Source organism: Leucoraja erinacea, chromosome 28, assembly GCF_028641065.1.
Source record: "Leucoraja erinacea ecotype New England chromosome 28, Leri_hhj_1, whole genome shotgun sequence".
Lineage (NCBI taxonomy): Eukaryota > Metazoa > Chordata > Chondrichthyes > Rajiformes > Rajidae > Leucoraja > Leucoraja erinaceus.
The window spans coordinates 15,147,845-15,277,736 of NC_073404.1; the positions used below are offsets into that span (position 1 = coordinate 15,147,845).

General features: G+C 44.0%; 2 protein-coding genes across 2 annotated transcripts; one reads left to right on the forward strand and one right to left on the reverse strand.

The window, feature by feature from the left end:
* Window positions 1-2,991: 2,991 nt before the first annotated feature.
* LOC129710680 (protein arginine N-methyltransferase 6-like) lies at window positions 2,992-8,595 on the reverse strand. The gene has a single exon (XM_055657845.1). The coding sequence runs from the start codon at window positions 8,471-8,473 to the stop codon at window positions 6,659-6,661; it is 1,815 nt and encodes a 604-aa protein (XP_055513820.1). The 5' UTR covers window positions 8,474-8,595; the 3' UTR covers window positions 2,992-6,658.
* A 17,877-nt stretch (window positions 8,596-26,472) lies between these two features.
* Window positions 26,473-91,433, forward strand: LOC129710681 (protein spinster homolog 1-like). Its single transcript, XM_055657846.1, has 12 exons — window positions 26,473-27,865; window positions 48,662-48,727; window positions 51,038-51,174; window positions 54,346-54,497; window positions 57,484-57,550; window positions 58,352-58,494; window positions 65,627-65,767; window positions 67,567-67,756; window positions 69,504-69,569; window positions 70,531-70,629; window positions 72,739-72,910; window positions 88,275-91,433. The coding sequence occupies exons 1-12, from the start codon at window positions 27,685-27,687 to the stop codon at window positions 88,301-88,303; spliced, it is 1,443 nt and encodes a 480-aa protein (XP_055513821.1). The 5' UTR covers window positions 26,473-27,684; the 3' UTR covers window positions 88,304-91,433.
* Window positions 91,434-129,892: the final 38,459 nt, after the last annotated feature.

A 129,892-nucleotide genomic window follows, 5' to 3' on the forward strand; every position in this document is an offset into this window, starting at 1 on the left:
GAGGAGAGGAGAGGAGAGGGGAGGGGGGGAGAGGAGAGGAGAGGAGAGGAGAGGAGAGGGAGAGAGAGGAGAGGGGAGGGGAGGAGAGGGGGGGAGAGGAGGGAGAGGAGGGGAGGGGGGGGGAGAGGAGAGGAGAGAGAGGAGAGGGAGGAGAGGGGAGGAGGAGGAAGAGGAGAGAGAGGAGGAGAGAAGGAGAGGGAGGAGAGGGAGAGAGAGGGGAGAGGAGGAGAGGAGAGGAGGAGCGGAGAGGAGAGAGTGGAGGGGAGGGGGAGGAAGAGAGGAGAGAGGAGGGAGGGGAGAGGGAGGAGAGGAGAGGGGAGGGAGGGGGGAGGGAGAGGAGAGGAAGGGGAGGAGAGGGGAGGAGAGGAGGGGAGAGGGAGGGAGGGAGGGGAGGGGGAGGAGAGAGAAGAGGGGGGGGGAAGGAGGAGGAGAGGGGAGGGAGAGGAGAGGAGAGGGAGGAGAGGAGAGGAGAGGGACGAGAGGGAGAGGAGGGGGGGAAGAGAGGGAGAGGGGGGAGAGGAGAGGAGGGAGAGGAGAGAGGGGAGAGGAGAGGAGAGAGGAAGAGGGAGGGGAGAGAGGAGGGGAGGAGAGAGAGGGGATGGGGGAGGAGAGGAGGGGAGGGAAGAGAGGAGAGGGGGAGGAGAGGAGAAGAAGATTTAATTTTCAAACCAAATTAAGGGTACTCACAGTGCTGTAGACATTTGTTCAGTGTCATTCAGAGCTCAGAGTGACAGAGACTAATTGACAGAGCTCCATCTTGCAGAGATTGAGGCACACCACTTCCTGGTTTTATAGTCCCTCCCTCCCCCCTGCCGCCAGCGGGGGCAGCAGAGAGAATGGGTAATTTTGTAAAACCATTAATATCTCTCATCTTTCATCAACGGGAAAAATCCTCGGCACACATGCGGCGGGGGGGGGGGGGGGGGGGGGGGGGGGGGGGGGGGGGGGGGCTCTGAGCGAGGTGGCCAAAAATGACGGCCGTAGGTGGCGCCGTTCTCTCGGAAATCGCAGCACAGAAGGCCAAAAGCGGTCAAGAACAGAGATTTAGTAGTATAGATAGATATTATATATATAATTATATATTTGCTTCGATTATCCACTACAGTTTATTATACAAACAGATAATACAATACTGGTCCAGCAGAGGTCATCTTTTCTCTGTAAATATTCAGTAGCATCACTGGACCAGGGGCAACAGAATTTAAAGGGATGCTGGTAATTCATAAAGCTTTTGCCAAATAGTAAAGGAAAATAGATGTTGGTTGATAGGTTTAAGACTTTAAGGCCTCTCATATTTCTAAAAATTAGGACAGCAATTTTAGATCTAGTACTGTGCAACTAGAAAGGGTTAATTATATTCTTGTTATAAAAAGGCACCAAGAAAAAAGTGACAATAACACCCTAGAATTATACAATGACTTTGAAAGTAGTGTTGTTTGTTCTAAAGCCAAATGTTTAACGTTTGAACATTGAAGGTATGAAGGAAGGTTTGGTCGTGGTAGATTAGGAAATTGCATTACATAGTGTGGTTTGTATTTACTGAAATAATGCATGTTGCAACATATATGCATTTCTTTTTGACAAAAAAAAAACCAAGACAAGTGGCCCAATCACAGAACTCAGAACAGCAGAGCACTGGATCAGGCTCTTTGGCCCACAATGTCTGTGCCTACCAATCAAGTGCCTTCCAAGCAGTAAATTCCTGAAAGGTGGGTTTTTTCATGGGTGCGATCTTACTGAACTTAGTTGCCCTCTACAATAGCCCCATGGTCACACCCGTGCTAACCCCGTGACTGCACATACATTTTTCAACCATGTAGCTCTCCGTGGATCAGGAACATTGAGAAACAATTAAGGAAAAAAAAATTTAGGAAGAAATTCACTTAATTAATGATATTTAATTAAAACTGGTAATAATTAAAATCAATCTAATTAAACTAAAACTTGCCAATTTTGAAAATCAGCTCATCTAAATGAATGAGCAGTAACAGTAGCAGCAGCTATCGCAGATGTAATGTTGAGGGGCCAAATATGATGTGCATGGTTGAATCAGTAATGGAATGCCCCAGGACAGTGGCATAAGCATGGTGGACTGAAAGGTCATATACCTTTCCCTGCTTGTTCCCAAGATGGAGAATGTGAGAGCTTTTCCTGTTGCTCAATTGTCCTTTCCCCAATCCTATTGCTTCTGTACTTACTGTAAAATAGCTGCAACGAATGCATTTCGTTGTCTCTGTACTGTACACTGACACTGACAATGACAATTAAAATTGAATCTGAATCTGAATCCTTGAAAAGGAATCTCTCCTCCAGTATTATGGCTTCTAATCCATCTTGCATTGCTACTGTAGGGTCTGAATAGGATGGTACATTGGATCAGCAGCAAAATTAGCTTTAGGCTCAAGCCACTGTCTAGGCAGCGACAAGAGAAAAATCTGTCCATTAGTTTCTTCTTTGACAATTTTAGAATACAAGAGGTCCTTTGTACCTTGCTATTTGTGCCAAACCAAGAAAGAGCTATCCAGCCTTATTATCTTTCCTTGCTCCTGGTCCATAATCTTGCAAGTTACTGTGCTGTTGCTACTTTTCGAAGGTGCTGAGAATTTCTACCTCTATTGCTCTGTGAACTCCAGATGGTCACTTCCCGCTGGATTAAAAAATATCTCAACTCCCATCTATTAATTATTTAAATCCATGGCACATCATATAAACCTCTCTGTATCCCTTCTCCACCTCAATAGGTCCAAGATCTACTCCAGTTTAACCATTTTTTCTTCACAGAGAACTTGTTATAAGGTGGAGCTTGTTGCCACAAGGATTGGCTAAGGTGAACGACATTGGTGTGAGAGTTGCATAAACACAAGGGTGTAACTGATGTTAACACTGATAAGAGTTAAATTAAACATGGTGGGCAATATCTTGTGAGCATTTGAGCTAAGTAGCCTGTTTCTGTGCTACCTATTGCACATAAATTTCATCATTGAAATAATGCATTATTTAAATTAAAACTTTATTTTATCATCAGTAGCAAAACGATGATAATCTTTAACACCATTTCTCAGAGTTGACTGAATGTTGGACCTCGAGCTTAGTGTTATCCCATGTTTATATAACGGTGCCTAAAGAGGAGGCCGAAGGCAACTGTATAAGTTTTACTAAATTATAAACCGATCGAATGCAGGTGAACGCGAGGGATTCAGATCAAATGCGGGTGAATGAGACGAGCTTAAATAAAGATAGATAAGTACAATGGTCAGCATGGATATAACAGACAGAAAGACCTGGGTTCTGTACTTCACAACTCTGAGACTCTTCAGAGACTCGTCAGCCGGAGTCCAACCATGATGTGCTTTGCATCACAAGCTTTGTCTGCATCCACTTAGTAGCAAGATCGCTACCATTGAGCCACTGGTACTTAAAAAATAATCTTTAAAATGTGATCACTATTATCTGGGCAAATGCAGTAGCTAATTTTTCTGCAGTTAAGCTCTGAATTAAGTCTGATTCACATGAATATCATCGTATTTCATATGTGGTATAATGTATTTCAAAACACAATATTAATGAACATTTTTTTCATTATACCTCACTCAGATAGATCACTGAAAGTTACTGCTTACCTTTGAAAACTCCTATATATCGGAGTGCAATACAATGGTAATTAAAAACAAAGAACAGTGAAAAATAAACAGGAACTTTACAGGATTTGGAAATAAATAATGCAAGATATGGCCAAAGAATTAAATAAAGTTGTGACTTAATCAGGTACAGTACAAAACATTGGCAACACCAAATACTCCTTCGATCTGACACAGAATGTTAAAGGACACGGTGCGATAGCACTGCATTAATACTATTGAACGCTCAGATCTTAATTAGTTATCCGCTACTGATGTGACATTTCCACAACATAGGTAATTGCTTTATATATTTGTTGGTATTATGTCCACATAATGATCAAAGCAGCCCACAGAAGTTAGTTAAGAGAAGCTTCAAATTAATTAACTGACAACCCACAGTGCACTCCATAATGTTTGGGACAAAGACCCATCATTTATTTATTTAATTGCCTCTGGACTCCACAATTTAAGATTTGTTATAGAAAAAAAATCACATGTAGTCAGTGCACATTGTCAGATTTCAATAAAGGGTATTTTATACATTTTTGCTTCACCATGTAGAAATTACAGCAGTGTTTATACATAGTTCCCCCTCCTCCCCCCATTTCAGGGCACCATAATGGTTGGGACACATGGCTTCACAGTTGTTTGTAAATGCATAGGTGTGTTTAATTGCCTCCTTAATGCAGGTATAAGAGAGTTCTCAGCAGCTGGTCTTTCCTCCAGCCTTTCCATTACCTTTGGAAACCTTTATTGCTGTTTATCAACATGAGGACCAAAGTTGTGCCAATGAAAGTCAAATAAGCCATTATGAGAGTGGGAAACAAGAATAAAACTGTTAGATACATTGTGCAAACCTTAGGCCTACCAAAATCAACACTTACTAATCGCAAAGGGACTGGCAGGCCAATGAGGACCTCCACAGCTGATGACAGAAGAATTTGCTCTATAATAAAGAAAAATCCCCAAACACCTGTCCGACAGATCAGAAACACTCTTCAGGAGTCAGGTGTGGATTTGTCAATGACTGGTTAATGATCTTGATAACCACTGGTTGGCTGCAAAAATAGGATGGCTAGGTTACAGTTTGCCAAGAAGTACTTAAAAGTGCAACCGCAGTTCTGGAAATAGGTTTGTGGACAGAGGATAAGAAGATTAACATATCAGAGTGATGGTAAGAGCAAAGTATGGGGGAGAGAAGGAACTGTCCAAGATCCAAAGCATACTTGCTCATCTGTGAAACACGGTGGTGGGGGTGTTATGGCCTGGGCATGTATGGCTGCTCAGGGTACCGGATCGCATCTTCATTGATGATACAACTGCTGATGGTAATAGCATAATGAATCCTGAAGTGCATAGACACATACCATCTGCTCAAGTTCAAACAATTGTATCAAAACTCATTGCCCGACGGTTCATTCGACAGCAAGACAATGATCGCAAACATACTGCTAAAGCAACAAAGGAGTTTTTTAAAGCTAATAAATGGTCAATTCTTGAATGGGCAAGTCAATCACCCGATCTGAACCTAATTGAGCATGCCTTTTATATGCTGAAGAGAAAACTGGACTAGCCCCAAATCAAGCATAAGCTAAAGATGGCTGCAATACAGGCCTAGCAGAGCCTCAACAGAGAAAACACCCAACAAGCAGTCATTGCATGCAAAGGATATGCACCAAAATATTAAACATGACTACTTTAATTTACATGTGTCATTTACATTGCTGTGTCACAAACATTATGGTGCCCTGAAATGAGGGGGGACTATGTATAAAGACTGCTGTAATTTCTACATGGTGAAACCAAAATGTATACAAATGGCCTTTATTAAAATCTGACAATGTGCACTTTAACCATGTGATTTTTTTTCTATTACAAATCTCAAATTGTGGAGTACAGAGGCAAATAAATAAATGTGTCTTTGTCCCAGACGTTATGGAGGACACTGTATTGATATGATTCAATACCAATTGCAGGTAGGGTTCTAATAATTTGCACTGAACCAGCGATCAACAAATGCACATGTCAGCATCTGATGACAGTAAATGCAAAGGTTGCTATTATATGCAGAGCTCTTTTGGCATTAAAATTAGATCTCTGTCCATAATATGAACTTTCCATTCTCTTTTCATTTTCAGCATGTCTGGCATTTAAAGCAACACTGTCCAGGAATTAATCTTGGTTAGCTTTCAACCTGTATTAATGCACCTAAAATGTATACCCTAACAACCAGTTCAGAAGCAAATGTTGCATGTGCTGGAAATCTGAAATAAAGCACAGAATTCTGTGAGTACTAAGGTCTGGCAGCAACTATGGAGAGAAATACAACTCTAAATATGTCAGATTCTTGACATATTTGTGGATCTCTACAGATGTTGCCTGACCTGCAAAGTATAACAGCAATTCTGGATTGCCAATTTGGTAGGAAGGAACTGCAGATGCCGGTTTACTCCAAAGATAGACACAAAATGCTGGAGTAACTCAGCAGGACAGGCAGCATCTCTGGAGAGAAGGAATGGGTGACGTTTTGGGTTGAGACCCTTCAACACGAAATGTCACCTATTCCTTCTTTCCAGAGATGCTGCCTGTCCTGCTAAGTTACTCCAGTATTTTATGTCTATTTCCAATCTGGTGCTAGAATATGGAAACCACACCAAGATTTCATGCTGATGAAAATAGACCAACAAAATGCAAGTTCACCATTATTATTAAAATTCTAGAAAATACACATGCACAAAGAAAAACTCAATCAAAAGCAGACAGTTTCATTCCCTACAACCAACCCAACACCCCTGCCCAACTTAAATTCAAAATTAGTATGTTTTCGTACCATAATCTTCAATCTTGCAAGATACTCAGGTGTCATTTATTTCCTGACTTGACAGTTAACTCTCTGGGTGGGTTTGATGCATTGAGACACATTTCCCCAATGAATCTTTCAAAAGATAATGGGATTAGAAGAATCAGTTGGAAAAATAACTGGAGAACAGTGAAAAGATGACCAGTCACTGAAGAGTCAATACACACATTCTAAAATATCATTCAAAGGGGGGGTAATCTTCCCCCATTTTGAATGTTTTTGTTTTTTTCCCACTATTCCCAATCTCATAATTCAAAGTTATACGGAGGTATCTTGGGTTATCTTCAGCTGGGGTTAAAGTTATTTTTCCTTTTAACACAGTGTCCTGGAACAGTTCGACAGGCTCATCTAGATAAAGTAAGGATTGTTTCCAATGCGTTTCTTCTGCAAAGGGAGAGGTTGACAAAATGATCGGCTCGAGCTCCTTGGCATTAACATCAAATGTTCTGTGGTCATCACCATTGACATTTAATGGTTGGTGGTTGTCACTGTTGGTGGTAAATGCATTGTGCCTAATAGTATTAGCATTAACTGTATTGGCAGATGCTTCACATAGATTGGGGCCGGATGCATGGCAGTCATTGTTTGCAATGGCTCCAGTCTTAAAATCTGCATCAACAGACGCTGCACGTGGACCAGGTATATCTCGATCTTGAACATTAAAGCTGGCTGCTTGACCACCATTAGCATTGGCAACAGTTGCATCAGGACCATTCGCATTGGTGCTGGTTGCAAGGGGCTCATGGGCAATCTCTCTTGTAGGGGCAGAAGTGGGGAAAATAACGTTAAACCAGAGGGCAAAGGCGTGCATGGTAGCAATGCCGAAGGAGGTGGTGGTGAAGTCGCCGCCCAGCTTTGCCAGCTCCTGTTCGGTGACCGTGTATAGGTCGATGGCCGCGAACATGGAGGGCTGGCCCAGGACGTCCTCACCGTGCAGGGTGGCCACCGCCATCTCGTCATTCATGAGGCAGCGACGGGCGAAGGTGCTCATGCAGGACATGTCAACGCCGTGGCGCTCTTTGACGCCGGCCCAGAAGGACAGGCGCTCCTGCAGGGCCGGGTCGGTGACTGGGGCGAGGTAGAGCTCGGCGCGGCAGGGGAATATGAGGCCGCCGGGCTTGAGCCAGCGGTCACGGGCGTGGAGGACGCTGCGGAGCATGGACTCGTACATGAGGCCGTAGCCCATCCACTCGCTGACGATGGCGTCTACCGGCTGGGGCAGGCGCGCATCCTCCACGCGGCCCTGCAGCACGCGCACGCGGCCGCGCAGACCGTTGGCCACCACCACCTCACGCGCCCGCTCCACCATCACCGCGCACGCCTCGCATGCGTACACGCGCGCCGCGCCGGCCTGCGCGCAGAAGGCGCTGAGGATGCCCGTGCCCGCGCCCACGTCCAGCACCGTCAGGCCATGCAACAGCCCGACTCCAGGCCCAGGCTGCGGGCCCTGCCGGCAGCCCCACTGCAGCGCCCGGCGGTACGAGCCCGTGCGCGCCACGTCCGCGATCATCTCCTCGTGGATGGATACGTCTGAGTAAGAGTGGAAGTAAGCTCCGTCCTGTCGCTCCCGGGCCACGGCGTCCGCCGTCGGCTTCTTTCGGGCCTCGCCGCCCGCCGCCGGCTTCTCCCGGGCCTCACGGCCCGCCGCCGGCTTCTCCCGGGCCTCGCCGCCCGCCGCCGGCTTCTCCCGGGCCTCGCCGCCCGCCGCCGGCCTCTCCCGGGTCTCGCCGCCTGCCGCCGGCTTCTCCCGGGCCTCGCCGCCCGCCGCCGGCTTCTTTCGGGCCTCGCCGCCCGCCGCCGGCTTCTCCTCACTCTCAGCGCCCGCCGCCGGCTTCTCCCGAGCCTCGCCTCCCGCCACTGGCTTCTTTCGGGCCTCGCCTCCCGTCGCCGGCTCCTCTCGGGCCTCAGCGTCCAGCCGCAGCTTCTTCCCCGGTGGACGGTCACACAAACCTGGCTCCATTACTGATTCCCGGCCTGGAGACGCGGGCTGCATCCTGCAGGGGCGCTGGGCCCGGCCAGTGCAGCAGCCCTATCGGTGGGAACGTGGGAGTCCTGATTCGCCCCACCCACCGCAGTGATGGGAAGCGCCTCTCAGCTGGCAGTCAGGTCCGGGACAGCATTTCCCGGCAAGTCGGTGGCAGCTAGAGTGCGCAGAGCTGCCTCAGCTCAGGACTGGCACCCCGCCAGCCTCTGCAACTCAGGACGCGCCGGTCCCAACAGCTCATGGTTGGCACGTCGCCAGTCCCAGCAGCTGGGACCTGACCCGCCGCCGGTCCCAGCAGCTTTGGACCTGGCACCACGGCAAGTCCCAGCAGACTGAAAAATGGTCTCGACCCGAAACGTCACCCATTCCTTCCCTCCAGAGTTGCTGCCTGACCCGCTGAGTTACTCCAGCATTTTGTGTCTACCCATTCCTTCTCTCCAGAGATGCTGCCTGACCCGCTGAGCTACTCCAGCATGTTGTGTCCACCTTGGATTTAAACTAGCATCTACAGTTCTTTCCTAGAGATGCTGGGACGGCCAAGGTTCCAGGCCATTACCCCAGTATTTTGTGTCTACCCAGCAGCTCTAGGTTGGACACCTCACCTGCAGCAGCCCAGGTCTGACAGCACACCAGTCTCAGCAGCTCTGGGCCTGGCACCTCACCAGGCCCAGCACTCCAGGTTCTGGCACCCGCCGATCCCAGCAGCCCGGGTACTGGCACCCTGCCTGGCATCAATCTTAACGGCTCACTAGTACCTTGCTATGGTGCTGACAACACAATGCCCAGCACCAAAGATACTAGAGGAACTCCTCTAGTATCTTTGCCCAGCACAGCCCGACACTCCCCTCCATAATGACTGCAGCTTTGACCACAACAATGTTTCTTTGTACCACCAGCGGCACCATCTGGCAGAATGATAACCTTGAGAAGAATAAAAAGATTGGCAGACTTGGCATGAATTTATGAATGTAAAATCATGTTTGACTAATATGCAGTTCTTTGAGAATTTGACAAGTAGAACATAGATAACAAGTGGATGTAGAGAATTTTGATTTTCAGTAGGATTTTGTTGAGATCCCAACGTGAGAGCAGTTAGAATTGGAGTAACAGTCTGGCATGTATTGAAAATTGATTATTGAACAGAAAGCAAAGAGTGGGAGTAAAGGGATGTTTCTCTGGTTTGCACGCTATGCTTAGTAGGGTGGTGCAGCAATTGATACTTGTTTCTCAGCTATATCGATGATGCAGTTGAGGATCTTAAATGTCACATTTCCATGTTGCTGATGGTACAAAACTATGTGAGATATTTAAAAGGAGGAGAATATAGAGTCATGTAGTGATACAGTGTGGAAACAGGCCCTACTGCCCAACTTGCCCACATCGGCCAACATGTCCCAGCTACACTAGTCCCACCTGCCCGCATTTGGGCCATATCCCTCAAAACCTGTCCTATCCATATACTTATCTAACTCTCTTAAATGTTGAGATAGTACCTGCCTCAACTACTTCCTCTGGCAGCTTGTTCCATACACCCACCACCGTTTCTGTGGAAAAAGTTACCCCTTAGATTACTATTAAATCTTTTCCCTTTCACCTTAAACTTATGTCCTCTCGTCCTCGATTCTCTTACTCTGGGCAGGAGACTCTGTGCATCTCCCCTATCTATTCCTCTCATGATCTTATACACCTCTATAAGATCACCCCTCATCCTCCTGTGCTCCAAGGAATATAATCCCAGCCTACGCAACCTCGCCCTGTAGCTCAGACCTTCTAGTCCTGACAACACCCTTGCAAATCTTCTCTGTACCCTTTCCAGCTTGACATCTTTCCTGTAATGTGCCCAGAACTGAACACAATATGAAGAAGTCTCAATAGTTATGGAAAACCCTGTGACCGACAATTATTTGGTGGATGTTTACAAATACACAGGACAAGATGTTAAAAGTCCAAAGTGCCAAATATCAACTTACTCCCGATGGTGATGGGAGCCTTCTGCACTCACCTATGCTCCTCCGATGTTGAGAAAGGCTAGCAGACACGTCATTGGGGTTATCAAGTGGGCACCTACGTTCATCGACGTTTCGCTGATTGAACCCACGACGTCTCCAGTAGGCTCAGCAGTGCATTCTGGCGTCCCAGAACCACATCTGTCTAGTCGGTTATTTGGGAGACCAAATGAAGTCCTTCCTCTTCAGCCAGAGCTGCTGGCTACTCCGCTCTGCCACCTGTGATGTTTCTTTGATGGCCTCTGATCCCCAGGTCCTTCATCAGTCTTAAGGTAGATGTTGCCACGAATCCTCGACATCCAACTTCTACCGGGCAGATCTTAGCTCTCCAGACCCGCTGTTCTGCCTCCGCTGCAAGCTCTGTATATCGCAGTTTCTTTCTTTCGAAGGCTTCCTGCACAGCATCCTCCCAAGGGTCTGTGAGCTCCACAAAATACACCATGCGCTGAGAGTTCGACCAGAGGACAGGATCAGGCCTCAAGTTGGTGATGGCTATCTCTGATGGAACTGTAAGCCGTTGGTCCACATGCACCAGCATCTGCCAATCCCGGGCTGCCTCCAGCTGTCCAAACCTGTTCCTTGGTGGAATTTTTCATTGCCTTTGTTACCCCCCCCCCCCCCCCCCGAAAGGAATATAATGAGAAAAAAATTGATATCTGTGGCACCCCACTAATTACTCTAGTTACTGATTGCCATCTATCTGACCTTTAGTTTACCGTTGGCAATAGACAATAGGTGCAGGAGTAGGCCTTTCGGCCCTTCGAGCCATTCAATGTGATCATGGCTGATCATCCACAATCAGCAATGCCAAAATATATTACTTACATACTCTCAATATATTGCTCACTTTTAACGTGCAGTAGCCTTTTACGTGGCACCTTGTCAATTGCTTTCTGGAAATCCAATTACTCTACATCTACTGGTTTCTCTCGATCTGTGTGCTTGTTATATCCTCAAAGAACTGTACCAAATTTGAAAAAAAAAGATGTTTGAACTGTTCAGTATTTTCCACAGATGGAGAACTCCTTGTATTTCCAACAGCCCAGTGGCCAGTACACCAGGACATCCCCTCCAGTTCCAGCAGCTCAGTGCCCATAAACCACAACATCCCCTCCAGTTCAAGCAGCTCACTGCCCAATACACCAGGACATCACCTCAAAGACCGTTAAAAGTTGAACAATTCCTGTTCCAGGCGTACACTAGCCCTATCCCCGAACTCTATCCCCGTTACATTGATGACTACATTGGTGTGCTACCACCTGCACCCATTGCAGAACTCATGGACTTCACCAACTTCACCACCAATATTGATTATTTCTCAAATTGTATTTCAGTTGTAATTGTTGAAATTATAATAATTTTCCGAATTCATACAAGTCTCCGAGCGTTTTGATTCCTATTCTTTCCCATTGTGTAAATGATTTATCTATAGTAGAAGGTTTAAACGACGGATTATTGGTGGATTACTGTGGAGCGGCCAGCTGCGGGCGGCGGCGCCGAACTTTACACCGGGAGCCTGGGATCTCGCGACGAGATCGCCAGTTGTGGAGCTCCATCCGGCACGGCCATGTCGGCTTCGGAAGCCACAGCCTCCAGTACGGAGGCGGCCGTTCCAGGGTTCCCATGCCGCTGTGAGGACTCTCCCGACGCCGGAGCACCACCACCCGGCGAGAACGGCCAGGAACATCGGGCCTCCGTAGAGGCAACTGTGGAGGCCTCAATAGGCCCGACTATGGGTGAACTGGGGTTGGGGGCTGGACATTGTGCCTTCCCTCATGGTGGGAGCCATTGTGGGGGGATGTTCTTTGTGTTTAAGACTCTCATTGGTGTTATGTCTGTATTCTTTTTTTGTGTGCTGCAAAATGGCAAAAAGCATTTCACTTCATTACACCTCGGTGTATGTGAATGTGACTAATAAAATACCTTGAATACCTTGAATTGACTATTGGCATTAAAAGAGATAGATTTCTTAATTTTAGATTCTGTTTTATTTGTTTCCAAGTTCTAATTGCGCTATGTATAATTGGATTTCTATTGTAATTTTTGTTATTCAGATTTATTGGTGAAAGGAGAGTCGCTCCTATATTACACGGAGAGCAGTCCTCTCTCTCCATTACAATCCAGTCCACCTGCTGGGCAGAATTGTCCAGCAGGTGAATCATATTTTTAATATTTACTGCCCAATTATAGTACATAAAGTCAGGGTGCACTAGACCACCCAGCTATTTGGGTTTACTAAGGTGTGTTCTTTGTATTCTGTGGGATTTATAGTCCCATATAAAATTTGTAATGCCTGCGTCCAGTTTTTTGAAAAACTTTTTGGAAGATATATAGGTATTGATTGAAATAGATATGGGATTTGTGGTAGAAAGATCATTTTTGTAGCATTTATTCGACCTATTAAAGACATCGGGAGCGTTTTCCAGAATTTGATTAGACTATTTAGTTTCTTAAATAAGGGACTATAATTGGCATTAAACATAGCATGATAGTTTCTAGTAATTTCAATTCCCAAATATTTAAATTTTTCTGTGGCTATTTTAAAGGGGAATTTTAAGAGATGTGTTGAGTCTTTCGGTTTTATCGACATAATTTCACTTTTTGTTCCAGTTTATTCTGTATCCTGAGAAAGATCCAAAGTCCTCAATTAGATTTAGTATGTTTGGTATACTATAATATTTTAAATATCTTCAATTGTGTGACTATCTGAAAAAATACACAAAAGACTTTCATAACATGCCTCCAGACTTACTGGACGAAGCAATGAAGACAAAGGCCGAATCAGCAAACCTAATATCATACTTATACAACACTATTTTAAATATAGAACTACCTACAACTGAAGGTATTAGAAGAGACTGGGAACAAGAACTAGCTATAAAAATTTCAAAAGAGAGTTGGGATAAACACTTTTATATGTGCATAAATGCTCGATCAACGTACGACATACTATAATTCAATTCAAAACATTGCATAGACTATACTATTCAAAAACAAAAATAAATAAACTTTTCCCTAACGTCTCACCCATTTGTGATAAATGTAAGTCTCATGAAGCTACCATAGCGCACTCTTTTGTTTTTTGTATAAAAATTCTGGAACAAAATATTTGAAATCTTCACAAAACTATTTAAAATAAAACTCATACCTTAGCAGAATGGATTATTTTTGGAATAACGGAAGGTAGCCCTGAACTAAACGTGTTTCAAAATAATTTACTTAATTACGGCTAATAATGGGAAAAAATCTTATACTCAAATTCTGGAAAAATGCTCCTATACCAACAATAAAAATGTGGATTTCAAACATGTTCGAAACATTACATCTGCAAGAGATGAGACTCCTCCTAGCAGGCAAAGCAGACCACTTCCAAAAGATGTGGTCTGCATTTATGGACTTATTACAAGCATAAGGTGCAATAGTAATTTAAAAAATAAATGGTGCCAGGATCTGGTAATGGGGGGTGAAAAATACGTTTGGCATATCCCTTTTTGCGGAGTTTTTTTATTTTTTATAATAGAGTGATTGTTTTTCTTTCTTTCTTTTCTAGGGTCTATTTCTTAACTTTCTTCTCTAACTCCTTTTCTAATGGGCTTTCTTTCCCCAACACTTTCCTGCACCTTCACGACTCTCACTTTCCTTACTTCTTTTATTTCTATCTTTTTTAAAGTTCAAAAAATGAAGGGGTACAACAAATGTAATGAGATATATGTGGTGTGTATTACTGCAACTTATTGTACTTCTAATAAAAATAAAATTTAAAAAACTAAAAAAAAACTTCACCACCAATATTCATCCTGCACTCAAATTTACTTGGACCATCTTCGACACCTCCCTCCCCTTTCTTGATATCACAGTCTCCATCACAGGAAATAAACTATTAACTGATGTCTATTACAAACCCACTGACTCCCACAACTATCTCGACTACACTTCTTCCCGGCCTGCTTCCTGCAAAGACTCTATCCCCTACTCCCAATTCCTCCGTCTACGCTGCATCTGCGCCCAAGATGAGGTGTTCCATACTAGGACATCCTAGGATATGTCCTAATTCTTTAGAAAACAGGGGTTCCCCTCTCCCATCATAGATGAGGCCATCGTGTCTCATTGGTACCCCGCAGCTCCGCCCCTTGTCCCCCTCCCCCTAGTCGCAACAGAGACAGAAGATGCAACACCTATCGCCAAACCTCCCTCGACTCTGTCCAGGGATCCTGACAGTCCTTTCAGGTTAGGCAGAGGTTCACTTGCACCTCCTCCAACCTCATCTACTGAATCCGTTGTTCAAGATGTGGACTCTTACACATGGGTGAGACCAAACGTAAACTGGGTGATATTTGCGCGGAACATCTTCGCTCAGCCCACATGAACCTACCTGATCTCCCGGTTGCTCCAGAGATGCTGCCTGTCCCTCAGAGTTACTCCAGCATTTTGTGTCTATCTTTGGTTTAAACCAGCATCTGCAGTTCATTCTTACACAATCCATATAAATTAGTTTTTACCAACACAAATTTATGAATATTTAGTGGTGTCTTGGCAGTTACAATATGCTTCCATTGTAATAATGTAATTATATTAAGTTCAAAATATTAAAGCTAGGTAGATAAATATAGCCATTGAAACTGCAGTTAATCATTTATTGTCTTTCTGTACCGTTGGAACTGCAGTTAATTATTTAGTGTGTCTCTGTGTTTAATATATAAACTCGATTTAATTTGAGTTTTGAGATTCTACCAAGAGGGCCTCCAAGAGAACGTCTGTTTCTCTTAAGGAAATGAAGACGATGTTCACAAGTCACACACTACCCAGCTCAGCTGAACACCCCCTGCAGATACAGCAGCTTATCGCAGGACATCTCGTGTAGTTCCAGTATCCAGCATGGCCGACACCTTCTGCAGATACAGCAAATTAGGCCAGCACAACAGGACACCCTCTGCAGTTCCAGTGCTACAACAGGTGGACAACCCCTGCAGTTCTAGTGCTTCATACAACTGGACACCCCTTGCCATTCCAGTGCTGCAAACAGCTGGACATCCCCTGCAGTTCCAGTGCTGCAAACAGCTGGAGACCCCCTGCAGTTCCAGTGCTGCAAAGAGCTGGACACCCCCTGCAGATCCAGCAGTTTATCACCAAGTACAGCAGGATGTCTAGTGTAGTTTCAGTATCCAGCATAGTATCCAGCAAATAAAGCAAGACGTCCCAGACCGTTCCAGCATCTTACTGGCCAACACAGCTAGACATCCTTGCAGTTCCAGTGCCCACCACAGCTGGACAGCTCCATCAGGCCCAGAAGCACAATCCAACACAGCTGGATGTCCTTATTCACAGCCAGCAGGTCTCTGGCCAGTACCACCTAAAAACCACTTCACTGCCAGACATATATTCCTTCATCAGTTCAGTAGGTCTCAAGCTGACACAGCTATTCAACTTCTTGCTACAACAGACAACCAGTAGCTCTGTGCCCAGCAGACTATTAACCCCTTTCCAGCTAGTCACTGCTGGGCATCGGCAGTGAATCGATTTTTTTTTGCAGCCAGTAGTACTTAAGAACATGGTTGCAAATCAAGAACAACCAAGAGCACTATTTATCACCCTGATAATCAGGAAGATAAGTATAATAATGCCTCTCATACTATATTAAATATAGTAATGCCTCTCATGGTATATTAGACACTCTTTGGGCTTACATCAAAAAGATGTAAAAAAGTTCTCATTTGCAAGAAAATTATTAGAGCTCTTGCAATGCCTTCTTAACTTTCAACCAATGCCACAAAGAAAAGAAGGAAATAATTTCTAATTTTGCTGTTTTTAAGCTGTGCTGTACAGAAAGAGGCTGTGGCCTTCCTGCGTCTCAACGATAAAAACACATAGACTTTTATGGAGTGCATTTGGACACTCTGAAGTTGTGAAAGCGAATGCAGTAATTATTTAGTTTTCTTTCATCATGAGTCTGCCATTTGGAAGGCAGAACTGGAAGGATGAAAATAAATGCAAAATGTTCCATAAATTCTAATGGCTGAGGAGGCAAATACAGCAATCTTTGGCTATTTGATCTAAAGGAATCAGTAAATGACTTATTTACTGTCATCCACATTAAAAGGCAACATTCACATAACAATACAGTCACAAATGAGGCTCCACTACAACAACAAAGAAAACATGCCAGTAAACTTTCTGCATAGCTGGAGGTAGAAAGCGGTGAAAAAATATCAGATTGATGCCCTCGCAAGCGCATTTTGCATAAATCCTAATTCTCTTTCCCCATAAATATTTCACAAACTTCCAAGTACTTACAAAATTTAAATTTTTATTTCAGAATTCCTTTACCTGCAGATCATACAGATCATACCCTTATTTTAACGGATCTCTTTATAATGAATTTTGGTTATAGCAGAGGGACGTGCCAATGCCACCCCGGCTTGCACTGCCTCCCCAGTCACTTACAGCCCCGGCTTCCATAGCTACCACTGGCTCGCACATTATAACCCCAGCGCATTCTTCTAGCGGCCTTGGTCACAGGACGTACTTGGTCACAGTGGGGCTCCCTCCCCTTTCAACTGCTGCTTCTTCCTGTTGGCTGTCGCTCTGTCCACTCCCTTCTCCACTGCCTCCTCCTCCTCCCGTCGCTTTGTCCGCTCTGCTGCTCCCTCCTCCACCACCATCTCCTCCATCCCTCCCCCCCCCATACACACGCACACACACATACAGACACACACACACAGCCACACACACAGACTATCACAAACATACACACACCCTCACTGACTCACACACCATATATATGGCAGTAAACTTTCTTGAATGCTCACATGGCTGAGCGCGGCCTCTCCACTTTGGGGCTTCCACAGTCAGCGGCACTTCCGGAATCAGCGTGACCTCTGCACTTACCGGAAATTATGCAATCAGTGCGACCTGTCCATTAAGCAGAAGTCACAAAATGAGCGGGACTTTTGAACCAAACACAGTCGGACCTAATAAAGCATTACAGTTTCAAGCAAAGGCAGGGCCGCAGGCCAAACAACTCATGGCAATGTCATGAAGGGCTAACAAATCATTTATTGCAAGTACATTGCAGACTCACAGTTCAGTTAATTCACACCTTAGAATGAGAGTCATGGCCTCGTCCTCGCCATCTTGCAGAGTGACGTCCAGGCATCTCGGGTTTTATAATCCTGGTGTTAGGCCAAAGGGCCTGTTTCCGTGCTTTATGGTTCTATGATTAAATTCCAGCAAGCAATTATTCAACATGAGCTGCCCTTCAAATAAAGTGGAGCTTTTTGTGAAATGAATCATCATTGGCAGCTCTCAGTCTAGAAAGACCATGCTTCTGCGCTACAGTGAGGTCTCCAGGGTCGTTGCACTCGTTGGCAACATCTGCTGGGGCTGACCAGCCCAATCTTCGATTGACAGTCTTGCCGTAATGGGAACAGATAAAGGCTGCTGGGGTTGTAGAAACTCGTTTCTTGCCACTCTGCAGCATGCAAGTTCCTCTCCACATCCGCACTCCTAATGATTTCCTGGACAATTTCATGCCATGTGGAGCGACCCTCTGCCATAGCCTCCCAGTTGTCATTGTTGATGTCACAAACCGTCATATCCCGCTTACAGGCATCTTTGAAGGGAGAGCAGGCCATCCAATGCACCGAGAGCCAACTGCAAGCTGGACGTACAAGATGTCCTTTGGCATGCGGCCATCCTCCATTGGTGGAACATGGCCAAGCAATTGGAGGCATCGCTGACTCAGCAGAGAGTACAAACTGGGGATTCCAGGATGTTGCTGTCTGCATGCAATCCTGCCAAGAGATACTGAAAATCCATTTAAGACATTGCATATGAAAGGTGTTCGATGGTGCTCCTGGCACATGTATGTCGTCCATGTCTCGCTGCCGTACAGGAGGGTGCTGACGTATGTCTGGTACACACGTATTTTAGTGTTTGCAGTGGGGAGCTTATTCTTCCACATCCTCTTAGCCAGCCCGGCCATGGTGGCTGCCACAAGATGCGTGGCTAGCATCCTGTGCATTACGTTGGTCTTTTTCTGGCTGATTTTGAGTCCAAACTCTCTGCAGGAGTGGGCAAAGTTGTAAATGAGCCTTTGCAGTCCCTCCTCTGAGTTGGATACAATTGCTGCATCATCGGTGAAGAGCATTTCTCTGACGAGGACCTCCTTTGCCTTTGTTTCAGCACACAGGCAAGCCAGGTTGAAGATCTTTCTCCCGGATCTAATGTGTAAATAGACACCATTCAGAGATGACTCGAAGGCATAGGTCAGCAGCAGGGAGCGGTGGGAGATTGCAACCTTACCGCGGTCCACCCTGTTTCGACTAATGCAATCAACCCGACGTGCACAAACAAATAGATCAAATAGAACAAGTTGACTTGCAACTTTAGGCTGTGCACGCCATACATGAAGAAGAAGAAGCAGCAGGGAGAAGAATATCCAGAAGAGAGTCGGTGCCAATACACAGCCTTGCTTCACACCACTGTTGATTGGGATGGACTCAGATGAGGATCCATCATACACAACTGTCCCTTTCATGTCCTTGTGAAAGGAGATTATCATATTGCGAAGCTTTGGAAGGCAGACAATTTTCGCAAGCGGTGAAACAGTTCCTTTCTGCTCACCAGGTCGAAGGCTTTGGTGAGGTCTATGAACACCAGGTAGAATGGTTTCTGCTGTTCCCTGCACTTCTCCTGGAGCTGTCACACTGAGAAGATAATGTCAATGGTGGACCTGCCTGCTCTAAAGTCACATTGGAATTCTTGATACACATGCTCAGCCAGCACCTGAGTTACTTGCTTATGATAGCATTATAGCGATTATTGGGTTACGTCTTGAATAACTAAAAACACTTGTGCACGGATTGGGCTAATGTCAGTTCAACTCAGTTTGTTAGTTTTACATCCAGGCTGACCAAAGCTGACTTCAAAGACTTGATATACATCAATGCAATACATCAGAGTAAGAGCAGTACCTTCAGAAGTGATATTATTAGTACATCACACTTAAAGCTGCATTTCGTGATCTTAGGGCAGATTGTAAATGATTTTACTAATTATGCAGAAAAAATTAAACATGGGATATGTGAATGAGATGATTAGATCTTTCTGTGGGTTTCTTTTATGTATCAACAGTCATAGTCTAGTTAAACACTCAAGTTATTTTTAAGCCATAACCATATCTGATGCTATCAGTTTGGAACGTGTGAATGACAGTTTACTGCATTTTGTGTCATTAACGAAGTGGAATGCTTCACATGCACGCTAAGTCACAGATAGGACATTGCTCTTCACCTCTTTCATTTAACCTATTCCAACTGAGACGTTTAGAGATACAGTATGGAAACAGGCCCTTTGGCCCACTGAATCCACCAATCACTCGTAAACTAGTTCTATGCTATCCCACTTTCCCATCCTAGCGGCAATTTACCTACAATTAACCTACAAGCGGCCAATTAACCTATAAACCTGCATGACTTCGGGATGTGGGAGGAAACCGGAGCACCCGAAGAAAACCCACATGGTCACAGAGAGAACAGAGACAGCACCCATAGTCAGAATTGATCCCTGGTCTCTAGCGCTGTGAGCCAGCAGCTCTATTGCTGCGCCACTGTGCCACTGAACTGACATGCCAGCTTATTGAAGCTAAAAGGAAGCCTATTGTATTTCCAAAATCATATGTAAAAAAGCAGTGTATTAATTTATAGGTCCTGTCCATTGGTATTGGTTTTAGGGGAATTAAGCGATTGAAGAATCACATGGGATCCAGGTACATTTCAAGCACCAAAGGTGTATTTTTATGTTTATTTTTTGTCTGGAAGTTGTCTGGAACATACATCAGTTTTTATATCCCTTTTCAAGTTCATCCCCAGCTAGTTATAGACCAGTAATGTGAGTGATTGATTTAATATACTAAATGCATACCCAACCAGCTTATGTATATTGTAGGAAGCAATGCAGATGCTGGTTTACAGTGAAGATGGACGCAGAATGCTGGTGTACTCAGCGGGTCAGGCAGCATCTCTGGAGAATAGGAATAGGAGATGTTTTGGGTTGGAACCGTTCTACAGACTGTTATAAGCAGCACTTTCAGGGAGTTATGGACTTGGACCCCATGATTATGCCCTTTTTTCAGTTCATCCCAAGTTGGTTATAGACCAATTGATAGACCATTACATGCACACCCAGCCAGGTGTTTAGGCAAGTATTAGAGGATTGTTTAACCATCCTGTGTTCTGAAGGCAGACAACTCTGCGTCATGTCCATGATGCTTATCAGACGCCTTGTCCACTGAGCTAGAACAAAGGCCCTAGTATTCAGAGACACAGTGCTAGTGTAACTTAGCGGGTTAGGCAGCATATCTGGAGGATATGGATAGATGAGTTTTGGGTCAGGACGCTTCTAGTCAGTATTCGGTGTCTTTGTGTATCTAGGGCGACTGCCTCAGTGCTGATAAGCAGAGGCCCAGCTGATCAGTTCTGTCTGAGACCACAAAATGGAATGATGTCTCACCACACAATGCCTAGACTGATCTCCATTTTGTAATATAATTTTGTGATTACTCTCTATTTTGCTTATGCATTTCTACTTGTCCAACTTGCAATGCTGCTTTCATCATAATCATAACTTACGCAGACATGTGAGAGAAGGAGATTTATCCTTACACACAGACTCTTGAACCTGATTAGATTATAGATGATTTGTGATATAACTGCATAGGTTCGCTAGCTCTTACCTCACCTTTAATTCAGAAAGTTGTCTGTCTTAATCATGAAATTTTCAACGAATCACCATTTCGTGGGGTTAGTGTTACAATTTACTACCTGTTGAGTGAAGATGTTTGTGCCAGGGCTAGAAGCAAGGAGTTGCAAAAGTCAGGGCCTATAGGGCAGAGGTACCTCCATAACCTCATGTGTCGTCTAGAGGATTATTGGGGGGGGGGGGGGGGGGTGAGTTTGTGCCCTCCCGCTTCCCTCCCCCACTGTAATAACCGTGTATAAAGACGCACAGTTACAGATGTGCCACATGCTAGCCTGCTCTCCCCCAGAATTCAGATGCCTCCCTTTCCCTTGGTAATGAGAACTGTGGTCTGGTGAATTCAATTACTATTTTCTCTGGCATATTCAATTACTTTAAGTACATAGCTCACCATTACATAACTCTTTGATTGGACATATTTGGACACACAAAGACTCTTAACAACTACAAAGTGTCCTATGTCTCCGGCCATGTCAACAAATTTCACATAGTTTACAAATCATTTAATTTTCCTGAATGTGTTTTGTTTTTTATGCATAAATATGATTTCTGCATCCATTTACAATTGATTTTCAGGATCTAGGAATTGCATGCAAGGCCAGCATTTATTTCCCATTTCTAATTGGCCCCCGAGAAGGATCACAGGACACTCAACTTTTGTCCTGCTCTTGTGCCATGATATTTATGTGGCTTGATCTGTTGTGTTCCCAGTCAATGAAGATCCCCAAGATATTTATAGAGGGGAATTTGGCAATGAGGATATTTAATGTCAAAGTTAGGTGGTTAGACACTCTTATTGGAGATAGTAATTGTTTGGCCTTTTTGTGGCACAGATGTTACGTAGCACTTAATATCCCATGGCTGGATGCTATCAAAGTCTGCATACAAACAGGGACTACTTCATTAACTGAAGATGGTTGGGCATTAGACACTGCTCGGAGGAGCTCCTGTGTTGATATCCTGAGGCTGGGATGATTGACTTCCAAAAACCACGTCCCAAATTCCTTTGTGATCATATGACTCCCCTCACTGAAGCATTTGTTTGAAGCCCATTGATTTCAGTTCTTCCAAGGCAATGTGATGCCACAAAAGGTCAAACATCTTGAAGACAAGGGCAGTCACTCTCACCTCAGGTCTTTAATCCAAGTATATTCCTTGGCTGTGGTGGCTCTGGAGCTGAAACCCAAAATCGAAGGGGGGGGGGGTCTGGGTTGATTACCAGAAGGGTGGACAAAGGCCCAAGATGCAAAGAAGACAAAAGGCTGTAAGATAAGGAGAAAAGAGTGAAATGTGAAGCCAGAGGAGGGGATATAGGCAGATAGGGATGAAGAGAAGGGAAAGAGGGTGAAATAATGGGAGGAGTGTGTGCCCACCAGGAAGGAGAGGGGGCATAGGGGGGTATGGGGGTGATGAGGGGTTGATGCACAGGGCAAAGATCTCTGGGTGAGGCTATTGAATGATTTGGATCATGAGTAGACAGAGATAACTTAAACTTGGCATCATGTTCGGCACGGACATTGTGGGCTGAAGCGCCTGTTCCCATGTTTAACTGTGCTATGTTCTAAGGGCACATCTTGAGGTTGTGAAATGGAGGTCATAGCTATTGCAGAGAATGTTGGAAATGCACAGAAGATTAACTGGTGTATGTGTCGAGAGAACAACAAAATGCTACAAACTGCACAAAAATAAACTGCTGGGATTCAACGGGTCAAGCAGTATCTTTGGAGGCAAAAGGATGGGTGATGTTTCAAGTCAATGAAAAAGGAGAAAGTGATTTTACTCAAATGATTGTACTTTGGTGCACCGTACACCGTAAAGTGAAGGCTTTACGGTGCCAGATCGAAAATGAGTGTTCCACAGCCTATGCTGGATTTTATTGGAACAGTGCAGGTTGCCAGAATAATTGTTTTCATTGTACAACATCTCCTCCAACTCCATACAATTACTTCAAAACAAAGGCAGTATCTATGGGAACTCAAATGACCCAAGTGATGTTTATCATTTTGTTAGATGCATGAAGAGTCCTTGTTTCCAATGTACCTTGGCTCCCTCCCTCAACTTTTTTTTTGGTACACTGATGATTATATTAATGCTGCCTCCTGCACATATATGAAGCTCAAAAATGTCATTATGTTTACTGCCAATTTTCATTCAGTTCACACATTCGCATGACCCATCTCTGACTTTCATTTCTGGATCTTATTCTCTTTGTCAGAAGAAATGTTTGGGATAAATGTCGATTAGAAACCAACAGACACCCATAGCTATCATCTATACTTTCTCATGTCTAATCACCTGAAAATACTCCATTTACCAAAAGACTCTTTACCACCATGGGGCGATGGCCAGCCCTGCCGGCAGTCTGTTCATTTTTTCATCTTTTTGTTATTTTAGTGTTTGTTAAAAGCTTGATTTAATGTACTTTGGTTTGTTTTATGTGGGGGGTGTGGGGAGGGGATTGGGGGAAACTTTTTTTTTCAGGTTCTTACCTTCCCGGAGATGTGATTAATTTTTGGACCACATTCTCCGGGCTCTGCAGCCTACTATGGTAGATGGTGCTGGTAGTTGCTTTGGACTGTCATGAGCCCCACCGCGGGGTGCGGACTTAACATCGGAGCAGATTCCTTGCCTGGGATCGCGGCCTGCGGTCTTACCATCAAGGGCTCGCAGTCTCGGGTGAGGGTAGTTGGGAGCTCCAACGCAGCAGAAGGTTCAACCAGCCCCGAATCAGGAGCTGACAGCCTCGACGCGGAGGGCCCGAATGCCGCTGGCTACGGGAGTCAAGACCGTCCCGTCAACGGGGGCTCGAGGCCCCCGACCAAGGAAGAACACATGGGAAGGACTTGACCGTTATTTCGCCTTCCATCACAGTGAGGAATGTGTGGGAGTCACTATGATGGATGTTCATGTTAAAATGTGTTTTTGAGTCTGTTGCTTTTTAATTGTATGACTGACCTGGCCAATGAAATTCCTCGTATGTTGCAAAACATACTTGGCGAATAAAATCTGATTCTTATTCTGATTCTGATTTCATTCCCTCTCTCTGCCTTTTTGTTAATGATTAAACTGTCCCCCCAGTTGCTTCTAAGATTTTTCTTCTTCCTGAATATTGGCTTCCTCCCTATCACTGTCACATCTGTTTCCTGCATTTCAGTTATTTCCTGCACCCCTGCTCTTGCATATTCTCTCCCCAAATTATGCAAGGGCTAAATTATCTTTGTCCTTGCTTTCAACCTCATCAGCCTAGGCATTCAATGAATCTTCCTTCGCAGTTTGAGTACTGGGATTCCATCAGACACAGTTTCCTCTCCCCTCCATTCTCAGCCTTCTGAAGAAATTGTTCCCTTCACATCTCCTGATCCATTTCTACCAACCACTCTCTCTCACGGCACTTCCCCAGGCAACTGCAGGAGTTGCAATATCTGCTCCCAACAGTCCTGTCAGATGAGCACCAATTTACTTGCACTTCTCTAATCTAGTGGACTGCATTTCGTATTCAAAATGTGGCCTCCTCTACACTAGAGAAACCAAACTCAGTTTAAAAAAATGCATTGTGAAGCAACCTTTGTTCAGTTCACAGGATTTGACCCGAGCTTCTGGTTGCTTGTTTCTTTAAGCCTTCATCCCATTCCCCCTCTGGCTTTTCTGTTTACGGCCGTCTGCACTATTGCAATGATCCCAACATAAGGAACAGCACCTCTTTTTCTGTTGGGCCACGATGCAGCCTGTGGCATTCAAGATCAAACTCATTAATCTCGGATAAATCACTTTCTCTGTCTATATCCCAATATCCAATTGCCGCATTGACATGGATAGAGAACTGGTTGGCAGACAGGAAGCAAAGAGTAGGAATTAACAGGTCCTTTTCAGAATGGCAGGCAGTGATTATTGGGGTGCCGCAAGTGCTGGGACCCCAGTTATTTACAATATATATATTAATGATTTAGAGGAGGGAATTAAATGTGACATCTCCAAGTTTGCAGATGACACAAATCTGGATGGCAGTGTGAGCTGCGATGAGGATGCTATAAGAATAAGGGGTAGGCCATTTAGGACTGAGATGATGAAAAACCTTTTCAGCCAGAGAGTTGTGAATCTGTGAATCTAGAATTCTCTGCCACTGTCTCTTAGCAGCTCGTAACGCTAATGGCAGGTACTCAGGAAGACTCGTTAATGGCAGGCAAACTCGGGAAGACTCGTGAAGATTTTTCAACATGTTGAAAAATGTCCACGAGAGCCCCGAGTACCGACGAGTGGCCATTACCGTAAATCTCCGAGTTCGAATCAGGGCAAACTCAGGAGAGCTCTTGGAATGAACTCATACCATGGGACTGGGACATTAATAGATTTAGCTCTTAGGGCTGAAGAAATCAAGGAATATGGGGAAAAAGCAGGAATGAGGTACTGATTTTAGATGATCTGCCATGATCATAGATGATCAGCCATGATCATATTGAATGGCGGTGCTGACTCGAAGGGCCAAATGGCCTACTCCTGCACATATTTTTCTATGTTTCTAAGTGCTAACCACTATTGTGATGTGCCATCCCAGTGTGCAGGAAGTTCAGAGGAAATACAGGAGCAAAGGTGAAACCATGAGAAAAGACAGCAAATATAAAAGGGAATCTATGGGCAGAGAAAATGCAGTGATGGGAAAACCAAAGAGGAGATTTAACCATCGAGGCATACAGTAAGTACCAAATCAGAACTTTGCATCAGACTTCACAAAGTAGGAAGATCTACCCTCAATGATCCCCACCATCTGGGTCATGCCCTCTTCTCGCTGCCACTGTTAAGCAGGAAGCACATAAGTGTGAAGTCACACACAACCAGGTTCATGAACAGCTACTATCCGTCCAACTATCAGGTTCTTGAATTAACCTTGAATAATCTTAATTCTATCAACAACAGAACGCTATGGACCAGCTGCACCACTGTAGACTTGTTTTCAAAATGTGAAGAGAAGCATAAATGCTAGAGTAACTCATCAGGACCGGCAACATCTCTGGAGAGAAAGAATGGGTGACGTTAAGGGTCTCAACCTGAAACATCACCCATTCCTTCTCTCCAGAGATGCTGCCTGTCCCGCAGAGTTCCTCCAGCATTTTGTGTCTGTCTTTGGTGTAAACCAACATCTGCAGTTCCTTCCTACACATGTTTTCAAATTGTGTGTTTGCACTAATATCTTATTTTTGTTTTGCAGTCTTTCTTTACACTGACCTATGGAATTTATGTATAATATATGTATACTCTGTTTTTGTGTGTTGCCTGAAACTATGTACCTGTGATGATGGTGCAAGCAAGATTTTCTATTGTACTGTTACCTCAAAATACTTGCACTCAACAATAAAATCACCGTGACTATTGGATCCTCCAATAGCAAAGAACAACGTTGTTGAGATTCTTGAAAGGTTAAAGATTTATAAACTGTAGGTACTAAAAAGGGTTGCCTCTACTTAAAGGAAGCAAATCTGATTCAGATGGAATGCATCCATGGTTGCACAGGGAAGTTAGGGAGAAAATTACAAAGGTCCTGCTCATAATCTCCCAAACATCTTTCGACTTGGATCAAAAATCTGTTGGTGGAAGAAATCTAAAACAATAACAGAACGCTGGAAACGTTCAGCATATCTAACAGTAAAAGTGGAGAGGAAAACAACCGATGTTTCAGCTCGAGGACTCTTCATCAGAACTGGAATGGTGAGGGTCAATCAATTTGCAACGAGGGTCAGGTCAGAGAACAGAGGGAATGTTTGCTACAGGGTGCAACTCAACGTTTTCAAGATAATAATTATGTTTAAAAAACCCCATAAATGGTTGAAATAAGTTGAAATCACACAAATTGATAAAGGAAGGTACAGAAAAAAGGTGATTAGCCTAAAATTGTTTAACACGATATTAACTTGAAACAAATAGTATAGATGTGGAATGGGGTCTGAGATTTGGAAAATTGCAAACTTCCCAGTCTTGTTCGAAATAGTGTATAGGGGAAACTCAGTACTATAATTACAAACCGGTCATTTTAAATACAGTGGTGGGTTTAGAGACAGGAGTCAGTGAGAGGATGAACAGTCACTTCGACGAGTCTAGATTGATGAGAGAAAGCATAAATGTGTTTAAGGTGGTGTTTTGATGATCATTCAGTGAGGGAATCAAACCTGTACACAGCGAGTGGTTGGGTCCAAGTGGAGGCAGATTGAACAGTGGCGTTGAAAACAGTGATGGAAAAAAACAACAGAAATGCGGGTAGTAGGAGTGTCTGGGTGGCTCTAACACCGAATGCAGGGGCTGAATGGCCTCTTCCCGTGCTGAAACCACGCTGTGAGCAGCTGACATCGAGGGACTGCCTCTGCTGCCGAGCAGTGCAAGCAGCAAGTGACAGTGTCTGGCTAGTTACCGAGGAGATTCCTCCCGCCGTTATACTTTCCAGGACAGCCTTCTCTCCCCGAAGCAGCGCCGATGGCAAGCGGCGGCGGGCACTCCAGCCCGGGCACCCCCGGGGACTCGGACACAGCGCCGGTCACCGTGCAGACCAGCGGCAGCACCGGCTTTCATCTGTCCCGGACCAGGTCCTGCGGCGCCGTTCTCATTCTGTTCTTCATTAACATGTTGAATTACATGGATCGGTACATCATTGCAGGTGGGTTACCTCAGTTGAAAGTTCGTTGAGAGTAAACTCCGTTACTCTCTCTCTCTCTCTTTCGTTGCGAGTCACAGCCCACGCCGGTGACAATGCCAGGAGTCTGTCGCCCCGGCTTCAGCTCCGCTTCCCAACAAAGCGCTCGGGGAAGGCATTGCTGAAGGCAAACTCATTGACAAAGCAGAGGACTTCTCTGCCTGCTCGCCTCTCCGCTGAGTTGCCCCGTAGAGTTGTGGCAGCTTCAGCAAAGCGGGGGAATGCTACAGACCCGGGTTCGATTCCCCGCCGGGGCGTTATTCTTCTCTTGGCCGAAGGGTCAACAATAAGCGAGGATAGATTCAGAATCGATGGTGAAAGTACAGAAGGGTGGAAGGCGAAAAGCCCAATCACCCCGATGGGGGTCCAGAAATCTGCCTAAAAGGCAGAGAGTCTCGCCGCACCCGGACAGTACTTCCATATGTCACATAGTTGTGCAACAAAGTAACAGGCCGTTTGGCCCTCTAACATTTCCCATCGCCAGTAACCCGAGTTCACTTTTGACCTCGAGTGTTGTCAGTGTGGAGTTTACTTGTTTTCCCTCACATCTCAAAGACTTGCGGTTTGGTAGTTTTATTGGCCGCTGAAAATTGGGGAGAATAAAAATGGGATTAATGTGGGATTCTTGTTAAGGGGCAGTTGATATTGGCATGGACTCAATGGGCCGAAGAGCCTGTTTCTGGGCTCTGGAACTCTACTGCCCTATGTCCATACAGTCCATTGTAATTATCTGTATTAGTCCGTTACTAGACTGTATTAGTCCCCACAGTCTTCTATGTCGTGGTATGTTCTTGAAGGGCTATGATCCTGTAGGGTTGTGGTCCTTATGTTGGAAGGTGGGAAATTCTTGATCAACTGTCAGAGACAGGATGGGCCAAATGGTCAACTTCTGTTATAAATCTCCTGATGTTCCACAAACATGGGGAGTTGACTGGCGTAGTTATTGCTCTCATTGTGGTCAAGGCACTGCTGAAGGCAGACTCATTGACAATGACAATGAAGGAGTGGCATTTTATGTCGATCAGGATTGTGTAGGACTTGGGGAGACCACATTCTCGACCCGAGTCAGAGGCTTGGTTGCTTTTAGATGACATTATATGGGCATCTGGGCCAAAATTGGAAGATGTTACCCAATACAGGTCTATATCTTCTGACGATCATTTCATCAGCCTGGATCTTATCGAGGTTTAGTTTAGTTGAGTATAGTTTAGAGATACAGCACAGAAACAGGCTCTTCGGTCCACCGAGTCTCCGCTGACCGGATATCCCTGCACATTTACACAATCCTACACACACGAGGGACAATTTACATTTATACCAAGCCAATTAACCTACAAACCTGTACGTCTTTGGAGTGTGGGAGGAAACCGAAGATCTCGGAGAAAAACTACACAGGTCACAAGCACAACAGAACGTGCAAACTCCATACAGACAGCACCCATAGTCAGGACCGAACCTGGGTCTCTGGTGCAGTAAGGCAGCAACTCTACCACTGCGCCACCGTGCCCCTCCTGAACAAGGTGTACAAGATCATGAGAGGAGTTGATAGGTGACTGCGCAGTCTCTTGCCCAGAGTAGGGGAATTGAGAATGAGAGGACATAGGTTTAAGGGGAGGGGGGAAAGATTTAATAGGAACGTGAGAGGTAACGTTGTTACACAAAAGGTGGTGGGAAAATTGAACAACTGCTGGAGGAGGTAGCTGAGGCAGGTACTATCATAACATTTAAGAGGCATTTGGACAGGTACATAGACAGGGTAGTTTTAGAGGGTTTGGGACTAGTGAAGATGGGACTAGTGAAGATGGGGCATGTTAGTGAGCATGGGCAAGTTGGGCCGAAGGGTCGGTTTCCAAATGAGAAACCATTTGGATCACTCTATGCCCACTGCGAGTATCAGGTCTGACATATAAGGGATGGGTGGGGGACAATGGAGGAAATAGTGGGCTGGGGGAAAAAATCAACCATTTTATTTTTAAGACACCCTGTGGTGTCATCAGAGATACAATTCATCCAGACCTCACATTCTGTGTTCGGCAAAGACCTTTGTTTCTGGTTATTGTACTGTATTTCTCAGCCTTGGGTTAAATATCCAGCCTGTTCACAAATTAGTACAATGATGGATACAGTTTATTTTTAAACTCACCCTAAAATTCTTAAGATAGACACAAAGTGTTGGAGTAACTCAGCAGATCAGGCAGCATCTCTGGAGAAATTTAATAGGTGATATTTAGGGTTGGTAACCTTCCTCAGACTGACACAGTTGGTTTGTTAGCTTGACTAATTATTCATTAATTCAATATTTTATTTACATTAGTTTTGTATTTTATAGAATGTTTCAAATAATAGAATAAATGTAGAACCATTGACCTTTAGAAATGTTCTTTTTTTCCCCTAAAGTAGCAAAATTGCTTGACAAAGTAAATGGAGGACATTCTTTTAAACATAAGGAACTTCAAATGTTGGTGTATAAAAAAAGACACTAAGTGCTGGAGTAATTCAATGGGTCAGGCAGAATCTCTGGAGAACATGGCCACTGAATATTTCTTTGACTGGGGGAATGCAATGAGTCAAGTGGTCTGACCGTGAGCAGTAGAGCTCTATGGTTTTAAAACACCACATTATTTCTTGAAACACCACATAATTTCCCCTTGTTTGGCAATGTGCATGAAAGACTAACCACACACTGGATGAGAAACATGTTTGCAAAAACCATTTGCACCACCTTCAATTGATTTTTTCCTGGTGTAGATTGATGTTTCCTTTATAGCTCCTATGGATGTCTCATTAGTTTCCAAGTTTACCCTTGTGAGTAGATCTTAAAGAGATAAGAGAGGAGTGCTCAAAGGTGGTATTATAACGCATCCTTGAACTGCAAATGGAATTGGGATTGCTTCATAATTCTCAAGCTAAAAAGTATAGTTAGTACCCACAGAACCTGTAGGTTAGTTCCTACAGGAAGTGTGAGAAATCAGCCCTGGAGCCCATAATGCCCCTGTCCCAGAGGTTCCCGGAGGTTTGTGTCAGTCTCCCTACCTGCTTCCACTACCTGCAACCTCCGGCAACCTCCTACAACCTCCAGGAACTGCACGGAAACCTTGGGTGGGGCGCAAAGTCTCCAGAGGTTTCCGTTCAGGTTTCCTAAGTGGGACAGGAGCATAAGATGCAGCTCGTCTTCCTGTTGGCTCAGAAGCAGTTCTCTCGCCTCCAAAGATCTTGGATTCAAGCCCCACTTCAGAACTGAGCACATAACCTGGGCTGACTCCAGTATAGTAGTGACAAATATTATACTACTGGACTGTTGGCCATCAAGGAAATGGTGTGAGTTATCCACTTTATAAATCACTTGGGGAAATTAAGCGGTAAAAGATAGTTTAGTAGATTGCATAGGTGCACTTTAATGACCAAAGCTCTACATTCATTTTCCATTGTGGTACTGATTAATCTTTGGTGCATTTGTATCTCTTCTGAGGATCTTATCATCACAGCAAGGCCAGTCATTACTCCTCATTCAAGGTAGCAATTTTATGTAACCAAATGGATTTCTCAGGGCAGTCAGCAGTCAATTAGAAACTGTGTGAAAGAGAAGTCACATCTGGGCCAGATTAGATCAGGATGACAATATTCCTTCCTTCAATGACAACAGCAAATTAGCATGTCCCAATGATGTGTGGGTTTGTTGGTTAATTCACCTCTGTAGATTACTGTTAGTGTGTAGGGAGTGGATGAGAAAGTGGGGATAGCATAGAACAAGTGTGAATGGGTGATCGGGGGTCGGCGTGGAAACGGTGACTGTTTCTATGCTGTATCTCCAAAAAAAAGTGTTCTCTAGTGTCAGATTGCCCACTATAATCGGAAAATTCTTAGTGTTTAGATTATATCCACATCTAGTCAATGTTGATTCATTAGTCCCACCGTCAATGCCCTCTGTCATTCTGTAATCAAAAGGAATGCCAGCAAGTTCTATTCTCAAACAATTAGCTCCTCTTTCTCGAACAATGTTTTTAATTAATAAAGGAAAGTGTACGAAAACAAATAATTGAAACCTACCTAATATTCTAAGGATGTTTAAGAAAGAACTGCAGATACTGGAAAATCGAAGGTAGACAAAAATGCTGGAGAAACTCAGCGGGTGAATCATCTATAGAGCAAAGGAAATAGGCAACGTTTTGGGCCGAAACCCTTCTTCATATATTTCAGACGAAATAGGCCGAAACGTTGCCTATTTCCTTCGCTCCATAGATGCTGCCTCACCCGCTGAGTTTCTCCAGCATTTTTGTCTACCTACTATTCTAAGGATTTTTCTTTGGACTTTCTCAAGGCAAGGTTAACGTCTGTAAGCTTCAACTTAAAGCTTGTTCATGTCTGGAAGTAGCCTATTTTTTTTTACACAAGAGCTGGAGTAAGTCTGCAGGTCAGGCAACATCTATGGAGACTGGAGAAGGGTTCCAACCTCTAACATCACCTATCCATGTTCTCCAGAGAAGCTGCCTGACCCACTGAGCTACTCCAGTACTTTGTGTCACTTTTTGTAAACCAGCATCTGCAGTTCCTTCTTTCTATTCTCTGTTATTTTGAGTTTTTAATGGGCAGGATCTGGCTAATCTAGGGGATGATGATGAAAGGGACCTTTTACCAGCAGTCAGTAGTTAATGCCCATTCTTGTTTCCCCTTACTGTCTGTGTGCCCCATGCGCTGGGGAAGGTGAGCCAGGATTTTGACATCGTCAAATGGTCATTATAATTCTGTCAGGATAATAAATATCTTGGAGAGAAACGTGAAAATGACGCAGTGTCCATGCACCTGCTGCTCTCGACCTTCCCAGGGTATATGTTGCATGTTTGGGAGGTGCTGTCTAAAATAACGGTGAGTTGCTACAGCACATCCAGTAAATGGTACACACAACAGCCGTAGTGGATGGAGTTATCAAAGAAGGTGATACATGGGGTACTTTGTTCGCTCGTGCGTCAGGCGATGTATAGCTCGCTGTTGGCTTCTGTCGTCGTCCAACATGTTGACAGAATTGGTCGCCCGATGCGTCGCAGAGTTCATCGTGTCGTCGTTTCCAGGGATCGCCACGAGGCGGCTTCGGTCATGATCCCCATGGGGTACTGAATAATCAATGGTTTACTTGAGCATTGAATTCTCAACCTGTCTCCCCCCCCACAGATAGTTCAAAAAAGGCTGACAAGGAAGGACTGGATCAAGTTTTTCTTTGCAATTGACAAAGTATCTTGGCCTATTCAATCTCCCGGTTGCCAAACACTTTAACTCCCCTTCCCATTGCCACACTGACCTTTCTGTCCTGGGTCTCCTGTCAGAGAGAGGCCAAGTGCAAATTGGAGGACCAACACCTCATATTTCACTTGGGCAGCTTACAAACCCAGCGGTATGAATTATGATTTCTATAACTTCAAGTAACTCTTGCATTCCATCTCTCTCCATCCCTCCCCCACCCTAGTCATCCTACTAGTGTCCCTCTCGTCCTGATTAGTTTCTCTGTTTCACTCATTAGTTTCACTCATTGTCTCCTTCTTCGCAGTCAACATTGGACTATTGTGGGCTCCACCTGCCCTTGATCATCGTTGACGGCTTTGATTTGTCCTTTTGCATACCTTCCATTCATTTGTTCTTCATATCTCTAGTTTGACTCTCAGTCTGAAGAAGGGCCTTGACCCAAAACATCATTTGTCCGTTTTCTCCAGAGATGCTGCCTGACCCACTGAGTTACTCCAGCATTTTGTATCTATCTTCTAGCCAAAGATCTGTTGGGTTCCATTTCCTCCAGTGTATGTGCAATCAATGATAGCAGACCCCAACCACCCAATTACAACAAACGTGTCAGAGGATGTCAATGTCTGGCATCTTACTATTAAAAAATCCTTGACTCTGAGCAGCAACATTGAACATCAACAACTATATTAAAAATTATTGTGATTCTTGTTTTCTGCCAGTATATACCATCTGTTGTGTTGCACTGCCTTAGCCCAATTTTATCATCACATTGTCAACATTATCTTTTTGTTGTCACGTGTTTGGTGACAGGGTCGGCATAAAACAGGAGAAAATCAATGGAGGAAGGGAATCTAAACTGAAGTAGGTGGAAGTTGGCTGGGAACCTATCAATAAATAATAAATTAAACAAGCAAATGACAAAAAAAGAACCCGCCAGTGAACAGGAACTAAAGAAGAACCTGCCATCAACAGGAATTAAAGGAACAGTAGCATTCCTTGAGAAAAAGATACAAGTACTGGAATAATTCAGTGGTTCAGGCAGCATCTCTGGAAGACATGGATAGGCGATATTTTGGTCTGGGACCCTTCTTTAGGATCCCTTATTCTAGAGATACTGCCTGGCCCACTGAGTTACTCCAGCACTTTATTTCTTTTTTAGTGAACTAGCATCTGCAGTTCCTTGTGTCTACAGTAGCATTTCTTGATCCAGTTTGTTTTTAAATAAGAGAAACCTCTGGAAATATAGAAAGCATTGGAGAAACTCATGGGTCATGCAATATGTCTGGAGAACATGGCTAGATTGCCGTTTTGAGTTGAGATCCTTCTTCAGGTCGTATATCCATATCCTCTAGAGATGCTTTGTGTCTTTCTTTTGTATTTGCAGTTCCTTGTTTCTCTCTGGAAATATTCAGCAGGTCAGGCAGCATCTGTGGAAAGATAAAAACATTTTGAGGTAATTATAGAAACATAGAAAATAGATGCAGGAGTAGGCCATTCGGCCCTTCGAGCCAGCACATCCATTCAATATGATTATGGCTGATCATCCAAATCAGTATCCTGAACCTGCTTTCTCTCCATACCCCCTGACTCCGTTATCTTTAAGAGCTTTACCTAACTCTCTCTAGAAAGCATCCAGAGAATTGACCTCCATTGCCTTCTGAGGCAGAGAATTCCACAGATTCACAACTCTCTGTGAAAAAGTTTTTCCTCATCTCCGTTCTAAATGGCCCACCCCTTATTCTGAAACGGTGGCTCATGGTTCTAGACTCCCCCAACATCGGTAACATGCTTTCTGCCTCTAGCGTGTCCAAGCCCTTAATAATCTTATATGTTTCAATAAGATATCCTTTCATCCTTCTAAATTCCAGAGTATACAAGTCCGGCCACTCCATTCTATCAACATATGACAGTCCCGCCATCCCGGGAATTAACCTTGTGTACCTGCCCTCCCTCTATAGCAAAAATGTCCTTCCTCAAATTTGGTGACCAAAACTACACACAATGTGGTCTCACCAGGGCCCTACATGTGATTAAGTAGCTGCACCACCTTTGAGTACTTTCATTACTGCTTTTTACTTTTATACTGCCAGCTGTCCAAAGAACCTTTGGTATTTTTCCTGAGGTGGGATTGCCAACTGAACACAGTCGATAGTTTGATCAGGTGCACATAGCTCCCTGCAATTCAGAAAACGCCTGCCATTGCTTTCAATTTTATTTGAAATAAAGCTACAGAAAATTCAAAAGCTGTGTGAAGATGTTTATTATTACAAAGAGTTGCTAAAAGATTGAATCACTCATTTAGAGGAAAATAGACGTGAGCAGCAGCAGATTGCGAAATGTATGAAACAGCCGCAAAATGAAAGAAGGAGATAAGAACGCAGACCCCCCTCTCTTCACCCCACATTATTTTTAACCATTTGCTGCACCTGATAAAATGATGGCATGCATTTTTGTAGCCTGGGCTGGAGGTTAGAGGAATCCAGGTCCATGCTAGTGTACGAATGATATATTGTAGTGTACGAATGACAACTTGTAGGAACGCAAACTCTCGTGTTCCTACAAGTTGTACCTTCACATTTACCATCCCTGCATGAGGAGTATTTGGCTTTCCATAGGAAACCACATGGGAGTGCTTTTGTTTCTCCTTCTGGCTTGTGTTGCCTAGGCAGTGATACATACAGGTAGACTCAAAATGCTGGAGTAACTCAGCGGGACAGGCTGCATCGATGGAGAGAAGGAATGGGTGACGTTTCGGGTCGGGACTGATAAATACAGGATGGAATGTGCGGTGGGCAGTGGTTCCCAAAGATCAAGCCTTGGGGACAATGCCATCTCCTGAGACATTTGATAAGCTGGAGACCCTTGGGATAAAGGAGTTAAATAAACTTTTAGTATACATGACATTAGCCATGAACAAAATATTCTTGTGATGAATGAGGCACAAGTGATTGGGCATAGAAGCCCCCTGAATTCATTAGAAGCTCTGGGTTCTGCAGAGGAATTCTGGTCCGTGTGAGTGCAGTGATTTTTGCCCGAACTTTGGGGAAATCAGCTAAAACATCTAACGTGGGACGAAGGGCTTGTTAATTGCATTACTATTCTACATTCTCAAATGCACATCCTTCTCACTGAAGGAAGTGCAAGAAATCCATGTTCCCCTACAATAGGATACCTGTGTCATGTTGTGATGTGCAAGTTGACACCGATTTACTGGGACCACATGGAGCAAGTCCAAGCTGGAAAGTTGAGAGTGAAGACACGAGAGATGTAGATGTTTGAACCCTGAGCAAAAAGCAAACTGCGGAAGGAACTACCAGTTTGAAGTTTGATCTGTATTTTATGAGGAGTTACGATGAGGGATTACGTGAAGAGCCCGCTCAGCACACATGCGCGGCATACTTCAAAGCAGCGGTGTGGAATCACAGATAGACACAGTTATTGAAATAAACATAGTAAAGAAAAGGAGACATCAGTTATCAGTTTGATACCCATATTATTGAGGGTGGGAGCGGAGGGCACGTAATCCCTCATCGTAACCATTAAATTGTTGCATGATTGTGCCAATTCAGTTGTTTTGACTTTTGGCAAAGTTACTGACATGTGGGCTGAGTTAATTGTGAAGCCCAAGTAGTCCATGGTTGTGGATGGCTTCAACTTAGATTTATCTGGATGTAAGACAAATCCCAAGGTTTCAAACAAGTTAGTTAAAACAAATGTAGGTCCCTTGCAGTCAGAAACAGGTGAGTTGATCATGGGGAACAAGGATATGGCGGACCAATTGAATAACTACTTTGGTTCCGTCTTCACTAAGGAAGACATAAATAATCTGTCGGAAATAGCAGGGGACCGCGGGTCAAAGGAGTTGGAGGAATTGAGTGAACTCCAGGTTAGTCGGGGAGTGGTGTTGGGTAAATTGAATGGATTAAAGGCTGATAAATCCCCAGGGCCAGATAGGCTGCATCCCAGAGTACTTAGGCTATTAAAAGTAGCTCCAGAAATAGTGGATGCATTAGTAGTAATAATAAACGAGAAAAACTCTTTAGATTCTGGAGTATTTTCCTGATGAGATTACGATGAGGGGTACGTGAAACGTAACCCCACTTTTTTAAAAGGAGGGGAGAGAGAAAAATCACAGATTACCGACCAGTTAGTGAAAACACCGGTAGTGGGGAAACTGAGAGAGTCAGTTATTAAAGATGGGATAGCAGCACATTTGGAAAGTGGTGAAGTCATTGGACAAAGTCAGCATGGATTTACGAAAGGTAAATCGTGCCTGACGAATCTTATAGAATTTTTCGAGGATGTAACTAGTAGCGTGGATAGGGGAGAACCAGTGGATGTGCTGTGTTTATCTGGACTTCCAGAAGGCTTTCGTGGAAGGTCCCACATAAGAGATTAGTATACAAACTTAAAGCACAAGGCATTGGGGGTTCAGTATTGATGTGGATAGAGAACTGGTTTGGCAAACAGGAAGCAAAGAGTAGGAGTAAACGGGTCCTTTTCACAATGGCAGGCAGTGACTAGTGGGGTACCGCAAGGCTCAGTGCTGGGACCCCAGCTATTTACAATATATATTAATGATCTGGATGAGGGAAATGAAGTTTGCGGATGACACTAAGCTGGGGGGCAGTGTTAGCTGTGAGGAGGATGCTAGGAGACTGCAAGGTGACTTGGATAGGCTGAGTGAGTGGGCAAATGTTTGGCAGATGCAGTATAATGTGGATAAATGTGAGGTTATCCATTTTGGTGGCAAAAACGGGAAAGCAGACTATTATCTAAATGGTGGCCGATTGGGAAAGGGGGAGATGCAGCGAGATCTGGGTGTCATGGTACACCAGTCATTGAAGGTAGGCATGCAGGTGCAGCAGGCAGTAAAGAAAGCGAATGGTATGTTAGCTTTCATTGCAAAAGGATTTGAGTATAGGAGCAGGGAGGTTTTACTGCAGTTGTACAGGGTCTTGGTGAGACCACACCTGGAGTATTGCGTACAGTTTTGGTCTCCAAATCTGAGGAAGGACATTATTGCCATAGGTATGTTTCCTAGGTATGATACCTCTTGCGGATGTCGGGACTGTCTTATGAAGAAAGACTGGATAGACTTGGTTTATACTCTCTAGAGATTTAGGAGATGAGAGGGGATCTTATAGCTTTTACAAAATTCTTAAGGGGTTGGACAGGCTAGATGCAGGAAGATTGTTCCCGATGTTAGGGAAGTCAGGGACAAGGGGTCACAGCTTAAGGATAAGGGGGAAATCCTTTAAAACCGAGATGAGAAGAACTTTTTTTTTCACCAGAGGAGTGGTGAATCTCTGGAACTCTCTGCCACAGAGGGTAGTTGAGGCCAGTTCATTGGCTATATTTAAGAGGGAGTTAGACTGTGGCCCTTGTGGCTAATGGGGATCGGGGGTATGGAGAGAAGGCAGGTACGGGATACTGAGTTGGATGATCAGCGATGATCATATTGAAGGGCGGTGCAGGCTCGAAGGGCCGAATGGCCTACTCCTGCACCTAATTTCCATGTTTCTATGTTTCTAAGGTTTCGAACAACTGTTTGGTAGCTGACACAGCTGATATGCCAATTCCATGGTCTTGCCTACTACTAAGATATCATCAAGATATGCCATGACCGTATGTTTTTGTCTTCTTAATATTGCCAGGGCTGGTTTTAGTATCTTGGTGAATAATCTTGGGGCTGATGTTAACCCATTGGGTAATGCTTTAAACTGCCATAGCTGCCCCATCCAGGTAAATTTTAGGTATCTACGATGATCCTTGTGAATGGGTACTGAATAGTAAGCATCTTTGAGGTCAATGCTTGCCATGAAGTATCCTTTGGAAATCAGTTGTTTGGCAGTAACCAACGTTTCCATTTTGAAATGTACATACTTAACAAACATATTTAGTGAAGTTAAGTCAATGATGATGCGACACCCACCATCTTTTTTAGTTTTAGTGAATATATTTGACACAAATTCCAATCTGTTTATTTATTCATGTGTGTATATATTTATATAATGGTATATGGACACACTGATCTGTTTTGTAGTAAATGCCTACTATGTTCTGTGTGTGGAAGCAAAGCAAGAATTTCATTGTCCTATCGAGGACACATAGAAACATAGAAACATAGAAAATAGGTGCAGGAGTAGGCCATTCGGCCCTTCGAGCCTGCACCGCCATTGATGTGATCATGGCTGATCACCCAACTCAGTATCCCATCCCTGTCTTCTCTCCATACCCCCTGATCCCTTTAGCCACAAGGGCCACATCTAACTCCCTCTTAAATATAGCCCATGAACTGGCCTCAACTACCTTCTGTGACAGAGAATTCCACAGATTCACCACTCTCTGTGTAAAAAATGATTTTCCCATCTCGGTCCTAAAAGGCTTCCCTCTTATCCTTAAACTGTGACCCATAGTTCTGGACTTCCCCAACATCGGGAATAATCTTCCTGCATCTAGCCTGTCCAACCCCTTAAGAATTTTGTAAGTTTCTTTAAGATCCCCCCTCAATCTTCTAAATTCTAGCTTGTACAAGCTACTCTTTATTTCCTGTCTGCCAGCCAGTTCTCTATCCACATCAATACTGAACCCCCAATACCGTGTGCTTTAAGTTTGTATACTAATCTCTTGTGTGGGACCTTGTCGAAAGCCTTCTGAAAGTCCAGATATAACACATCCACTGGTTCTTCCTTATCCACTCTACTAGTTACATCCTCGAAAAATTCTATAAGATTCGTCAGTCATGATTTACCTTTCATAAATCCATGCTGACTTTGTTCAATGAATTCACCACTTTCCAAATGTGCTGCTATCCCATCTTTAATAACTGACTCCAGAATTTTCCCCACCACCGATGTTAGACTAACTGGTCTGTAATTCCCCGTTTTCTCTCCCTCCCTTTTTAAAAAAGTGGGGTTACATTAGCTACCCTCCAGTCCTCAGGAATTACTCCAGAAACTAAAGACACATGACAATAAACTCACTTGAACTTGAACTTGAACATGCTTTTGCAGGGCCCTATAACAGGCACCATGCAGGAACATGCAAGTGTATGGAGATCTTTATTTGAGACTGCCTATTTTACTTAAGTCAGATTTTACTTAAGTCGGAATCACCGGCCCTGTGTCTGCGCTCACCAAGAGTATTAACTGTCTCTGTGGTGTCCAGCTGCATCCGAGGCACGCACTGCGGCACGTGGCCTTCAGGGTAAGCACTGCCGCCATTACCGACTTGTTTCTAGTGTCAACTTGAGTGATTGAGTGATGTACAGTGTTGTGGAAATGGCAAATTGCCTTGATTGCATTTGGGACTGAGTACAGAATTGTTTACGTAAGCGCAAGCTTACGCAAGTTGCCTATTGCGTATGTCGGGGAGTGTTTGTACAACTGGAAGGATTTATATGCAATGCTTTAAAATGGTTGAAAACAACACAGAGTGTGTATCGAGTCTCTGGTCTATGTTCCCAGCAGGTGAAAGTGCCCATCAGAAGTAGAATCCTTTGAGACTGAACCCTCACTACGGAAGTTTAAAGGAAGTCAGATGTTATGTGGAGCAACAAGCTAAGACCTGGAAATTCAGTCTGCCGAGAACACGCAAAGTTTCTCAGGGACGTCTAAGTTTTATTTTCTATGGAAAAAATAGATAATTCAGGAAATCAGTAAATATAATGAGATATAATGAGGTAGCTGGAGACCAAGTAAGCATGATTGTAAATGAGATTCTGAATTTACGTTCCAGGAGTGAAGCCCAGAATCCAGGAGCACATATTGGAAACTAAAGAATGAACTGCATACTCATGCTTCATTATGTGTGTCTCATGCTTTAAAATGTACTGACAAAAGAGGGCAGAATTGACTTTGAACCGCTGGTATGTGCTTCCTGTCAAGGATGCAAAAATAGAGCAGGTCTTGTGTGGCTGTTGTGGTTGTACTTTTCATGTTATCAAGATCTGTCTAAGAGCTTGACATCAAATGCATTACTTTTAAGTTCAGTCACTTGTTTTAAAAGACACAAGATATAAGGGCTGAAGTACACCATTCAGATCCTCAAACTCATTTTGTCCTTCAAGAAGATTATGGCTAATTGATCTCAATCACTTTACTCCTGCTCTTTCTCCATGTCCCTCGATCCTAAGGCCACAAGATCATAAGACAAAGGGGGAAAATTAGGCCATTCAGCCCATTGAGTCTACTCTGCCATTCGATCATGGCTGATCTATTCTTCCCTCACAACCCCATTCTCCTGGCTTCTCCCAATAACGTTTGATGCCCTTACAAATCAAGAATTTATCAATCTCCACTTTAAAAATGCCCAATGTCTTGGCCTCCACAGCCGTCTGTGGCAATGAATTCAACAGATTCACCACTCTCAGGCTAAAGAAATTCCTCCTCATCTCCATACTAAAGGTGCGTCCTTTTATTCTGAGGCTGTGGCCTCTGGTTCTAGACTCTCCCACTACAGGAAGCATCCTCAGAACATCCACTATATCTAGGCTTTTCCCTAAACAATGGATCCGTCTCCGCAGTCCTTGTGATTGAGAACTAGAAAAGTCACCATTCGCTGAAGAAATTTCTCCGAATCGCAGATCATCAATGGCATTTCTTTAAAATCCCAAAATGGGCATTTTCTCCTCAACATTATTCTCTGTTTGCCTGTTGCCGCCACTCACTGAGCTCATTTTTTTCCATTCTCATCACAAGTCAAATTCCCACTTGGTTTCACGTCATCAAAAAAATCTCTGTTTATAAACAATGACAAAGCCTCCAGATTTCCAAAGCAGAGAATGACAAAAATTGATCCCCTTCTGAAGAGATTTCTACACATTTCAGTCCTAAATGGCCTACCTCTTATTCTGAAAGAGAGATCCCTAGTTCTAGATTCGTTATCAAATGAGATATTTTCCCTATTTCTAACTTCATGGAGTTCTCTAAAAACCTTGTACGTTTCAGTATCAAAGATGTATTGGTTGGTAGGTTAATTGACCACAGTAAAGTGCCCCCTAGTGAGTTGTGGGTGCTACTATCTGGTAGGAGTCAATGGCAATGTGGGGAGAGTAGAATGCATTGACGTAAAATGGGTGCCTGATGGTTGCCATTGACGTAGTGGGCCGATGGGCCAGTTTTGTGTTATGTGACTCTTGTCAACTCTCATTCTTCTGAAGGAGGATTGATTCATTCCCCATTAACTCCCAGTTCATGACAGACTAGTATCCAATGAACCAATCAAGCAAAATCTTCCCAATATTCCCTCACTTTTAAGTAAGAAGACCAAGTCTAAGATGGTCTCACCAAGGCACTTGATAATTGTAGCAAGACATCCTTACTCCTGTACTGAAATCCTCCAGCAACAGATAATTTATCTTCATAATTAGCTGCTTCACATATAGTACATATTCAGTGCATATGCAGACACAAAAAACTGCAAATGTTGAAATCTTCAGCAAAGAGCAAACTGCAGGGGTGGGAACTGAGCAGGTCAGGAAGCCTGTGAAGGGAATGGACAGACGATGCTTGGGTAACTGCCTTATAACATAACGGTATGAACATTGAAATCTCCAATTTATATCATTGCCAATGCCCCCTCTCTTTCCCCCTCTGCTCACCACCCCGCTCCCCCATTACCCTAGGGTGCACACATTTTCCCACCCTCAGTCACTCTGCTCCTCTTCCAAAGGCTCATCTTCATCACCAAGTCCCTTTATCCCCTCCACTTTCCCCTCCCCTCAGTCCTCTTCCACCCATATCCCGCCCTCTGCTTTACATTTCACTTCTCTTCTTTCGTTATCTGACACCACTTTTACCTCCTTTTCACCTCTCGTCTTTGTCATTTACTCCACCCGCCTGCCAATCAACCAAACCCGCAACATCCTGTCCAGTCCCTCTGCTGATGCTGCCTGAGCCGACACACAGAATCATTTGAATATTTCCCCATCTCACCGTTTGAAATTTCTCAGCATTTGTGAATCATACCAGAGTGAACTATTTTCCCATGTGATCCTCCACCGGCCACATCTTACCCACTCATTCATTTTGTTTATATTCTTATCACTGATCCCACTCCCAGTTAGTTTTACTTTAACAACACACTTGCACATATTACATTTGAAGCAAATCAGCCAAGTCTCATCCTGAACACAGCTAAGACTAAAGAGATGGTGGTTGACTTTGGCAGGTCCAAGCTCCCCCTTCAGCCGGTCAACGCTGCAGGGGCTGACATTGAGGTGGTGCAGACATATAAATACCTTGGAGTGCACCTGGATAACAAACTGGACTGGTCTGTGAACTCTGACACTTTCCACAAAAAAAGGCCAGAGAAGACTCTTTTTCCTCAGAAGGGGGCTCAAATCCTTCAATGTGCGTAATGATGTGCTGCACATGTTTTACAACACTGTGGTTGCAAGTGTTATTTTCTACGCTGTTGTCTGCTCGGGCAACAGCATTTGTGCAAAAAACAAGAAGCTGGACAAACTGGTTAAACGAGCTAGCTCAGTGCTGGAGGGGAGAGTAGACTCTGGGATGGATGTGCTTGAGAGGCATATGAGGCACAAGGTGACGACTCTGGGCACCCCCTCCATGTAATTCTGGAGAGTCAAAAGAGCACTCGGAACAACAACCGGCTCCTCTCCCTGCCCTGTAGAACGGAGCGGTTCAGGAGATCCTTCACCCCTGCAGCCATTAGATTTTATAGGCTGTAGGGGGATGCATTCTTGCATTTTTTAAATTGTTTTAATGTATATTATTGGTCTTTTTACGTATTTATTGCTCTCAGGTAGTTTCCACATTATATTTTATGTCTTTTCTGTCTGCGTTCGTTTTGAATGTGTGGGTTTGTTGGTTGGGGGCTTCTGGACATCTGAATTCCCCTGAGGGGATCAATAAAGTATTTATTATTATCATTATTTTTTTTTAATTTAAGTCTTTGGTGTAGTGTGAATTGTTGAGCCCCCAGTACCAATCCTTGCAGTACCCCACGAATGACAACCTTACAAACCCAGAAAGTTCCCTTTATCCTCACTTATTTTTCTATTGACAAGTAGAGACTGGCACCTCAATTAAGGGGGGGGGGGGGGGGGGGGCTTCTACTTCCTTAGAAGGCCTAGGAAGTTCGGCATGTCCCCAACAACTCTCACCAGCTTCTACAGATGTGCCATAGAAAGCATTTTATCGGGATGCATCGGGAAAGGCTCCATCCAAGACAGCAAGAAATTGCAGAGATTTGTGGACACAGCCAAGACCATCACACACCAACTTCCATTCCATTCACTCCATCCACACTACACGCTGCCTCGGTAAGGCCAACAGCATAAACAAGGATGTCACACTCTGGCCACTCCCTCTTCTCCATTCTCCCATCAGGCAAAAGGTATAAAGGTGTGTAAACCCACACCTCCAGATTCAGGGAATTTCTTCCCAGCTTATCAGGCAACTGAATCATCCTACCACAACTAGAGAGCAGTACTGAACTACGATCTACCTGTGAATTGATGGAATTCCCTGCCACAGAGGGCAGTGGAGGCCAAATCACTGGATGGATTTAAGAGAGAGTTAGATAGAGCTCTAGGGGCTAGTAGATCAAGGGATATGGGGAGAAGGCAGGCACAGGTTATTGAAAGGGGACGATCAGCCATAATCACAATGAATGTCGGTGCTGGCTCGAAGGGCTGAATGGCCTCCTCCTCCTGCACCTATTTTCTATGTTTCATTGGAGACCCTTGGACTATCTTTGATCAGGACTTTACGGGCTTTATCTTGCACTAAACATTATTCACGCCACAGCCTTTATCATGTATCTATACATGGTGAATGGTTCGATTGTAATCATGTATTGTTTTTCTGCTGACTGGTTAGCACACAACAAAAGCTTTTCACTGTACCTTAGTACACGTGACAGCAAACTAAACTCAAACCGTTCAAGGTTACTGCAACAGTGCTGGAAATCTGAATTAAAAAAATCCTCAAAATACTCAGTAACAGCAAAGAGTGAAACTGAGCTCGTGTTTCATTAGATGCTATCTGATCTGTTAAGGGTTTCTAGCACTTTCTCATTTTAATCCCTTGCTTATTCCCTCCAGTGAAAACTGACAGGATATCCCTATGAACACAAATGAGCTGGACCTGAATAGCACATTTTAAATATTTTTTCCCCCTCAACATCTACATTGTTAGGACTACAGAGTGCTTTGTCGACCTCCGCTCTGCTTTATGCACAATGTACCACAGGCTGCTGGCATCTGCTGACTAAAATTAATTGGTAACTGATAGAAATTGCTTTCTCAATTACATGGGGGGCTCTAGGATACTTGTTTACTGCATCAACTAACGGCTCTAATTGACTCTCTCCAGAGATAACACCACCTGGATTAAGCCGTTGTGTTTTTATTTGTCTCTGCCTAATCTTTCTCAGTTACATCTTGTGAACTCCCGGGATAGTTGTCCTTCTCTGATGCTGAGTTTGGTCCCAAGGCCCCTGTCTTTAGAGATTGCTGAGAAGCTGCAAAAACCAAGAGCTGGTTGACCTAAATAATGGTTCTAGGAAGGGCTATGTCACCGTGTTTTTACTGAGATTAAAATGTGATAACATTGGAAGGAAGACAAGGCAGTGTATCAGTCTGCAAGCAAGCTTTGTATCAGTGTTGAGTGGTCTTCTGCAAACTTTGCATCACCACCTCTGCAGTGTTTCTGCTGAAAGCCTTCAGGCATGTAAGGTATCAGCTCCAAGTATGCCCCAGTTATTAAGCTTTTTTTTTTAGATTTTAGAGATACAGCTCGGAAACGGGCACTTTGGCCCACCGAGTCCGCGCCGACCAGCGATCACCGCATACACAAGCACTATCCTGCACACGAGGGACAATTAACAGGGGGCCAATCATGCATGTGTTTGGAATGTGGGATGTCACACGTGTGCATGTGCATGTGCATGTGCATGCTACAAACGTGCATGCGTTTGGAATGTGGGAGGAAACCGGAGCACCCAGTCACAGAGAGAACGTACAAACTCCGTACAGACAGCACCCATAGTTGGGATCAAACACCGCGTTTCTGGCGCTGTAAGACACCAACTCTACAGCCACGCCACCGTGTCACCCCCCAGCTATAGCCATGGAGTGTCTCACTGTCTCACAGTGGGAAAGCTCCACGGCAGGAGAACTGCTTGAAGATTGGCATGAGCTGGATTGGCTCCGAGCACAACAATTCGAGAAAAGGAATAATTAGTACAGTATACTCTTGTGTGAACACTTGTTTTGTATGTTTTAATGGGGATGTGAGCAGTTTAAATACCACGTCATTCTTTGTCTTGGATAGTTTTGATCTTATTTAGTTTTGTTCTGCCAGGGAAGCGAAGAGGAATTTTCTGATGCCACTTTCCCCTTCATCAACCCTGGTCTTTTTGCCAATTGACTTACAAACCCACATGCCTTTGGGACTGTGATAGGAAACTGGAGCACTGGTTTCCTCCCACAGGTGGGATACTGTCCTTCAATAATTGTAAATTTAAAAACAAGAGTAGGGAGGTTATATTCCAGCTGAGGTAATCAGGGACGGCACATTGGGACAGCAGTGTAGTTGCTGCCTTACAGCACCAGCGCCAGAGACCAGGATTCAATCCTGACTACGGGTGATTTCTGTACGGAGTTTGTACATTCTCCCTGTGACCTCGTGGGTTTTCTCTGGGTGCCCCGGTTTCCTCCCACTCTACAAAGACGTACAGTTTGTAGGTTAATTAGCTTTGGTAAAAATGTGAAATTGTGTAAAATTGTTCCTAGTGTGTAGGATTGTGTTAGTGTACGGGGTGATGACTGGTCGGCGTGGACTCAGTGGGTCGAAGGCCCTGTTTGCATGCTGTATCTCGAAAGTCTAAAGATTTGGCCTGGGTTTCCTGGAACTTTACAACACATTGGGCAGACCACAGCTGTTGCCCTGCAGGCAACCCTAATGACTATGCTATAGGAAGGATGTAGTTGTTCTGGAGAGGGTGCAGAGGAAATCCAACAGGACGTTGTCTAGGGTGAAATGTTTTAGTTATGAGGACTGGCTGGAGAGTCTCTGGAGCAAAGGAGGTTAAGTCGGGGCATGATTGAGGTCCAGACGCTCCCCGACTTGCGTAAAGGTTACATTCTGTAGACCCATGCTTAAGTCAGATGTTAACCATATAACCATATAACCATATAACAATTACAGCACGGAAACAGGCCATCTCGGCCCTACAAGTCCATGCCGAACAAAATTTTTTTCCCCCCTTAGTCCCACCTGCCTGCACTCATACCATAACCCTCCATTCCCTTCTCATCCATATGCCTATCCAATTTATTTTTAAATGATACCAATGAACCTGCCTCCACCACTTCCACTGAGAGCTCATTCCACACCGCCACCACTCTCTGCGTAAAGAAGTTCCCCCTCATATTACCCCTAAACTTCTGTCCCTTAATTCTGAAGTCATGTCCTCTTGTTTGAATCTTCCCTATTCTCAAAGGGAAAAGCTTGTCCACATCAACTCTGTCTATCCCTCTCATCATTTTAAAGACCTCTATGTTGCATAAGTCGGAACCAGAAGTGCTACCGAGAACGCGTGGATTTACTATTCCTACTGTGTAGTACCAGTGGGAGACTACGTGGATGCTCCGACATGGAGACCATGTGGGAGCATCCACGAGAACCATATGCATCCACAAGCTGAGTGGCTTGCGGTAACGGCCCCATGCGGCGGTACAAGTGCACTGTTACTGAGACCACCGAGATGCAGGACTCAGAAATAAAGCAGTGGGCTTAAAGAATTCTTTGTGTAATTGCGAGTTTATGTAAATCACCTATTATGTAAATCGGGGAGTGCCTGAATATAAGATAATTACGTGCATGGATAGGGTAAACTGAGGAATCATATCCCCTTATCCATAAAACTGGAGGACATACATTTTGGCAAAGGGGTAAAAGATTTGGAGGGTATCTGAGGGGACCTTTTGCACCCAGAGAGTGGTGAGTACCTGGAATTCTCTGCCGGAGAGATTGACGGAAGGACGGTCGATGATCGATGGTCGGCATGGTGGACCGACGGGCCTGTTTCCAAGCTGTATCTCGAAAATATAAAGATAGTGGGTGCTCAAGAATACTTGCAGTTTGAAAAGACATATTTTGAATCAATTCTTCAGTATTTCCAAAGGTTCAAACTGACTGTGATGGAAAAGTCAGGAGAGATATAGGTCATCAAGCTGATGTGCTGCAAGTTCCCATTTATTACTGAAATCCAAGTTACTCCTTACTGAGTCTGGAGATGATAAAGACATGGATGAGACTTCAACGTTTGGGCTGAGTTGAGATGAAAATCAAGAGATCTTTGGGAACAGTTTTTGAGCTTCTTAGAATTTTAAAAAGCAGAGTAATCGCAAAATGTACTGTGGGGTGGTGTCCAGAGGGAAATAAGGGTGATACGTCATTGTAGAAGATAAGCAGATGACTTTCACTGACCTTTGATATATGAATATCCACCTTTGCACTGCTGAGTCACATTATTTGTGCTGTCCTCTTGCAGGTATACTGAAGGAGGTTCAGGTTTACTTCGACATAGATGACGGATTAGCTGGTTTATTGCAAACAGGTAAGTGAGACACTGTCTGATCCCACTGGTACTTCACCCTATCCTGAGTTGACTGTAAGATGAAACATAACCGATGATTGCATAATGTTCAGTTCCTCAGAAAACGGCAGGTGGCAGGACCTGGGCAGCGCTTAGACATGGGCAGATAAGTGGTGCAAGCTTTGTGCCACAGGTGCGATGCAATGGTCCTCTCCAGCAAGATAGAGGCTAATGCCCTGGTCCCACTTAGGAAACCTGAAATTAAACCTCTGGAGACTTTGCACCCCACCCAAGGTTTCCGTGCGGTTCCCGGAGGTTCCCGGAGGTTTTTGTCAGTCTCCCTACCTGCTTCCACTACCTGCAACCTCCGGCAACCACCTGCAACCTCCGGGAACCGCACGGAAACCTTGGGTGGGGCGCAAAGTCTCCAGAGGTTTCCGTTCAGGTTTCCTAAGTGGGACAGGGGCATAACTATCTACCTTTGACGTTCAATGGAATTATGATCATTAAGTTCTTCCCTATCAACATGATGAGGGTCACGAAAGACCAGACACTTGACTGGGCCAGTAGCATAAATACTCTGGTTACAACAGCAAGTTAGTGGCTGGATATCCTGTGGCAAAGGACCGACATTGACGTCTCAAAGCCATTCCATTGTCTGTAAATCCAGAACATGATGGAATACTCTCCATATGCCTGCAGCTCCAACAGCATGAAGCTCAAAACCATCCAGAACAGAACATTCCACTTTGGGACTTGTCCATGGGTATAAATCACCGAACCTGCTAACCAACTGCATTGTGGGAGTACCTGCACCACAACTTCAATATGGCTGCCTTTAACCATGGATAATAAATGTTAGGCGTTCTAGCAACCCCTAGATCCTGAAAAAATAATTAATATCAATGTCCTTCTGGCTCTTCTCTCTTGTATCTAAGCTTGTCAATTCTCTTTGTAATGGTTTCCCCAATGCCTCCATGCAAGGCCTCTTCTCCTCGGGGTACATTCAATGATTCAGTGACACTTTATTATCCTTTCCAATCCTCTCAGCTTAACCTTTTTTTCCAGCATCCTCCTTCCCTGCCTTATTGCAGCAGCTTCTCAATGTCCTCTCTTCAGGAAGTGAGGCCGCTGGATTGTTCCACTGGGGGCAGCTGTTTGTTGTGATAAAAGGGGCCTTACTCTAATGAAAGGAGTGAAAGAAAGATCTCCATTTGTATTGCACAACCGTGGATGTCTGTAAACATCCAGTCGAGCCGCTGATGAAATAAAAGTAAAACATTTATGGTTGCAAAGCTGAAACTTAAAGGGTTTGACGGAAGGGCACCACCAGGAGTTGAGCCCGTGGCTTAATTTGACAACACGGGAAATCTCACCCCGCCCAGACACGGAATGGATTGATGGATTGATAGCTCTGAAATATTTCATAGATTTGATTGAAAGAAAACTTGTCGGCTTTTCTACCATTTAATATTTCTTTGAAATGAAGACACCTCCGACAGCGAAGGCCTTCCGGAGATTGGATTCTGATGTCATGTGTCTGCAACGGGATTTGAACCTGCACCTACTTGGAGTTGGGAGTGTTAGAACTGAGCTATTAGATCTGCAGAGTTCCTGTGCAAAGATCAGCGGGGCTGGAGTTGTTCGTTCTGCTCATCTGAAATTACTCTACCGCTGCCCAGGTGCATTGAGCTGGGTTTGGGGGGAAAGAGCTCGCGGCTGGTGTTTTGCTGGGTAATTGTCAGCAAGCTTGGCCTTCTAATGGACCTGTGCAAATGTGGGAAGCCCCATTGTGTTCATGGGCATTTGTCAGGGAGACAGAGAGTTGCACTCTGAAGCAAGACTCCCTGGGCCACCTGGTGATGCAAAGTTGCACTAACACAGGGGAATCTTCGCGAAGAATCACGTCAGATTAGATTTCAATGAAGGGGACAGTCAGCAAGGATTGAGGTTTTAATATTTTCAGATTTTATTAATTGTTTGAGTAAATGTCTAAGAATTTATATTTGTATTACTATTGCTAAAATCAAAATGTATCTTATTCATAGTTTTGGGAGGTCAGAAACGTTCACAACAGCTTTGGTCACCCAGAAGGTGTGGCTTGGCAGTCATTTGAAGATATTTTTTCATCTGTTGTCATGGGCTGGGTTACTTCTGTGCGTCCCCTCCCCTCCCCTCGCTGTGGTGAGCCATGGAAGTTCCCTGTCGTCATGTAGGACTTTCCTGCAGGAGTTTCCAGCAAACGGTTCTCTATCCTCGGAGCATGTAGGCAGCTCACTACTGAATTGAAACCTGGCCCGATTCTATCACTGACTTGCCTGTTTTGTTCAGTCCTTACCTGCAGCTACACGGTGTCGGCCCCACTCTTTGGTTACCTGGGTGATCGATACAACAGGAAGATCCTCATGGGCATCGGAATAATCATATGGAGCAGTGCGGTACTGGCAGGATCCTTCGTTAATAAGTCTGTAGGTTGATTTATTTTTATTTCATAATTTGTTTTTGTCAAAGTTGGGGCTGAAGAATGATCTGCTTGTTGCCCAGCTCTTCTGTATTGTTACATGCTTGTGCTCCTTTGCTGCGGGTAGGTTGGCATCAACTACTGGGCAGACTGTTTATTATACCAGTGATGGTGCCCAGCATATTCAACCTCTCCTGATTTAAGCCTTCCAGTCTCAGTAACATCTTCCCAAATCTTTTCTGCACCCTTTCCAGATCAGTGAAATCCTTCCTATAGTTGGGTGACCAGAACTGAGAACAATACTTCTAATAGTAGGGGTTGGACAGGCTAGATGCAGGAAGATTGTTCCCGATGTTGGGGAAGTCCAGAACAAGGGGTCACAGTTTAAGGATAAGGGGGAAATCTTTTAGGACCGAGATGAGAAAAACATTTTTCACACAGAGAGTGGTGAATCTTTGGAATTCTCTGCCACAATGTAGTTGAGGCCAGTTCATTGGCTATATTTAAGAGGGAGTTAGATGTGGCCCTTGTGGCTAAAGGGATCAGGGGGTATGGAGAGAAGGCAGGTACGGGATACTGAGTTGGATGATCAGCCATGATCATATTGAATGGCGGTGCAGGCTCGAAGGGCTGAGTGGCCTACTCCTGCACCTATTTTCTATATTTCTACGTTTCTAATACACTCATCAATGTAGTGTGCAGTTGAAGCAAGACTAGGTGGCACAGTGGCACAACTGGTAGAGCTGCTGCCTCACAGCAACGGAGACCCGGGATCTATCCTGACCTTGAGTGCTGTCTGTGTGGAGTTTGCATGTTATCCCTGAGGCTCATGGGTTTCCTCTAGGTGTCCCGGCTTCCCCCTACATCCAAAAGATGTGTGGATTTGTAGGTTAATTGGTCTCCGTAAATTGCCCCTAATCTGTAGGGAGTGGATGAGAAAGTGGGATAACATAGACCTAGTTTGAATGGGTGATCGATGGTCGGCATGGACTCGGTGGGCCGAAGGACCCGTTTCCATGCTATGTCTCTAAAACCAATATTAAACTAAGACTGCTTTGTGGCCTCACCACTCTATCTACCTGTCAGTGAACTGTGTATCTGCATCCCTTGGTCTCTCTATTCCACAACATGCTACAGTTTATTGTGTAAGTCATGACCTGGTATAACTTTCCAAACAGCAACACTGCTGTTAAATTCAATCTTGGCCCAATTCCTCAGTTCATCTAAATCCTATTGTAGTCTTACATACATTTCTTCACTGTCCATTACACTGCCGACTTTGATGTTATCTGCAAATTAATTAACCATGCCAACTGTATTCTCATCCAAGTCATTAATATAGATGACAAGCAATAGATGAATCTTTTGTTTGGGGAGACTCAAGGGCAGTTCTGAAAGTTGGCCATTTAATGCCAATTCTGTTTTGACTACAGTCTCCCCTTGGCATGTCACAAAGCATTCGAGCACAGACAGATCAGCACCTGACTGCATTATCTTCTGGGTAAAGAGGAGTTATCTTGCTGTTGTGTGGCTGTTTTCTGTTGCAACCTTTCACTTCATGCTAGTTCTAACATCATCCCACTAGCCATTTGGCACAGGTATAAGCATCATTGTTGCTGATAAACTGTGCTGCCTCCAACATGTTCATTGACTGAAGCTACATAACTGATGGATCTGCATTCCTAATTTTCTTCTCTGCAGCTTTGTATTTCTTCCGTTTTCTTTTTTTTAAAGATCAGTATGTCTGCTTGGCATCTGATAAGAAAATTGTATTCCCTTTATCCTGCTATCACCAACAGTGCAAGTCCTAGGATTTATACAGCAGCTTGGGCAATCTGCATTTTATAGCACCATTAAGGTAGAAAGCCGGCTCAAGGCACAGCTTTGAAGTAAACTGGGACAGGAAGATATGATGAAAACAGGAGTTTGGAGGGAGGAGGGGAAAGCTAACATGAAGTTTGTTTGTAGTTCTATTTCAAGAGGTTCTTAAACTTGGAGGGGTGTTTCCAGAATAGGCCTGATTGCTGAGTTTGAGGACAAATCAGTGGGTGCATAGTATTCACTACGTTCCAAATATGGCCCAGCACTGCACATAGGATTTACCAAGATATGTCCCATAAGAGACCTCTTATTTTTGCATGTGGCCAATTCAGGAAGAGTTCAGGGAAAACTCAACATCAAACTCAAAACTCAACTCATCTCCAACATATGAAAGCACATCTTTTCAAAGTATTTGCTGAATGCAATCAGCCCAATCTTTCCCAGGTCTACTGCTATCTGCTATTCTCTGTCAAGTCTTTGATAATCCCAGTTTAACATTGACTTCATTCAATTAACCATTTGACTGAATGAACATTTAATGATTGTTATTCTCCTGTAAAGTTTAATGGGTGGAAATTCTAAAGGCAGCAGTTAAATATGTGCATGTGCTTCTCTTGGACCTGGGGTTTTGTCAAATATACCAAATGCACCTGGAATTAAAGTATCTTTCTCCCCATTCATTCTGGCAATCTTTTGTTGACCATTTGAAGTGTTCCCTACTCTATTAGATGGGGAATTCCCAGATTTAGATAAAATGATGATGAAGGTACAACTTGGAAATGATCACATTCTCCCCCTACCCCAACCTTTCCAAATGGTGGCTGTCATGGATTTGGAAAGTACTTTGAAGAAATGTCTTTCTCTATTTTGATTCATCAAGATACCTTAGACACCTTGAAAACAAAACATTCCTTTAAGGAGATGAGGAGGAATTTCTTTAGTCAGAGTGTGGTGAATCGGTGGAATTCAGGAGGCTGTGGAGGACTAGTCAATTGGTATTTTAAAGGCAGAGATAGATAGATTCTTGATTAGATCAGGTGTTAGGGCTTATGGGGAGAAGGCAGGAGAATGGGGTTTGGAGGGAAAGATAGATCAGCCATGATTGAATGGCGCAGTAAACGATGGGCCAAATGGCCTAATTCTGTTCCTATCACTTATGAATGTATGAACATTCCTACTCTCATGTCTCAGAGCCTGAGTTTCTAAATCAGAAACTGGCAAAGTTTACTAGATCTATGCCAGTTTGTACATAATTTGTAATTATTTGAAAGTAGTAATGCATTGAAAGCGTTTGACTGAGAAATGTCTTTGACTCTCTGCTCCTGACCCACTATTTTTTAATTGCTTTTCTCCTCAGGGCTTTTGGTTGTTAATTTTGTGCTTGTCGGTTGTCGGGATAGGGCAAGCCATTTACTCTACAATCGCACCCACTATTATCGCAGACCTTTTCACAGATGCCAAAAGGACGTGGGCTCTCTCTTTCTTCTACATTGCAATTCCAGTGGGAAGGTACGTGTGTTCCTACTATGCTCTCTAACATTGACATTATGAAGTGGGTCAGGATTAAGGATATGGATTTCCCCCTCCCATTCTCCATCCTAAGTGCAGTTCCTGCTGTTTGGGATCCCACCACCAGCACCATCGAGTGATTCTCTGCGTTCTACTACACCTCTATTTTCCTGGCCCCAAGAATGAAAGATGAGTGTGTAGAATTTTCCCAATGGACGGTTCTCCCTTCAAAGTGGTAATGTGATGCTGGTCAAGGCCTGCAGTCATTTGAACTTCAACCTGGACCCTACAGTCCAGGGGAACTTTATTTTTCTCTGAGTCTCGTGAACCTATGATGCATGAGAGCTGTGGCACCCATATCAGCAAACGGATCCAAGATTCAGATAGATTTTCAGAGATAGTCTTCAGAGATGCTGAATTTTTATAAGGAACTGTCAGGAAAGTGCAATTAACGGGCCTGTCCCACTTACGCGCCTTTTGCGGCGACTGCCGGCACCCATCATAGGTCGTTGCAGGTCGCTGAAAATTTTCAACATGTTGAAAATCCAGCGGCGACCAGAAAGATGCTGCGACTCTGGGCGACTGAGGAGACGACTCACGACCATACAGGCGACACCCCGGCAACATGTGCCCTGCATGGTGAAGCCTGCATGGTGAAGCCTGCATGGTGAAGCCTGCATGGTGAAGCCTGCATGGCCGTGAGTAGTCGTGCAAAGAGTCGTACCTTGTTCTGGTCGCCGCTGGATTATCAACATGTTGAATAATTTCGGCAACTTGCAAGGAGCTATGACGGGTGCCGGCAAGTCGCCGAAAAAGTTGCGTAAGTGGGACAGGCCCATAAGGCTAAGCCATGGGGTTATTAAATCAATAATAGTTGAATATACAATAATTGAATCAACAAAACTAATAGTCAATAATTAGTCAATGGAAGATAGACCCAAAAAGCTGGAGTAACTCAGCGGGTCAGATGGCATTTTGGAGAAAAGGTGACGTTTCATGTCGAGACCAGACAGAGAATCAGGGGACTTTAGTCAAAGGATATTTTTAAGGCCGAGATTGACAGATTCTTGATTAGTAAGGGATTATGCGGAGAAGGTAGGAGAATGGGGTTGAGATGGAAAGATAGATGAGCCATGATTGCGTGGCAGAGTAGACTTGATGGGCCAAATGGCCTAATTCTGCTCCTAGAACATGAACTTATGAATGGGAACGTATCACCTACATCTCTCTCCTATGGTCTGCATCCCAATCACCACTGCCGATGCAAGACCAATTTAGCTCCCGTCCACCCCAACCCTATCTGGCGACATGTAATAATCCCAATCAATCCCAATCCCTATTCTCACTCCAGCCTCCCACCATCCCCATTCAGTCACCCATCACCTCATTGCCTTTTTACATCCAATATCACTTCACCCAGGTAGAGCTGGAGAAACTCAGTGGGACATGCAGCATCTCTGGAGAGAAGGAATGGGTGATGTTTTGGGTCGAGACCTTTCTTCAGACTTCACCCAACTTCACCTTCTTCACCACTTCACCTCCTTCACCACTTCACCCAGCTTCCCAATCCTTTCCACTTGCCTCCATCCCCAGTCAACCTACCCCTTCCATTAATCAACACTCATTCAATCACACCGCCACCACTTACATCCCATTCCTGCCCTTATCCCACTCCCCCCTCATCCAGTCACTAACTCCAGTACCACTCATAACCCCACACTGCCCCTATTACCCACAAACTCAACTTCATGCTCCCTTCATGCCACCTGCAATCCATAATTTGCCTCGCCAACACCACCCACATCCCATGACATCTGATCCATCAAACATTCTTGCCATAGAGGGAGTACAGAGAAGGTTCACCAGACTGATTCCTGGGATGTCAGGACTTTCATATGAAGAAAGACTGGATAGACTCGGCTTGTACTCGCTAGAATTTAGAAGACTCAGGGAGGATCTTATAGAAACTTACAAAATTCTTAAGGGGTTGGACAAGCTAAATGCAGGAAGAATGTTCCCGATGTTGGGGAAGTCGAGAACAAAGGGTCACAGTCTAAGGACAAGGGGGAAATCTTTTAGGACCGAGATGAGAAAAACATTTTTCACACAGAGAGTGGTGAATCTCTGGAATTCTCTGCCACAGAAGGTAGTTCATTGGCTATATTTAAGAGGGAGTTAGATGTGACCCTTGTGACTAAAGGGATCAGGGGGTATGGAGAGAAGGCAGGTACAGGATATTGAGTTGGATGATCAGCCATGATCAGATTGAATGGCGGTGCAGGCTCGAAAGGCCGAATGGCCTACTCCTGCACCTAATTACTATGTTTCTATGTTTCTATCAGTCTGAAGAGGGGTCCATATCCGAAAATTCACCTGTCCATGTTTTCCCGGGATGCTGCCTTCCCCGCTGAGTTACTCCAGCATTTTGCATCTTTGCCAGAAGTGTCATTGGAATGGAGATGTTTAATGTGGCCAAATAGCGAGTTGAATGATCAAGGTGTATCTGACACAGAGCTGTCTGTTAAAGAACAAAGCAGGACACGAAGTTTGCTCAAATACGCGATTCTTTATTGTTGCTACTAGTCTACTAACTCCACACACCCCGCGCGCGCGTGATTAACACTTTAAATACTCCCCAGGGGCACCCGTGACCACTACTTGACCCCTGCCTCTCATCACTGAGACACGTGACCCCTCAGAGCTGAAGGTTATGTACAGTGCGTGGCCCACCACATTGCCCCCTCCCCCCAGAACCGGACGGGCAGCCAAACGAGGCGGCCGGACCTCGTACGTAACGTTTTCCCCTGTAAGGCCGAATTAGGTGGGACCCAAGATGGCGGACGCCCCCCAGAGCTGAAGGTTATGTACAGTGTTATGTACAGCCCCCACCACTAGGTGGCTGCCACAAAGGTTCTGAAACACAGATTGTTGATTACTTTATTGGACGGTCAGGTGAGATAAATGTGCCGTATTTGTTCCATTGCAGTGGCCTTGGTTACATCCTTGGGTCTGCTATGTCCCGGCTGACCTGCGACTGGCACTGGGCATTGAGGGTAAGACTAATTGCTATGCACTTGCACTCTCACTGTTTGATATCAGTCGTTCTAGGAAATTCTGCATCACATCGTCTCCCAGTGGAACGTTACAATATTACAATATTATTCTGTATGCGGGAAATTCCCACGTTGGATCCACACCCTTTTGCACAGATGCTCGTTCATGCGGAAGGAGAAGTTGTTTTGCTCTGACAGTGTGTAAAATTGTCCTTTGTGTTGCTAGCTGGTAATATAAGCCACTCTGGATCGTTAGTGAAATCGAAGTTGAATGAAAGGTTAATTGTCTTCTGTAAAATTGTAAATTGTCCTTAGTGTGTAAGATAGTGCTGGTGGCATGATCGCTCGTCAGCGCGGACACGGTGGGCTGAAGGGCCTGTATCTAAACTAAAAAAACCCAGACATGTACTCTTGAGCTAGGACCATCCAGGGCCATAACAATGAACACTCGTGCCAGATTCATTACAATCTTATAGAAAGCCATCGTACAGGTAAAGAGAAGAAGCCTTTCACATCTTCTATTCAGCAATTGCACATAGATGTTAAAAATATTCGCACTCAATTAATAGAATCATCTAGTCAGTTGGACGATGCAACAAACACATCAGAGCCATGTCATGTTCTATTTTGGACTGAAAATCTGGTGCAGCTTCTTGTAATGCTTTAGTGGATATTGTTCCAGAGATGACTTTATACACAAGGCACTGCCATAGAACCATTATATAAATACATGTAAACTATTGGCTAAGTTTCCAGTTTAAACTGAAATGAGTAGCGTGCTCCATTTGCTTGCTCCCACAGGTGACCCCATGTCTTTGTTTTGTTGCCTTGTTCCTCCTGATCTTCCTGGTGCCCGATCTTCCACGAGGAGCGGCAGAAAACCACACGGACTCCCTGCTCTCCAGAACCTCCTGGCTGCAGGATCTGAAATACCTGGTGACAAAGTAGGTTTATCGCCACATCGCTCCTTATAGTGGCTACTGTGGGTGATTACACAGAATGGAACTCTGCAATATTCTCTGCTTCGTGCGAAGAAAGTAGCCTTTAGTTCTTGGGATTATCTGAAATGTGTACTTTTACCTCGCCCATGGGAACCATTCTCTCTATATCTGGTAAATACAACATCTTTTGCATTATTACTTTACCTCTAGGCTCCAGGACAAAGAACAATTACATAGAAACATAGAAACATAGACATTGCCCAAGCCTTTGCTTGTTTGTGTAACCACTTCTTCCTGTCAACATCTCTTTTCTGGTTGTTTTTAACCACATTCCACTAATTCAGAGCTTCACACGCCAAATGCAGCCTGACTATGGTCATGCAGATGTTGAGAATTACTTCTCTGCACTGGCATTCCACAACTCCAGATATAATGCTGAACAATTCGAATTTTTAAATAAAAACAAAAAATGTCATAAAAACCCAGCATGGACACCAGAATGACACTTATTCCCTGTTTATTGCCCCTTATCTAGCCATTCTAAGCTATGGGGTCAATGTTTTCTTAAACCAATGTAAATCTTCTCACTTATAATGGACATCTTGTCCTCTTCTCTTGCTTCCAAAATGTATTTCTTTACATTTTTCTCGGTAGTGCTGTGTTGCAACCAGCCCGCCCTTCCTGCAGCTTACGCAGGCAGCAACCGGCGGCACAGTGGCGCAACGGTAAAGCTGCTGCCTTACAACACCAGAGACCCGGGTTCGATCCTGACTACGGGTGCTTGTGTGTACGGAGTTTGGACAGAGTTTGGACGGAGTTTGGACGTTCTCCCCGTGACCTGTGTAGGTTTTCTCTGGGAGCATTGGTTTCCTCCCCAAAGATGTACAGGTTTGTAGGTTAATTGGCTTGGTAAAATTGTAAATTGCCCCTAGTGTGTGTAGGATAGTGCTAATATGCAGAAATTGCTGGTCAGTGCAGACCCGGTGGGCCAAAGTGACTGTTTATGTTCTGTCTCGCTAAACTAATCTAAACTAATGTAAATAAACTAAACTAAACTAAACTGTCACAAGGTGCCTCGCGTTTACCTCCTTACATGTGACCAGACCAGCTTAAATTTGTAGGAGGGAACTGCAGATGCTGGTTTCAACTGAGTTTAGTCACAAAAGGCTGGAGTAACTCAGCAGGTCAACTCGTTATCATCTAGCCCACAGCCAACAATGGACCATTGTGGGCTCCACCTTTCCTTCATCACCATGACTTTTTTTCATATCTTTCATTCATTTGTTCTCTATCTCTCTATATCACCATCTATATTTCTCGTTTCCCTTTCCCCTGACTCAGTCTGAAGAAGGATCTCGACTTGAAACATCATCTATTCTTTTTTCTCCAGAGACACTGCCTGACCTGCTGAGTCACTCCTGCATTTTGTGTCTATCTTCAGCTAAAATCTGCTTTGCTTTATAAAGCAATGCTTCCATTTTTTTAAACTAAGCCTCACAACATTTACAGTGGTACAACCTCAACCTACTTTAATGGCTTTTTAAGTTGTTATGAACCTTTTGTAATATAACACGGCAATCAGGAAGAAAGACACCGTTTCTCCATGATTGCTGAAAATTTCAGTCATGCCTTTTCAGAATTTTGAGCCAAAATCTAACTGCCGGTGGAACTCAGTGGGCCAGGCAGCAACTGTACAAGAAAATGGACAGATTACGTTTCAGATCAGGACCCTTCTTCAGACTTTCATACCTTCAGCAGTCAGTTTGCTGTTTTTAAATCAAAATTCCAGCATCTGCAGTCTCTTGTCTTCCAGTCTTTTCCCATTCTTTGTCCCTTTTCACAACCAAATCTCTACCCAAGTGATCATTTTCTCGAATTATCAGGAGCAATAACTTTTGCCGCCTTTCTTTTTGTTTGATAATTTATCAATTGCTTTTTTAAAAAAATATTAGAAGCAATGTACATACATCTTAATCATGGTTTGCAACATAATACATTTCGTGTACAACTTCTTTTTTTTAAAAACTTTAACCAGTAATAGAAAAAGAGAAAAGAGAAAGAAGAGAAGAATGAGGATAGTAGTGATGTGTAGTCCGCAGTAGTCGGCGTTAAATGAATAATGATGGTTAAGCAGACTTCGTGCTTGAAAGTGTGAAAAAAAAGGCCCCAAAGAGAAGAGGGCCTTAAGAAAAGAAAGGAAATAAATCAATTGCTTTTTGAAACTTCAAGTAAACCACGTCCATTATTTTGTCTCGTAGATCAGTCGGGGATAATTAGAGGCAATGTTGAACAGACTTCAGTTATAAGACTGTACACACTCTTTATTATGTTCATATATTATAGGAGCAGAATTAGGCCATTCAGTCCATCAAGTCTACTCTGCCAGTCGATCAGGGCTAATCTATCGTTTCCTCTCAACCCCATTCTCCTGCTTTCTCCTCGTAACCTTTCACACCCTTACTAATCACGAATCTCCACTTTAAAAATACTCAATGACTTGGCCTCCACAGGCATCTGTGAAAATGAATTCCACAGGTTCATTACCCAGTCTAATTACCCAGTTCATTACCCATTCCAAAGGTCCAGCAGCTCAGAACTTGGATGTAAAAGCACCCTCAGAGCTAAACACAGTGCTGGAGGAACACAGTGGGTCAGGCAGCATCTGTGGAGGACATGGACAGGTGATGCTTTTGAGTCGGGATCCTTGTTCCCTGAATAGGTTGAGGTGTAATTGGTCTGGTGCCCAAAGAAGCCCAGCTTTTCCCAATGGAAAAGAGGAGGAAAGAGCTGAGATTCAGGAAGTCACCCAGGGTGATGCACCTGCCAGGCCATGCCCCTGCTCCACTGACAACTTACCCCGGCAAAGACCCTCGAAAGCTGCTCAAATATCTACAATAGCAATGTGGTAAAACTATCCAAATAGATGCAAATAATTAATAAATTAAACGGAAGATATATACAAAACTCAGCGGGTCAGACAGCCTCTCTGGAGAAAAGAAATAGGTGAAATTTCAGGTTGAGACCCTTCTTCAGACCTTTTCAGCCCCTGGATTAATTAAACTGTTCTGGTCCCTGCCTTTAGCAGCTCAGTGCAGAGAGGTCAGGGACAGAGTGGAACGGCTGATGAGCCTATGTCTGACCTGCAGCTCGTTTCCCACTTCCGCCTTTCGACTCGAACGTGCACTTGGTCCGGACGTAAGGAGCCAAGAGCTGGAGATTCCTTCCTTCCAGAACTGCCAAGCACAATTCCACACTTTTTCGTCTTATGTTCTACAAACTTTGCTGTGACATTTCCTAAAAGAGAATACACTTTAAAAATCCACAATCAGCTAGAATATGTTTTGGGACTGCAGTGGCCATCAAACTCATATCTTCAAACTTGCCTTCTGTCCCAAGGTGAGACTGTGGACATTATTTGACCAGTCGACCTCCTCCACCGTTCAATATGCTCATGAATAATCTTTTCCCCCAAAATCATTTTCCTTCTCCTTCCCTACATCCCTCAAAGTCATAAAGTCTGCCCTGAATGAACAAAACATCTGAGCCTCCGCAGCCCTTTGGGGTGGAGAATTGAACAGCTATTCAATAAAACAGCCGTCACATTTTTATCCACTTCCAACATGTAAAGATGTTGAAAAGAGCAGGATCTTGGTTTCTTGGTTTCTTGGTTTCTTGGTTTCTTGGTCCTCCAAAATATTCCAAATGGAATTTAAACTGGAGGTGGTGGAGGGAGGACATAAGCCAGAAAGGGCTTTTGGGAAGAAAGAACTCAGGTAGAAAGAAAGGATGTGGTTGCTGGGAACACTTTGAATTTGGTTTTCACGAACAAGGTTTGCACGATGGCTCAACAGCGCCATGTCATGGACAGAACGGGAACTGCCAATATACCTACATCTTAATCCATATTAGTTGTCGCTGCAGTAATTTATCACGAGTGTTGGCTGTCATCTGTGGACTCCATCCAAATGACTGATCTTTATTGGAGTGTGGAGGACATTACTGAAGAGCTAGATCCTGGATGGGAACACATCATTGGATAACGAGGAAAGTGCTTGACCCTTGCGTTCACCTTCCTGACCTAATCCAAGACACCGAGGCCAACAGGCATGGCCCGACTGCAGGGTGATCTTTCATCTTTGCTGACCTGAGCTCGTTAGCACAGCTCTGAAGAATCCCTGGAGGGAAGGCGAAAGGTTGTTGATGGAACCTAACAGGGATTCTTTAAAGGAATTATGTTTAAGATGGAACTGCAGATGCTGGAAAATCGAAGGTACACGAAAATGTTGGAGAAATTCAGCGGGTGCAGCAGCAACTATGGAGCGAATGAAATAGGCAATGTTTCGGACCGAAACCCTTCTCCCTGTCAGTCTGAAGCAGGGTTTCGGCTCGAAATGTTGCCTATTTCCTTCGCTCCATAGATGCTGCTGCACCCGTTGAGTTTCTCCAACATTTTTGTGTACCTTCCGTTCTTTAAAGGAGGCAAGGTTTCTGGTTTTACATGCGATGTGCTGTCGGCCCAGGATCTTTCCCAGTCCTTGCCTCATACTGCCTCAGTACCCAGGCACCTTGGGCCTGCAGCACAGTTACCCACTCTGTGCAATCTTCCAGATTCAGGCAGGAAATGGAGCAAATAAACGATAATGAGTTACACAGAAACGTAGAAAAGGCCTGTAACCTCCGCGGCGAGGAAGAGACCGTGTTCCACGTGTATATGGCGTGTGTGAGGTTGCTGCCCCTGTACGATTATCTGAAGGGGGGCTGCTCCTCAAGTTTTGGCTGCGTTTTAGTCTGGTGTTTGGGCACAGGAGAAGGGAGTGGGGAGGGCTGATTGGAATGGTGGGATCTCCCTGTCAGTTTTCTCCTGGGCCTGTCCAAGATGGCCACTCGCGGGTCCAGGCAGCGGGCGGTCGATGTTCACGCCAGTCGGCTGCCTGCCTCTTTTCCGGGCCGATGTCTGTGCTCGCGTGTCCCTGGGGTGGGAACACGAGGTGTCCACGGGGACTCTGGAGGCATTCCGTCAACGCTGGTCCCCGCGGGGGGTGGAGAGCATTGTAAATAAAGATTGCACCATTGTACTATAATGACTGCTTGATGTATTGTGACCATTGAATGATTATGTAATTCTGCTGCACTGTAATATGCAATTGTGGAATAAAGTCCTTGAAACGGAAAAGAGAGAGGAGAGAGGGAGAGAGAGAGAGAGAGAGAGCAGATACATCAAGGACAGCAATGCTGGGAAACAAGGTCTGCATAGGAAACCTGCCAATCTGCTGGGGGTAAAATTGATTTTTACCTGTGTAATACATAGATGGACAATACTTTATGCTCCTATTTCTAGGCTTTGGTGACAATCTATCCCAACCTGCGACTGCAGAGGGCAGAAGTCACCTTGCTATCTTTTCTGCTCAGCGAATTTAATTTCTTCTCCAGTTCTAATCCTTTAGTCACCCTCCTTCCTGAATCCCAACTCCACATTACATGTCCTGTGAGTAACGAGCAGGTCTGGATGGTCACTGCTTCACTCTCAGTGTAAATACACTGAAGTACCTCAGTGTTGACGACTATCTGGAAGAAGCCAAGGGAGTAGTGCCCTTGCACATTGAATTGCACCATTCAGGCATTGTTTAGTGTAGTTTAGAGACACAGCGCGGAAACAGTGCCCTCGAGTCCGCACTGACCAGCGATCCCTGCACATTAACACTATCCTACACACGCTCGGGACAATTTATACTTATATCAAGCCAATTAACCTGCAAACCTGTACGTTTTTGGAGTGAGGGGGGAAACCAAAGATCTCGGAGAAAACCCATGCGGTCACGGGAAGAACGTGCAAACTCCGTACAGACAGAATCCGTAGTCAGGAAGGAATTCGTGTTTCCGGCACTGCAAGCGCTGTCAGGCATCGACCCTACCACTGCGCCACCATGCCGCCATAATATATTGAATGTATTCCGGCTGAGGGATCCAATGTCCTTCACTGGTAGTGATTTGGCTGAATCCTGAAGGACACAGCTGTCAGACTGGATCAGCGGCAGGTAGAGAGGGAACCGACCTTACCTTGTGCTCAGAATGATGCTGCTGGTAGTGCTGCTTTCTCACAAGTCCAGAGACCAGGGTTCAATCCCGACCTGGGGCACTGACAGTGTGGAGTTTGCTCGTTCTGCCTGTGACCGTGTGGGTTTCCTCCACATGTCCCTAAATCCTCCCATATCCCAAAGATATGCATGTTGCTGGGTTAATTTGTGATGGAGGTGGTACATAGCCTGCAGGTGAGTGGTAGAATCTTAGGGCAGGGAGTGGGATTGATAGAATACAGGCAGAGCAATAGGAAAGCATTAATGTAGGGTTAGTCTAAGCGGCATTGACTCAGTGGACTGAAGGGCCTGTTTCGTGCTGTGTTTCTCTATGACTCCATGACAGTAGTCTATCTGTATTTGGGCATGATGTTGACAGAAGCGACCACTGACCAGTTCCTAGCGGGACAAAGTTCTGTCTTCAGAGCTAACTGAGCAGTGGTCGCTTCTGTCAACATCGTGCCCAGATACCTACAATTAACCTACAAACCTGTACGTCTTTGGATTGTGGGAGGAAACTGGAGCACCTGGAGAAAACCCACGCGGTCACGGGGAGAACAAGCATTCTCTGTACAGACAGCACCCGTGGTGAGGATTGTTGTTAGGCAGTAACTCTTCTACTGCGCCATCATGCCGCCCCTTGTTGGCAGTTGCCTAATGTATCAGCAGGTTAATAACAAATACTGAGCCTAATATGGTACCATAATGGACAAGACAAACCTTGCCATGTGAGATTAGAGCAGTGATGGCATATTGTGCCTGTGTCGGGGTCTGTAGTGGGCAGACAGTTTACCTGGAATAGAGCTTCATCTTCTTGTGCAAACCAGGTGCGCGTTCACTGTCTTCAGCAGCTCCAGTGCTGAGTGGCATTGGTGATCACCAGAAGTCGTGGACTCTCCTACAAGCAGGGAGTTGACCACTGGAGCTAGATGCTTGCTAGCCTGTGGAAGTGCAGGGCGTTGGAAACTGTATACTGTAGCAGGTGGGGCACGAGCCAACGTAAACCCCTTCAGCTCCTCCGCAGAATTTACCAACTGAATTCTCCTCTTCTTGACTTTCAGCTGGAGTTTCATGTTGTCATCCTTTGGGGCCGCAGCTGTCATCTTCACGACCGGCGTGCTCGGATTCTGGGGACCCATCTACCTGAACCGTGCCCAGACCAGGCAGCCGCCAGAAGAGAAAAAAGTCAGCTCCAATGACAGGTATGGCTGCTTGTCAACTTCTTTGTCAAAAGCAGGAACGGGGTACTGATTTTGGATGATCAACCACGATCATATTGAATGGCGGTGCTGGCTCGAAGGGCCGAACGGCCTACTCCTACACCTATTTTCCATGTTTCTATGTTTCCTTCACATTATTCACAGCTGAGAGTGGGTGGTGGGCACAGGTAGCGTATCTCGCTGGGCCATTAATCCAGGCTGGACACACATCTAGTTCACCATTGCCACAATGTGGAAGGGAATGGGCTGTGGTTGCTCTGGCCACCATTCTACGGTCCTGCCCCTTTCAACTAACCCTCTGCTCTAGTACAATACTCTCACTGGGTCATGGGGAAGACCTGACCTCCCAGACTGGCCTATCATACCAGAACTTGTCAAAGGCCTTGCCAAAAGTCCACGTAGAAAATGTCTACTCACCAATCCTGTTGGTGACCACTTCAAAAAAAACTCTTATCCTGTCCCTAAGAATCCCCTCCAACAAGTTTCCCACCACTGACGTCTGCCTCACCAGCCTGTAGTTCCTTGGGATGCCCCCGCTGCCCTTCATGATGAATAGAATAACATTAGCCAACCTCCACTGTGCCATTGTGCCTCGACATAATGGCGGCCATGCTGATCATGAAGGGGACCCATTCTCTCCCCGAGCCACACTTTTTCCTCGTAATATACCTGTGGAATCTCTTAGGATTTTCTTTTACCGTTTCGGCCGGCTCCATTTTATATCATCTGTTGGCCTCATGGTCGCCTTCACTTACACTGGCGGAGGGATTTATTTGAACCTTCACTGCCTAAACCTAACGCATGCCTCCTTCTTCCTTGAATAGACAATAGACAATAGGTGCAGGAGTAGGCCATTCGGCCCTTCGAGCCAGCACCGCCATTCAATGTGATCACGGCTGATCATCCCGAATCAATACCCCGTTTCCCCATATACCCTGACTCCGCTATCTTTAAGAGCCTGACTGGAGCTTGAACAGCTGGAGTTCCCTACACCAGCCAGCCTTGCCCTTCACCCTAACAGGAACACGTTGCCCCCAGTACCTTTGCTCTCTCCGTTTGGAAAGATCTCCCTACCTGCTAGCCGTACCCTTATCAGCAAACAGAATCTCCCAATCAATCCCTGCACCTTCCGGTTTCTTCACCACGACCTTTAAGCTGACACCAAGCCTTTGTTTCAGCCTAAAGAGCAAGTTGATAGGGAATTACTGATTACACTGCACTAAATGATGGGAGTCTGCACTGACAGAACTTTCACTCTGGGTCATTTGTCAGCAGATAGATATCTGGTTCACAGGCTATGTAGACAGGGTGTGGAATGAATGAATGAATGAAACTTTATTGAATGAATGATAATTTATTATCACATGTGACATGTCACAGTGAACTACTAGTTTTGCATAACACACACAAAGTATACAAAGGGTCGCTACGTCTCGGGCACCGTCAAAGTTACAAAGTGTTCAATGTAGTCCCAAAGGTCCATCTTTATTCTCAGTGGCCTCTTTTCTCCAAGCCGGGTCCCTCTTTGTTCACGACGGTGTCCTCATCTGACCTCCATCACCCACCACAGGCCCATCCGACCTTGGATGACCACTGCGAGCCTGTGCAACCAACAGATGCAGCTTTTCAAAACGTTTTGAAAAATCGAAAAATTTCACAAATTCACCCCCATGGCCATTAGACTAGATGTGCTGAGCCGGGTCAGTTCAGGTGTCGATGCTTACTCTTGGTTTGGCTCAGAAGCTTTGACTGCATTTTCCACCCATCTCTGATTCCCACAGCATAATATTCGGCTCCATCACCTGCGTGGCGGGCATCCTTGCAATCGTGATCGGGGCACTGATTTCAAGACACTTACGGAAAAAGAACCCTCATGCAGATCCTCTTATTTGTGCAGCTGGCCTGTTGTTGAGCACACCTTTCTTGTTCTCCGTCATCGTGGTGGCCAGCAAGAGCATTGTAGCCGCATACGTAAGTACTGATACAACCATGTCAAACCTTCAGATGGTGCCCATGTTATCATGTGTTACACAGTCAGGATTTCCCACAGCAATGCATCTGCATTGATGTGCAGTGATGGCCAGAGAGATTTAAGTGAAGCTCGTATTAAAACCGAGCCAGGAATTGTTTTGCTTTCAATTGTGCAAACTCTTTGTACTTGTTGACACAAATTTCTCAAACTGCAGCTTGGGATCATTCCAGATTAAGTGCAAGTTCAACAAGTGATTAGAAAAGGCAGTTAAGAATTATATAAGAATGATAACTGGTATTTAGGAGGTTTTTAAATGGAAGTGCAGGGAATAGAGGGATATAGATCATTTGTAACAGGCAGATGAGATCAGTTTAACTTGGCATCATGTTCAGCACAGACATTGTGGGTCGAAGGGCCCGTTCCTGGGCTGTGCTGTGCTATGTTCAATGTCATTTTTCATTCAAAGGCATTTACCTTTATACAGTGCAATTCACAACTTCATCTCATCCTAAAACTTGCCACAGCAAATTAAGTTGTCAGTTTGTTTTTCGCTGTCTCTAGTTTAATGCAGCTTTAGCAACTTTACATAAATTAAAAAGTTATTTAATAATGATTTTGGTTGAAGATTAATGTTGGGTGGGGCACAGCAAATCCATGAGCTCATGTGATAAGTGATAGCAGCAGATTTAGGCCATACGGCCCATCAAGTCCAATCTGCCATTCAATCATGGCTAATCTATCTCTCCCCCTCTAACCCCATTCTCCTGCCTTCCCCCCATAACCCCTGACACCCGTACTAATCAAGAATCTATCTACCTTTGCCTTAAAAATATCCATTGACTTGGCCTCCACAGCCTTCTGTGGCAAAGAATTCCACAGATTCACCACCCTCTGACTAAAGAAACACCTCCTCACCTCCTTCCTACCACATCCATGCTGCCCACCAAGTACCCAACTAAGCTAATCCAATTTACCAGCATTGAGCCCGCCACCTTTAAGACCTCGACAAGTCAAGTGCTTTGATGCTTAAATGCTGTGCAAGCATCTGTCACCACCACCACCCTTCAGGCAGAGTGCTCCAAATCCCAACCACTCTCTGGGTAAAAAAGAGTTCCTCTTCAGACCCCTCCAGCCCTCTTAGCCCTCACTCCCCCCCCCATCCCCCCCATCCCCCTGCTCTTTTTAAAAGTGCTGATATGTAAATTCCCTTTTCCAACTCTCTCCACGTGTTTTACAACCCTCTGCATTCACAGCAGCAGCACAATGGCAAGGAATTACCACCATTTGTGCTGTAAATTTCTCAGATTTTAGCCACTACAGAGGAGAAAAAAATACTGCACGGTTCATATTTGTACAGCACCATAACATTGAACAGCTCACACTGCACTATACACAATTATCAATCAAACACAACTCTAAGTAATATTAATTTTGATAGTGTATAATTTTAATAATTATGTAGCCCTTACAATAGTCATATGAAATGTGTCTCTATATCATGCTCATTTATTTATAATAAGTTCATTAATATAAATATATAAAATAATGTAATACCCTATAAGGTAGCCTTTTGTAGGATTGGTTCAGGGATGTTTAGTCCTGGACATTTCTGGCTCATGATGTTGTGTCTGCCCCTACTGCCATTTCCTATCTGCCCCCATCATACTGAAGGCCTTGTTGCCTGGACCCTGGTTACCATAAAAACGACATGTTGAGTAATTTTCTTTCTCTTCTTTTTTTCCAAAGATTTGCATCTTCTTTGGTGACATGTTCCTTGCTATGAATTTTTCAATAGTTTCAGATATTCTCTTGGTAAGTAGCGAGCACAAGACAACGACTCTTCCATCAATGTAGAAACAAGGAACTGCAGTTGCTGGTTTACACAAAAGGACACACAGTGCTGGGTCAGGCAGTATCTCTGGAAGACATTGGGAGGTGACGTTTCTGATCGGGACCCTTCTTCAGTCTTCAGGTACTGAAAAAGCATCCCAACCTGAAATGTCATTTATCCATGTTCTCCAGAGATGCTTCTTGACCCGCTGAGTTACTCAAGCACTTTGTTTACTCTTCCATCAAGTGTGTCTAAATTAATAACATTTTGAATTCCTCTAAGTGGTATGTCCATATGTGAAGAACTTCCAAATCTACTTTACCCAGCCATTCATGTATAAGGTCATGAGGGGAATAGAGAGGGTCGATATACAAAGTATTTTACCCAGAGGAGGGGAATCAAGAACAAGAGGACATAGGTTGAACATGAAAGGGGACAAATTCAGTAGGAATCTGAGGGGCAACTATTTCACACACAGGGTGGTAGATATATGGAATGAGATGCCGGTGGAGGCATTTGTGGCAGAAACAATAACACCATTTAAAAGACATATGGACAGGTACATGGATAAGAAATGTTTAGAGGGATATGGGCCAAATGCAGGCAGGTGGGGCTAATGTAGATAGAACGCTGGCTGGCATGGGCAGGTTGGGCTGAAGGCCTGTGTCCATGCTGTTGACTCTATGAGTCCATGACTTACTGTAGTCCCGAATGTTCCTCTGCATTCCGATGTTTGGCAAATTCAGTCCATTCAGTGATTTCAGGGGCAGCATGTCGACACGTTCCACTGTGCGCAGCTGGTAAGAAAAGCCTGCTTCTGAAAAAATAAGAGCTTCAGGAGGTTGAATCTTGGTGCCAGAAGAGACATTGTTGAAATGGGGTAATGCGCAGGTTAGCAAACGTGAACCACAATCTCTGCTTTCCTTTTTCTCTCCGCTTCAGTATGTCGTGATTCCATCTCGTCGCTCGATGGCGGAGGCCGTCCAGATCACCATCTCCCACATACTCGGCGATGCCTTCAGTCCATACATCGTTGGTGCTGTAAGTAGCACTCTCCTTTACCTCATTTTCTCCTGCCAACAATGCCACCAAGGCATAGAAAGGAACTGCAGACGCTGCTTTACAATGAAGATAGACACAAAGTGGGTCAGGCAGCATCTCTGGAGAAAAAGGATGGGTAACGTTTTGGGTCAGGACCTCTCTTCAGACACTCGTAGAGCTGGAGAGCTGTAGGAATCACAGAGAGGGAGCAGTGAGAGAGGATCTCATCGAACGCCTGATGGAGTCAAGAGTCAAGAGTCAATTTAATTGTCATTTGGACCCCTGGAGGTCCAAACGAAATGCCGTTTCTGCAGCCATACATTACACACAAATAGACCCCAGACACAACATAATTACATTTTACATAAACATCCATCACATAGCTGTGATGGAAGGCCAAAAAAACTTATCTCTCCACTGCACTCTCCCCCCCCCCCGATGTCAGAGTCAAAGTCAAAGCCCCCGGCTGGCGATGGCGATTGTCCCGCGGCCATTGAAGCCACGCCGGGTGGTGCGAGGTCGCACACCGGGTCTTGGTGTTGGAGCCCCCGGTGTGTGCTCGCAAAGTCCCGCGGGGCAGTGATGTTAGGCCCCGCTCCAGGAGCTCTTCAACCCCGCAACACGGGCGGGAGAATTCGCCGTTGCAGGAGCCCCGAAAAGCGGTCTCCCTCCAGGGATCCGTGGGCTCCCGGTGCCGCCGTCCGCAGACCCGCAGTAGCAGCCTCCGACTCAGCAGCAGCAGCAGCGGCAGCAGCAGCAGCAGCAGCAGCTGCAGCGCAGCAGCAGCAGCGCTCCTCCACCGCTCCACCCGCTCCGGTCTCGGCCAGCTCCGCGACGGCGACGGTAAGTCGGCACCAGAGTCCCCGGCTTCTTCCTGTTGGAGGCCACTCCTCGTTGCGGCCTCAACGACACCTGAGACCCGACGAGAAAAGGTCGGGTCTCCAGTGCAGGGAGAGATTCAAAAGTTTCCCCCCCCCCTCCCACCCCACCCCCATCCCCCCACACACACACCCCAACATAAAATAACAAAAACTACACAGAAACACAGACAAAAAATAACAAAAACGCGGACAGGCTGCAGAGGCCGCTGCTGGCCAGAGCCGCGCCGCCTACCGATCATGTGATATTTATATTAGACGATTACACCTGATTTGGAGCAATCCAATGCTGGTTCACAAGAGGGAGGAGCACATCTGCAAAGTAGGCACACATTGAGGGGATTTCGCAGTGGAGCAGACAAAATCTGTAGAAAGGAACTGCAGATGCTGGTATATACCGATGATATACACAAAGTGCCTGAGTAACTCAGTGGGTCAGGCAGCATCTCTGGAGAAAAATGATGGGTGATATTTTGGGTCAGCACCCTTCTTCAGGTTTCACCAAGGTCTATTTAATTCAGCAGTGTGTAAAGATGGTGACGCGCACTATCTGTGGTTGTCTCTTTATATTAGACGATTATACCTGATTTGGAGCAATCCAATGCTGGTTCACAAGATTGGTTTCTGAGATGGGAAGAATATCCTTTGAAGAAAGATTGAGTTGGACGGGCCTACTGGTGTTTCAGAGAATGAGAGGTAATCTCATTGATCCATACAAATCTCTTATGAGGGACTGAAGTGGGTGAAGAACTGAGGTCCTGAACCCAGGATAAGGACCAGCCTTTTAAGACTGAGATGGGGACAAGGTTCTTTACGAAGAGGGGTGTGCATGTTAGGAATTCTCACCTCTGGTCTGCTCAGTCATGTTTGGATATTCAAGGATCTCTGATAGATTTTTGTTCACAAAAGGAATTTGAGGACATGGGCAGTGGGAAAGTGGATGTAAAGCAAAAGGCCACCCATGATGCTTTTAGACGGCAGGAGCCAGAATGAGTTGGCAGAGAGAGTCGATGGGGTGAACTGAATATTACCCGTTACATTCAGCAGAGTTCTGAATGTCCTCAAATCAAGTAGATCGAGGAAGATTGACCAAGAACTGATGTTTCAATAATTAAGTCCAGAGGTAATAAAGATCTGGGTGAGGGTTTGAGCAGCAGGGCTGCTGAACCAAATGCGGACTTTGGTGTAACAAGTTGCATATGAAATGACTAATTCTCCTATCTGCATGCAGATCTCCACAGCTCTTCAGAAGTCTCAACCGAATTTCATCGAGAAGGAGTTTGAGAGTCTGCAGCATGCTCTCTTAATCTGCCCATTTGTTACTATTATCGGGGCAGGCTTATTCCTTTGGACTGCTCACCACTTAAAGGAGGATCAAGAGAATGCACTGAACTATATTCAAGGTAAAATCTCTTTTGTGCTTAAAAGCATTAAATTACGGGGACCCGTTGCAGTTTGTTATTAGTTTATTTTATTTTATTGTCACGTGTACCGAGGTACAGTGAAAAGCTTCTGTTGCAAAGCTATCCAGTCAGTGGAAAGACAATACATGATTACAGTTGAGTCATTTACAGTGTATAGATACATGATAAGGGAATAACGTTAGTGCGTGGTAAAGCCAGTAAAGTCCGATTAAAGATAGTCCGAGGGTCAGCAATGAGGTTGATAGTAATTCAGGAACGCTCTCTGGTTGTGGTTGTGCTTGGGATGATTCAGTTGCCTGATAACAGCTGGGAAGAAGCTGTCCCTGAATCTGGAGGTGTGCGTTTTCACATTACAGTTACTTTTGCATCAGTTCAGATGTAAAGGGGCTATCCCACTTGGGCGGCTTAATTGGCGAGTTTAGAAGAGTTTAGGAGAGTTTGAAAAAATGACATGTTGAAGACCTCCTTCGACTATGTAGAAGACCTCCTTCGACCTCCTTCGACTATGTTGAAGACCAGCTTCCACTAGCTACGACTATCATTCTATGACGATGACTATCATCAAAAATGCAGACTGCTTCCGCTACAACTATTACTTAAATTAATTCCAACACGGACATGGACTCTCTTTCATTATAAATGGTGAGGAGGGGGTGCATTATCTGGTATTATAAAAAGGATAACGAACTAGATTTCACCCGGGTCTGCTTCAATTCCACAATTTAGCTGCTATTGAGGACTTGAGCCTCTTCATTTCATCTCTCACCACCACCAAGATTACTTTTCTTCCTCATATGTAAAGTGAACCATTTCTATCCTGCCCGTCCATTTCAGATTCAAATATTCCAATGGTTTATTGATTATCTACTTTGTTGCCCCTGTAATCTCTGTTGATCTTAGATCATTACTTCTTTGTTTCCTACGCTACATTTCCAAGCCCATGTTAACTTATATCCACTGTAAACTCACTTAATCCCACTATTGTTTTGACTAGATTTCTTCTCACCCTGCTTCCTGCAAGGACTCCATTCCATTCTCATTCTTTCTGTCCTTGACATGTTTGTTCCGATGTTGCCACCTCTTTTCTTTAAGTCTGGTTTCCCTTCCACTACATCTCAGCTGCGCCTGTTTCACTTCCCCGGTTTCTGCCATCTCTCTTGTTACCCAGAAAAAGGATAGGGCTGCATCTATGTACTTGCTTCTGTGCTACTAGTCTCCACATTCAATGGAGTATCCTTTGTGATCACCTGCATCTCCAATGCCATACCACCACCAAACATAACGTCTTGGTTTCAAAGATGTTCTGCTTCACACTTTCGCCTGTATCTAGTGATCTTTCACAGCAATTGTGACACAAGCAATGCCCCCTTGTTAGTAGGGATTCACTTGTACTTCTTGCATCCTTTTCTCATTCTGATTTCTTCATCTTTGGCCTCTGTACTGTTGCAACAAAGCTCGATGTAAGCTCATAGTACATTGAAACCTTACATCTCAGCATGATCCAAGATGTAGTGAAAAGCTTTGTTTTCATTCTATCCAAGTAAAACCATTCATACATGATTCCAATGAAAAACTATACACGTCCATCAGGATATGTAGAGTGAAAGGAAACAGACTACAGAATATAACATTACAGTTGCAGAGAAAGTGCCCGATACAAAAAACTGCAATGAACGCAACAAAGTCTATGGTGGGGGAGTCAGGAATATACAGTATCTTTAGCTTCTGAGAGGTCTGGTAAATTGATTTGAATTGAATTGAATTGAATACATTTTATTAGCCAAGTATGTATACATGCAAGGAATTTGCCTTGGTGCTTTGCTCGCAAGTAACAACATGATATACAGTAAACAATTAAGAATAAAACATTATAATTTAAATATGTGAAGAATGAAATAAAATACCAGAGCAAAAGGAGGCTACAGACTTTTGGTTGTTGAGTAGAGCTGCAGTTTGTGGAAAAAAATATGTTTTTATGTCTGGCTGTAGCGGCTTTAACAGTCGCCTATAGAGGGAAGTGCTTCAACGAGTTTGTGGCCAGGGTAAGAGGGGTCAGAGATGACAATAACAATGGGATAGATATTGTCTTTAAATCTGTACGTGGTTGTAAGTGTTTGAAGTTTTTTGTACCTTCTGCCCAATGGGAGAGAGGAAAAGATGGACTAATCCAGGTGTGAGTGGTCTTTGATTATGTTGGCGGCTTTCCTAAAGCAGCGTGACGTGTAGATAATGGAGGGGAGGTTGGTGTGTGTGATGGACTGGGCTGTGCCCCCAACTCTCTGCAATTTTTTAGACTTGGGCAGAGCAGTTGCCAAACAAAGTTGTGATGCACCCAAATACGATGCTTTTCCATGGTGCATTTACAGAAAATGGTAGAAGTCATTTGAGACTTGCCAAGTTTTTTTTAGTCTTCTGAGGAAGTAGAGACGTTAGTGTGTTTTCTTGGCCGTAGTGTCAATATGCTTGGACAGAACAAGGTGTTTGTGATATTTACACCAGGAACCTGAAGCTCTGCACCATCTCCACTTCAGCACCATTGATGTAGAATGGGGCATGTACTCCAGCCAGGTTGCGGAAATCGATGACTAGCTCCCTCGCTTTGCTGAGTATCACTTCAGTAGTGAAAACAACAGTTCCCAATCAACCTTAAAGTGAATCTGTTCCATGGGATTCCTAAGGCAGAACACCTCATTTGTCACCTTCATAAATAACAAACTTAAAAAAAACATTGGAATGCATTGTGTCAATCACTTGAATCTTCCAATAAGGATGTTGCCTGGAATGGAAGGCAGTAGTTTTAAGGAAAGATTAATGAGGCTGGGTTTATTAACAATAGAACCTACAAGCTGAGGGGAGAGCTTACAGAGATTTACTGTATAAATTGAATGGTTTAGATAAGACAGATAGATGAATCGTTTCCCAAGGGCCGAGGAATGAGAGGACAAATGGCAAAAGGGTAGAAATTGAAAGGAGATTTTTGAGGGGTATATTTTTCCACACAAAGGTTGGCGAGTATCTGGAGTAAGCTGCCGGAGAAGGTGGCGGAGGCAAGTACAGTTATAATGTATCAAAGGCTTTTGGACAGATACTCGAATAAGAAAGGCATTGAGGGAGACAGGTCTAATGTGGGCAAGTGGGATTAGCATAGATAGTCATTGTATTCATCATGATAAGGTGAGCCAAAACTGTTCCTTGTGTACTGTACCATTCTACGATGCTCAGGGTTAAACTGAACATTGAGCTGCTTTCTCTCTCTCTCGCTTATCATGCTGCTCACAGATCAATGCTGCCTTTATCAATCGCAGCTGTAGAGCTCTTCATTAGCAAATGGGCCCATTTTGTTAATAGCTACAAGTTCAGAGCCATTACGCTGGCATTGTGGTCTATTTAAACAGCAGTGTTTGACACCATCAAATAACCAGTCCTTTCTTTGGCATGAATAATACAAATTCATCCAAATGTTTCAGAGGCTGGGCAGCGAGAAATCAGCTGAATTACTGCTTTCTAAAGTACATTCATGTGTCTTTTAATGACACATTCAATTAAATGGGAGACGGGAACAATTAATTGCACATGTTCTGCAGAATGTGAATTATGTCCCTTGAAAGAAATAACCAAATGAAAAAAACATTTTGTCTCACAATTGGCGAATTGTCCCAATTGTGTCCCTTTGGTGGTATTCTCTTGGTTCCAATGGCAGAAAAACTTCTCAGATGAAAAATAAATTGAGATACACAAATCATCGTTAGACACTAGTGAGATGGTGGAAGACTGGATGTGGCCAAAACTGTGCCTCTATTTAAGAATGGATGCAAAGAAAAACCTAAGAACTATAGCCCAGTAAGCATAAAGGGGCTGTCCCACTGCGGCAACCTAATTGGCGAGTTTGGAAAAGTTTGCTCTCGACTCATACTCACAACATGGTCGACACAAGGTCATTGGAGGTCTTTGTAACTCTCCTTCATGCTCGAAAATAGGTCGCGGCGTATTTTTCAACATGCGGAAAAATGCCTGTGAGTAAAAAAAGGGTCGCCATGGAAAAAATCGATATTTTTCTTTTTCTTTTTTCTTGGTTTCTTGGTCCTCCAAAATATTCCAAATGGAATTTAAACTGGAGGTGGTGAAGGGAGTGCTTTTCTTACTCGTAATAGGTCGTAGTAGGTCGGCATCTTATCCGTAGGTAATTGAGGGTAGTCAAAGGCAATCAAAGGTAGTTGAAGGGAGGTCGAAGGAGATCGAAGGAGGTCGTCTTCACTCTCCACTATTCGGTGTCCAATCTTCCCGAAGCTGGTCGAAGCTAGTCTTCAACATAGTTGAAGGAGGTCGTCTACACAGTCGAATGAGGTCTTCAACATGACACTTTTTCAAACTCTCCTAAACTCTTCTAAACTCGCCAATTAGGTTGCCGCAGTGGGACAGCCCCATAACATCTGTGGTAGAAAGGTGACTGGAGAATAACTCCAATTTCCCCACGTCTCTCCATCACCCACCCATTCCCTTTACTTTGTCATAAGGTCATAAGGAATAGGAGTCGAATTAGGCCATTCGGCCCATCAAGTCTACTCGCCATTCAGTCATGACTGATCTATCTCTCCCTCCTAACCCCATTCTCCTGCCTTCTCCCCATAACTTCTAACACCTGTACTAATCAAGAATCTATCTATCTCTGCCGTAAAAATATATATACGGACTTAGCATGTACAACCTTCTGTGGCAAAGAATTCCACAGATTCACCACCCTCTGACTAAAGACATTTCTCTTCATCTCCTACCGAAAAGAAAGAACGTCCTTTAATTCTGAACTTTGTGTCCTGAACTTTGTGTCCTGGATTACTGAACATCCGCCTGATTTAGCTATTAATTTCTCCAACACCCTACAAAATGTTGAACGAGCCAGCTCACGTGATGGTTCAAGAGGAATCGCAGTCTAATATAGCCTTGTCATAGTTCATTTCAGTTTAATTTATTGTCACGTGTACCAAGGTACAGTGAAAAACTTTTGTTGTGCGCTAGCCAGGCAGCGGGAAGACATTACATGATTACAATCGAGCCATTTACAGTGTATAGATACATTATAAGGGAATAACGATAGTTCAAGGTAAAGCCAGTAAAGTCCGATCAAAGATAGTTCAAGGGTCAGCAATGAGGTAGATAGAGTCCACTCTCAGGCAGGGGTGAATTAGGATCCTGATGTCTCTAACCTCCCCAGACAATTACAGCCACAATAAGGCCACTTTCTTGTGGCAATGGCCTGGGGACAAGGAGGTCTACATCACTCAGGGTAGAAGGGGAGGAAGACGGGAGTTATTCTAAAGGCAATGAGAACCTTGTGTTGTTGAATGAACCATCCACATTGAATGGCCCAGGCACAAGGCAAATCTGTTCTAGGCTAGCAAATGTAAACATCAGCCAGAAACACAAATATCTTTGTCAGCTGGGGCTCAGCGGCTGCCGCTTTTGGTTCTGAATCAATTTGCGGTTGTGAGGTTTGTCTGCAAAGTATAGGCTGCCATCCTGGTGCCATCTTTTAGATGAGACTTTAAACCAAGGCTCTGCCCACTCCATTCAAGTAGCTGTAACATTTTGCTTTTACTGCTTGGAAGAAAAGTAGGGGAGCTGTGGAATGTTAATCCATTAGATGAAATCAAAAAATCATTGGAGATTGTTGTGGGATCTTACTGTGTCTATATTGACTTAGCATGTCACTTCCTTCATAAAAGTATCTGCATATTTAGTCATTATTTTGCCTATAATGGTTTTTGAAGCATTTTACAAAGACGCCATATTAATGCACCTCTTTTCTTTAATGCGTGCAAAGTGTAATCAAAGAGAAGTCGGTCTGAATCAAATGTCTTGCTTTTGATACACGCTCATGGAAGAGATACTCATTATGAACCATTAATAGTTAGTTACCATGGACTCAACGTGGATTGGAAATTGCATTTGTGGCCTAGATATTCTGGGTGGGACTTTAAATTAAGGCTGCACATCCAATCATTAGCTGAACTGTGCCGAACCGTAAGAATACAAAAGATAGTAAATTGGAAAAACGTCAGTGCTGAGTGAAAATATGGCATGATTCACTGCACCCAAGGAAGAGTGCTTATTTTTACCCTCCTTATTGAAGAGTTAAGGAAAGAATTATACTAATGAATGCCTAGAAATGGCTGACTTGGACATGACGGCATGAAAACAAACTAAGGATAGAGCCATTTTAAGACGCGTTGCTACTCTTTAATCAGTGTTTGTCTAAACTAGTATGTGATTAGAAGGTGACTATTAACTTAATTCTGACAGGCAGATTTCCATGTACTTAGCACTTTGTAACGTTGCAAATACTTCGTACACAAGAAAGGACACTTAAAAATAAGTGAAATCTTGAGCGATTCCTGAAAACAAACTCCACAATCAGTCCATAAAATAAAGTTTCCTGGTCTCAACCTGTGCGGAGATGACCTGATATCACTCTGGTGTTCCAATGAACCACAGCCCTAAGACATGGAGCTTTAATCCATCTGCACTAGCCTGCCCAGATACCAGCTAGATATTTACTTTAGTTTAGTTCAGAGATACAGCGCGGAACCAGTCCCTTCGGCACACCGTGTCTGTAAAAGAATTATGTAGTAGTACAGGCCATTTGGCCCCGACAAGTCAAAGTGCAACCAACTGAGTTATGTTCTAAGCACAAATGTCCATAAGTCTGGTGCCTCACGTTAAATCTCTCGTAGCTGAAGTCAAGTTGGTAGATTCTCTGGGATCGACGTAGCTTCATGGCTTTTACAATCCATGGGTGAGAAATTTGTTTGGATAATAATCATGACACTTTTATGTGCAAAGTTGCTGATGGCCTACTCCATCCTTGTTGCTGCTCCAGTCGTTAGTTGCAACGATCTTTAGTATAAATGGGAGATGAGAGCCTTTTTCCCAGTAGGGAAAAAAATGCATAATTGAAAAGGACACAAATGCAGGCAAAAGGTTACCGTCAGAGAAGCTTGTCACCAATGACTTAACAGCCGTGTAGCCAAACACGAGTTCCTTATGGTGCTGAGAGCTCTCACAACTGCAGAGCTGTACTTGATGGGTCAGGAGATCCTGCACATGCCCTTCCACTTTGCTGAATAAAAAAATACAGCTTGCAACCTTTCTGAAAGTTTGAGCTGAAGATACCCCTGTTTAGCAGACTATCCAAGTCCTTTATAGTTCTCTAACAGGGCAATGGGATTAGGTTTAACAAATGAGGAAATAAGCAAAGGATAGAGAGGAAGAGGGAATTTGAATGGGTGAATTTAATCTCAAATCGGGTGCTAAGAAGGGAAAAGGACTGGATTACAAAGCTTTATGTAAAGGAAAAGATGATTCTTTTAAAAATCTAAAGTTTTACATTTTAAAGGCTGCAACAATAATTTACTGCCTGAGAGCACACACTTTTAATTGTTCAGCCTTCTGGCGGGTTTGAATGGCATTCATTAACAATTTTACACCATTAAATTGGCTTGGATGCTGGATTTTCAGTAACAATTTCTATAGCCAATTAGTGTGCTATTGCAGTACCTTCATGGGTACAATGCTGATCATTAAGCTGATGGAAAACCAAAACAAACTAGATAGCATGATACCATAAAACATAGAAGCAGAATGAGACCATTCAGCCCATTGAGTCTATTCTGCCATCCAATCGTGGCTGATCTATTTTTATCTCTCAGCCCCATTCTCCTGCCTTCTCCCCGCAACCTTTGACACACTTACTAATCAAGAATCTATCAATCTCTGCATTAAAAATACCCAATGATGGCCTGCACAGCCATCTGTGGCACTGAATCCCACAGATTCACTACCCTCTAGATAAAAAAATCCCTCCTCATCTCTATTCTGAAGGTACATTCCTTTATTCTGAGGCTATCCCCTCTGGCACTAGACTTTCCCATTAATGGAACCATCCCTTCCACGTCCACTCTATCTAGGCCTTTCATTATCTGGTAGTTTTCCTTGAGATCCCTCCTCATCCTTCTAAACACCAGCGAGTAGAGGCCCACAAACTTCAAACGCACTCCACACGTCAACCCAATCATCCTTGGACCTCCTTAGGACCTTCTCCAAAGCTACCACTTTCTTTCCCCGATATGGGGCTCAAAACTGTCCACAATACTGTAAACACACAGCCTCACCAGCACCTGATAAAGCCTCAGCATGACATCCTTGCTTTTATATTCTAGTCCCCTCGAAATGAAGGCTAGCAAGTCGCAATGAAGATGGGGCATCTTTCTGGTCACCAGCTGTGGGCCAGTTCACCCTTTAACTATAAGGGGCATTGTTCCCTCAGTGAAGTTTCTTGCAAAATCTGGGCTCTCGCTCTCTGTGCAACAACACTGAATTGAGAGACAGGACAATTCCTGCAAATGAAGCAAAATTATAGCATTGAAAAGTAACATTTGAGCTGACACTGTTACTTAAAAGGTATTTGGAAAGGTGTTGTTTAAACAGCTCAATCCAAACTGCGGAGCAACAGAACCCTATTTATGTAAAGCTGAAAATATTAATTTCTTTGTCAGTGGGTTTGGAGCTTGTCACCAAAGGTTGACAGAGCTATTTCCAACCACATTTACACAGAACTGTTAGTATATTGACTCATGTTGACAGATGTAGAAGTAATGACAGGTTTTTGGATTCCCTGATATCAGCTGGATACCACAAAAGTTGATTCTAGTTTAGCAACTACATTCCGCATGATGTAAATATCACCCTGCAGTTTTCCACAGCTCTGAGCAGATCAGTAGCACTGCTGACGAGAGGCCGTACTCTCCTCATCACCTCACTCTCTGTCACCTCATCGAGTCATAGCGCCAATCAGCGTGGAAACAGGTCCCTCGGCCCAAATTACCAACACCGACCAACATACCCCATCTACACTAGTCCCACCTGCCTGCATTTGGCCCATATCCCTCTAAACCAGTCCTCTCCTTGTATGTCTATTTGTTGTTTGTATGGAGTTTGTACGTTCTCCCTGTGACCGTATGGGTTTTCTCCAGGTGCTCCAGTTCCCTCCCACATCCTAAGGACGTGCGCGTTTGTAGGTTAATTGGCTTCTGTAAATTGTCCCTGGTTTGTAGGATATAACTAGTCTACTGGTGATCATTGGTCGGCATGGACTCGATGGGCCGAAGAGCCTGTTTCCCCACTGTTAAATATAATGTTCTTTAACACCAGTGATTTCTCTGTTCCTCAGGGCCCTACTATTTCAAGGATATTATTTATCTCCTGTTGCTAAGACAACGACAATGTATTGGATTAATTTCCTTCTTCTGTTCTGCCTGTTCTGTCATTTTACTTCTGCCAGTCCTTTCCTACCTACCTACAGAAAGCTTTTGCAATCTGTCTGCCTTTTGCTGTTCTGCCATCATTTTATTTTCTCCCTCTTTTGAAGTTACTTCATCATCTCTATTCTCCGGCGTGCTCTTCTTTCCCTTGCATTGTGAGATGTCATTATGTTTAATCGACTGTTCCAATCTACTTTAACCAATCTACAGACTTTTCATTGTTCAGAATTAAATCCCTAGTTTTGTGCAGATGATAAATTTGCCGGTATTCCAGTCACTCGTTCCCACAGGCTCATTGTATCAGTGTTGTTAATTAATCCTGCCATATTGCAGAATACTAATGTGAACAAGCTGTCAATTCTAATTGGTTCCTCAATGGTAATCCACACAATACTGCAGATTTGGTTTACCTCATTAACGTGAAGATTTATATTTGCTCATGATTTCTGTATGCTCTCTTGTAAGTATCCCTGGCTTCCATAATTTTACCATGACTAATATTACAATCATAGGTAGACAAAAATGTTGGAGAAGCTCAGCGGGTGGGGCAGCATCCATGGAGTGAAGAAATAGGTGACGTTTCAGGTCGAGACCCTTCTTCAGACCCAAAACGTCACCTACTCCTTCGCTCCATAGATGCTGTTTAAGAAGGAACTGCAGATGCTGGAAAATTGAAGGTAGACAAAAGTGCTGGAGAAACTCAGCGGGTGCAGCAGCATCTATGGAGCGAAGGAAATAGGCAAAATTTCGGGCCAAAACCTTTCTTCAGACTGATCAGTCTGAAGGAGGGTTTTGGCCCGAAACGTTGCCTATTTCCTTCGCTCCATAGATGCTGCTGCACCCGCTGAGTTTCTCCAGTACTTTTGTCTACCCCCATAGATGCTGCCTCACCCGCTGAGTTTCTCCAGCGTTTTTGCCTACCTTCGATTTTTCCAGCATCTGCAGTTCTTTCTTAAACAATATTACAATCATTGTTAGGATACTCATAAACTACCCCCACCAATGCTTCTTGTCTCTTGTGGTTTCTTAATCTCAGCTCAAATAATTCTATGTACATTTACATTTCTATGAGGGATGGTTGCATTGGCTTGGCTTGCTTCGACTGAAGTTACGATTTGAGATCCTCATGGTGTTGACAGAATGCAGCTCATGGAAAGAATTGGAGAATTTAGAACTAGCGATTCAATGAGTTGTCCATTTAACTCCGAGATGGGACAATTCTATTTGGTTTTCAGAAGCTCATGAACCTTTGGAACTTTTAGAACCTTTGGAACCTTTGCAACCTCATAAGGTGGTGAAAATAGACCCATTGAATAGTTTTAAGGTAGAGGTAGAGTGATTCTTGATTACTGTGGCTAAATGGAATTGGATCAGCTACAATTCTATTAATTAGTGGAGCAGGCGTTAAGGGCTGAATTCTTGTCCCGATGCTCACATATAATAATAATAATAATAATAACTTTATTTATAAAGCGCTTTTAGACAACATCAGTTACCACAAAGTGCTGTACATGGGAAGTCAACAAAAAGTTATTACAAACTACTAAAACCATTAAGACGACAGGACTATAAAAACAGTAAAAATTAAAAGACATTAAAAGCACTAAAACAGGAACAAAGTCTCAGCCAGTGTCGAAAGCCAGTGAATAAAAGTGAGTTTTTAGGGAGGATTTGAAGATGGACAGTGAAGGGGCCTGTCTGATCTGCAGCGGCAAGGTGTTCCAGAGTGCCGGGGCAGCAACAGAAAAGGCTCTATCCCCTCTGAGCTTCCGCTTAGACCTTGGTACCTCAAGGAGCAGCTGATCCGCTGACCTGAGGCACCGGGTAGGAGCATATAGGTGGAGCAGCTCAGAGAGGTAAGGCGGGGCGAGGCCATTCAATGATTTAAAAACAAATAAAAGAATTTTAAAATGAACTCGAAAGTGCACTGGGAGCCAGTGAAGGGAGGCCAAAATTGGCGTAATGTGCTCCCTCTTTCGAGTTCCGGTTAAAAGGCGAGCGGCAGCATTTTGGACCAACTGGAGACGAGCCAACGAAGCTCGTGAGACTCCAGAGTAGAGTGCGTTACAGTAATCCAGCCGAGATGAAATAAAGGCATGAATTACTGTTTCAAAATGCTGCTGCTCGAGAATGGGCTTCACCTTTGCCAGCTTCTTTAGGTGAAAGAAGCTGGACTTAACCACCACGCCTATTTGTTTATCTAGTTTAAAATCACCGTCCATCCTAAAACCCAGGTTTAAAACTGTTGGCTTTACGAACACTGCAAGTGGACCCAAGTCAACAGAGGGAGGTTCACGGCAGCCATTAGGGCCGAACAAAATCACTTCTGTCTTTTTTTCGTTAAGTCCCAGAAAGTTTAAGGCCATCCAGGACTTAATGTCCTCAAGACAAGACAGAAGTGATTTTAGGGAATAATTATCTTCTTTCCTGAGTGGCATATACAACTGGTTATCATCCGCGTAAAAGTGAAAGGAGATGCCATGCCTTCTTAAAATTGAGCCCAGTGGAAGTAGATAAAGGGAGAAAAGCAGGGGCCCTAAAATTGAGCCCTGTGGAACCCCATATGCCAAGGGAGCAGAGGAGGATTCAAAGCCACCAAGGCTTACACGCATGGTTCTATCTGCCAGATAGGACCTGAACCATCCCAGGGCACTGCCACAGATGCCCACTTGTTGCTGTAATCGGGAAATTAATATTCCATGGTCCACAGTGTCGAAGGCGGCAGATAGGTCCAGCAAGACAAGAACCACATAATTACCGGAGTCGTTTGCCAGGAGGATGTCGTTAGAGACCCTTAGCAAAGCCGACTCTGGGCTATGCATAGCCTTGAAGCCAGACTGAAAGACCTCCCGGATGTTGTGCTCATCCAGGAAGAGTTTCAGCTGAGCATAAACTACTTTCTCCATGATATCCATGTAACCTTTCTCCCGTCTGTCTTCATCCCATCCTTTTCTGTCAGAACTATGAGGATTCTTTCATTCTATCTGTCCCTTCTAAACGTCGGATTACTTAGCGACCAACCTTGGTCACCTTGAATGTATTTCTCCGTTACAGATGTTCAATGAACCCCCATGTATTTTAATCTGTGCTATGAATTAATCAACTTTGTTGCATTTAGATATTGTCCCTGTCTAAGCATTGTCATAATATGCCACATAATCTTTGTTAAACTCAATATCCTTTCCTGGGACAGGTTATTTAAAAAAAATCCAAATAGCTTCTGTGCTCTCCAGCTTTGATCTTCCATGCGCTTTTCTAACATTTTGACGCTTCTAAATCCACCTTCCTTTTCTGCCATTGCAGTCATTTAAGCAGCTCTGTGCCGGCCTAATACCTGAATCCCAGCAAAAAAAAACTGAAACCTTTCTCAATTGGATCCATGCTTAAGGAATAAGGTTAATTACATCCATATTTGCATCAATTTAGTTTTACTTTTCAATTACTGAACCTATCATGTGCATCCTATGTCTTGAATGGAGCCTAAAATAGTTAAATAGTCAAGAGAGCGATGATGAAGTCCTGATGCAGGGTCTCGACATTGACTATCCCTTTCCTCAGATGCTGTCTGACCCCTTGAATTTCTCCAGCAAAGCATGTTCTTGCTTCATTCTCAGTTCCTCAGCTCATGAGCATCCAGCAATGGGAACAGTTTCTCTGTATCTTCTCTACCTATTCTTCATGATGTTAAAATCTACCAGTCACACCTCCTCACAAAGTTCTCTACTCCAAGGAGAACAACCCCAGCATCTCAGTCTCTGGCCACGTAACTAAACTTCCTCAACCTCGGAATCATTTTGGTGGATGACTTCTCTCCAAAGCCTTTACACCTTTCCTAAAGCATGGTGCCTGGAACTCGACGCAAAACTTCATTTGTGGCGGAGCCAATATTTTTTACAAATTCATTGTGATTTTTCAACTAAAAATAGAAAGTGTCGGAATTACTTGGCAGATTAGAAAGAGGTGCATAAAGTTTCAGGTTGAAGACACTTTCTCAGAGTAGGGAAAAAGGTAATAAATCGCAAAGATGTTGGTGGATAGGACAACGGGACTATATCAGAGAGGGTAAAAGTCATGGTTGCTGTGGAGTTTAGATCAAGTTTTATCATATCCTATCATAGTCGGAGAGGTTGACATAAATATGAGAGTGGCCTTTGAGGGCAGCATGGTGGCATAGTTGGTAGTGCTGCTGCCTCCCAGCACCAGAGATCTACGTTCGATATCTCCCCACTGGTGCTGTTCTGTTTGGACACCACATTCTCCTTGTAACCGTGTGAGTTGATACGTGGGTTTGTGTGATAATTGGCCTCTGTGACTCGCCCCAAGTGTGTAGGTAGTGGACACGAAAGTGGGATAACATAGCTCTTGGTGGGCTGAAGGGCTGTTTCCCTGCTGTACCTCTCAATCAATCAATTCAATCAAAGTCTACATTGGTAACAAAATGTGGGCAGTTAGAGAGTGAGGACACAGACATGCAATGCCAGGCTGTGTGACGTAGCCGACAGGTCAGGCTAATTCAGGAAGGAGCATCTTAGCCACATTCGCAGGTAGATGACGTGAAATGGCATGTTTCATTTTCACCGCGGCTTCCTTGCTCTTGTACTCCATGCTTCCTTTAAAAAGCCCAGGATCCTGTTTGCCTTATAACCGCTTTCTCAAGCCCACCATGAATTCCAAAAGGCTGCGCACATCTATCCAACATCCTTCTGCTCGCCGACCCCTTTTAGGCTTGCCACTTGTCATTCTACCACTAAATTGTGACACTTCACATTACTCAGCATTAAATTTCAATTGCCTCCTACCTGCCCAACCATATGCCTGTCCATGCCTTCTTGAAATCCATCATTGTCCTCCTTGCCATTCACAACAACTCCAAGGTTCGTTTCCTCTTCAACTACAGATATTGTGTAATTTACACCCACGTCCAAGTCATTCATTTATATTAAGGGATGCTATGGCCTCAGTACCTTCTTCTGGGGAACTCCACTGTGCACTTTCCCCCTTTCCGAGAAATGATCTTCTGTTTCTCGGTACTTTTCAATTTTTTAACCATACTGTTGCCGTCCGTTTTGTATCGTGGCCTTGAATTTTGAAGATTGGCACTTTATCAAATGCCTTTTTGAAGTCCATATATACCTCATCAACCTCACCTCCTTCATCAGCCCCTCTCCACTATTCAGTGAGAAAGCTCTATTGTTGGTTCGACAACAACCTAACCTTGCCTTTCCACAAGTCCATACTCTAATCAATCTACACTTCTCCAAGTTGTTTCTACTCCTGTCCTTGCATCTAGAATTTCCCAACACCTGGTTTAAAACTGTCTGGCCCGTGTTTACTAGATTTGCCCCACGCCCTATTTTGAACAAGGGTATTACATTTACAGTTTTCCAACCTCAGAAGCAATTCCTGAACCTGGAGATGTTTGAAAGACTGTTGCCAAGGTCTCTGTAATTTCCCCCCTTCCCTCAGGAGCTCAGATGGACCCCAACTAGGTCTAGTGATTTTTCCACTTTCAGCACAGTTAACATTTCTATTACATCCTTTGTTTTTTAACCTAAGTTTTAACCTAAGTTTTAATCTCATCTTTCTTGTCAAAAGCTCATATGGTTATAAGTGATAGGAGCAGAATTAGGCAATTCGGCCCACCAAGCCTACTCTGCCATTCCATCATGGCTAATCTATCTTTTCCTCCTAAGACCACTCTTCTGCCTTCTCCCCATAACCCTTGACACCCGTCACAGAACCTTCTCCGAGATGCCAACAGTCCCTCCCTGTAAAAGACACCTAAAACGGGCTAGTTCTCTGGTTTAGTCTCACGGATACCCCTACGGATTGCCTTCTGCACCCTCATATCCTGATCACAACCTGTGAACAAGCTGAGAACCCCTTTTTTAATTGACAATGCCTCTTTTGTTTATGGGAAGATATTCCCTGCCCCTTGAAAAGATGCCTGCCGCGCAAAGTAAGTATTGCAGAACATTCGAGTCGGGGAGCTACCGTTGGTCTATAAATTGTTGTTGTCTCTTTTGTAGATTCTGCAAATGTGATCACCACGAACTGAGGTAAAGGGCACGTAACTGTGCCTGTGGACAAGATCCCGAGCGGAAATGGGCACTCGCATTGCCAGCTGAAGGAGGCAATTGACTGAATTCTACTGTATCAGGCGATAGGTTATTTAAAAACACTGGCAGTGTTGATTTCTGCACAAGTGAACGCGATGTTTTTCTGCGTGGCTTTTTGAAAGCATCTTTCTCCTCTCCATCTCCCACTCTTCACCTTCTCCATTAGTGTGTATACCAGGCTGAGCTTGCTATGGATTCGATTTCTCAGTTGAGGGGGCTGTGTTGTTGCTGGCAGAGCTAGCTTTCTTGCCTATTGCTATTTGTCTGTGAGAGCAGTGGTTGTTGTATCGCCACCTTGAACTGCTCTGGTGCCTGTAAAGAACAGCCTCTCACAGGGACGTGAGGTCGGGGGTTGCAGGGATTACCCTGTGTTGCTGAAAATTGTTTCGCAGGTTACAAACTCTTCCCTATCATGAAAGAAAATTATTTGAATGAAGCACTTGCTGCCTCCTTGCCCAGAGGAGCCCTAACTGAATGCAGGGATAGAAAGAACTGCATTTAGAAAAACCTTTTTATGATTTTTGGGTTGTTCAAAAGCACTTTCACCAATTAACTATCAACCCCTCTCCCCTGACCCTCAGTCTGAAGAAGGGTCTCGACCCGAAACGTCACATATTCCTTCTCTCCAGAGATGCTGCCTGTCCCACTGAGTTACTCCAGCATTTTGGATCTATCTTCAGTGTAAACTAACATCTACAGTTCTTTCCTACACAACTATCTTTGGAGCGCGGCCACTGTTGTAACGGAAATGCCGCATTAGCATTGCCTCCGTGTGGTCTCGCAGGCAGCACTGAAGTGATAACAGATAAATAAATAATATGCCTTTTTTATGATCAGCTGGAAAGCAAGTACTAGCCATAACCTCAGGGATGAGTGCTGTTGGATCTTTACCACCACCTGTGGGGAGATTCAGTTTGAACTTTTCATGTACAGAAGGCTGGAGTTGTTTAACTTTGGAACTTGGTTGTCTAATAACAATTCAATTAAGAAAGTTGAACGCCTCTTTTGCCATGTTGGTGTTAAGAACTGCCGATGCTTCACTCAGGTGCCATCCTCGTTCCACTCTTATCTCTGCCACTTGTTCCTTCACAAGTTCACAAGTGATAGGAGTAGAATTAGGCCATTTGGCCCATCTAGTCTACTCCACCATTCAATCATGGCTGATCTCTGCCTCCTAATCCCATTTTCCTGCCTTCTGCCCATAACCTTTGACACCCGTTTTAATCAAGAATTTGTCTATCTCTGCATTAAAAATAACCACTGACTTGGCCTCCACAGCCCTCTCTGGCAATGAGTTCCACTCATTAACCACCCTCTGACTAAAGAAGTTCCTCCTCACCTCCATTCTAAAAGAGCTCCCTTTAATTCTGAGGCTATGACCTCTGGTCCCAGACTCTCCCACCAGTGAGTCTGATCTCCCCATCCACTCCATGCCTTTCATTATTCTGTAAGTTTCCATGAGGTTCCCCCTCAACCTCCTAAACTCCAGCGAGTACAGGCCCAGTGCTGTCAAACGCTCATCATATGCTAACCCACACATTCCTGGAATAATTCTTGTAAATCTCTTCTGGACCCTCTCCAGAACCAACACATCCTTCCTCAGATATGGGGCCCACATTTGCTCACAGTAGTCCAAATGCTGCCTGACCAGCACCATGTGTCTGGACTTTGAGTAGCAGCATGTTATTTGATCACAGTGAGCATCGTGGCAAAAACTGCACTTTCCGCATTGCCCCAGGACCAAAGACTTTCTCTTTCCCAGTAACGTTGCTGGATATTACGGTTATCTTTACCATCTTCCCTCATAATGTAATAAACCAAACTAAAAAACGACTGCAGTTCTATGGTAATCCCACCTAAAATGGCAGCTGGTAATGGACAAATAATGAAATAAAAAAGCAAAGTTTAGTTTGGTTTCAATATAACATGGAAACAGGCCCATCTACCACTATGTTATCCCAGTTTAGCATCCTGCACCCTAGGAGCAATTTACAGAAGCCTATTAACCTAAAAACCTGCACGTCTTTGAAGTGTGGGAGGAAACCGGAGCTCCCGGAGAAAACCCACGCAGGTCACAGGTTGGACGGACAAACCCAGTGACAGTGTGCGCTCCTGGAGCCATTTAATCCAGTTCAGTCAAATCTACACCAACAATGCATTCAACATGGGGCTCAGTCATCGTGACTTCAGGGAGATAATTTATCCTTTGTGTCAGCGAGTAGGAATTTTTATTTTTTTCATCTTGACAAGTTAAACTGTGAATCTTTGTCAGAATTTTCTTTTGTCGTGGGATTTACTTTTATAATGATTCACTTGGAGTGAAAATCAATCGTGTTCTATTTCCACTGACGCTCCTTATTTATGTTGTGTTAATATTCAGACCATTGTTGGAATCCACATACAATACAACTGCCAACAAGTTTGAGGAACAGCATTGGGAATGTATATGCAGACAAAGGAAAGGGAAATCCGGAAATATTCTTATCAGGAATGTGGATGGGGAAACTTGTTGGTACAAACTGTTTAAACTTGACTTTGGTGGCCCAGGACAAGCTTGGATTGGTACGTTTCCGGTCTCCTTTTCTCTTCCTGGCTGTGTTTGTTTTGGTCACTTCAAGCCTGGTCTCCGAGTGGAACTATCAGTGATTGAAAATTGAGTGGAATTAGTTTGCTGAGAGAGTGTGATAGGCAGAGAGAGTGGCCATTTTACTCCGTGTACGATCTGCGCTCAACTTGACCTGTGTGTCTGGTATGAACAGTTTAGTTTAGAGATACAGCATGGTAATAGTTCCTTCGGCCCACCAACCAACGATACCCATACACTAGCACCATCCTAGACAAGTGGGGACAATTTACAATTTTACTGAAGCCAATTAACCTGCAAGCAAGACACACAAAGAAAACCCACGCGGTCACAGGGAGAATGTACAAACTCCGTACAGACGGCACCCGTGGTCAGGATCAAACCCGGGTCTCTGGCACTGTAAGGCAGCAACTCTGCCCTGCGAATACTAAAAGTTCAGAAATGTTGACAGTAGTAATTATGCACAGACATTTTTCATAAAACACTCTTTTAATGGTCAGAAACGTTTCCTGAATGCACCATGAGATGTTGCACATTGTAGGTAAAGTAATTTTGTAATGGTGGCGCAGCGGGTAGTGCTACTAGCCACTGTAACCTAGCAACACCAGGGACCTGGGTTCGATCCAGACCTCCAGCGGAGTCTTCTGCCTCTCCTGACCACTGGGCTCTCTGGTTTCTCTTCACATCCCAGCGATGTACAGGCTGGTGGGTTACTTGGCCACCGTCAGTTATTCCTGGTGTAGATAGGTGGTTAGGCGAATCAGGAGAGAACTGATGGTCACGTGATAGAGAATAGCTTCCTGCAGAATAATTGGGAGAATCGGACTAATGGGATTGTTCTGGAAAATGGCATAGACTCAATGGGCTGAATGGCCTCTTCCTGTACAGGAAACAATTATGAGAACTCTGAGACCAGGATTATAAAGATCTTCACAGGAAAGGAACAAACAAACTTGGCAAAGGATTCTGTGACTTTATTCCCACTGTAAGCGGAATGCAATCAGATTTACAACATCTTTGTATGTAAGAATGTACACTTTCATAAGTTGTATATGTGAATGTTATTAATATTCAATATATGAATATGTACCTATACCTGTAGAAAACATATATATGCTTAATGTACAATGGTCTGTGCAATATATATGAGGTGTGTGCAGATGAACACACATAGTAAGCTGATACGTATTAAAGTGAATTTACTGAAAGAAGACTTTTACAATGTGTATGCTGTCCTGCATAGTAGTTGGAGAATTATTCATTGTTAGTTGGTCTTCAATTATATTTGGGAAATGTACTAAAATGATCAAACCATTCAAGACAAACTTGGAATTAATTTTGCCTTTATATACCCCGTGACATTGCAGAATCTCCTCACTACCTATCAGTGCCTAGGCACCTAATTCTAAACCTGATACCTATATATTGGCTGCCATTGTAAGTTTAGTTTGGAGATATAGCGTGGATACGGGTCCTTCAGCCCACTGAGTCCGCACCCACCAGCGATCCCGTACACTAACACACCAGGGGCAATTTATAATCTTTACTGAAGCCTATTATCCTACAAATCAGTATGTCTTTGGAGTGTTGGAGGAAACCGGAGCACCATGAGAAAATCCACACGGTCAAAGAGAGAACGTACAAATTCTGTTCAGAGAGCAGCGAGTAGTCAGGATCACACCCGGGTCTCTGGTGCTATAGGCAGCAACTCTACCGCTGCGTTACTGTACCGCTGTGAACAAATTTAAAATTCCTGTTCTTATTTTCAGATCTTTCTCTGGACTTGCTTCTTCCCTAGGTATATAATCGCCACTAAACTGATATCTCTCCAATGCTCCTTCACTTGGTTTAGTTTAATTTGGAAACAGGCCCTTTGGCCCAGGGTGTTCACTCCAATCATCGATCACCCAAACATGTTCTATATTCTGCACAGTAGGGGTAATTTACAGAAGCCAATTATCCTACAATCAGTATGTCTTTAGAGTGTTGGAGGAAACCGGAGCACCATGAGGAAATCCACATGGTCAAAGAGCTGCACGTCTTTGGAACGTAGGAGGAAACCAGAGCACTCGGAGAAAACCCACGCGGTCACAGGGAGAACATGCAAACTCCACCCAAAGAGCACCCATCGTCAGATTTGAACCCGTGTCCCAGGTGCTGTGAGGCAGCAGCTCTACCGCTATGACACTTCTAGCCTTGTGCTTATTCCAAATTACTTCACTTCACCAATGGCAGCTTTGGCTTCCAAATGCACACTCTGGAATTCCCTCCCTAAACCTCTCTGGCTTTCCATCTCTCCTCCTTTAAAGTCCTCCATGTAACGCGCCTCATATAGGTGAAAGAAGGAACTGCAGAACGGCAGATGCACAAAATGCTGGAGTTACTCAGCGGGTCAGGCAGCATCTCTGGAGAAAAGGAATAGGTGACGTTTCGTGTCGAGATCCTTCATCAGACTTTCATTCTTCATCTTTCATTCATTCTGTTGAAGGGTCTCGACCCAAATACTTATACTCCAGAGATGCTGCCTGGCCCGCTGAGTAACTCCAGCATTTTGTGTCTATCTTCACTGTCAAACTTACTGATCATTTTCACGGATTGAGATTCAACTTTGATGGCAGCATACAAAGTTGATGCAAACAGAGTGAAACTCAAGATGTAACCATACTGCCTGGATATTATTAATACAGAGTATAGTCAACAACTGGGAGGAAAGAGGTGAATAAGAAGCCTTGATGTTTTGATTACATGGAACATTGCAGGGAACGCTGTTAATACACATTTAATAAAGATAACTATGCCGATATGTATTTTATGTCACAAAGCCTCAACAAAATAGCAGGCCATTCAATTCTCAGACCTCCTCCATGTCTGATCTGTGAAACACCATCCCAGCTCACTCAACTTCTAACTACTATCCTCAACCAGCAGTTTCAGTTTATTGTCACGTGTACCGAGGTACAGTGAAAAGCTTTTGTTGCCTACTAACCAGTCAGCGGAAAGACAATTCATGGTTACAATCGAGCCATTCGCAGTGTACAGATACATACTAATGGAATAACGTTTGGTACAAGATAAAGCCAGTAATGTCCGATCAATGATAGTCTGAGGAACGTCCAGCAAAGCTCCATGGCTCTCGATCCGGCAATCCCTTCCCTATGGGAAGTGGAATACCACCAACCTTTCTTTGCAGAAATTCTTCCCTGTTCACTGTTGAATGGTTTAGTTTTGATTTTTAGGTTGCGTCACCTTGTTCTGGTCTCGCCCGCAGGGTATATCAGTCTCCATTATCCATTAATCATGTTGAAAACACAGACTGCCCCGCTAATCTTCTTTTTCACAGGGATACAATCTAGATGGATGTAACATTAGCATAATTTAACTCATAAAGATGTAAATTAGAGTGGCACAGGGAAACACAGCCCTCTGAGACTGTTCCAACATTTAAAAGATCATAGCTGATCTGATTGTAACCCCAACTCCACATGTTTTAGCTACCACGGTAAACTCTCGTTCCCTTGCCTAGTAAGGATCTATCTCTGGTTAAAAATAGTTTAGTAAACCTCCTCTGAACTTCTTCCAGTGCATTCATGTCCTTAAATAAGGAGACTAATACTGTACTCAGTCCTCCAAGCCACATATAACTGGAGCACAATCTCCCTACTTTTGTATTCAATTGCCCTAGCACTAAACAATTGGCAATATATTAGCATTTCCTAATTACCTGCATTCGAGCCTTATGTGAACCATGCACCAGCACACTCAAATCCCTCTGCATCTCAGAGGTTTATATGACTCTCCCCACTCTCATAATATGCTTATTTTTAATTTTTTTGCCAAAATGGGTTAAGTGACATGTGTGGGTTATGGGTTATGTGGGGCTAACCTGGATCAGGAACTGCTCCAGTAGACCGAGCGCGCAGGGAGACCAGATTTTGGAAATGGTGCCAAAACAGTTATGGTATCTTCAGTGTAAATATGCAAAAAAGGATTTCATTGTGCAGTTGCACATATGACTGATGTAGCACATTTGAACCATTGAATGTTCCCACTCCATTTGCCAGATCTTTGGCCACACAGTCCACCAGTCCACCATCCAAAAATAATGCAGAAGCTAGAAATCTGAAATAAAAACAGAAAATGATGGAAACATCAGCAGGCTGGGCAGCCTCTGGAGCGAGCGAAACCGAGTTGTGGACAGTGAAGAAAGTTGCCAAATGATTCATCGGGATCTGGAGCAGCTGGGAATGTGGGCGGAGAAATGGCAGATGGGGTTTAATCTGAACAAGTGTGAGGTTTTGTTCTTTGGGAGTACAAATGTAAGGGGAAAGTATACTATATGTGGCAGAACGCTTCAGAGCATCAATGTACGAAGGGATCTTGGAGTGCATGTCCACAGCTCCATGAAAGTGGCAACACACATTGATAGGGTGGTAAACAAAACATATAGCATGCTAGTCATCAGTAGAGAGGGGTTGAGACCAGGAGACTCATTTTGCAGCTTTATAAAAGTTTGGTTGGGCCACATTTGGCGTTCTGGGTCCCATTACAGGAAGGATGTGGAGGCTTTGGAGAGGGTGCAGAAGAGGTTTACGGGAATGCTACCTGGATTAGACGGTTTAAGCTGTGAGGAATTAGACAAACTCTGATTGCTTTCTTTGGAGCATCGATGGTCGAGGGGAGATCTGATAGAAGTATATAAAATGATGGGAGGCATAGATAAGTTTGACAATCAGAACCAAAGATCCTATAGCAGAACAAGATAGGCCACTCCTTCTGAATGCAATGGGTTGACGTGTAGTATGCAACGGAGCGGAACGTGGGCCTTTTTTCCATCCATTTCAGTAACCCGACCCGACCCGACCCGACTCGCAGTGTAATCAACGTTGCGGGGGAACAGTTTATGTTAATAAATTATAACTCTGAAAAAGAGGAGAAGATTTTTTATCAAATAACTTTTATTTTTACGAGGATGTTTCCGTAACCGGCTTCCGTCTCCGCACTAGTATCTTTGCTCCGCTACGGGATCTTTGGTGTGGAGACAGAAGCCGGTTACGGAAATGGGGTAGATAATTACCCATGAATCTGCCCATGACCGTAACTACATCTTTTTTGTCGAGTGATCTATCTTGCTCGCTATAGGATCTTTGATCAGAACCTTTATCCCAGAGTGGAAATGTCAAATACTGAGGTGTAAGGTCAGAGGTGGAAATTTTAAAGGAAATGTGCAGGGCAAGTTTTTTACACAGAGTGGTTGGTGCCTGCAACCCACGGCCAGAGCTGGTGCTGGAAGCAGAAAGGATAGTGGCATTTACAAGGCTTTTGGATCACATGCAGGATTAGTTTAACCTGATGTTATGTTCAGCACAGGCATTGCAGGCTGAAGGGTCTGTTCCAGTGCTGTATTGTTCTATGTTGAACTTGGTTTGTTTTCTCAGGAGTGTTGGAGGCGGAGGGGCAAGGTGATAGAGGCTTATTATATTACGAGAGGTATAGATAGAGCAGGCAGGCAGAGTTGTCTTCCCTGAGTGGAAAAGTCCAACACTAGAGGGCACGGCTTCAGGGTGAAAGGGGAACGTTTAAAGGAGATGTGTGAGGCAAGGTTTTTTTCACAACGAGGTACGTGATGCCAGGGTGATGGCGGAAGCAGATTCCATTACAATGTTAAAGAGGCATTTAGACAACCCTGGGGACAGGCAAGAAATGTGCAGTATAGATCACGTGCCGACTAATTGTGATTCATTTGGATCGGCATCCTGGATGGCACAGACGTCACGGGCTGAAGGGCCTGTTCGTGCGGTGAAATGTTCGATGAGCTCCGAAATAGGCTGCCCCACCTAATCGCATTGTTCTATGTTGTAGGCAACAATGCATTCATCCAAATTGCTATAGAATGCCGCATTTTATGAGACTTGTTCATAAGACTTGTTATTGGTGAGACTTGTTGGTTCTTCTGTTTCTTTTGCGATGGGTCGGTATGTTTTTCTAGCACAGTTTGGATGGTATATTATTCTGAGTGAGAATGCACTGAATATTGACCTTTAATGCAAACCAACATCTGACAAGTTTTTTCTCATTGCTGCTGAGTATTGTTGCGATAGTTTCAATTTGTTGTCTATCAGCACTTCTGAATCTCTTTCATTTTCCATGCATATTATTTTATTTCAATCAAATTAAGAGTCTATTCCTGGATCCTTTGTTCCAGTGAGATCCACTTAGCATTTCTGTGCAATGAATTTCTGCAATCCCCAGAGGCAGCTTTGACAGTCCAGTCTTCTGACAGGCTCATATTAAGAATTAAGAAGTGTTTCTGTCCAAATCAAGTCTCTTGTTTGTGAGTAACTGAAATGCTCGATTTGGTTCCAGCGTTTTAACCGTGAAGACTGTGTGTCGTCCTTAAAGGAATCCTTATAATCATTGATCTTACCTTCAGTGGTAAAATACATCGCTGCCCTGTAAATACGATGAATAAACCATCATACAACCATGGCCCAAGGTGCTTTACAGAGTCATAGAGTGATACAGTGTGGAAACAGGCCCTTTGGCCCAACAATGTCTCGGCTCACTAGTCCCACCTGCCTGTGCTTGGTCCATATCCCTCCAAACCCGTCCTATCCATGTACCTGTCTAGCTGTTTCTTAAACGTTGGGATAGTCCCAGCCTCAACCACCTCCTCTGGCAGCTTGTTCCATACACCCACCACCCTTTGTGTGAAAAAGTTACCCCTCAGATTCCTGTTAAATCTTTTCCCCCTCACCTTGAACCTATGTCCTCTGGTCCTCGATTCCCCTACTCTGGGCAAGAGACTAATGTTGCACTTTCCAAGTGTAGCCAGTGTTGTAAAATAACTGGGAAATACATTTGCAGTTATCTGAAAACACTTTATTGGAACAGTGTTGTGGTCTTTTACATTGATCTCAGAGAGCAGATTAATAGCTTAATAATTTATTCAAGGGCCAACAACTCCAGTATTGCACTACAATTGATTTAGTGCTTTGGTAGCTGAGGCCAGGAATGGATCCGTAAACCTCCACTCTTTGATGTGAGAGAGTCATCACTAAGTCTGGGCTAGTGGGATGTAATTCTCCAAGGTACTCTCCAAATTGGTCTGATGAGAGTGAGACTAGACTTGCTCTCCTGCACCTCCCACTGGATGGTTTCTGAATGGAATTCAGAAAATGGCAGTGCAAGGCGCTAGGCTTTTCCCTCTAACTTAGCTAGGGGTGCATCAGCAAACCAAGTCTTAAAAATAATCTTCAAATATCTCCTTGAGCACAAAGAATGGTTAAATCCCATTCATTTTCCGTTGTTTAGCTTCAACTTTGACTCTAATACAGGTCCAATTACACCTCAGTTAATGGCCAATGTTTTCCTTGTTTCCAAATAAGGCACTGTTCTTGCCCATTTATGGTGGACTTGAAGGGTGGGACGGGTTGGGATGGAAGGCATTTTGTGGTGGAAACTGCCCAGCAAGCACATTGATCCTGCCTGAGGAAAGCAAAAAATAGAAACCTTAGGGTGGGTGTAAACATTCAAAGAAGAGGAAGAGAGATAATAGAAGGCTATTACTAGGCTATTTGAACAACATTGTTGGCAAAATACTAGAGTCCATTATTGAAGAAATTATAACATGGGGGAAAAGCGAAGTAATCGTTGTCAGAACTGAGAAAGAGAAAAAAAACAAGTTATGTTTCAGTTGGGAGGAGGTGAGGTGGAGGATAGGTAGAGCTGTGGGAATATGGCACTGCATTTAGCAGTTAGAAGCCCATTACGCTTGTATGTTTGTGTTATATGTTACTAATAATAAGGCTCGGGGGCATGTCCAACAAGCCAGACTATGCTAATAGACAGGAAAACCGAGCCAAATTGATGGCGTTAGAAATGCTAGTTCCGATGCAGAAAGAAAGAATAAGTTATCCAAAGTTGGACAATTCAGAGTGAGTCATGGAGGCTGTAGTGTGCCAAAGGTGGAAGATGCAGTGTTGTTCATTGCATTTGTCACTGTTAATAATATTTATGTTTGTTGCTCTTCGCCTCTATGTAGCTCGTACAAAATTTGAATATTTCTTTCTAGAGAAGCTCATAGCCTGTTTGCTCGCTCTCCGTCAGTTTGTTAAAGCCTGATGTCTCCCAATTCGCAGGCTTGCCTCTGCTTTCTGCATTTTTTGTGCTTATAAAATTTAGTTTAGTTTATTGTCACGTGTACCGAGGTACAGTGAAAAGCTTTTGTTGCGCGCTAACCAGTCAGCAGAAAGACAATACATGATTACAATCGATCCATTTACAGTGTATAGATACATGTTGAGGGAACGATGTTTAGTGCAATGTAAAGCCAGCAGAGTCCGATCAAGGATAGTCCAAGGGTCATCAAAGAGGTAGATAGCAGTTCAGGACTGCTCTCTGGTTGTGGTAGGATGATTCAGTTGACTGATAACAGCTGGGAAGAAACTGTCCCTGAATCTGGTGGTGTGCGTTTTCACACTTACATACTTTTTGTCTGATGGGAGAGGGGAGAAGGGGGAGTGGCCAGGGTGCTGAGGCATGACCTCCTTCTTGCTTGTGCCTTACATCTGCCATCTGTTGCCTGGCGCCCTTTATGAAAAACACCTTGGTTCATCTCGATTGACTCACCAACCCTTTAACTTAGCACCGGTCATCAGGCTGGGAGGAAGAGATTGGCCTGCTATTCCCCAGTAAAACTCTTCAGACTGCTGCCTTTCAATGGACATGTGGTAATTTATCCTGATGATCCCAGAATACATTCCGTTGTTGTAAAATCTCTTTTTTATAGAATAATCCTTTGGCAGTTTTACATATTGACTGGTAATAGAATTTTTTTCTGCTGATTCTGCAGTCCTTGTAACGTATGTAGGTCAGCCAGTGTCCTACTGATTCTATAAATAACCTTCAGTAATAATTCATTGATGCATTAATATTTTAGCATTTATTACTACGGGTTCTATTTGTGTTGCCGAGGTATATTTTCTTCGAAGGTTAATCAATCATTTGATTCATAGACCACACAAACCAGTAAGCCAGCTTTACTGTTGTTATTTGAAGTTATTCTCATCTACGATTCTCGCCTACTGTAGCACCATCCACCATCAATGCAAGAAAACCCCATTATTCTATATTTTCTCAGGTCGAATAGAACTCTGATCCTATGGTGGAATAAGGGATAATCATTTGCAGACCAGAAAGGGTTAATGAAAAGAAAATAATAAAACTTACATTTATAGAGCACGGTTCCCCATTCAAAATGCACCAACATATTTCCAAGGCGATGAAATCTCATCAGGATGTAATCATCATTGTAACAGGGAAACATAGAAGGCAGATTCTATAAATAGCGACGTAATAATGGGCAGATCGTGGTGTAGAATGGAGGTAAATATTGGTCAGGGCGCAAGGGAAATCTCCCCATTGGCTATAGGGAATCATTTGCAATTCGTGAGGGGGGGTCCTTTGGACTGCCCCTTGGAGCCAGGGGAATGAAGCCAGGTGGTATTGGCACTGACTGTGATGGATTTTTGTAAATTCAGGTCCAACAATATGGCTGGTTGTTAAAAACTCATTCACTGCAGGGACCAACGCTTCCTATGGCTTACAGAACCCAGCTTGTGTTAGTGAAGGCACGATTCTGGGGCAATAATAGTCCTACACACCTCATAACAATGATTTTAACACCTTTACTTTTGAGCATAATTTAGACTTTAGATACAGAGTGGAAACGGGCCCTTTGGCCAATAGAGTCCACGCCGATCAACGGTCACCCCGTACACGCGCACTATCCTAAACACTGGGGACAATTTACAGTTTTTTATCCATGTGGTCACAGGGAGGATGTAGAAATTCCTACAGACAGCACCTGCAGTCAGGATCGAACCTGGGTCTCTGGCACCACCGTGCATCAAAAATGTCTTGTCACAGAAATTTCTTGTTGTATCTTCCTTAAGGATGATTTCTCACTGATGCTTTAAATTGATGGTACCCTAAATTACCTGCTCAAAACATAGACACAAGGAACTGCAAATGTTGGAATCTTGCATAGAACTCGAAGTACTGAAATAATTATGTGTCTATGTTTCTATAAGCCAGAATCCTTGGAATGAACAAAGGATGTCGAAACAAGGAACTGCAGTTGCTGGTTTAAAAAAAAGACACAAAGTACTGGAGTAACTCAGCGAGTCAGGCAGCATTTCTGGAGGACATGGCTCGGTGACATTTCGGGTCGGGACCCTTCTTCGGATTCAAATCTAATTGCCCATTGAAGGGCTGTTTTGTTAGGACCGTCAGAGGGTTTTTAACAACCAGCCATATTGTTGGACCTGAATTTACAAAAATCCAGAATAGGGAATATTGTCAGCATTCCCGCCCGGGAGCCCAAAATAAGAACAGAATATGTTGGAAACACTCAAGTCGTCAACCAAAAACATCAATCCCATTTTTTCCTTCACGGATGCTGCCTGGCCTGCTGAGTGCTGGCAACATTTTTAGTTTTAATTTTAGATTTCCAGCATCTGCAACTTTTGTTAATTGGTGAACCAGATGCATTTCTATGAAGATGACACCATAATTACGAATAATTGTTTTGGAGTTCCTGGTTATCAAGAGGATTTAAAATCCCCAGCTGATCTTCCAATGTCTGGGACACTATGAAGATGACAGGGACACACACCAGGCTGAGACAGTAGTGGGGAGAGTTCCCCTGCCCTATTCAACAGTCAATCTCATTCATGGAGAGAGTCATAGAGAGTCATACAGAATGGAAACAGGCCCTTCGGCCCAACCTGCCCATGCTGACCAAGATGCTCCATCTGCTTTAGTCCCATTGTCCTAGTTTGGCCCAAAGCCCTAGAGTCAAAGAGCCACAGAGTCTTACAGCATGGAAACAGTTAGATGTGAGTTAGATTGAGTTAGATGTGGCCCTTGTGGCTAAGGGGATCAGAGGGCATGGAGAGAAGGCAGGTACGGGATACTGAGTTGGATGATCAGCCATGATCCTATTGAATGGCAGTGCAGGCTCGAAGGGCCAAATGGCCTACTCCTGCACCTAATTTCTATGTTTCTATGTTTCTAACAGGCCCTTCGGCCCTTTGGCCCAACCTACCCACATCTGTCAACATGTCCCATCTAAACTAGTTCCACCTGCCTGCATTTGGCCCTTATCCCTCTAAACCTGTCCTATCCATGTACCTGTCTAAATGTTTGTTTAACGTTGCGATAGTACCTGCCTCAACTACCTCCTCTGGTAGCTTGTTGCATACATCCACCATTCCTTGCAGTAGGGAGTGAGGGGAGCAGCAGGCTGGGTAAAGCAGCCCTGTGCTCCTCCTGCTGCCATGTGTGGTCTATGTGGAATGTGCTCTGTTCTGTCTGCCTTTTATCTTCATCACCCGGAAGTATCGGACATCTTCTGAGAACTTTATTGAGATATAAATAATATGCTTAACAAGAAAGTGATCCCAGAACAATGCACTGAGATGCAAGCTGCAAAGCTGAGCTTAAAGGGCAGCACGGATGTATTTCCTTACACAGAGGGAGACGGAGCAGCAGGAAGAGTTTCAGACCAACTCACTGGACTCACAGAAGCCACTATCAGGAAGTCACATATGTATTTGCAGCCCAAATCCAGTGTTCCAGCTGTTTGTGTTTGCGGTGAAGCGGTGTAACATAAGGGTCAATCTCCAACATAGGGCAGCCTTTGGAGATACAAGAGACTGCAGGTGCTGGAATCTTGAGCAAAAGCAAACTCTGTGCAGTAATTCACAGAGTCATAGTCATTGAACTGTATAGCATGGCCACAGGCCCTTTGTCCCACCTTGTCCATGCCGACCAAGTTGGCTTTCTCAGCTAGTCCCATTCACCTGCATTTGACCCATTTCCCTCTAAACCTTTCCCATCTAAAAATCTCCCTAAATGTCTTTAGAAAACACATTTTAAAAGTTGTAATTGTGTCCACTTCTTTAGCTTCCTCTGGCAGCCCATTCCAGATACAGACTAACCCCTCAGCGAAAACGTTGCCCCTGTGGGCCCACTTAAGCATTAGGCCTATGCCCTGGGAATAAGGTTGTGAGCGATCACTTTATCCATGCCCCTCGTGATCTTGTACCTCAATAAGGTCACCCCTCAGCCTCTCTCGGCCCAAAGAGAACAAAAGCCCCAGTCTAATTCAGGGGGCCAGGTAGCCTCGTTGGAGGGAAATGGACAGATGGTGATTTGGATCAGGACCCGTCTTCAGACCCAAACTAGCTTCTGCGCCTGTGTCTAACCAGGACAGCATTGGTTACCCTTCCCCATGCAGCTCTTGCAGAGGTCCTGGTGAATCATCTTCGAGAACCAATGCAGTCCGTGTGCTGATGTTACACCCACACTGGGCTTCAGTGGAGCAAGAATGATGGAACCAGCAGCAGCTCAGCTGGTAGCAGTGGTGCAATGAGTTGAGCCACTGCCTCACAGCTCCACAGTTCAACACTAATGAGCTTTGAGTTATGAGTTTGGAGTTTTGTTTATTGTCACGTGTACCGAGGTACAGCGAAAAGCGTTTGTTGTGTGCTAACTAGTCAGCGGAAAGACTATACATGATTACAATCGAGCCATCCACAGTGTACAGATACATGCTAAAGGGAATAATGTGAATAACGTTTAGTGCAAGATAAAGTACAGTAAAGTCCAATCAAAGATAGTCCAAGGGTCTTCAGTGAGGTAGATAGCAGCTTAGAACTGCTGTCTAGTTGTTGGTAAGATGGATCAGTTAATCTCTGTGGAGTTTGCATGTTCTTCCTGTGACTGGGTTTTCCCTGGGTGCTCCGGTTTCCTCCATATTGTAAAGCTGTGTGGATTGGAAGGCTTTTTGGCTGCTGTAAATTGCCCCTGGTGCGCAGGTGCACGGCAGAATCTGGGGGGAGTTGATGGGAAAGAGAGGAAGATTTTAAAAAAGCAGTTGTGTATTTGATGGTTGGTATATTGTTGATGGGGCGAAGGGCCTGTTTCTGTGCTGAATAACCCTGTGACTGTAACCAATGTCAATGAATAGATAGTGTAGGAAGGAACTGCAGATGCTGGTTTAAACCGAAGATAGACACAAAAAGCTGGAGTAACTCAGCAGGACAGGAAGCATCTCTGGAGAGAAGGGACGGGTGACGTTTTGGGTCAAGACTTGACCCTCGAAGAGCTGAAACGAGTTGCTGCCTGTCCCAGATTCAGATTCAGATTCAGATTCAATTTTAATTGTCATTGTCAGTGTACAGTATAGAGAAAACGAAATGCATTTAGCATCTCCCTTGAAGAGCGGCATCTCCCTTGAAGAGCGGCATCTCCCTTGAAGAGCGACAGCTGGAGCAAATCCCGCTGATTTGCTCCAGCTTTTTGTGTCTATCTAATGAATAGATGGTGTTTGACTACGAAGGTTGATTGAAGCTAATGCGACTGCTGCCTCGGTCTCTCCAGACGGTGGAGCTGGTGAATTTGGTCAGCGCAAACAAATAGATCCTTGGCTGGATGCTGCAAAGCATCTTGTGAATCGCACTCACCCCAGCTGTGTTGTGCCATTGTGGAAAGACCTGGGCTAAAGGGCCTTGATATGGTAGTCAGTCTGCATGTCCTGAATCAATGGCACTGAGGCTTGGAAGCTGGTTCGAGCTGTCCCTGTGCAGGCAAATTGAGACCATTTCATTGCTCAGTTCCATTGCCCTGTACAGTTTAAACTGGTGGAGAGACTTTGTGGTGCTTGGAGACATTCAGCACAGTACACGTGAGTTCAATATTTCCTCTTACACTCCCATCGGCTCCCCCACCCCACCCCACCCACTTATATTTGGTTGTTACTTACAGTGGCCAACAAAGCTACAGAGCAGCAGATATTCTGGATGTGCAAGGATGTTTATGGCTATGTTGCCCAGAATATCCATACTCAATCCTACTTTTCAGAGAATATTGCAATGGTGGTATCAAGATAATTGCAAGAAGAAAACCATTCATCCCATTGCATCAAATAATATGTACTGGTCAAATAATAACTATCCAAATAGCTACACCTTCCACATCCATCACCCTGTAGATCATGGATCTTCCAACGCTGTTTAAATGTGATAAGTGTTCCTGCCTACCCCACCTTTTCAGACAGATGTTCATTAATAAGTATCTCTCCTTCCCTGTTCTGACCTGAAACAGCTATTTCTCCACAGTTGCTGTTCAACGTGCTTCATGCACATAGTGTTTTTATTTCACATTTCTGTCATCAGCAAATTTCTTTCATTTTCGTTGATTAATGGTCAAATTTACTTTATATTAAAAAATGATGAATTCAAATTTAGTGATGTACCCTTGCTGGAATCACACCAAAGGATATGTTTCTTTAATTGCCAAGCTGAGGGTGATCTAAGTGCTGAGGGGCCTTGTGAATTCTGAGAAGTACCAGGCACCTTTATTAAACAGGCCCGAGAGTGCAATAGGCCCAGTGATGCAGCGCACAGTGTAAGCAGATAACTAATGAAATCAATCAAACCACATTGCCCCCTCAGGAGCTGTTTCCTTCTAATAAAGCAAAAACATTCCATACACAAAGATCCAGTTCCTTGAAATAAAAAGCTTGGTGGTAAATCGTAGAAGGTCAATTTCCTTGCGTTGGGGTAAATACAGTGAGGAGTAAGGAAGGGGGAGGGGAGTCTAGCGATATAGAAGCAATTACTACTGTGAGAGGGATGGTGTTCGAGGAGGATCAGGAACTAAACCAAATGGTTTGAAATGGTGGACAAGGAAGCCCCAATCACCTTCTTGGTGAGTATAATGGACACCATGATAATCGGCAGAGTCAGAAGAACAAAAGGTGTTGGCACATTCCAAAGACGTGCAGGTTTCTTGGTTAATTGGCTTCTGTAATTTTCCCTCGTGTGTAGCAAGTGGTTGCGAAAGCGGTCAAACATAGAACTCTGATGAACGGGTGATCCCATGGTCAGTGTGGACATGGTGGGCCGATGGACCACTTTCCACAGTTTCCATGCAGTAACTCTAAACTAAGATAGAAATCGGGTGGCAGACTAAAGGAAACATTAAGAACCGTCACAAAAGCTCATGCACAGCAGATTGTTTTGGCTAAGGATTCATCATGCTGCTCCAGCTTCCGCTGGGTTGGCATTGTTAGGGTCCGAGCTCTGAAGGCAGCTTTGGCTGCTGAGATCCTACAGTGCCCAGCCTGAGGCCACACCACCACTCACGCCTGGTGGCCGGAGTCTAAAATACCTTGGGTCTCCACATCCTGGCCATCAAGAGCAGTGCATGCTAGTTGTGGTGAATGAATGAATACTTTATTGTCACGTGTGACAAGTCACAGTGTGATTCTTTGTTTTGCATACCCAAGTTCTCCCCCCCCCCCCCCTCCCCTCACGGCGATACCCGCTCACCAGGTCTTCCTTTGCTCTTCCCGCTTTAAGTCCACCCTCAGTTTCCAATTAAATCTTTTCCAATCTCCATCTAAATCAGTGGGGCCACAGGTTCTGCACAATGGTAACGTGGGGCAGGGTCTGCGAGTCCGTTTCCCCAGTGTAAGCGTTCAGTAAGACTGGGTCTGCCACTGCACACTGCACATTAAAACATTCAGCATCAGCAACAGAGGAGGAAGTGGATGAAGAGGCACCAGGCACAAGCTGGAAGAAAAAGCAGAATAAGGAATGGACATTGTGAAACAGTTTAACAGTAGATTGGGTGAAAGTGTAAACTGAGTTGGAGAAAGTCAGAAACTTAAATGACTTCAAATGTTTTTGACTTTGTTTTATTTTTACATTCGAACTTCCCATTGGCGGGTTGGCCATTTCGCTGTCCCAGCTGCCTTTGTCCTGCCAGCTGTATGTCATTGACATCATCTTTGTCCCCGAATCAGAAAAGCTTGTGGTTCAAATCCTACTCCCAAAACTAGAACACAAACTCTAGGCTGGCACTGCCCTGGAGTGCAATGGAAGTGATATCCTTAGATGGAACGTTAAAACACGGCCCATTCTTATCGCTCAGATGGAAATAATAAATGCGATTTTGAAAACAAAAATAAAATGACAGATGCTGGAAATGTTAACTAAATGCAGAAAATGTTTTGGTTTAGTTTAGTTTAGTTTAGAGATACAGCATGGACACAGGCCCATTGGCCCACCAATTCTGTGCCGACCAGTGGTCCCCCTTACACTAGTTCTATCCTACACTCTAGGGACAATTTACAGAAGTCAATTAATCTACAAAACTGCACGTCTTTGGGATGTGGGAGGAAACCAGAGTGGTCACAGGGAGAACGTAGAAACTCTGTACAGACAGACACCCGTAGTCAGAATTGAACCTGCGTCTCTGTGCTGTAAGGCAGCAGCTCTACTGTGCAACCCAATAACCATCAGGACAAACAGCGTATATGGGGAGATAAATGCTTAATGTTTTAGGGCTGGGACCCTTCGCAGAACTTGAATCAAAATTTTTAATCCAAAACCAATTCTGAGGAAGTATAGAAACAGTCGTGTTGCTGCAACTCCTGATGGTTAGTCTAGGGAATGGTCCACTTAGCTAGTGAGATAGCCATGCAATGGCCACCTCGTGCCCAGCCCCACCCTCCTGCCCCATCCTGCTTCCCACTCAAGCTCCTATTTCACTGAACACATTTGCTCAGTCCGCCTGAACCTACCGGATCTCCCTGTAGCTAAACACTTTAATTCTCCTTCCCATTCTCACACAGACCCTTCTGTCCTAGATTTCCTCCATTGTCAGAGTGAGGCAAAACGCAAATTTGAGGAACAGCATCTCATATTTTGCTTTTTCAGCTTCCAGCCCAGTGGTATTGTATACTGATTTCTCTAACTTCACGTAGCCCCGACATTCCCTCTCTTTCTATCCCTCCCCCACCCAATTCGCACTAGCTTCTCATTTTCACCCTACAAACAGCTAACTATGGCCTGTTTCCTTTATCATAGTTACTTTTTTGTATATCTTTCATTCATGGTTCTTTATCTCTCTACATCATCATCTATGTCTCTCATTTGCCTTATCCCTAACCAGTCTGAAGAAGGATCTCGACCCGAAACATCACCCATTCCTTCTCTCCAGAGATGCTGCTTGTCATTAAAGATTAGGCATGAGGTGTACATTGAGTACAGTGCTCAGTAAGAGAAAGGATTAGAAATAATGTAAAAGATTCAATTAAGAAGTCAAATGAACTATGAAATTCATCTATCAACGAACATTAAAGTAAATGCAGTGGAACTCCAATCATTCATTATTCAATTGTTGGAGATCCGGATGACTTGGCATCAGTTCTGCTGTCGTCCTGAGTTGAGTGCAGTATATTGTCACATGTGCCGAGGTGCAGTGAGAAGCATATGTTGCCTGCTAACCAGTCAGCGGAAAGACAATACATGATGTCCCGTTGCCCGCATTCCCTTTAAACTCATGGGGTTTACTGGGAAAATATATTACACCAGTGTGTAACATCCAAGATGAAAGGAATCGCAAGTGCTGGGATTAAATATACAGTCCAACGGTGCTGAAGATCTATCGGTCCGGCACCACCGTAATCCCAAGTGTGCGGGGTTGTCAGAGTTTGACGGTAGTTGAATATTTTACACACACATCAATAGAAAGGACAATGTTTCTGATGGGAATTGGACAAATAAGGAGACTGATAGAAAAATGTTATAAATATTAAATCCTAATTTCCATTTACTATTTATCAGAGTTACAAAACAGGTGGTCATGACTTTGGATGATAATCAATGCCATGGGTGCATTTAAATTTGAAAATAGATATATTAAATGTTAATCAAATGCAAAGAGAATAATCCCATGGTCCTGATGAATTGTGGTCATGCATATTTACAAGAATGTAAGGAAGAGATAGCAGAGGCATTGCTGCACATATTTAATGATTTGTTAGGAAAAGATTAAAATGCAGAGGGACTGGCAGGTAGATAACATGACACAAAATGCTGGAGTAACTCAGCAGGACAGGCAGTATCTCTGGAGAGAAGGAATGGGTGACGTTTTGGGTCGAGACCCTTCTTGAGACTTCTGACCATCATCCATTCCTTCTCTCCAGAGATGCTGTCTGTCCCGCTGAGTTACTCCAGCATTTTGTATCTAACTTCCATTTAAACCAACATCTGCAATTCTTTCCTACACTAGATAACAGGACATCTCTATTTAAGAAAGGAAGCAGAACATTCTGGGAATTAAAGAAGAATAATAGAATTCCTAAGAAAGGAAGAACATCCCGAGACAAAGGGTATAATAATGAATGGTTAGCATGAGTTTCAAAGGGAACGTGTTGCTTCAGCTACTTTGAACATGGGCCACTAGCCAAATGGATTGCTGGCTGGTTTCAAGGAGTCATTCGCACTGGAAGGTGGGTGGTGATGTTCCATAGGATCAGTAATGGGACCACCTTCCATTCACACTTTAAACTCTGGAATCAAAAAAGGCATTTCTAAGTTTGCCGATGATATCGATTTGGTTGCACAGACAGCTCTGAGGAAGGGTGCAATGAAGAATGAATAAATATGCAGAGTGGACAAATGGTTGGCAAGTGAGGTTCAGCACATATAAATGCAAGGGTGTGCTTTTTGGTGGCACGGTGGTGCAGTGGTAGAGTTGCAGCTGTACAACGGCGGTGACACGGGTTCGAGCCTGAGCGCGCGTGCTGTCCGTACGGAGATTGTACGTTCTCCCCGTGACCTGCGTGATTGTTCCCTGGGTGCTCCGGTTTCATCCCACACTCCAAAGATGTGCAGGTTTGTAGGTCAATTGGCTTTGAAAGAATTGTAAATTGTCCCTAGTGTGCAGGATAGTGCTAGTGGACGGGGATTACTGGTTGGCGTGGACTTGGTGGGCCGATTGGCATGTACAGTATCTCTAAACTAAAACTAAACTAACAGGAAGGCCGGTAATTGTTTGGAAGATGTGAGCGTGTCGGGGTAGAAGAACACTGAGACTGCAGAAATAAATACGCCAGTAACTAAAGTTGCACAAAAGCACGACCAAAAGGAAAGACAAATTATTTATTTCCAGAGGGAAGGAGTTGAAAAGTTGGGAAAATAATTGATTCGCCAACACTTGGAGTAAAGTGTGAACAACAATACAGATGCACAGAGAGAACACATTCCCTTTGAAATTCATGTTATCTATTTATTATAAACTTCGTCTCAGGATGTTCAGGCAGAGAGATTCTTGTTAAGCTGACCACATTAACACTGACCGCGATTAGTGGTCTCTGGAATTCATATTTATCCCAGAAACCAGACCCCCTTGTGTTTCTTAGATAAGTTAAATAGTTGAACAACACATATCCAAACAGCTGGTTAATGACTGGCTAATCCATATTTTAATTTTTATTCCTTACAACATTGGAAGAGGCCATTCAGCCCATGAAGTCAATGCTGGCCCTCGAAGACATCTTTATCAGTCTTATTCCTGCATTTATTTTCTTGTCACCTATTATGTCTTGCCTCCCTAATAACTCCTCCCTGATTTTTCTACCAACTCGTCTCCACTCTGGGCAGTTTAATAGTGGCCAATTCACTGATGGACCTAGAAGTCACTGGGATATGGGAGGTAGCCCCAGAGTACCTAGAGGAGAAACCAACGTGTTCACAGCAGTCAAATTGCACATGGATAGCAACCCTTTAAAAATAATTAAAACACTGAGGATCAAAAGGTTACATCAAAACTCAAATTAAACTTATTCGGCTACAACAACCAACAATCATGATAAAGCCCAACCTTGGTTATGTGAATGACAAAGTGTGCAATTAAACGTGGATCTCAATGAAAAATGTCTAGTTCTTGGGAAAAATACACACTCGCACAAACACACACACATACATTTTTTTTAATGTTGAGGCCAAGGAAACAAGTCCTTATCACACCCTCCAGTTGTTTCTGTGGTTTGATAGGAATCTTGCTTGGACCAAAGCACAAATGGATACATTTCACAAGTCAGGCTATGATCTGCACAGTAGTCTGGGCAAAGCAGAGAGAGATGACAAGGCCAAAGCTACCAGAGTGCAGGAAAATAAAGAATTTGCATTTTTAAATGCCTTTTATCGCCTCAGCATATCCCAAAGTACTTTACATTCAATTAATTAACTTTGAAGTGGAATCACTACTGCAGTCATTGCGAGTGTGACACAAACAGTAATTAAGTAGCAGCTGGATAACCAGCTCTCGTGGTAAATATGACCAAGGCTTCATTTCCAGAAGGGCTATTCTTCACAACTGCTGAATATAGTTCTGAACTCAACACTGGCTTAAACAATTTACAATCATCACAGATCCACTTTTTGGACAGTATATGTCCGTATTATTATATTAGCCATTACATTTTGTGTGGTTGCCATTCTCCAGTGTAACGTCACCCTGCATGTCCTCATGCTAGTTTCTTCACATGGAACTCATCACATGTGGACGCTAACACCAGTCTCTCAATATCACGCTAACAAGCATCAGCCCATACAAACTATTCTCGAGCCTCCAGTTATGTGTATCAGAAGAGTATGGAGGTGTTTAGAGGTCCATATTTATCCCCCTTTGCATGGGCCTCATATCTCAGATAGGGACCATTCCATAATGTGGTTTTCTTTAGACGTTTATAAGAAAAAATAGAAACATCTTCAGCAAAAGGCTATGAACTAATTCCTATAAATATGCACCTGTCTGAATTCACAGGCGGTTATAACACAGGAGGCGATCCATTGAGTTCATACCCATTCTGGTAAAGTCTATTGAGCTAGTTCCACTCTCCCAACCTCACCCATATCTCTGAAAATTGGATCGAATGACCTCCTTTGTGTTATAAACACTCAGCTCCATAATGTCACCTGGAACTGGACACAATGCTCCAACCATAGAACTAGTCTTTCAGAGTCAAGAGTGTTTTATTGTCAATGTCATATTCACTGGAATTTAGAAGGATGCGAGGGGATCTTATAGAAACATATAAAATTATAAAAGGACTGGACAAGCTAGGTGCAGGAAAAATATTTTCAATGTTGGGGGAGTCCAGAACCAGGGGCCACAGTCTACGAATAAAGAGGATGGAATTTGTGGAATTCCCTGCCTCAGAAGGCAGTGGAGGCCAATTCACTGGATGAATTTAAAAGAGTTAGATAGAGCTCGAAGGGGCTAGCGGAATCAAGGGATATGGGGAGAAGGCAGGCACGGGTTACTGATTGTGGATGATCAGCCATGATCACAATGAATGGCGGTGCTGGCTATTTTCTATATTTCTTTGTCCCGAAACAGAACGTTGGAATTCTTACGTGCAGTAGGACAACAGATATTTAAACATTGTACTCTGTCAAATACATAATGTAATATACAAGATTAGAGAATAAGATAAAGAACCAGTGTTTTATGTCTAGGTATAACACCTGGGACCCCATTTGATTATGCAATGATACTCTTAGTCTGTCCTACCTCTATTAACAAACTTTGTACATTTGGCCCCCTTTGCTCTTCTACTCCTTTCAGAACTGTGCCCTGCAGTTCACATTGCATCTTCTCCCTCTTCCTAGCAAAATGTAATATTCATCAACATTAAATTATATGTCATCTCTCCTGCCTCTATCTCCTTGACATCCATTACTTTTCTCCTCACAGTTCACCATGCCTTCTGTTTGGCCAACCCTTTCCGCAGAGATCGTTCGCTCTGCAACTCCCTGGTCAACTTGTTCCTTCCCACCCAAACAACCTCCTGCCCATGTACTTTCCCCTGCAACCACAGGAGATGCAACAACTCATCCCTATACTTCCCCCTTCGACTCCGTCCAAGGACCCCGACAGTCTTTTCAGGTGAGGCAGAGGTTCATTTGCACCTCCTCCAACCTCATCTACTGTATCCGTTGTTCCAGGTGTGGACTCCTGTATATCGGCGAGACTAAGCGCAAGCTCAGCGATTGTTTCGCTGAACACCTCCGCTCAGTCCGCCCAAACCTACCTGATCTCCCGGTTGCTCAACACTTTAACTCCCCCTCCCATTCCCATACTGACCTTAAATTTGGAAACAAATAAAATTATCTTTAAAATTAAGAAATCTATCACTGTTAATGCCAATTGCGAATAACCCTTTATTTAAACCATCTCTTATTGATAAGACATATAACCAATGGGAAAGTCTCGGAATTAGAAGGATCAGGGATATGTACGAAATGGGAAACCTACTATAATTCCAACAACTACAATTAAAATTTAAATTGAAAAACAACCAATATTTTAAATATCTTCAGATTTGCGACTTTGTGAAAAAATATATACAAGGATATCAAAAAGTAACTCCCGACCTATTGGAAGAAGCAATGAATATTGAAGCTGACTCACAAAAATTAATATCCTATTTATATAATAGTATTCTAAATATAGACCTACCATCGACAGAGGTACTTAGAGAAGAGTGGGAACGGGAATTAATGATAAAAATTACGAAGGTTAAATGGGAAAAATACCTGATATATATTCACAAATGTTCAATTAATGTAAGACATAATCTAATTCAATTTAAAATTGTACATAGATTATATTATTCAAAAACAAGATTGAACAAATTTTATCCAAATATATCCGCCACTTGTGATAAATGTCTAGCCCAAAAGGCAACTATAACACACTCCTTAGTTTCCTGCATAAAACTTTATAGATTTTGGAATGATATTTTGTGGATTGCAAGTATGTTGGACACCCCACATCTTGAGGAAATGCGATTCCTCCTAATGGATAAATCAGACCAATTCATAACGAGTTGGTCTCCATTCGTCGTTTTTTTGGAATCATATGGTGCAACACAATTGTAAAAAATAACTGTTTCAGGACTGGACGAGGGTTGGTCAAGACTATAAATAATGATCTCCTTTTCTTTTCACTATTTTCTCTCTCAACTTTCTTCACTTACTCGTTTTCTTTCTTCACACAGTATATATTTCACATATTTCTATCCTTTACTATCTAACTTCTTTTTCTTATTTTCATCTTTTTTCAATGTAACAAAAAAAAAAGAAGTTGTACATAAAATGTATTATGAAAATATATATTAGGCACTTTGGTGCCATATGACTGTGCTTACTTCTAATAAAATAAAATATTAAAAAACAAAACAAAAAAAAAACCACTTTAACTCCCCCTCCCATTCCCATACTGACCTTTATGTCCAAGGCCTCCTCCATTGTCAGAGTGAGACCCAGCGCAAATTGGAGGAACAGCGCCTCATATTTTGGTTGGGTAGCTTACACCTCAGCGGTATGAACATTGACTTCTTTAACTTCAAGTAACCCTGGCTTTCCCCCTCTCTCCATCCCCTCCCCCTTCCCAATTCTCCGGCCAGTCTTACTGTCTCCGACTACATTTTATCTCTACCTCCCGCTCCCCTGACATCAATCGGAAGAAGGGTCTCGACCTGAAACGTCACCCATTCCCTCTCTCCAGAGATGCTGCCTGTCCTGCTGAGTTGCTCCAGCATTTTGTATCCTTCTTCTCTTCCAATCCTTTTCTGGTCACATGCCATTACATTTCATTACCATAAACATTAACAGCAGTCTGATATCTTTCGCTGAATTGCTTCCAGGGGATGTATTACAATTCACCAAAGAGAATGATTTAAAAAAGAAAATCCCACTTGGTGGTGTAATTTTCCTGTTCATGTCCTGTATTTTCAATCAGTTCCTCTCAATTAATCTTTCATAGTAATTACTACATGGTGTGATTCAATATCCCCAGAGGAATTTTGTTGTCCAACACAATAATGAAGGCAGAAAACGGCATGACAGAAAGATAGGCACATCAGCGCAGTGAGTGGAACTGCTGCCTGACCTCGGGTGCTGTCCCTGCGGAGTTTCATGTTCTCGCTGTGACTGGGTATGTTTCCCTCAGCTGCTCTGGTTTCCTCCCGCATCCCAAAGGTGTGTGGATTCATAAGTTTTTAATAGATATGTTTGATTTAATAACTTATAGGCGATGCAATACCCTAGTGAGGTCTCAAAGTGAAGGAGCCATTCATGCTTAAGTTAGTTACTGTTAGTATATTATAGAATCTTGTATAGATACTTCCAGCTGTATATTTTTCATATGCTTCTGGGTGGGATTATATACGTAGAGGGGTGAGTCTATGTCTGAGGAGGCTAGCGTAGCCACAGAGAGTGGGCTGGTCAATTTAGCCTTGGGGATGGACGAGACAACAGTTTTTTTTACCACACCACGCCACACGCCACGAAACAGATGAAGCATTTAGTAAAAATGAATAGTTACAATTTGTAGTGGAATTAGTAGTCCCTGATATGAATCATTTCTTTGTTTTGCACTACTTTAATAAAGTAGTTTAAGACTTTAAATTAATCAAGAAATAACGACTGGAAGATTCGTTTTTACCATCAGTGAGTGCGTAAGCTGTATTACTTCTACATCTCCGAGTAGTAATGGCAATTAAAAGTTGGACATTTTGAAAGTTAAGAAATTGCCGTTACACAAAGTATCTCTGAAATGGTGTAGTTGTGCCTACCAGTGCCACGTCCTCTGGCAGTGTGTTCCATGCACACACCTCGCTCTGTGACAGAATAGGCTACAGGGAAATAAAGGGGTATGTGTTTAATGGGATCACTCTAAGAGCTGCCATGCACTCGATGGGCCAAATGTCCTCCTCCTGCATCACAAGGAAATAAAATATAAATATGAAAGCGTGGATTTCGCATTCTCATGATCCTGACTACGAACATATTTTAGAGGAGACACAGGAGACCGCACATGCTGGAATCTTGAACAACAAACAAACTGCTGCAGGGTTTAACTGATTCAGGCAACAACTGGGGAGGGAGATGGGCAGACGATGTTTCGGGTCAAGAATTTTCAAAACTCGAGTGGAGGGCCCTTCGGCCCACCGCGTCCGCACCAACCAGCAATCCCCACACATTAACACTATACTACACACACTGGGGCCTATAGACACATACCAAGCCAATTAGCCTACAAATCTGGAGTGAGGGAGGAAACCGAAGATCTCAGAGTAAACCCACGCGGTCACGGGCAGAACATACAAACTCCGTACAGACAGCATCCGTAGCCGGAATCGAACCCGGGTCTCTGGCGCTGTCAGCGCTATAAGGCAGAAACTTTACCGCTGCGCCACCGTGCCGGTCCAGATAGCTGTTAGAAAGTGGTGAAGGAAAGGGGTGAGGCACGAGCTCACAAGTGGTGAGTGGGTACAGGAGAGGAGGGGTGGTTGGCAAATGGGTCAAGTGGTGGAGAGTGACGTGGAGATGGTCACCAAAGCTGGAGGTGAGAAGCGGAAAAGTCAAAGGGCTGCAGATGATGGAATATGATACGGAAAGAAGGTGAGTGAAATGGAGAACCAGAGTGAAGGATGGTGGTTTGATGGGAACGGCGGGGAGGGGGAATAGGAGGCCTCAAGGGGGGAGAGGTGGCTGACGAGCAGTGGAGGAAGGGAAAGGAACTGGGAGAAGTTGATAATAAGGAGCATAAGAGATGACCTAGATAGATCAGAAGGATAGAGAAGGGGAGGGTGGTATACTTAAATTTGGAGAATTCATAAAAGAGAGGAACCAAATGAGTGGAATATAAGATCCTGTTCTTCCAGTTTGCGTGGTCTCACTCGAGCAGTGGAGAAGGCAGGGGGACTGACAGGCAGGTATATGAATGGGATGAGGAATTGAAATGGCTAGCAACCGAAAGCTCCCTGGTGGACAGTGTGTAAGTGTTCAGTGAAGTGGAGCCTAGTCTACACTCGGGCTCGCCCATGTGGAGAAGGCCACATGGACAGTATGAATGTTGAGAAAAAATCATTCTGCTGAAGGGACGTAGTAGGTCAGGCAGCATCTATGGAGGGAATGGACGGACAATGTTTTGGGTCGTGACCCTTCTTCAACATTGGAGTAGAGGGGAGATAGGTTAGAGTTATAGTCATAGAGTGATACAGGCTCTTCGGCCCAACGCCCACACCGGCCAGCATATCTCAGCTACACTAGTCATTTGAGAAAGAGGTAAGAGGAAGGAGTTGGGGCTAGTACTGAGGAAGGACAGACACATGGCTGTGGTATCAAGTCTGGGTCAGAACATGGTTGAAGAGCAGGAGAGCTGTAGGAATCTCAGAGGGGCAGCAGCGAGAGAGGCTCTCACAGAATTCCCATCTGAGAGAAAAGGAGAACTTCTTCAAAGCAGCATATTTTGAAGAGATTTTGCAGTGGAGCGATAAAAGGGAGGCTCAAGAAACTGCAGATGCTGGAGTCCTGTCAAAAAACAAATTGACAGAGTGATTCAGTCGGTCGCTATTTTTACCTTAAAATAATTTAGTTAGTTCTATCCATATTCATTTCAGCATTTCAATATCATTCCAAATGTAGTGAATAGAGCTGCTACACTGATGATTTTTTTCAACGTTTAATTTTATTTCCTTTTCGTTTATCTTTCCTCCCTTCATACGCACTCCCTTCCTTTCAACGTGAGTTTGATGACCCCTGGGCTTCCAATTTTAGAAACAATGTTTAAAACACGCAATCCATGTGGTGGCATGGTGGCGCAGCAGTAAAATTACTGCCTTGCAGCGCTTGCAGTGCCAGAGACCCGAGTTCGATCCTGACCAGGGGTGCTGTCTGTACGGAGTTTGTACGATCACCCCATGACCACGTGGGTTTTCTCCTGTTTCCTCCCACTCCCAGGTGTGTGGCTAATTGGCTTGGTATAAGTGTAAATTGTTCCCAGTGTGTGTAGGATAGTGTTAGTGTGCGGGGATCGCTAGTCAGTGCAGACTCGGTGGGCTGAAGGGCCTGATTCCGCGCTGTTCTCCAAATTAAACCCAGCTAAACTAATGTAAAACTTCAGGAAGTAGAGTATTTAGCTTTTATACTTTGGAGATTTTTAAAAGTAAATTCTCAAGGACTCTGAGGAAATGGCAAGCAACTATGATTGTAGAAAGCAAGCTTTGAAAGGGAACGTGACAAGGCCAAACTGCCATTGTGCTGGGAATCTTGCTGTCTACTGAAATTTGCAGATAAATTTGAAAATCTCGAAACTGACAGATCTCTAAAAATGCCACTAGTGTTGAAATGGTTTGTAAAGTCTTTAGCCCCAGATTGTGTGAAAAACAGGGAATCCACCAAATCTCGAGACGTCAGCAGTGTTAATTTATCAACTGAGAATTGTACTTACTCATTATCCATTTTGGTGGCAAAATCAGGAAAGCAGACTATTATCTAAATGGTGGCCGACTAGGAAAAGGGGAGATGCAGCGAGACCTGGGTGTCATGGTACACCAGTCATTGAAAGTAGGCATGCAGGTGCAGCAGGCAGTGAAGAAAGCGAATGGTATATTAGCTTTCATTGCAAAAGGATTTGAGTATAGGAGCAGGGAGGTTCTACTGCAGTTGGACAGGGTTTTGGTGAGACCACACCTGGAGTATTGCGTACAGTTTTGGTCTCCAAATCTGAGGAAGGACATTATTGCCATAGAGGGAGTGCAGAGAAGGTTCACCAGACTGATTCCTGGGATGTCAGGATTTTCATATGAAGAAAGACTGGATAGACTTGGTTTATACTCTCTAGAATTTAAGAGATTGAGAGGGGATCTTATAGAAACGTACAAAATTCTTAAGGGGTTGGACAGGCTAGATGCAGGAAGATTGCTCCCGATGTTGGGGAAGTCCAGGACAAGGGGTCACAGCTTAAGGATAAGGGGGAAATCCTTTAAAACTGAGATGAGAAGAACTTTTTTCACACAGAAAGTGGTGAATCTCTGGAACTCTCTGCCACAGAGGGTAGTCGAGGCCAGTTCATTGGCTATATTTAAGAGGGAGTTAGATGTGGCCCTTGTGGCTAAGGGGATCAGGGGGTATGGAGAGAAGGCAGGTACGGGATACTGAGTTGGATGATCAGCCATGATCATATTGAATGGCGGTGCAGGCTCGAAGGGCCGAATGGCCTACTCCTGCACCTAATTTCTATGTTTCTATGTTTCTATTATAGAGAAATAATTGACCTGAACAGAAAGATTTAATTGTATCATAAACTCTGATTGTTATTGAAATGTTGTCCATTTCTAAAAGGAATGTTTCTACCCAACCTTTACAGCAAGTGACATTTCCAAAAAAATTCGAAATGTCCAGAACACAACATCAAACAGGTCAGAAAGTCACGACTGCCAAAGTTTAGAGGTGATAGTGTGGGGACAAATACTCAAATAATTCACCGAAATTATTCAATGAAATTAGGCTATTGAGCTTAATAATTTCCCATTGGTTAGAGCAATGGAATTCTCTGCCTCAGAGGGCAGTGAAGGCGGGTTCTCTGGATACTTTCAAGAGAGAGCTTGATAGGGCTCTTAAAGTTAGCAGAGTCAGGGGATATGGGGAAAAGGCAGGAACGGGGCACTGATTGTGGGTGATCAGCCATGATCACATTGAATGGCGTTGCTGGCTCGGAGGGCCAAATGGCCCACTCCTGCATCTTTTGTCTATTGTCAATGTTTTTTTTGTAACGGAGGAATGAAATAGTGCATGTGCATGCATACTGCATTGCTGCGTTGCAATTTCATGGTGACTTTAAACACGACTCTAAGATTTGAGAAAACGTTCCATCAAAACAAAACCTTTAGCACCTTTTCACAGGGAGAATAGAGAGCCAGAGCTCCCTACAATTTGTGAATTCTAAAACTTCCACACAGATTTATTTTAAACAAACGTGAAACAAAAAAATGCAACTCGAGACAGCAGAAAGTGAACAGAGGTTTTTCCTTTCTTCTTCAATCCATCGTGGATTACTTTTGTGCTTTTTCTCATAAATATATTAGTTTTGGCTACTTTCTTTTGTTGTCAGAATCCTATGGAGTGTGATGGAATCAGTTTCCAACTTGCAGTAACCAGGTTATGGAAACAGTGCTTTGAAGCCAAGTCTAAAAGGCTACATGCCTTAAATTTAAACAGTCTTAGAACTAAATTAAAGTGAGTCAGCTGTACAGCACAGGAACAGGCCCCATGGCCTAATTTGTTCATGTCAACCAAGATGCCTAACCAAGTCCCACCTTGCCTGTGCCTCTCCCATATCCCTCCAACCTTTTCCAAGCTGTCCGTTTGTCAAACAGTATTTTAAATGTTGTAATTGTACCTGAGTCTACTTCTATCTTTCCCAGCTCATTCTGAATACACCGCACCCTCAATATGAAAAAGTTGCTCCTTTTTACATTTTTCTCCTCACATCTTAAATCTATGTTCTCCAGTGCAATACGGCATGGTGGCAGAGCAGTAGAGTTGCTGCCTTCAGGGCCTGTCCCGCTTTCACAACCTAAATCACAACCTTTTTTACTCGTGGACATTTTTCATCAGGCTAGAAAAACGCCCCGACCTACTTGATGCCACGAGTACCTACAACTAGCATCACGACCGACCTACGACCTACCTACGACCTTGTACAACCTCCTACGACCTCGTGACAACCATGCTACGAGTATGAATCAAGGGAAAACTCGGCAGAGGTCGTGAATTAGGTCGTGAAAGTGGGACAGGCCCTTTACAGCGCCGGAGACCCAGGTTCGATCCTGACTATGGGCGCTGTCTGTACGGAGTTTGTACGTTCTCCCCGTGACCTGCATGGCTTTTCTCAGGTGGTCTGGTTTCCTCCCACACTCCAAAGACATACAGGTTTATAGGTTAATTGGGTTAGGTAAAATTGTTAATTGTCCCTAGGGTAGTGTTAATGTACGGTTAATGACTGGTCAGTGTTTCCGCTCTGTATCTCTAAACTAAACTATGCCCCTTGTGATTTTATAAACTTCTATAAGTTCACTGTTCAGTCCCATGTTTCAGCCAAAAACAAAAGAAAATACTGTATGAGGAGAGGTTTTTCAATTGATCCATCACACTGCTTGGCACAGTTGCATTAGTAATCCTTAGCCAAATTAAAATCCACATAAATATATTTAACCTACAAGTTAGCTCATTTTTAATCTAGAAATGTTCAGTCAATCATATACACATATTCTAATAGTGTAAAAACATTGACCTAATTCTTTCTTGCAACATCTTTAGCTTTTGCTGAAGGCTTTTAACTTTGTTTTCTTATCTCTTCTGTGATACCTTTGTGGAATCATTTATAATCAATCAATCAATCAATCAATCAATCAATCAGTTTTATTCATCACTTGCACATAAAGTGCAAGTGAAATGAATTTGCCAGCAGCTGTACAATGAAAAAGAACACACAAAAACACAATAAAAATTTAACACAAACATCCACCACAGCATTCATCACTGTGGTGGAAGGCACAAAATTTGGCCAATGTTTGTATCTTGAATACCTGATATCAACTTTGTTGAATTAAAAGCCACACCATCTGCGGAATGACTCTTTAACAAAATGTCTCACTGTTGTGTCAGCCTTCAAAACATCTGGGGCTTGGAAAGATTTAATGTGGGCACCCGCTTGGTCTCAGTGACATTCCCTTTGCTTTCCCCATCTTCTCTGCCCCTGAAAATTGACTTGTTTTTTCTCTTTCCCAGTTCGAAATGAAAGTTCTTGAAGTTACATGGAAAATACAAGCAGGCGGAGGCTATTCAGTGCTTTGAGCTTGCCATATTCCTTGACACATCTAACCCTAAGAACAATATCTCAGTCTTGAAAATATTTAATGATTTGGCTCCAACTGCTTTCTGCAGTCGAGAATTCCTCTAGTATTCCACTTCTGCAAGAAGATGTTTCTCCTCATCTTAGTCTTAAGTGTCTTACTCCATATTCATATATCTTACCACTTGATCCTGATTGAGCCAGCCATCAGGACCATCCTTCCTGCATCCAATCTATCCTGCCATGTTGGAATGGTGTAGGTTCCTCTCACTGGAAGCATGTGGCTCTGACAACTCCTGAGGTTGGTTTTGCTGTTGCATTTTGGTGATTCGCTGATTACACCCAAGCTCCTGCAGTTAATACTGGCACTGATCCTCTGCCGGCCCTTTGGTATTGGCTTATAATTGTTGCATTTTGCAAAATACAGAGAAAAGCTTTTGCTAGTCTACTATCCGAATAAATCTGATCATACATTGAAACAATCAAGTCAAAGGCAAGTACAACACTTAGAGTCAAGAGAAAAATACAAGTGTAAAATATAATTTACAGCATCTTAGTATACAGTCGCAGAGAAAAAGTTCAAGGTTCGCATTGAGGTAGGTTGGAAGAATAGGGACCACACCCTAGATTATGAGAGGACTGCCTATGAGTAGTTTGATAACACCAGTGTATAAACAGTTCCTGAGCCGGGTGGTTCATGCTTTCAAGTTTTTGTATCTTCTGTCCAGTGGGAGACAGGGAAGGACCAAGGTGAAAAAGATCTTTGATTTTGTTGGCTGCTTTCCCGAGGCAGCGTGAAATGTAGATGGAGTCGATGGTGATGAATCTGGTCTGTGCGATGACCTGGGCTACATCCATAACTTTTTCCAATCTGGTTTAACCCACAATATCAGGTAATACTCTCCACTTGTGTGAAAGTTGCTCCTTCAGAGGGAAGGTGATCCTGTATCTGCACTGGTAAACCTGAGGCTTTGCCAATGGTCTGTTTTACTGCCAATAATGTTCAGGGTGCTTTGCTGGCTAACACGTCACATTCATGTTACAACTTCCAAACTTAGCTCACTGTGATCAACACTGAATGTAAAGTGGGAGCAGAGCTTCTGATGGTGTTGGTTATAGGGATGGGGTTTCAACATGGCTGCAGACTGTGCCTCCTGCTGCACTTAGCAAAGTCTATGAATTGTATGCAGCATTGCTGTTGCTAACCCACCATGGCCCAGTTCTGATTATTAAGGAAATAAATCATTGGAGAATCTTGCAGATGCTGGAAATCAGAAATAAAATAACAATTGTTGGAAACACACAGCAGGTCAGGCAGCATATGTGGAAAGAGAAGCAGAGTTATAGTTTTAAATCCTGGATCCTTCATCAGAACAGATAATCAGAGTCAACATGGTTTTCTGAAAGGGAAATAGTGTTTGATAAATTTGTTCAAGTTCATTGAGAATGCAACAATCGAGTTGATGAAAGGAAACCAGGAGATGCTGAGTATTTGAATTTCCAAAATTTGCCCTCATTTAACTTCCCAAAATGTTTTGCTTCACACTTGTCCGAGTAAACTTCCATCCGCCATTCCATTGCCCACTTTAGATCCTGCTGCATTCTAGATACTGCTGTAACCTAAGAAATCCTTCTTCACTGTCCACTATATCTTTTGATGTAATCGGCAAATTTACTAATCATGCCACCTCTATTCTTTTCCAAATTTATATAGATATATATATGTGTGTGTGTGACAAACAGCAGGGGACCCAGCACCGATCCCTGAAGCCCTCTGGCCACACGTCAACAATGTGAAAGGTAATCCTTTACTAACACCCTACCAGCAAGCTAATTTTCAAATCATTTGGCTAGCTCAGCTTACATTCCATGTGATGTAACCTTCTGGCCCAGCCTACAAAGTGGGACCTTGCTGAAGACTTTGTTAAAGTCTATGTAGACAAAGTCCAACATGCTCCCCTTGGTAACAGCCTCAAAAAATGCTATCTCATTTGAGAGACATGATCTCTCATGGACAAAGTCATTCTGCCTCTCCCTAATCAGTCCTTGCCTTTCCAAATGGAATAATTCCTGTCCTTCAAAGTCCCTTCCGGTAACGTTTCCACCACTGATGTAAGGCTCACTAGCCTGTAGTTCCTCCGTTTTTATCCTTGCAGAATAAAGGCACAACATTAGCCAACCGCCAGTCTCCTCGTACCTCACCTGTAGTTAATGAATCATCTCTGCCCAGGCCTCAGCAATCTCCTCCCTTGCTTTCCACAACATCCTAGAATACAACTAGTCAGGCCCCAGGGATGGATTCACCTTTAGGCATTTCAAGATCTGTAACACTTCCTCTTTTGAAATGTCAATATTCCTCAGGATATCACATTATTTCCCCTCAACCTACTAGTTTTTATGCTCTTCTCAAGGTAAATACAGGTGAGAAATATTAATTTAAGTCTTCACCCATCTCTCCTGGCTACACCTCACATGGATCACCACACTAATCATTAAGGGGAATTGGTCGATTCTCTCTTTGGCTACAACGAACAACCGATTTATTTATTTCCATCACTGTTGTTTTTCAATGAGATGTGTCTATTATTCATAAAATCATTTTATGACTTGGGTTTATCAGCCGGACAGCAGTGGGAGCGCTGTGCGCTCCTTAAAAGTATTAGTGTTAGTACCACAACTTAACAATGATGTTTGGTCAGAAGCTAACATCAAATGGTCAACCAAGTAGTAACAAGTTGATAGGCTTTGATACAGGTTTGAATATAGGTCAAGACCACAGCGGGAGTATTGCGTGCAGTTTTGGTCATGCTGTTATGGGAAGTATAAGACTGCACTGGAGAGAGTGCAGAGGATGTTAAGCAGGATGTTGCCTGGGATGGAACATTTCACTTATGGGCAGAGACTGGAGGGGCTGGGTTTGTTTTCACTGGAGCAGTGGAGGCTGAGAGGCAACCTGACAGAGATAAATAAAGCCAAGTCAAGAGCAAAGAATCAAGAGTGTTTTATTGTCATCTGTCCCAGATAGAACAATGAAATTCTTACTTGCTGAAAGTGATGGAAGGCCTAGATAGGGTAGATGGTCAGAATCGTTTTCCAATTATTTGTAATGCCATAATGACATTTGAATAATTTTCCAATTTCCGTCAGCGGCAGAGTGGCGCAGCTGGTAGAGCTGCTCCCTCACAGTGCCAGAGACCCGGGTTCGATACCTCACAGTGCCAGAGACCCAGGTTCGATCCTGATTTTGGGTGCTGTCTGAGTGGGGTTTGCACGTTCTCCCTGTGACTGCACGAGTTTCCTTTGGGGTGCTCCGGTTTCCTCCCACATCCTAAAGATGTGCAGATTTGCAGGTTAATTGGCCCCTGTAAATTGTCCCTAGTGTGTAGGGAGTGGATGAAAAAGTGCGTAGATCTAGTGTGAACGGTGGGCTGCATGGACTCAGTGGGCCAAAGGGCCTGTTTCCATGCTGTTTCTCTAAAGTAAATTAAATGGTATGGGTTTACGGGAAAGAGGGATGATCTGAGGATGGATTTTTTACCCGAAGGATGGTTGGAATCTGCCTGAGAAGGTCCTGGGGGCAGAGACTCTCATAGTATTTAAGAAGTAACGGGAAAAGCATTTGATTTGTCAAAACAGTGAAAACTACAGATAAAATACTGGCAGATATGGGATTAGAATAGAGGGGTAATTGATGGCTGGCATGGGCTTGATGAGCTGAAGGGCCTGTTTCGGTGCTATATGTTTCTAATCTGCCATAACAGCAGGTGCCAAGTGTACTCAGCTTTATGTAAACATAGTGCAGGAATGTGTCAGTTCCAGTGACAAAATGGTGCCTGAGATATTAATGCAGCGTACAGCATTCTCAAACTTTTCATTAATATTTTGCAATAACTTAGGGAACGCCCAACTCTTTATAATGAACCTTAGAAGCACAACAGCAATATTCACATGAAGTGGTAAATATTTCTCATTCTTTCTATTCATTGTTTTTAATATCTATTCAGGTTCAAGGCCCTTCCTATTTTTTAATGATTTAAGTCAGCAGCACATTCTTGCAACCACACCCATCTCCGAGGATTGGAATAAGACACGGCATGAACAGATCCACTCTCTGGCAGAAAGTGGCCTCACTTTGACAAGCATCTCTGCCCATCACACCTCTTCACTTCATTGCTCCTCTCTGCTGCACTTGAGCTCTGATTGTATTGCCTAAGTAGCCCTTCTTCAGTTAAAAGTCTGGGTGGGGAGACAAACCTGTCTCGGCTCCTCGTACAACCATTGTGACCCCTGTTCCCTGCATCTCTTCCTCTGTCTCAATGGCAATAGGCTAAACAGAACCCTGTGGACAGTGATCTCAGGGCAGAGGCAAATGTCTTCCAATGAAGGGGGGCACGGTGGCTCAGTGGTAGAGTTGCTGCCTTACAGCGCTTAACAAGGCAGAGACCCGGTTCGATCCCGAATACGGGTGCTGTCTGTATGGAGTTTGTACGTTCTCCCAGTGACCTGCATGGGTTTTCTCCGAGATCTTCGGTTTCTCCCCACACTCCAAGTTTGAATGGTTAATTGGCTTGGTATAAATGTAAATTGTCCCGATTGTGTGTAGGATAGTGTTAATGTGCGGGGATCGCTGGTCGGCACGGACTCAGTGGGTTGAAGGGCCTGCTTCTATCCTGTATCTCCAAATTAAACTAAACTTAGCTAATCAGCCACAGTCTTGGCAGTGACTTCATCAAACGAGCCAGGTAGCTTGACGGAGTTGAGGTGTGTTGATCCATAAAGCTTGTGGTTGGTAATTTACACAGACAACTGCTCTCCCACAGGTAAACCGAAACATTCTCAGGTGAACCTTCACAGAGAGCCAAGGAGTGCAAAATGCATTGGTTTCTTCTGATGTGGTCCTGCCGTCAACTGCAGACACATTACTGAGTTTCAGAGTCACACATAGGAGTTAGAATAAGGGAAAGTAAATTACTGTAATACACACTGCAGATAAAAACATCCTCAAGAAGTCATTCTGAGCAACATAGGGGCATCTGCAATTAATAAATATTAATTGTGATTGAAAAACAGGGGTATATTGTTGGTGAAGAATAGACCATCAATGCCTTACGGTACAGAAACAGGCCCTTCTGCCCAACTCGTCCATGCTAACCAAGGTGTGCCATCTAAACTAATCCCATTTGCCTGCATTTGGCCCATATCCCTTCAAACATTTATCTGTCCATGTACCTGTCCAAGTGTCTTTTAAATGTTGTTATAGTACCTGCCTCAACTACTTCCTCCGGCAGCTCGTTCCATATACACACTACCCCCTGAGTAGCATAACTTAAAATTCTCTCTATGTTCCATTGTTTATTCTGAACATTTGAAGCAATGGAAATCTGGCGAATAAATGCTATAGGTGGAAGGACGAGAGATTAAAAAATAGACTTGGAAGGGAAGTCGGGTAATGAGAGAGAGGATACTCTTGGATCAAGGATGACTGGGCCATCTGGAAGAGGAAAGATCATCGTTAATCCATGCTTGACATTGACCGATGAGTCACCAAGGGAAGCTCAGTTACCACAACTACCTCCACAACAACCCATCCTTTCCCCCCTATTGTTTATAACATATTGTTATTTGCCACACAGAGTTTCGTATTGCCAAAGGCAGCAGATTAATCATATTTCCTGGGATTAATTTATTCTGAGCCTTGCGGTGACGTGCCTGTATGATGATGCTCTCGGAAGGATGACTTGTGCTGAAAACTAATTCCACCTGCAAACACGCATACTGTGCTCGCTACTCACTCACCCAGCCCCGTCTGCCCTGCATTCTTCTAAAGTAATGCCAGGTACATAATTATCAACCCATCACATCTGAAATATAATGGACCTAGGTAAAGTGATGACACAATTGTCCAGGAATGACTCGGGTGCATTACAATCCCAATAAACCAGATATTCCTGATTCCGAGCGAGAAGAGGCTCAATTAAAGAAAAATAAAACTGATCACTATTAGTCTGCAGTTGAAATAAATGCATCACGTAATCCCAGTGTCAAGTCATCCCAAAATAACTTTGGCAACATCTACGTTGTCATTCCACGGAGATTAAGGGAGAGGCTTCCCGGACATCCATTAGTGACCTAACGCTCTCACCTCCCGTGTTGGAGATGCCAGAAACGGTGGGCCTAGCATCAGTGCGGGAACTTCATCGCCTCACCCTGCAGTGGTGGAGGTTAAAGGGTAAACACCATCTTTTACAGGGCAATGAGTGGTGGGCGATAACTGCCAAAGTTCCACAGAGTGGAAATGACTGCAACGCCAACATGAAGTCTATTGTACTGCAGTATATCTGCCTGGAAACTGGATTCCATCCTCTGGTGGGGTAATTACAGTTGCCTGAACGGCAAACTGCTTCACCTGCAAAAACATCCAATCAGCCAAAAACATTGCTTAAAAGGAATCATTATGATGGTTTATGCCCTGCATCATGCATTAAGCAGGATCGGTGCAGTTCCCAAGGCGCCCCATACGATACAGCACGTCTCTGAAGGATACAACCCTTAAAGGCTCATGCCCCATTGTGGCCACCTGCTGCAACATGGCTGCCTGGGAGGAGCAAGCAGCACTGATGGGAAGAAGGTACACAAAAATGCTGGAGAAACTCAGCGGGTGCAGCAGCATCTATGGAGCGAAGGAAATAGGTAACGTTTCGGGCCGAAACCCTTCTTCAGACTGATAGGGGGTGGCGGGGAGAAGGAAGGACAAAAGAGGAGGAGGAGCCCGAGGGCTGGGGGATGGGAGGAGACAGCTCGAGGGCTAAGGAAGGGGAGGAGACAGCATCTGCAGTTCCTTCTTGAACACTGATGGGAAGAATGCAGGCTCCCAGGGAGACCCTGTGGGACATTGAGGTGCCGGAGGGAAGCACAGAGGGCAGAGATCAAGGGCTGGATAGACTGCAGGGCCACATTTGAAGAACACGGGGGAGGTGGTCAATATTACCTCTGACCTCTGAACTCTGAACTCTAACAAGGTGAAGCACGACATGAAATTCACCAATCTGCCAAGGTAAGTGACTCAACTACTTAAGAACTGTCCTGCCTTCCGGCTTTCTGACAGAACTATTCATCCACCCATGCCCCACACGTACCAACCCACCTAAACATCACAAAGGGCACCACACTCAGAGGCCAATGAACCGTCAACATGGCAGCTGATTATGACCCATGCTCCTGGTGTTCAGGTCATTGATGTCCCTCCTCATGGGGGTATTAATTCATCTACCTTTAAGGTCTCTGAACAACTAATGGAAAGCCCAACAATTCAAAATAGTTCAAAGTTCAAAGTAAACTTTATTGTCAATTCAATTATGCAACAGTAGTTACACAGAGGATTGAAATTACGTTTCCCCATACTCCAAATGTGCAATTCAAAATAGAAATGGTTCATCCTTGATACGAAACGACACAATAGAACTTTATTTATCCCAGGAGGTCAATTGATCTGCCAACACTCATAAAACACACGATACAAGAAACTTTAGCGGTCTGAGAAACGCTACTGGAGTTTTCAACAAAACTTTATTCGAAAGCTCAAGTTGCAGCATACAGGTTCATCAGACCCGTCTGCCCACATCGGTGGTCAGCGCTGAACTAACCCGCGCAAAGGAAAAAACGCGCGAAAACAACAGCCCCACCCGAGTCACGTGACCGCGGCTTCCGAACAGCAGGTTCGATATCTGCGCGCGCTAGCAGGTGCCGCTACAAAACTTTAAATTAAGTGAAGAGTGGAAAGTCCAGGATTGGGGATGTGCAAAGATTGGGGAGGGTGAGAAGGGTGGGTGGGGCACGGGGGGGTCAGTCTGCCCCACAACAGAAGGGGGAGGAGTTGTACACATGATGACCACAGGGAAAAAGGATCTCCTGTAGCGTTCTGTGCTGCATTTTGGTGGAACTAGTCGGTTGCTGAAGGTGCTCCTCAGGTTGACCAGCGTGTCATGTGAGCTGCATCGTCCAAACCATGAGCTTGAAACCATGGTCCTCGTCTGTCAGTCCAAAGATTTGTATTTTTAGGGAATTGAACAGAGACAAAGGAGCATGTCAGGGGACTAACAATATTGCCAAAAGGATAGATAAATATGTATTCACAAATTGTGGAGCTGAAATCTTTCAGACTTAATAGGTTGGATTTAGTAAATCCTGTTTAAAACCTGGAACTTGTATAAGCAGTTTAGAGTAATTAGGCATTTCAGTAGGAGACTGGTGCTCAGTTCAGCTGCTTACGTGCAGATATTCACAGTCTCTCCAAGTTGTTTTTAATTGCAGCTATTGTTTGAAAATGTTACATGAGCCAATTATGACACATCGAAGTGCCTATGTGTACCACTGATAG

Excerpts from the sequence above, each read along its gene's own strand:
- LOC129710681 (XM_055657846.1), top strand. The coding sequence starts at position 27,685 with ATGGCAAGCGGCGGCGGGCACTCCAGCCCGGGCACCCCCGGGGACTCG. Across the intron at positions 27,866-48,661 it reads GGATCGGTACATCATTGCAG|GTATACTGAAGGAGGTTCAG; the intron begins GTGGGTTACCTC and ends GTCCTCTTGCAG. Across the intron at positions 67,757-69,503 it reads AGAGCATTGTAGCCGCATAC|ATTTGCATCTTCTTTGGTGA; the intron begins GTAAGTACTGAT and ends TTTTTTCCAAAG.
- LOC129710680 (XM_055657845.1), bottom strand. The coding sequence starts at position 8,473 with ATGCAGCCCGCGTCTCCAGGCCGGGAATCAGTAATGGAGCCAGGTTTG.